Source organism: Euprymna scolopes, chromosome 43 (assembly GCF_053919585.1).
Source record: "Euprymna scolopes isolate OS-2025 chromosome 43, ASM5391958v1, whole genome shotgun sequence".
In the NCBI taxonomy this organism is placed as follows: Eukaryota; Metazoa; Mollusca; class Cephalopoda; order Sepiida; family Sepiolidae; genus Euprymna; species Euprymna scolopes.
This window is the reverse complement of record NC_136524.1, coordinates 47,106,024-47,250,202: the sequence shown is the minus strand read 5'-3', so window position 1 is coordinate 47,250,202 and position 144,179 is coordinate 47,106,024. Positions and strand designations below refer to the sequence as shown.

General features: G+C 35.6%; 1 long non-coding RNA gene and 1 pseudogene across 1 annotated transcript; one reads left to right on the top strand and one right to left on the bottom strand.

Annotated features, from left to right (window-relative positions):
• Positions 1–50,580: 50,580 nt before the first annotated feature.
• LOC145268580 (5S ribosomal RNA) lies at positions 50,581–50,699 on the top strand (annotated as a pseudogene).
• Positions 50,700–59,884: 9,185 nt separating this feature from the next.
• On the bottom strand, positions 59,885–135,305 carry LOC145268322 (uncharacterized). The gene is made up of 2 exons (XR_013864874.1): positions 135,159–135,305; positions 59,885–60,514 (listed from the first exon to the last, which is right to left on the bottom strand). It is a non-coding gene; the product is annotated as an uncharacterized LOC145268322 (long non-coding RNA).
• Between the last annotated feature and the right edge of the window lie 8,874 nt (positions 135,306–144,179).

Below are 144,179 nucleotides of genomic sequence, written 5' to 3'. Positions count from 1 at the left end.
GCTGATGAGACGGAAAGTGTATTGTCGTAGAGAGAGGGAGAGAGAGAGAGAGAGTGTGTGTATGAGTGTTTCGTTCAAATGCATCCATTTCATTTCAAAATAACAGGGTCACCATTTTCCTGTAGAGGACTAGGATATATAAATCCTAATCCCGTTACAAAAGAAAATAATGAAACGAATGGAATGAAGGAAACAAAAACTCAATTGTTGGATAAGATAAACGTGTCGTTTATTTACTGTTGAAAGAATGAATGTTTTAGGTATTTACCCCACATAGTAGCAAGTGGCATGAGGCACGTGCGTGCCAAGAAGGCACACTGTCGGTCTGTAGACCGCCCAGCTCGGAAGATGGTCTGAAAAGGAAGAAGCTGTTTATTGCTCTTGCTTTTATAGGTGTTTGTATATATATAGAGAGAAAGAGTGAGAATGTCAATCCAGTTCATGGAGAGAGAAAGCGTATAAAGTGTACGTACTGTCTGTTGGCTTTTTGCCCCACATGGTAGCAAGTGGCGTGTGGCACACACGTGTGCGCGCCTGCCGAAAAGGCACACTGTCGGTCCGTAGACCGCCCAGCTCGGAAGCTGGTACGAAAAGGAAGAAGCTGTTTATTGCTCTTGCTTTTATACTTGTTTCCGGTGGTCTTTTGCACATGTGTGGATTTCCTTTGAAAGGGGAAGTGACATTGTCCATGTGTGCGTACGTGTGCGTACGTGTGCGCGTATGTGAGTGCATGTGTGTACGTTAGCGTATGTGTATACACGTGAATGTGAGTGTATGTACACGAACGTGAATATATGTACGTGTGTGGACGTGCGCGCGTATGTTTGTGTGCGCGTATGTATATGACAAGTAATATAGCTTGAGATGTGAACGCGTGTTTTTGTGAGAGACTAGAAAAGGCTCACACACTCGACATTACTTAGTAAATAATTTTTAATAAAAAATGTCCGAAAATTAAAGAAAATACTGAGGTAGATATAGTTTTAAAACGAGCCTCCCCCACCTCCAAAAGAAAATAAATTTGTATATTTTTAAGTACTGCACAAGTGCCCCCGAAATGACTTTTAAATGATACCCTCCCCTCCCGATGTTAAGAATGGCTTTCGAAATAATAACGTTATTATTTCAGCGTGGTACCAAAATTACATAAGACCGTGTTTTCTTTTTTGTTTTGTAATAACACAAGAATTATTTAAACTGAATTAATTCTTCTAAATAAAATAATTGCTTTCTTTGATAATACGTGTTTTCTTTCTTTATTGTTGTTTCGTAATGACACAAAAGTGTTAAAACTAGAGTATTTTTTAAAATAAATATTTGGTTTCGTTTTTCGTATCTTGACTCCGTGATCAAGTTTATTTTTTTAAGCAAGAGTTAAAAATAATTTTTTTAAAATATTATGGTGGTGCAATGTGCATGCCATAGTCTCTTTTAAAAAACAATATCTCCTTCAAGGACGGTAATAAAATGTGTTTTTTATCGATATTTATTCAATAAGGGACCAGTTTCCCTACCTAGTAAAAAGGGGGGGTACGAGTTTTCCGGAGACGAGTTTTCCCGGGACGAGTTTTCCGGGCACCTCCAAGATTCACTTTATCAAGTATTTAAAAAAAAAAATGATATAAAATCTCTCTAATGTGATTAATACACAAGGTGGAGAATGACTATTTACAACAGGAAGATTAAAAAAGTAGCCCCCTTGGCCTTTTGGACAAGATCAAAGTATGTGGACGTGGACCAATAGCATTTCCTCCTATCCAAATACCTATTTGGACAGGATGTTAGTTAGGAGAGGCGAAGTAGACTTCTTATCTTGTCCCACGTTCACTTGGCTAGGCCAGACGGACCATAAATTAGTTATGGCCCGGCTGAAGCTAGGAAATAGGCCTAAGTTAGCGGGGTACTGGAAGTTAAACACCTCCCTTCTGGAGATACAAGACTTCCAAGATCAGTTAAGAGAATTGATTAAAAAGGCACTAGTGGGGGCGGTTACCGGGAGTAAGTGGTGGTTAGGTCTCAAAGCCAAGATCAGAAGCTTCTCCGTCAAGTATGCCCAGCGCCTCGCACTAGATAAGGCCAAGACGAAGAAGCAGCTAGAGCAGAAACTAGCCCAGGCTACGGGGGAGGGTGATAGGGTTAGTCAGGAACTAGCTAAGCAGGACCTTCTACGCGAGACTAGCGAGCGTTACGAAGGCCAAGTAGTTAGAGCTAGGCTTAGAAAGATAGGCAACGAAGCAGTCAATTCTGATGCAGACGTGCGCCGTGAGGTTTCTAGGCGTGGCTCGGACAAATACATTGCGAAAATCAAACATCCGAATGGACGCACCCTGGAATCGACTCGGGAGATCTGCGAGGGGTTTCGAGGAGCGTTTTACGCAGCAGCCCGATCTTCCGGTCCTTGAGTTTAGCGACTATTTGGCCGACTCTCACCGCCTCGAGGCGGCTAGAGCGGCTGGTTGCGAGGGCCGGGTGACGGAGCGGGAGGTCTTTACTGCGCTGAAGCAGGTCAGCTGTGACAGATCGCCAGGACTTGATGGTCTGCCATACAAACTGTACTTGAGGTTGTCGCCCATGTTTCTGCCTCTTCTGACGGATATGTTCAACCATTGGTTTGCTCAGGGATCCATCCCAGGGAAGGTGACCAAGGGAGTGATCACATTGCTGAAGAAAGGTGACGGGCATGGAGGGGAAGAATTAGACGACTACAGGCCCATAACTCTGCTAAACACAGAGTTGAAGATTTTGGCCAAGGTCCTGTCGAATCGGCTGCAGGTTGTTATCGATAAGTTGGTTGACCCGGAACAGAACTACGCTGTGAAGGGGAGATCGATTCAGAACAACTTGCACCTGATCCGCACGATCCTAGAGGGGGGAATAGATAACGACACGGAAGCCGCACTGATAAACTTAGATCAGTCCAAAGCTTTCGATAGGGTCGACCATCGTTTCCTGGCATCTGTCTTAGAGGCCGCCGGTTTTAAACCGGACTTTTGCAAGTGGATCTCCATAATGTATCGACAGCCCATGGCTGTCGTGCAAGTCAACGGAAAGCGCTCGAAACCCTTTGTTATCTCTCGGTCGGTTCGTCAGGGTTGTCCACTGTCGCCCCTGCTTTATGTCCTGGCTTTGGAGCCTCTTCTCAGCAAGCTGAGACATGGGGAGGCAAATTCGGCCCTGCGCGGAATGGCTCTGCCTGGCGGCTCAGCTGCCAAGGTATCCGCTTTCGCCGATGATGTCACGATCTTTGTGTCGGGCTTCAGAGACATTGAGGTCGTGTCGGAGGCATTCACACAGTACGAAAGAATCACGGGGGCCAAGATAAACCGCAACAAGTCGGTAGGACTGCGGTTGGGCGCATGGAGTGGCAACGCAAACCTCCCTGCGCCCTTCAGCTGGACAGATGGCCCGGTCCGGATCCTCGGCGTGTGGTTCGGACCGGGTCTCCAGCTTGACAAGAATTGGTTGGAGGTACGGTCAAAGGTGGAGGCTGCAGTCAATTCGTGGCTTCCTAGGAAACTTTCCTTAAAGGGTAGAGCTGAGGCGTGCGCCACTTACGTCTTTCCTCTCATCCTTTACCGACTGGCCGTACTTCCCCTGCCTGCACAACACCTAAAAGCTCTTGTCGAACTCTTGTCCTCGCTCCTTTGGGACAGAGGAAGACACTGGGTGAGCAGACAGGTCTGTATTCAACGTCCGTGTGAGGGAGGCTTGGGAATGCCGGACTTGAAGTGTCATCGAGATGCTGAGAGGCTGGCCTTCCTGAGCCACTATATGCAGGATGACCAACCGTGGCACCCCGTGGTTACTGCCGCCTTCCCCGACCTCGTTCTCAACCCTTCCATCGAGAGCCGTCGCAGGCCGCGGGGAGAATCTGCCTACATGAAAGAGTGCCGAGCCGCGCTAAAACGACTACCAAGGTCCAGTGACCTTGTGACTGCTACCCGTAGGGAACTCCACAGGGATCTAGTGAAGGGGGCCGCTGACGACCCGCTATGCGCGCGTTTGGGGTGGCAGCAGAGTGAGATCCGTTAGGGTCAACAAGGATGCTAGGACTGGAGGAATGTGGGCAATGATTAAGGCAGCGAAGAATGCGATCCCAGGCCAGCAGCTGGTGGATAGGGACCATCCTTCGCTGACCAACATTTCCTTTAAATGTGAGGGTAGAATCCCCATGTATGTACACCCATCGCTATACAGGGCACTCAAGCTAACCTTCCCCCTGGACGTGGGGGGCGTGGCCAAGGATGGATCACCTTCATCGGATTTACTTACCGGCAGCCTTGGCCAGGCCTGCCATGTCCTCACTGCCAAGGATTTCAGACCCGTCTGTGACAGTGCTTGAGGTAAGTGATCATGTCTTTGAACTTGACTACATTGAATGTGAGGGGCATCAGGTGTCGAAGCAAGGCCTCGCGCGTTGTGAGAGACTTGGTGTCCCTCAAGGTAGATATTGCCGCTATCCAGGAGACCCACTTTGTTTGTGACGCGGATTGTCAGGTGCTGGTAAACGATTACGATGTCTACTCAGCATATGGCAATACCTATAGTCGTGGAATCTCCTTGCTAGTGAGTCGCACCCTGTCAGCGTCGGTGAATGTTGTTCACGCAGGCGAGGACGGGCGGGCGCTTGTTGTTGATGTTGCTGTTAATTGTAGTGTTTTTCGGATTGTTGCTGTTTATGCTCCCAATGCTGCTGTAGAGAGGGCAACCTTTTTTCGACGGTTGGAGGGCTTCTTAGTGGATCCGGAACGGTTAGTTTTAATGGGGGATTGGAATGCAATCCTTGATCCCAAAATAGATAAGGTCGGGGGGACTAGCGGGTCGGCGTGGTGTGACAGCAGTCTGTCTGACCTGATGGCCTCGTGCGATCTCGTCGACAGATTTCGTCTGGATCATCCGGGGCGGGAGATGTGGACGTGGCATCCTGTAGTGCCTTCCCATCCAAGCACTTACTTGGATCGGATGTTAGTTAGAAGAGGCGATGTAGACTTCCTATCTTGCCCCACATTCCACTTGCTAGGACACTCGGACCATAAACTTGTTATGGCCCATTTGAACTTAAGTGCTAGGCCTAAACTGGCCGGATACTGGAAGTTCAACAGCACCTTGTTGGAGCTGGAGGACTACCGGTTGAAGGTCACTGAGCTAATTCAGCGGGCTTTAGTGGGGGCGGTTACAGGGAGTAAGTGGTGGGTTAGTCTCAAGGCCAAAATTAGGCGCTTCTCTGTCCAGTATAGCCAACGCCTCGCGATAGATAAGGCTAAGGCAAAGAAGCGTTTAGAGGATAAGCTGACCCGGGCGGTGGAGGGGGGGACCCCCTAGAGTTAGCACTAGCTAAACAAGATCTCAACCGCTTGGCTAGCGAGTGGTATGAAGGTCAAGTAGTTAGGGCTAGGTTAAAGAAAGTTTCTAACGAGGCTGTGAATGTTGACGCTGTTGAGCGTAAGGCTGCTTTAAGGCGCGGTTCGGTGGGTACATTCGTAAAGTACATAACCTGGAAGGACACCCCTTAGTATCGACTCGGGAGATCTGCGAGGGGTTTCGGGAGCATCTATCGGTGCGCTTCACCCAACTACCCGGACTCAGGGTTGATGAGTTTGGCAGCTATTTGGCTGACTCGCCCCGCCTCACGGCGGCTCGGGCGGCTAACTGTGATGGTCTTATTACTGAACATGAGGTCATTACTGCGTTGAAGCAGGTCGGCTATAACAAATCCCCGGGGCTTGATGGTTTACCCTACGAGTTTTACTTGAGGCTGTCGCCCATGTTGGTCCCTATTCTGAAGGATATGTTCAACCATTGGTTTGCCCAGGGTTCCATCCCTGGACAGGTGACCAAGGGTGTGATCACATTGCTGAGGAAAGGTCAATGGCATGGTGGGAGGGAAAACTTTGATGATTTTAGGCCCTTGACTCTGCTAAACACAGAGTTAAAGATTTTGGCAAAGATTCTTGCGAATCGCTTGCAGGTTGTCATCACTGACTTGATCGAACCGGACCAGACTTATGCTGTGAAGGGGAGATCGATTCAAGACAATTTGCACTTGATACGCTCGATCATAGAGGGGACAGAAGACGACGCCGAAGCCGTGCTGATCAGTTTGGATCAGTCCAAGGCATTCGATAGGGTCGACCATCGGTTCCTAGGATCTGTGCTAGAGGCCGCCGGATTTAATCCGGACTTCCGCAAGTGGATCTTTGTTCTGTATGACAGGCCGACGGTAGCGGTGCAGATCAACGGTAAGCTGTCGGAGTCATTCGCTGTCTCTCGGTCGGTGCGACAGGGTTGTCCGCTGTCGCCTCTGTTGTATGTCCTGGCGTTGGAACCCCTCCTTCGCAAGTTAAGGGACGAGGCGGCTACACCAGTCCTGCGCGGAATAGCTCTCCCTGGAGGCACACGAGCCAGGGTTTCCGCGTTCGCCGATGACGTCACCGTGTTCGTGTTTTGCCTCACGGACGTTCAAGTGGTGGTCGAGGCGCTCGCTCGATACGAAGAAGTAACAGGGGCCATCTTCAACCGTAGCAAGTCTGTTGGCCTGCGGTTGGGGGCCTGGACCGGGGTAAACTCGCTTCCAGGTATTTTCAGCTGGACCGATGGACCGGTCTGCATTCTCGGTGTCTGGTTTGGACCGGGACTTCAGCTGGAAAAGAATTGGTCGGAAGTACAGTCTAAGGTCAAATCGTCAGTAAAGACTTGGATTGGAAGGAAATTGTCCTTGAAGGGTCGGGCGGAGGCGTGTGCTACATACGTCTTTCCGCTCATCCTTTACCGTTTGTCTGTACTTCCTCTCCCTGCAGAACGACTAACCCGCTTACAAGGGCGCCTCGATTCACTTTTGTGGAACGAGGGTAAGCATTATGTCTGCAGAGAGGTCTGTGTTCAAAATCCGAGCGAGGGAGGCCTGGGTCAGCCCAGTCTCTTGTGTCATAGAAACGCCGAGAGATTGGCTTTCCTGGGTCGTTCGCTTGAAGGAGACGCTCCTTGGGTCCCTGTGGTTGAGAACTCGTTTCCCAATCTCAAACCCAACCCTTCGGTAGAAGGTCGTCGTAGACCGAAAGGGGAGTCCAAGTTCTTCTCCGAATGCCGAACCGCTCTTAGAGCTTTGCCGGGGACCAATGTCCTCGATCAGCCAAGGAAGAAACTGTATCGGGATTTAGTGGAGGGGACCGCGAAGGATCCACTTTGTAGGCGGATGGGATGGTCGATGGAGGTTGTCCGTTCTCAATGGTGTTGGGCGCCGGGACGGGAGGTTCTGAATAACTTGGAATTCTCCCTGACTTGGCGACTGGTCCGAAATGCGCTGCCCCTCTTCGACGTACTTTTCCGGTATAAAGAACATACCAGTCGCTTCTGTCCGTGCTGTGACGAACGCGAGCCCGAAACAATCGAGCACGCGTTTTTTAGTTGCAGCCGGATACAGCCCCTATTAAAGTACATCGAGGGGGTAACAGCTCGCATCGATGCCGAGTGTCTGCTCGATCTCGACGTAGGAACTTTTGTGTACAACATGGAGCCGCCGTTCCCCAGGGAGGAAAGTTTGGTTTTCCTGGCGATCCTAGCAGTAGCGCGCATGACCATTTGGATCACGCGCCTCAAGTTGGTCCACGAAGGGACATCTGTTCCTGATCGGGATCTGATCGTTTACTTTAAAAATTTGCTTAAAGTAAAGATCAGATGCGATTGGAAGAGGTTGCCTAGAGTGGAATTTGACAAGAGGTGGGTGCACAGCACTAGTTTGTGCATCCGTCGAGGAGCCAAGTTTCAATACGTGTTCCCTCCTTAGGCATGGCATGGGCGGTGCTGGGTCCTACGGAACCCATCCCGCCTAGGTTAGCATTATAAGTTCAGTAAAGTAACTCTTGACTGGTGGTACAAATGAGATCCTGTTCCTGATTTTATTTTTTGGTATTAGAGAACCTCTGAGTCTGCCCAACCCCCCTGCTCCTCATCTTTATTTTCTGATGCCCCCGGTCATCCCCCTACTCAGAGGTCACCTTCCTACCCCCTCCATCCGTTGCTTTATTTTCTCCCACCTCCATTAAGGTGACTTCCCCAAACCCCATTAGGGATGCTCTGCTTGTTTTCGGTTCCCCGGAAAACAGTGGGGGATCTAGCCATATAGAATAGTACAGGGGGGTCTTACTAACAACACATTAGTAGTTTTTTCCTTATTTTTGAAATGAACATTTTCATTAGTTTTTTCCCACTCCACGAACATTTTATGCCAATCTAATGAAATCGAACTTTATTTTCTCACACATACACACACACACACACACAAAAAAAAAAAAAAAAAAAAAAATGCACACACAACATACAGAAATGAATATACAAATTGTACATAGTTAAATTTTACATTGAACGCTGGGGTTATTAGTTAGATTAGGATCCACAGAGTGATTGAGGTATTTTGGTAAATGTTGCCAGTCAAGAGTAAGACTTCAAAGTCTCATCTGTTACATAGTCAAAAAGACCCTGTACCCTCCCCTTCCCAATTTCTTGTAGGGCCTTGTGCCTAATTTTGTTGAATTGAATTTTTTGTACGTTTTTTATGTTCAATTTTTTCTTTCTCAATAAAATATATAAACAAGATCAAAGTGTAGTATCTGTTCTTCAGATGCTGCACTTCATTTTCTTGTTCTCTTTCGGTGAAGGAGAAATCCTTCACGACTGAGACAATTTTTATTTTTGTACCTTTTCTCCACGTTAAAAAACGACCCTGGTGTCTAACTCTGTCCTGTGGGGAGGCATAGTAAATAGGTACAACAGGAAGATTAGTTTTCTTCTTTTTTTTTTTTTTTTTTTTTTTTTTTTTTGGTTTCAGTGATCTTAACAAATGGTTTATCCTGTTTCTATGGAGTGGAGAAAAATAAATGATACAATTAAAACGATTTTTTTAAATAAATAAATGGGAAAAAATTTCAATTAAAAAATAATATTAATAATTAAAAAATTGTTCGATAGAAACCGGAAATGAAAAAAAAAGTGTGGACAATCTTGACTATAACAGCCTTATGAAAATCAAGAAACTCCTCAACAAGGTCAAACATACAGTCTGGTTTGATCTTATTGAGGATTTTCTTGACTTTCATAAGGCAGTTATAGTCAAGATTGTCTACTCTTTTTCATTTCCGGTTTCTATCGAACAATTTTTTTAATTAATTTTTTATTTTTTTATGAATTTTTTTTTTTCATTTACTTGACTGGGCAGAAGTTCTAAGTAATTCGCATTTGTATTCTTAGTGTCGCCCACACTGAAGATTGAACCTTCAATGTCTAGAAGAGTATCATTTAGAACTGAATGTTTACTTAATATTTTATCCATTATGTTGTGGGTTCTTCCATTCGAAATTTTGTACATATTCCTCGAGTTTGCCAAGATACATTTGAAGAAGGTCGGAAGTAACATACATCGGCTGTAATATTGTACGAATAACATTCAAGATAAGAGCAGTAGTCCAAAGAATTTAAATGATATATATATAAGCTGGCCTTCTTGGCCGCTTTGACTAGGAACAACGTATCTGTTCTGATGCTACACTTCATCTTTTCTGGCCCTGATCGGTAAAGGAGAAATCCTTCTAGATTGAGGTAATTTTTATTTTTGCTTCCATCCAGAGTGCCCCTTTTTGGGGAGCTGAATTTTCTCCACATTAAAAACCAACTTTGTGTTTGACTCTACTCTCGTGGGGAGGCAAGTAAATAAGAATATATATATATATATATATATATATATATATATATATATATTACACAGGCATCACCACATTATCAAGGCCAAGAGGCCACTCGAGGATAAGGGTTAAAGAGTGTACAGTAGAAATTGGACAATATAGTAATCAATTCAGTAAATTTGTTAACTTATATGGAACGGCTCATCAAGAACTTGTTTACGTTAGACTTGAAGACAACCATATTGTAGTCAGCCGGAAAGCAGGAAAACGGAAGACAATTCCACAGGCGTACAGTTCTAAGAAAGAAGCTTTGTTCATGGAATCTACGTTTAGGTTTAGGCACAGATAAAGAGTGGGGGGAATTATTGATAGTGTTTTCAGCTAGACGAGTGTTTCTTGTGAAAGTTTTGCGAGGGGGGCCCATAGACTGAAGCTCAGTCGAACATTTTCCATGAAAATAACGATACATCAGAGACAAACTCGCAACATCTCTTTTGTGAGATAGAGGTTGCAGGGAAGAGAAAAGGACATCTCCTACGAGGCTACGAAGTCTATTTTGAACTCTATCAAGGCAGGATATGTCTTTTCTAGCAGCTCCTGCTCAGATGTGGCAACAGTATTTCTATCCTTGGACGTACCTGGCTCTTATATAGATAGAGAATTGCGTCAGCAGTGAGATATCTACTGGATCGATAGAAAGATCCCACCATTTTTCCAGCGGCCTTGGAAACAGATTTGATGTACGTGTTCCATTTAAGATTAGGAGTAACGGTCAAGCCCAGAAGCTTGTCAAAACTTGAGGCCTCCTGAAGACGAGAGCCATTCATTTCAATTGATACCAGATGTGGATCAGAGTGTTGATGATGTAAAGAGAAAAGCTTGGTTTTAGATGTATTAAAAGTAACCAACCACTCCTTTCCCCATTGTACCACATGCTCAAGATCAGAGGAGAGAGAATCAGTCGTTTACTGTCTTAGATGTGCTACCATAAATGGTAGTGTCATCAGCATAAATGTTTACAAATGATGTAAGGATGTGATTTGGAAGATCATTAATGTATGACATATCTATACTATGTAAGTTGGCTTTCCGTGTTGGTTGAATTTTTTCATATACATAATAGACCTCTTTTTTGTTTGTTTGTTTGTTTGGTTGGTTAGTTGGTTGGTTGGTTGGTTGGTTGGTTGGTTGGTTGGTTGTTGTTGTTGTTGTTGTTGTTGTTGTTGTTGTAGTGGTCGTTGTTGTTGTTGTGGGGAGGCATTAGAACAATAGGCATCGTTTACAATGGCAAATCGACATTTTTGTTTGTTATCATTAAGCAAGTGTTTAAAATTGAAAAACAATATGAATGTTAAATACCTGCTGGGACATTCGGTTCTTGTGGGATAAAATAGCATAAAGTTGAATGGGAATATATTTAAAGTTCTGAATGTTTATATTACTTGTATTGATCGGACTATTGTTCTTATCTTGAGTGTTATATGTGCAATGTTTCAGTTGGATTGTCCTTCAACCGTCCTCAGGCATATTGGATGTTGTTCGGAAAGGAAAAATGAAAGTTACTGGCTCTGTAGATATTTTCGTATTCTTTGAGTTAGTCTATATTTTATGGTTATTGCTTTGTATTCATGATGGTTGACATAGGGAAAATATATTTATTTCAATTGGAACCGGTGACCCAAGGCATTCTATGAGTTGGATAGTTGCCCAGCAGGACCCATCTACTTGGTGGCACCTTGTTGCAATATGTTAGGGGTCATCTGTTTCCTTTTATGAAGGACTAACCTGGGTGCCTTGCCCGGGTGTTTGAAGTGTGTTAAGTAAAAAAAAACAAGTGGTAGTAGGCAGGCAGGCTTGAACCCGTACCACAAAGGAGAAAAAGAATGTGAAAATAAATGTGACGTGTTTGCTGTTGCATATATCGCCAAACCGGAAGTGATGTAGGTTTAAATTAAGGCTATACAATCGAAAAGAGGGGATGATTTTCGAAAATATTGGTGAAAAAAGCGACGCCTCCCTGTAGAAAATTTCCCAGTTGAGGGTGAAGGAATGAATGTTTTTAGCCAATTTTTTTATATTTGTCATCCGAATGGTTGAGCTTCAAAATGATACCGATCTTGTGGAAATCCGTTGCCTCTGTCGAAAGTTTTAGGCAGACCTACATACATACATACATACATACATACATACATACATACATACATACATTTAAACAGACAGGTGAGAGCTATATTATAGATGGAGGCAGTGAATTAGTACTTGCGTGTAATACCAAAAATATCTATCCATCCATCCACCCATCCATATACCTACCTATCTATCTATGTATCTTAGTTAGCTAACTATCTATTCACCCTCTATTTATTTATTTATCGATCTATCTACCTATCTACTAGTGTTGAGATGATTAACTGGAATCAGAATTGGGAATCAAAAAAATCAGAACTTTTTGGAATATCGGAATTGGTACTGGAATCAGTATCAGAATCGGAAAAATTGTGCCTATTTTCTGATGCCAAAAACGGTTCCAATTATCTCTCTATATATAAAGTAGAATGGCCGCACGCATTTTTGTATGCCCAAGAAAGCCTTTAGGAGAGGGAGGGTTCTCGAGAGGGTTACTATTTTGGAGAACTTTTTATTATAGTCTCCTCGTCAGCAAAAAGAGGGGTGGGGTAGGAAGTTTAAGATATTAAAATAAAACTAGCATGTTCGTAGTAAGTAAGGTGGATAGTCCTAATTGAGTTGCATTAGAAAATTTGGTTTAAAGTTTGTCAGTACATAAGTGGGCATGCTGTTGCATTTTGGTCACAACTGGTTGAAATAATTATTTACAGTTTGCTATTAAATTTGAATTTTAAAAACGTTACGTAAATAAACTGTCTTATTAGTTGACACTAATTTTAAAATTAGCGTCAACAACAACAAAAATGACAGAGAAAATTGAAAAAGAATATCTAAGAAGAACAAAAAAAACTACTATGAAGTAGAAACCTGATAAAAATGTACAAACACGTGGGCAGTATCATTAGAAAGATACAGCAGACCGTTCTAGGCATCTTAACCAGAAGACCAGGAAATTAATGACTATGCACAATGCACTTTACCCAAAGGATGATGCTGACTGACTCTACATGAAAAGGAAAGATGAAAGAAGAGGACTGGTTTGTGTAGAATATTGTGTAAATGACTCAACAAAAAAAAGAATTCGATAAATATATAATGCAAAGCACTGAAAGAATAATTATTGCAGCAACAGTCACTGAAAAAAATTAACAAAACAGAAAACGGTACGACAAGAGGTAAGACGAGAAAATAAAAATGGGAAGAGAAAAAGCTACATAGACGATTCATAAGGATTACAAAGAGTAAAACTAATGAAAACACTTGGACATGGCTTCAAAAAGGAAACCTAACCAGAGAAACTGAATCCCTAATAACGGCCACACAAGAGCATGTGATAAGAACCAACCACATCAAAACAAAGACAGACAAGACACAAGAAAACAGCAAATGCAGATTCTGTGGACAAAGAGACAAAACAATAAACCACATAATAAGCGAATGAAGCAAACTAGCCCCAAAATAATACAAGAATAGACATGATCAAGTGGGGAAGGCAGTACATCGGAATTATGCAGACGATTGCATAATGAACAACCAGACAAATGGTACAAGCACAAACTGGTAGCAGTACTTGAAAACGAAAATCACATGGGACATGGATATATAAACAGATAAGTTGAGCCAAGCAAGAAAACCAGATGTCATAATAGTTAACAAAAAAGAAAAGTCTTGCCAAATCGTAGATTTCACCGTTCCAGCAGACCATAGGGTGAATATCAAAGAGAAGCAGAACAAATAAGCAAAGCTAGCTAGAAAGCTGAAAGGAATATTGAATATGGAGGAAGTCAAGATAACATTAATAATAGTAGGAGCATTAAGAACAATTCCGAAAAACTTTGAAAAAAGAATGGGAGGAATTGGAATAAAAAAAAATGGTTGAGAAGATACAACAAATAACAATATTAACAACTGAAATATTAAAAGAAAACACTTGAATGCAGAGATACGCATGAACGACAGGTGCGAGCCGGACATATAGAAACCGCTACAGATGTAAAACACAAAAAAACGATAAATGGAATCAAGAAACCTGTATAACCGTTAGTTAACTACAAAAAAATGTCACGACATAAACAGGCACCACACCAAATAATCGAGAAGAGTCAAGGAGGATGAAAAGACCGAGGAAAGAAAGCACTAACCAGACCTCCACTGGATAAGTGCAAAGAGGACTGGAACCTTGGGGAGGCTTATTGCTACTCAAATTCCAGTGAAGTCCAATGGTCAGTACCAATGAGAAATCAATGTTAAATGGCTGTTGTGATAACGCAAATTAATTTGCAAAGGTTATCGAAAGAGGTGGAGAGTACTGGAAACTTAGGGAGACTTGTTGTCACTCAGACTCCAGGGAACACCACAGCTAGTTCTTTGATGATGGTCTGTGTGAAAACTCTTAGTGAGTAAATAATGATTATAAATAAATAAATAAAAGAATAATAATAATAATAATAATAATAATAATAATAATAATAATAATAATAATAATAATATTCTCAAATTATTTATGATAATAGACCAGTACTGGTACAGCTTTTGAACCAAACAAAAACGATTTTTACGGGCACAGAAATATCTAAGAGTCGGAATAATTATGCTAACACACTAGTTCTCATCAGATAACAGAAGTTAAGCATCGTTGAGCCCGGTTAGTCTGTTGGAAAACTGCTTCTGTAGTACCAGTATTCAAGAATTCTGGCGAAAGAACTGACCCATTAAATTATCGCCCTATTAGCCTCCTCCCACTTTTTGCCAAAATATTTGAGACCTTAATTAACCATGCTCTAGTCCAGCACCTTACAGATGCTAAACTTCTGACCGACCATCAATATGGATTTAGACAAGCCCGTTCCACGGCAGACATCCTCACTGTAATCTCTGAACGCATATACCATTCACTGGACAAAGCGGGAGAGGGCAGAGCGGTAGCTCTAGATATATCTAAGGCTTTTGACAGGGTATGGCATGAGGGTCTCCTCAGGAAGATTAGATCTTACGGTATCACTGGTAGAATACTTAACATAATTAAATCCTTCTTAGATAAGAGAAAAATCCAGGTTGTCCTCGACGGTCGTACATCTAAACAATATGATATAAATGCGGGAGTGCCCCAGGGATCTATCCTTGGACCTCTGCTGTTCCTGATATTCATAAATGACCTCCCCGACAAAATTGCCTCTGAGATGGGTATATATGCTGATGACACCACACTCTATAGCAGGCACGACAGGAAAACAAATGAACATATATCTAAAGTAATGCCGGAAACACTAGAGGATGACCTCCAATCAGTAGTGGAATGGGGACAAAAATGGATGGTAACGTTCAATGCCACCAAGACAAAACTGGTTTCATTCAATAATTACAAGAAACCTTCTCTACCACCTATAGCAATGGCCAACGACTCTTTATCTGAGAGTACGTCTCTCAAGCTCCTTGGCCTAACGTTCACAGGAAACATGAGTTGGAACAATTACATCGAGGGCATTGCTAGGGCCGCTGCAAGGAAGGTGGGCTCTCTCTACCGTGCTAGAAAACTTCTAACACCCAAAAGTATCCTGTACCTCTATAAGGCCACTATTCGCCCATGTATGGAGTATTGCTGTCATATTTGGGCCGGTGCATCGGCTACTAGTCTCTTGCTCCTTGACAGGGTTCAAAAGAGAGTCGCAAATCTGATAGGCCCTAAACTGGCATCTAAACTTCAGCCTCTGTCCCATCGTCGAAACGTTGCATCCCTCTGCCTGTTCTACAAGTATTATAATGGTGAATGCTCTGAAGAACTGCAAGCACTTGTGCCCCCACGACGTGAACACCCTCGACAGACCCGACAAGCTGCAAAATCCCACCCCCACACTGTAGAGATCCCTAGATGTAAAAGATCTTTCTACTCCAGTAGTTTCTTCCCCAGAACAGCTAGACTTTGGAATTCCATTCCAGGTCACTGCTTCCCCAACTGTACTGACATGCATAAGTTCAAGTGCAACGTGAACCAACATCTCGCTGCCCTAATCCCTACATAGTACCCCAGTAGATGTTTCCCCTGATAGTAGCCCCCTACACCAAAGTGGCAATGTGCCTTGTTTGGGGTGAAAATGTAATAAAAAAAAAAAAATAAAAAAATGGGTGACCATTTGGGAATACGCTTATCTCGGCATTATTTCCACTCGTCCTGGACTTCTCCTTGCCGCTGAAATCAAACAGTGCCGATTCAGGAGAGAGGTGGTCAGAGATTGCTTTAAAATTCAGCATGTGTCATCCATCATTCCTTCAGGATGATCAGATGGTCATCATCGTTTCAACGGACGAACATCCTATGTAAACATTCTAGAAAGAACTGAATGAAAACGAATCAACATCAAAACGAAATCAAAGCAGCATTCAAACAATAAATAAATGAATAAATAATAATAATGATGATAATAATAATAAATAATAATAATGACATTAACGATAATAATAATGATGATAATAATAATAAATAATAATAATGACATTAACGATAATAATAATGATAATAATAATAATGATGATGATGATGATGATGATGATGATGATGATGATGATGATAATAATAATAATGAAATAATAATAATAATAATAATAATAATAATAATGAAATAATAATAAAAATAATGATAATAACGATGATAATAATAAAAATGATAAAAATAATGATAATAATAATAATGATGATGATAATAATAATAATGATCATGTTAATAATGTTAATAATAATAATGATAATGATAATAATGATGATGATGATAATAATAGTAATAATAATCACAATAATAAGGATAATAATGATGATGATGATGATGATAATAATGATAATAATAATAATGATGATAATAATGATAATGATAATAATAATAATAATAATAATAATGATGATGATAATAATGATAATGATGATGATAATAATTATAATGATAATAATAATGCCAATAATAATCATAATGAGGATATAATAATAATGATAATAATAATGATAATAATAATGATAATTATAATAATAATGATAATAATGATGATGATGATAATAATGATGATTATGATAATAATAATAATGATAATAATGATAATAATAATGATAATAATAATAATAATTATAATAATGATGATAATAATAATGATGATAATAATGATGATAATAATGATAATAATGATGATGATGATGATAATAATAATAATAATAATTATAATAATAATAATAATGATGATAATAATAATAATAATAATGATAATAATAATAAAAATGATAATAATAATGATAATGATAATAATAATAATAATGATAATAACGATAAGAGTAATAATAATGATAATAATAATAATTATAATAATAATGATAATAATAATAATGATAACATTTATATAATGATAATGATAATAATGATTATGATGATGATGATGATAATAATAATGACAATAATAATAATAATAATAATAATAATAATAATGATTATGATAATAATAATAATAATAATAATAATAATCATGATAATGATAATAATAATGATAATAATAATAATAATGATAATAATGATAATAGTAATAATAATGATAATAATAATAATTATAATAATAATGATAATGATAATAATAATAATGATAACATTTATATAATGATAATGATAATAATGATGATGATGATGATGATGATGATGATGATGATGATGATAATAATAATAATAATAATTCTGATTTCGTTTATGAACATCTCTCTGGAAAGGGATGGGATTCATTTCCAGAGGATTTCCCTTAATCCCGGCTTCAAACCAGGAGCTTCAAAGATCAAGGGTTTTCCTTAGGATGTTGGTGGTACCTATAATTGCAGAGGTTTGAAGGCCGCCTACAACATCGGGGATTTGTAATTTTTTCAATTGTCCTTCCAGACGACTTGATATTACTCCTAGTGTACCAACTACAACCGGAATTATTTGTGTTTTAACCCCGTGTATACGCCTTATCTCCAAGGCCAATGGAGCATAATTGCTCCCCGTCTCATTCTCCTTCTCTCTCACATTCCTGTCCCAGGGTACTGAGAAGTCTACAATCTGCCGGTTTTTTGAGACCTTGTCAATGACGACCAAATCCGGAGGATTATGTTCCAATTGCTTGGTCGTTATGACACTTTTGTCCCACCATACCTCTACCTTGCCATCCTCACTTGTTCTCACTTCATCAGGCACCTCCTCAAACTATTTTCCAGCACACTTCATCCCAACCCTCTTACACACCTCCCAATATATCCAGTCTCATGCGATTGTGTCTTTTGTGGTACTCTCTCTGGGCCAGTCCACTACACGCTGTTGGAAGGTGTGCAATTTACTCTGAGGTCTTACCACAAATCCGGCATTCTGCAGCAACTTCCTCTCATAGAACCACTTTTTTGAACAATCGTGTTCCTAATGCCTGCTCTTGTGCTACACAAACAAAAGCTTCAATACTCTTAGCCAGATACCCAGCTCTAAGCCATTCTCTATCTATATGTTTCACATAATCAGCCTTGGTCTTACATACCTCCACTTCATTGGCCACAACCTTGAGCATCCACTCCTCACTTCTAACCACATGCTCCTTCAACGACATCTTATCGATTCTAACACAATCTTTTACATTTTTCAATCCTCTCCCACCATCTTTCCTCTTTTAATACAGGCCTGCTACGCTACTTCGAATGTGAAATATACTAAACATTGCTAAAACTTTTCTTGTTTTGATATCCATGGCATGCAAATCCTTGTCAGACCATTCTAAAATTCCCACACTGTATCTCAAAACACTGACTGCCCATGCATTTACTGCTTTCATTAGGTTTCCTCCATACAGTTTCGACTTTGCAATTAATTTCACTCTTCTAAGATACTCCTTCCTGACTTTTTCCTTCATTTCTCTGTTCATGATGCCTACACCCTCCAGCACTCCTAAATACTTATACCCTATATCTTCTATTTATTTCAGGATTTCTCCATTTGACAGCACTATTCCATTCGAATGAACCTTTACTCCCCTTTTCATCACCAGCACCGCACATTTACTAATCCCAAACTCCATCCCAATGGCTTCTGAGTATGTCCCTACAAGTCCTACCAGTCTCTCATTTCCTTTTCATTTCTACCGAATATTTTCAAATCATCCATAAACAGTAAATGGTTGAGGCATCTGTCACCAGATCCAAAGTTATACCCCAGTTTTTCTCTCTTCAAGAGAATGCTCAATGGCATCATTATCATTACAAAAAAAGTGGCGATAACAAATCTCTTTGAAATATCCCACGTTTAATACCAACCTGTCCCATCTCCTCTCTGTTTGCTGTCAGCACCGTTTTCCATTGAGCCATACTTGTCTCCAAAAGCCCTACCACATTCTCAACAACCTTCATCATCAATAGTATTTCACGTATCCATGAATGAGGAACCATGTCATAAGCCTTTCTGTAATCGATCCATGCTATGCTCAGATTCCTCTTCTTCTTCTTCGCATCCTGCATTATTGCTTTATCAATTAGTAGTTGCTCTTTAGTACCTCTCGAGCCTTTCCGGCACCCCTTTTGTTCATCAGGAAAAACACCATTACTCTCTAGATTTTCATAAATTTTCTCCGCAAATATTCCGGTCAACAGTTTCCACATCAATGGCAGACATGTAATTGGTCTATACTTATTGGCATCTGTTCCTTTTGCAGGATCTTTCCTAATCAGTGTTGTTCTTCCCTTCACAAGCCAATCAGGGACATCTCCCGACTCTACGACTCTTTGCAGAGCAGCAGCTATAGGTGGATAAAGGGATGGAAACTGTTTAAACCAGAAGCTCATCACTCTATCTGGAGCAGGTGCCTTCCAGTTTGTCATCCTTCGTATGCCAGCTTTAACGTCATCGATGGTTATCTCAACGTTCTTCGTCTGCTGCATTTCTGATAGCCTTTCTCTGACCTCTCCCAACCAGCTAGCCTTCTCATTATATCGCCCTTCGATGGACCAAATCCCACTCCAGAACTTCCTTGCATCTTTTGCATTTGGAGCGTTGTTATTTCCCGCCTGTTTACTACCATTTAATTCTTTATACATCTGAGACTGATTGTTCCAGAAAAGGTTGTTCTGCCGAAATGCAACACTTTTTCCAACAAAGTTCGTAATTTTCATACCACCAGTGTGGACCTTCTCTTTCAACATTCTTAGAACGTTCATCGTTCTCTTTTCCAGCAATCTTTACCTTCTTTCAAGCTCATCCTTAGCGTTCTGTCCTAGTTTAACTTCTTTTCTTATTTCTTCGATTCTACCAATGTCTTTCCGCCACCGTTTAATACTTTCTTCAAGCCGCCTCTGCCAGTGTGGCCTTCTATCCATCATTTTTCCCTTTTTCTTCTGTAATAAGCCAAGACGATTCGCAATAACGTATGACGCTGCATATAGAAGCCTGTTAAGTTCCGTAATCAATATGTTCTTTCTTATGATGTTGTGAATTACTCCTTGAATTATTTTTACCTCGCTTTTCACCTTCCGCCTATCACTACTCTTCAGGTTTGGAATCTCTATGATATCGTTTCTAAGAAGAACCTCTCTTAACTTCTGAAGTACTTCTTTTTCTACAGAAGTCAATGTTTGAACTTCATCACCACTTCTCCATACATCTGCTCCTTTCACTGGTTCCATTGTCTCAGAGTCAATGATTTCATCTGCCTTAGATCCTTCAAACTCTTTCTCATTACTTCCCCTAACCATAGGATTCCATACCTCCTCAGTTGTCCGCCCCCATCATCGTTTACATTTCCCTTCTGCACTTCCACTCTCAGTTCTTTCATCAGAGCTAGTTTCGTCAATTTTACTTTCGTTATTCATTTCATTCCTAACCATCCATTCAATCTCTTCTCTTGCAATCACTGAAAGTAGGTTGTTATTAATAATTAATAATAATAATAATAATAATAATAATAATAATAATAATAATAACAATGATAATAATAATAATGATAATAATAATGATAATAATAATAATATGATAATAATAATCATAATAATAATTATAATAAAGATAATAATAATAATAATAATAATAATAATCATAATAATAATAATAATAATAATAACAATGATAATAATAATAAAGATAATAATAATATGATAATAATAATCATAATAATAATTATAATAAAGATAATAATAATAATAATAATCATAATAATAATCATAATAATAATAATAATAATAATCATAATCATAATAATAATAATAATAATAATAATTATAATAATAAAGGTAATGATAATAATAATAATCATAATAATATTAATAATAATAATAATAATAATAATAATAATAACACTGAAGTTGCATATCTATCAGTTCGCCATCCCCATTCCCATTACTCAATCACCCCTCCCCCACCCAAAGAATGATGCCAAATAGTCGAGAAGGCTCAAGGAAGATTGAAAGATTGAGAAGAAAGAGCTGACCAGACCTCTGCTGGACAATGGACAAATGACAAATGCCAAGAGAACTGGTACTTTGGGGAGGCTTATTGCCACTGAAACTCCAGTGGAAACCAATGGCCGCTGCTAGTGAGAAATCAATGGTAAGCAGCTTTTGCGATAATGCAAATTCATTTGCAAAAGTTATTGAAAGAGGTGGAGAGTACTGGAAATCTGGGGAAACTTGTTGTCACTCAGCTTCCAGGGAACATCACAAATTGTTCTCAAAGATAAATCCTTTATGACCTGTGTGAAAGCTCCTTGAGAGCCAATAATAATAATAATAAAAATGATTAGGAACTATTCTGAAAAACTTTGAAAAAAGAATGGGAGAAATTGGAATCAGAGGAATGGCTGCAAAGATACAACGGATAACAATAATGAAAACAGCTGAAATATTAAGGCAAACCCTTGAATGCAGAGATTAATACACATGAACACCATGCATGCGCCAGACAAACTGCTGCAGAGGCAAAACATGAAGTAGCGTTACATGGAACCAAGAACATTGAAGCTGCATATCTACAAGTTCTCTATCTCCTCACCCATCTCTTCCCATTATCCAATCATCGCCCACCCAAAAGAGTGATGCCAAATAGTCGGGAAGGGTCAAGGAGGATGAAAAGACCAAGAAGAGAGCGCTTACCAGACCTCCGCTGGACAAGTGCCAAGAGAACTGGGGCCTTGGGAAGGCTTATTGTCACTCAAATTCTAGTGGAGACCAATGGCTGCTGCCAGCAAGAAATTAATGGTAAGCAGCTGTTGCAATAACACAAATTTATTTGCAAATGTTATTGAAAAAGGTGGAGAGTACTGGAAATCTGGGGAGACTTGTCACTCAGCTTCCAGGGAACGCCAAAGGTTGTTTTCAAGGAGAGATCGTTGATAACCTATGTGAAAGCTCCTTGTGAGCCAATGATAATAATAATAATAATAATAATATTTTTTACAAAGGAGTCACCACCTATCAAGACCGGAGGACAAGGGTTAATGAGTCTACTGTAGTCAATGGGACATTATCATAGTAATCTTTAATAGTGGAAATTTGGTAAATTGTATTACTTAAGGGGGACGGCTCATCAAGGACTTGTTTATGTTAGATTAGACTTGAAGACTACCATATAGTAGTCAGTTGGAATGCACACAAACGAAACAGAGTTTCACAAGCATGCAGTTTTATGAAAGAAACTTTGTTCATGGAATCCACGTTTAGGTTTAAACATAGATAAAGAGTGGAGGAAATTACTGATAGTGGTTACAGCTAGACGAGTGTTTTTTCATGAAAGTTTGGGAAGCAGGGAACCATAGATTGGATCTCAGACGAGCACTTGCCATGAAAATAATGATAGAGCAGAGACAGGCTCGCAACATCTCTTCAGTGGAAAAGAGGTTGTAGGGAAGAGAAAAAGGCATCTCCTACCAGGCTACGAAGTCTATTTTGAACTCTGTCAAGGCAGGATAAAGTGCTTCTAACAGCTTCTGCCCAGATGTGACAACAGTACTCCATTCTAGACATACTTGGCTCTTATATAGGTAGAGAATTACATTGGCAGTGAGATATCTACTGGATCAATAAAATGATCCAACAATTTTTCCAGCCACCTTGGCAATGGATTTGATGTGTGTGTTCCATCTCAGATCAGGAGTAAAGATTAGACCCAGAAGCTTGTCAAAACATGGAGCCTCAAGACAAGAGTCATTCATTTCAATTGATGCCAGACGGGGATCAGAGTATTGATAATGTAAAGATAGAAGCTTGGTTTTAGATACATTAAAATGAACTAGCTACTCTTTTTCCCATTGCACCACGAGTGATTCAGAGAGAACTTGGTCGTTTATGGCCTTTGAAGTCTTGCCATAGATGGTAGTGTCGTCAGTGTAAATGTCTATGATTGATCTTAGGATGTGATTTGGGAGATCATTAATGTAGATCAGGAAGAGAATAGAGCCCAAGAATAGAGGGACGCTAACATTAATATTGTGAGCTTCTAATTTCTGCCCATCAACCACTACTCTTATAAACCTATCAGATAGAAATGATTTAATAATTGAAAAAACATTTCCAGATATACCATAACTGGACATTTTGTGGAATAGATCTTTATGCCATACCCTATTAAAGGCCTTTGATATGTCAAGAACAATTGGCCTTGAAACAAAGCCTTTGGGTGAAGCTTTTTCAGCACTATAATTGGAATGACATCAGGGCCAGTTGCTTTAATGAATCAAGGTTTTTGATTAGTTTGGCAACATCATGCACAGATATTTGTATGTTGCATAGCGTGTTTTCGGATACAGGAGGAACTATGGAGGGTTCTGATTGCATAGGGTAGAATTAGCTGCAAAGTTCTTAGCAAAGAATTTAGCTTTGTTCGATGCTGATGAGATTACCTCAGGTCCATTGATGATGGTTGGGATAGAGTACACGCTTCTGTTCCGAACCCTGTTTGTTATTCACCATTGAAGACCCTGTTTGTTATTCACCAAAACTGGTGGGAACCAAGCCACTGCTCAATTACTTTGGACTTGACAGATTGACCATACAACGCTCTTGTGTTCTTTATTATTCTTTTACAGCGGTTACTGGCAGTCCGGAAGGTGGCTTTAGTCTCAGTGCGTCTATTAAATTGGAAGCAATGGAAAAAGATATTTCTGTGCATAATGACAGTAGTACATTCCCGAGCGAATCACAGCTGGCTGTTAGGTTTTTGCTGGAATTGTTTGGAGGGTATGAATCGGTCTATACCTACAATTATGCATTCTGTCAGGTCTGATACTATAGATGACACATTTTTTTTTAAACATGGAACATAGAGGTATATCAGATATAAATACATGGAAGTTATTCCAGTTAGCCATAGAGTATCAATATACTGTACGATGGAGACGTACATCTGAGGATTTATTATATTTTGTTTTTATCTTGACTGATAAAACCGAGTGGTCAGAAAATTCTAGTGTAGACAGAATGGAGAATGAATATAGTTCAGGGTAAGTTGTGAAAAAAAGATCTAGGAGACTTGCATACTGACCATCAGTGTTGGGCACATGGGTGGGTTCGTGAACAATTTGAGTTAGGTCAAAGCAATGGAGAAATCGTGACATAACCTCTCCTCATCATCTGTCTTGTTTGAGTGAGTTAGCCATTTCACATAGTGAACATTGAAGTCTCCACAGATGTGAATGTTAGCCGAGGGATGAACAGACAGGATGTGATCAATTTTCTCAACTATGCCCTTAAAGATAGTAACTCCACTGTCGTGGGAATGATAGAAAGCAAATATAAATACAGTAGTGTAAGCAAGTGCAATCTGGAAGCACATATAGGATCTTCTCTGGAGATGTCCCTACCATATGGAAAGCCATCTTTGATGTATGCAGATATTCCATGCCCATGGCGATATTGAGGGTCAGATTTTTATGTTAAGTTAGAGTATCCTTTAATCACGAACTCATCTATGGAAAGTGTCAGTCCAATGCCAGTTTTGCATAGAAACAATAGGTTTGGTTTGGTTTGGTTTGGTTTGGTTTGGCTTGATTTGGTTTGGTTTCCTGTAATTGGATTTCGACCTCTGGAAAGTTGAAACGTAGACCCCTGATGTTGGAGAAGGGAACCTGGTAGTGAGGATCTACGTTGGAATCAGGTACGTCCGAGAATTCTGAGTTTAATCTTGTATACTTTCTTGAGACTTTTCCTGATGGAGTTTTGGGATTTGTGGAACAAGTCAACAGAGTCGGTTAGAGCAGAGTAGAGAGGGAAAGTAAGGAAGAAAAAGAAACAGAGAAATATTTTCGTAGACCATGATAAGGTAAAGCCGTAACAATTACCCACTAAAAAAAAAAAATTTAAAGCAAATTAAAAAAAAAAATCACCGTATGTTATTTTATAAAAATTAATGGTCAGTGCCAAAATTCTTTCCAACTCCAAAAACATTTTTCAATGATGACTTTTAAAGGTTTTCGGAGGAGGGGGTGCTGAAAACGAATATAACATTTAAGAGTGGAACAGAGAAATAGTTTTCATGATCTGAAGAAATTACGTTTTCAAAAAGTGGGGATCACTTTTCATTATAAATTTAACCTAAAATGAGCACCCACTTTCTGGCCACCTAGTGGTATTTTCTTTTGTTTTAAATTTGCCAAAAACAAGTAGTTTTCCGAATATTTATTGACTTTTTTTACAAACGAGTCACCACTTATCAAGGCCTGGAGGTCACTCAAGGATAAGGGTTAATGAGTGGAAGGTAGTCAATTGGACAATATAGTATTCGTTAGTAGTGGAAATTTGGTAAATTGGATTACTTAAGGGGATAGCTCATCAAGAATTTGTTTACATTGGACTTGAAGATGACCATGTTTTAGTCAGCTGGAAAGCAGGAAAACAGGAGACAATTCCACAGGCGTGCAGTTCTACGAAAGAAGCTTTGTTCATGGAATCTATGTTTAGGTTTAGACACAGATAAAGAGTGGGGGGAAATTATTGATAATGGTTTCAGCTAGACGAGTGTTTTTCATGAATATTTAGCAAGGGAGGGGTCATAGATTGGAGCTCAGTCGGGCACTTGTCATGAAAATAATGATAAAGCAAAGGCAGGCAGGCTCACAACATCTCTTCTGTGAGAAAGAGGTTGCAGGGAAGAGAAAAGGGCATCTCCCATTAGGCTGCAAAGTATATTTTGAATTCTGTCAAGGTAGGATAAGGTGCTTTTAGCAGCTCCTGCCCAGATGTGGCAACAGTACTCCATCCTTGGACGTACCTAGCTTTTATACAAGTAAAGAATTCTGGATATTAAACAATATAATTCCTTATGTTATCACTGGTGGCCATTACTGTACATGCAAGCATGCACATATTTTTGATTCACATACAGAAATGGCCACCACTAATAACATGAGGAATCACATAGCTTAATATCTGGAAAAATACTTGTTTGCAGCAAATTTAAATGCAATATTCGTTTTCAGCATAACCGAAAGCATTTACAAGTTGTCATTTTAAAGGTGATTGTTAAGCAGGAAAGTAAGTAACAATTTACAGTAAAAAAAAAACAAAAAAACTTTCAACCTAAAAAACCAAAAAGAAAATTATTAGGTGGCCAGAAAGTGGGTGCTCATTTCATGTTAAATTTATATAGAAAAGTGATCCCCACTTTTTGAAAAAGTAGTTTCTTCATATCATGAAAACTATTTTTCTGCGCCACTTTTAAATGTTTTATTCGTTTTCAGCACCCCAGAAAACCAATAAAAGCCATCATTGTGAATGTTTTTTTTGAGTTGGAAAGAATCTTGACATTGATCAAATTTATTTATTTTCTTATGAAGAAAATCAGTAAAGCAACTTTTATCAATTTTTTTTTTTTTTTTCATAAGAAAGTTAATTTTTTTTTTTTCTGTACTGGTTCAACTTTTGAATTATAAAAAACCGAACCGTTTTTTTTTTTTTGTTTATTTTATTTTTTTTTTGTTTGTTTGTTTGTTTTTTTTACCCTAACTTAACCTACTTTTGTTGCCTTTAGTAACAGTTATGGATTTTTTTTTTTTTCACTCCTTTCTTTTTCTCTGTAAGAAATTCTTGACAATCATCAACCTATGAATTAATCAATTTGCAACTCAACTTTTTCATTTGCTTTTCTCGCCATCTTATTAGATAAGCGCTTCGGTATTTTGCAGCTGTTTGGGTAAACTATCAAAAAAGCTCAATTAAAAGTCGGTTGCATCTGGTTCAAAAGCTGTACTAGTTCTGACCAGCAAAAAATACCTAAAAAAAAATATAATAAAAAATAAAAATAAAAAATAAAATAAATAAAATAAAAATATATATATTTTTTTAAAATGTGCTACTTGCATGGAATGTGAATAGCTGGTATTCATGTTAAATCAATCAGAGACCACAGATTACTGCTATGGTGGATCCCAGAAAAAAAAATATTGACCTTAAAGGTCATTTCAAAGTCATATTGTGGTCAATGAAAGGTCACGTTTCAAAGTTAACCAACCTTTTTATTCTTTTAAATTTATCAAAAATAAGAAAATTGTTAGTTTGGATGAAATTATTTTTAAATGTGTTTTCAGGGTTTTCTTTTCTTTTTTTGTTTTATCAACATTTTTTTTTGTTTTATCCAAACTATTTTGGCTGCTTTATTATTTAAGAAGATGTACCCGGCGTTGCTCGGTATTAAAAGTAACATTAAATTCCTTAAAAAAAAAAATAAAGTAAAGAAAAATGGAAAGAAATTGAGACATGTGCATGTGAGTATTAGTTTTTTCCTGAACAGTTCAATTCTTGTAAGTAAAAAAAAATATACTCGAGCTGAGATCAAAACAAAAACCTAAAGACAGTGACTCAATTACGATAACCATTAGGCTAGCTTGACACAATCTTTAAAAGTATCAATTTTTTAATTTTAACCCCTTAGCAACTTCTTTTTCCGGATGAAAACTGATTAAAAAGTTTTCCACATGTCTAAATACCCTATACACCAAATTTCAAGTCTGCAGATAAAAAAAAAATTTGTTGAGTACATAGGTTGAGAAGTCTCCTCACACACACACACATTTTCATTTTTATATAGAAAATGAAGATGGTGAATCTTTTTATTTAATGTAAAAAAAACAAACAAATGCTTTAAAGTAGAAAATATTACACGCCTTTCAGCAATAAGAAAATAAAAAAAAATTTTTAATTTCTTTTTGAGCTTCATGATTGAAGGAAAAGCAATCATGACTATTGGTCACATAAATTATTTTAATAGCTTTATCCCCCTCTCTCCCCCCCCAAAAAAAATAAGGCATATTGCCACTTGAAATATAAGGGGTTATTATTTGGGATTGCGTCTAACAGTGACTGTGGAGAGTTGAGCAGCAAGATGTCTGTCCACATTTACATTTAAAATTTTGCAGGTTAGTACAGTCAGGGAAGCAGGAAACAGGGAAGGAATTCCAAAGTCTACCAGTCTGAGTGAAGAAGCTATTAGAGTAGAAGGCTTTCCGGCATCTAAGGAGCTCAACAGTGAAAGGGTGGGATTTTGCTGCTTGAAAGATTAGTCGGAGATAAGTATGTCATGGGGGCACAAGTGCTACGAGTTCATCAGAGGATATTCCATTAAAGTACTTGTAAACACTACACAGGGATGCAGCATTGCAACGATGAGACAAAGTTTGGAGATTATGCAATAGTATGGGACATTAAAGTTGAGGTTTTCTGGGGGCCCTATCTAAGAGGGAGAGATGAGTGGTAGATGCAACAGACTAGATGTTGCACTGTAATGTTACCCAACACATAGCTGCCTAAATGGCAAAGTATACAAAAGATAGAAAAAGACCCCAACTCGCTTTTTTTCCCATTGTAACGATGATTCCTTTAAATATTTTTCTCCAATCGCACCCATTGTTTCTGAATCCATTTATTTTGGCAATAATCATTCAATTAATGTATATATAATGTATATAACTATTCAATTAATATATATATAATGTATATAACTATTCAATTAATGTATATATAATGTATATAACTATTCAATTAATGTATATATAATGTATATAACTATTCAATTAATGTATATATAATGTATATAACTATTCAATTAATGTATATATAATGTATATAACTACTCAATTAATGTATATATAATGTATATAACTATTCAATTAATGTATATATAATGTATATAACTATTCAATTAATGTATATATAATGTATATAACTATTCAATTAATGTATATATAATGTATATAACTATTCAATTAATGTATATATAATGTATATAACTATTCAATTAATGTATATATAATGTATATAACTATTCAATTAATGTATATATAATGTATATAACTATTCAATTAATGTATATATAATGTATATAACTATTCAATTAATGTATATATAATGTATATAACTATTCAATTAATGTATATATAATGTATATAACTATTCAATTAATGTATATATAATGTATATAACTATTCAATTAATGTATATATAATGTATATAATCTCTTTACCACCCAACCAGGAATACGAGATGCCTTCAATAAGTTTCCAGACTTTTTTGTACAGTATAAATAGATGAAGGTTAAAAACCAGATCGAAAGTGTACTACAGGTTCAAATACCCCGCAGGGTGGAATGAAAAATTTGTCACCCTAAAGAAAACAACACTAAAGATTTATTTTTAAAACTTTTATTGAAAAAATCAGTTCAGGTAACTTGATTATGTAGTAGAGCTGATATCTATACAATGTAACCACCTTCAGCCTCAATCACCGCCTGGATATGGGTCAAGAACTGGGAGCATGCCTTTTCCACAAGTGCCGGCGGGAGTTCAGCAAATACTCAAAAAACTGCTAGTGTGTTTTTAGTAAAAAAAAATCTATCGCTATGGTCTAATATATATATATATATATACCAGGTGTACCCTGCCACGGGTTGCTGTGGCTCAAATTGGTGCAATGGAAAAAGTTCCAAAATGAGAAAAAGCATGTTTCTTATAGGTTTAATTTTCCATTTCGTATGGGTAAACAGTTTTTGTTGTTCCATTTTCTTAGTTGATGTAGAGATTTTCTGGTTTGGTGACTCTTGAATACGTAACATAAATTGTCCATGTGAAAAAACAGTCAGTGTGTAACTGTAAGCCACACAATTTTAAAGATTGTTCCCTGTGCTTTGTTGATGGTTATTGCAAACGACAATAAAATTGGAAAGTGCAATTTCCTAAAGTGTAATGATATATCCGGTGGAATCATAGAAATGCATGGAATGAAGATATATTCATTGTAAAAAATTCTGTTATGATTGTTGTTCCTATGATATTGTTTGTTATTTTTTTTTACTGCAAGCCATGTGCCATTGCAAAGCTTGGATTGGTTTATATTCCGCAACATGATAATTAGTATGCCAAATTTCAGTTGCAATACACGTGCTTGCATCCCTGGCAAATATAGCTGTTGGATAATTAACCACTTTATCTGCTTTCACAACAGTGTCGATGGATTTGTATTTGACTACCTCACTTGGAATTTTACATTGAATAATAGCGTGGACGTCTTTGTATTGACCTGCAAGAATAGCTCATTCACTCAGTCAAGTGGAATTCTTAGAATTTGAATATCTACAAAAACCTTTTAAACTAACTATTCTTACATTTGTTAAAAGTCAAGAATTTTGCCCTTATCTCTGATCAGCTGGCACTTTTCCATACCCAATTTCCCACAAGTGATGCAAAAATTTATGTGCGGATCGAACAGTCTGCAACTGGACATGCATATTTTGAGTTAAATTTAATGTCTTCACATGGTACAAAAAAATTGAGTAATTGAGGCAAGCATTTATTTCATCTGCTGGTGTTGATTGAAGAATAGCAGGTAACATTTGTCTGAAATCTCCTGCAAGCAATATTACTGCATTCCGAAATGGTCTGATATTGCCACACAAATCTTGCAAGGATCGACCAAGAGCCTCAAGTGATTTTTTGCGTACCATTGTGCATTCATCCTAAACAATAAGTTTGCATTTTTGCAATATTTTTCCCCATATTGGATGTTTTGGAGATGTCGAACATGAGATTTTTGAAAAATTGAATGTCTCAAAGTAGAATAAATAATTCTTCTACTTGGCAGCAAGGTTGCAGGTATTCCTTATGCAGCAAGGGCTAAGGCTATGTCATTTTGTTACCGAATGGCTGCCAAAATCAATTTAATTAGAAAGGTTTTACCAGTTACTTCTGGTGCTGTTCAAGGTAGCAGTAATTTCCAAATAACTTCTATTCTCACAGTTAGTAAATTAGGTGACTAAAATAGGATTTATCCATGTTTTGACAATGCCTTATTCACTGTAATTAATTTAGGAGACTAAAATAGGATGAGGGATTAGAGATGGACAGATAGAGAGGAAGATATATAGATAGAAAAGAGAAAGTGAGAGGAAAATAGAGAAAGAGAAGGAGATAGATATAAAGGGATTGATAGATAGACAGAGAGAGAGGGAGAGAGTTAGAAACAGAGAGGGGCGAGACAGAGGAAAGGAGAGAGAGATAGAGGGAGTTAGAGATAGAAAGGGGCTCTAAAAAGAGATGGAGAGGGTGACATAGAGAGAAAGATAGATTGAGCAAGGGAAAGGGAGAGATGAATAGAGAGAGATATTAAGAGAGGAAGAGAGAGGGGGAGAGAAACAGAAGGTGAACTACACTTCACCATTTTTTTTTTCCTCGTTCAGTAGAGAAGAAATCTTTCGAGACTGAGGCAATTTTAATTTTTTGTTACTATCCAGAGTACCCTTTTATTTTTTTCAGGAGCTAGATTTTCCACACATTAGAAACCGACTGGGTTATCTGTACTTTCACCTAAGAAATTAATAAAAGAAAAACATATTGTAAAATTTGAATTTAATGTGAAAATACTATTTTAAAAAATAGCACAATAACATAAGTGCATAAGTGCCACTTTAGGTACTCCTTGGGCGTTGAGTTCCATGGCGACCAGCATAATTATTTAATGGTCGCTACCTTAGCCCCCTCCCCTAGTCAAGGCTAATGCATGCACACGTAATATTTTTTATTTACTGACGTTGGATTAGTAACTAAACGATTTATTGATAATTTTGTAACCCTTAAACACATGCCGGAAGATTTAAATTGGTTCATTATTGTTGAAATAAAAAAAAAGTTTCATTCAACACAAAACCAAAGACACATACTAATGATAAATGATTTATTATTCTATTCATTGAAATTTACTAATTTTTAAATAAAAAAGTAAAAAAAAGTTAATAAAAAAAATAGTTGTTTATGTGCGCATGCAAATGTTTGTAAAAGTGAGAAATTATTTTAATCATTTAAAAAACTTGGTATTTTTTTTTTTTTAGATTAGGTCCACCTTATAATCACCCCCAACCTCCTCATCTTAAGAACAGCTTCCGGAATAAACACCATTTTTGGAGGAGGGGTGAAAAAATATTTGCAAAATTTAACTGGTATTTGTTGTCAGCATATCCACCCAAAAATACTATTAAAAAAAAGGAGGGGTTCAGTGCCCGTTGCAAAGAAATAGAGTTATTTATCAATAAAAGTTGCAGAGAAGTAAATTTATTTATCAATAAAAGTCGTCATTTGAAAAAGAAAATCATGGAGGTGGACCTAAATGTAAATATTTACCCCAAAAATTATCCACTCATGTCAAAGATTTTATGAAGTGTTTAATTAGGGGGGGCGGTTCATTAGGAATTTGTTAACATTAGACTTGAAGACATCCAAGTTGTAGTCCGGAGGGAAGCAGGCAGACGGAACAGAGTTCCACATGCGTGCAGTTCTAAGAAAGAAGCTTTGCTCATGAAATCCGCGTTTTGATTTAGGCACAGATATAGAGTGGGGGAAATTTTTCACAGTGGATTCAGCTAGACGGGTGTTTTTTGTGAAAGTTTGGCGAGGCGGGACCAGGGATTGGAGTTCAGACGAGCACCTGCCATGAAAATAACGATAAAACAAGGATAGGCTCGCAACGTCTCTTCTGTGGGAGAGGGGTTGCAGGGTAGAGAAAAGGGCATCCCCCACTAAACCACGAAGTCTATTTTGTACTCTGTCAAGGCATGATAGGCTGTTTTTGGCAGCTCCTGCCCAGATATGGCAACAGTATTTCATCCTTGGAATATATATATATATATAAGAAAATATGCTTATTCAATTATATTTCATCTTTTATCTATACAAATCCTTTAATTTATGAAGCTTGATGTAAGTACAGAGCATATACAAATAAGACTATATTTCAAATTTCAAGACGCTGACCATCTTACTGTTTATTTTTTTAAAGTATGTTGAAATGTTCAATTATTGAACATTAAGACGAACACTTGCCAAGAAAATAACGATAAAACAAAGAGGGGCTCGCAACATCTCTTCTGTGAGAAAGAGGTTGCAGGAAGAGAAAAGGGCATTCTCTACTAGGCAACAAAGTCTATTCTGAACTCTGCCAAGGCAGGATAAGGTATTCCTAGCAGCTCCTGGCCAGATGTGACAGCAATACTCCATGCTTAAAGAAATAAACAGTAAAATATAGACTTTATAAATATAGACTCTACAATAAATATACGCTCCTCGGTAGTGTAACGACTCATGATGACCTTGGAAGGGTTACTCTAGATGATCTGAAAAAATAAAAGAAAAATATAACAAATTAAAAAAGTTATGCATTTTTTTAACCATCAGCTTCTTTTGGGACACCCTGTATATATATATATATATATATATATATATATATATATATATATATATATATATATATATATATATTGTTGTGGTTAGGGTTGGATCAAATACAATTGTATTTGTATTTCAATTGTATTTAAATACAATTTTAATGTATTTGTATTTGTATTTTAACATCACAAGAAAAAGTAATTCGTATTTGTATATGGCATCCAGGAAAATAGTATTTTGTATTTGTATTTATATTTGAGAGAGAGAGAGAGAGAGAGAGAGAGAGAGAGAGAGAGAGAGAGAGAGAGAGAGAGAGAGAGAAGGAAACTTTCAGAGCTCTAATGATAATAAAATGCAATAAGGATATGATATAGAATGTAATGTAGATGTCAAATTTGGAAGGAAATATTTCTTTTCTTTTTCTTTTTTTTTTTGCATATTTTCAGATTTCTTTATTACTTTGAAAAAAAAAAAGTACTTATATTTGTTTTTGTTTAAATCAATAATTGTATTTTTATTTGTATTTTGAGGTTGAGGAATAAAAGTATTTGTATTTTTTGGCTTAGGAATAAAAGTATTTGTATTTGTATTTCTGGTAACCTAAACGAAAGTATTTGTATTTGTATTTCAATTGTTAAAAGTCAGTATTTGATCCAACCCTAGTTATGGTATTAATTAACGAATAAGACACAGTAACAATTGAATATGTATTAACAAAAATACATAAAAAGGATAATTGAGCAATATCTTTGCTCATGGAAGGACTAGTTGTGAACGACCATACTCTCTGCATGTCTGTCTCTCATTCCTCTGGTGAATCGGTTCTCGTTAATCAGAAGTGACATCATAGAATAGTTCATTATTCCCGGTAGTAGGGATGCGTCTCCAACATATATATATTATATATACTAGCAGGACCCGTTAACCAGTGTTGCCCGATGGTAGCATGCATCCCCCTCCCCCCACGTAAAAATTTAAAATACAGTTGTTGTTGTTTTTGTTGTTTGAACACAACTTAACGTAAAATGAGCACCCAGGCTTTTGTTTGTGGTTGGTGCACGTCAAATCGATTAATAATGCCTGGTAGTCCCCCCCCCACCAAAAAAAAAAAGGTCGGTGCTCAGTTTATGTTAAATTGTGTCCATTGTACACTGACCTCCCACCCCCAACAAAAGGTGGCCATAAATAAATGGGTGGTCATTTTACATTTAATTATTATATTCAAGTGATCCCCTACTTTTTTGAAGCTAACAGTATTTTATATTTTTGAAACTACTCATTTGCCGAAATTTTAAACGTTATTTTCGTTTTCAGCACCCCTGAAAACCTTTTTTGAAACTAACATATCTTCATATATGTCAAACTACTTGTTTGTCGGAATTTTAAACATGATTTTTGTTTTCAGCACACCGGAAAACCAATTTAAGTCGTAATTTTAAAGGATTGGTCAAAGTTGGGAAGAATTCTCATATTTACCCCGTTTTTTTATTTGTTAAATAATGTGGTTAAGTGAAATTAAGGCAGATTTGTATTTCAATGCCCCATAGAAAAGAACAAGCACACTACCCAACCGCTGTATAGGAAAAATGACATCTCTAAGAAAAAGATTTTCTAAGAAATTTTAAAACTAAATTTTTTAACAAGTTAATATAATATATTAATAATTAAATTTTTTTTTGTTTGTTTCCGAAATATATCGTTTTTAGTTCATTGAAAAAATATTTTTTTTAAATAAAATTGAAAAAAAGGATTTATTCGTAAAATAATTCTTTTGTTCAGTGAAAAAAGTATCTTTAAAAAAAAGTAATTGAAAAAAGGATTTATTTGTAAAATAATTTTTTTTATTCATTGAAAAAAATATCTTTAAAAAAGTCATTAAAAAAGGATTTATTTGTAAAACAATTTTTTTTTGTTCATTGAAAAAAAATATCTTTAAAAAAGTAATTGAAAAAAGGATTTATTTGTAAAACAATTTTTTTAGTTCATGGAAAAAATAATTTTTTAAAATTCATTAAAAAGGATTTATTTGTAAAACAATTTTTTTGTTCATTGAAAAAGATATCTTTAAAAAAAGGTAATTGAAAAATGGATTTATTTGTAAAACAATTTTTTTGTTCATTGAAAAAAATATTTTTTTAAAAAGTCATTAAAAAAGGATTTATTTGTAAAACAATTTTTTTCATTCATTGAAAAAATATTTTTTTAAAAAGTCATTAAAAAGGATTTATTTGTAAAACAATTTTTTTTTGTTCACTGAAAAAAATATCTTTCAAAAAGGTAATTAGAAAAAGATTTATTTGTAAAAAGATTTTTGAGTTCATTGAAAAAATATTTTTAAAAAGTCATTAAAAAGGATTTATTTGTAAAAAAATTTTTTTTTGTTTATTACAAAAATATCTTTAAAAATGTCATTAAAAAAAGGATTTATTTAAAAAACATTTTTTTAGTTTATTGAAAAAATATCTTTAAAAAAGTCATTAAAAAAGGATTTATTTAAAAAACATTTTTTTAGTTCATTGAAAAAATATCTTTCAAAAATGTCATTAAAAAGGGATTTATTTGTAAACAAATTATTTTTAGTTCATTGAAAAAATATATATACAAAAATTTAAATTTCATACTTATTGCTTGTACTTTTATCTTTTGTAAAATAATCATTTAAATAAAAATGTCTACAAATTGTGTATATCCATTTTATGATTGCGGACTGTTAGCCGAAACGAGGTGCAAACCTTTTTCTAGAGAAAATCAATTTGGTATAACACCATTCAAATGGTGGGTCAATTTTTTGCACTTTTGGAAATCTCCGATCTATGAGGCACTGAAATACAAATGTGCTTGAAAATAAAATTTCATCACATTCTCACATGTGTAATAATAGCGTGATGTAATTTTATCCATTTATAGTTTGTGTATATAAACAAACATGCAAACATATGAATTGAATCAGAAACTCGAAAACCAAATGGAACGAACAAAGCTTCTTTCTAAGAAGTGCACCCCTGTGGAACTCTCTTCTGTTTGCCTGTTTCCCACCTGACTACAACTTGGATGTCTTCAAGTCCAACATAAACAAATTCCTGATGAACCGCCCCCTTAAGTAGGACACTTTATCAGGTCTCTATTACTAACGATTACTACGATATTGTCCCATTGATTACTGTACACGCAATAACCCTTATCCTCAAGTGGCTTCCTGGCCTTGATAAGTGGTGACTTCCTTGTAAAAAAAAAAAAAAAAACGAAATATTGTCGCATATTTAAATTAATTGTTAACCACATCTTAACATGTGAAATAATAGCATGATTTAATGTTAGCCATTTATAGTTTGTGAAGCATTTATAATGTAAACAAACATGAAAACTAAAAAATCGAATTGGTAACGTGAAAACAAAATAAGACAAAATGTTTTTTCTAAAGCATCCCTAATAAGTGTTTAGTAAAAACAAATTAGTCTCGTTATCTTTATTATTAAAATAAAATATAATTAATAATTATTTGTCACCGTAAATGGAATAAATGTAAACAGCAATGAAAATATAAAACTCCAATTTCGTTTGGTAAAATAACATGACAAATAAGCAATAAACCAAGTAATTTGTTTCCTAGTGATAAGGATATCGAATCATGTTAGAATGGAGTAGTAAGAGGACTTATGGAAGAGGGGGGGGATTTGAGCTACTATCTCTGTAGGTTACGACGATGATGAAGATGGCGCTCCAGGTACGAAAATAGTACTGGTAATAAGTAAAATATAGTGCATATCAATTTTTTTTTTTTTTTCGAGATGACGTTTGTAATTGAGGTATTTGATTCTACTCAGAGAAGCCATGTTTGTGTTAATCTTTGAAGCGTTCCTTTTTGAATGATGTTTTGGTCAATCCAGAATGTCCGAATATGTACATGTCAATCAATGAGATTGTGAGAAATGGTAGGAGGGAGAAATAATTATTTGACTAGTGGTAAAGCGTTAAGAGTAGGCGATGTGTATGAAATTACAAGTCAGATAATGACGGCTTAGAACCAGGAAAGTCGGAAAAAGTATAAATGCCTGTGGTGTAGAATGGAGTAGTAAGAGGACTTAAGGAGGGGGGGGTGAGCTACTACCTCTGTAGGTTACGGCGATGATGAAGATGGCGCTTCTAGGAATAAATGTAATGTTTTAATATTATGAAATGATATTATGAAATATCGTTCTATAGTTAAATAAGGTAATGACTAATAGTGTAAACATAATAAATTTCTATGTGCCATCTATTTTTTTTTTTTTTTTTTATTCATGTTCACTCCTTACAAAGCATATCACCAATTGAACGTAAGGGGCTACTATTTGGGGCCATATCGAGAAGAGATTAACAAGATATTTGTTTGTTATATTTAAACTTCTGCATATCAGTACAGCCAGGGAAGCCAGGAAGGGAATTCCAAAGTCTAGCTATTCAAGGGAAGAAATTGTTAGAATAAAAAGCTTTCTTGCATTTAGGGACATCAACAGTGAAGGAGTGAGATCTTATTGCTAAGCGGGTTTATCGGGGATATGTACGTTGAGGGGGTACAAGTGAAACGAGTTCATCAGAACACATTCCATTAAAATATTTGTAAAACATGCACAGTGATGCAATATTGCGGCGATGGGACAGAGGCTGGAGCTTAGTTGATAAAGTGGGACCGATAAGATTGACAACTCTTTTTTGGACTCTATCTAAGAGGGAGAGACTAGTGGTAGATGTACCAGCCCAGATGTGGCAACAACACTCCATGCATGGGTGAATGGTGGCCTTGTAAAGGTACAGGATACTCTCAGACATGAGTAGTCTTCTAGCTTGGTAGAGGGAACCCACCTTCTTTTCAGCAGCCTTTGCAATGTCCTCTATATATTTGTTCCAGTTCATATTGCCCACAAATGTTAGGCCAAGGAGTTTGAAGGTAGAATTCTCAGGTAGGGTGCTATTTGTCATGGAAGTAGGGGGTTGGAGAGGTGTCTTGTAATTAAAGGAGAACAGTTTAGTTTTACTAGCATTAAATGTTACCATCCATTTGCAGCCCCATTCCACTATAGTCTGGAGGTCATTTTCTAACAATTCTGCCATTGTCTTAGATTTATGTACATCTGTTCTTCCCTCATGCATATTATAGAGCGTTGTATCATCAGCAAATATACCCATCTCGAACACAATATTATTAGGGAGGTCGTTTATGAATATATTATGTTGTTGTATTTGGGTCCAGAGAGGAAAAACTGGGCCTCTTTTATTATATACAAGAGTATACAAATGCTATTGGCTGCATATGTGCATACATGTTTCTGCTACAACTCCTTTTGAAGAAGCTGCGTCTTCAGGCCAGTTGAGGCAGAAACATGTATGCACATATGTAGACAGTAATGTTTGTATGAATAAATGTACTATAGTTACACTCCGCATGTTATTGAGCACTTCTTGATAAACACCAGAGTTTCAGTAGATTTACATCTAAAAAACAACAACAATACAATCATTTTATAAACTGTGTCAATTGCTTCATTACAGATTAGTAAAATATCAATATTTCATTAAATATACATCACAAAAAAAATGAAAATTGTATCATCAAATGACTGTTTTGAGGTTAGTTAATTCCCAAAATTTTATTCAAATCCATGCGATATTCACAAAGTTATGACATTTTATTTATTTTCAAGTAATTTATACTGTCCATCGCTTTATTGCAGATCTTTTAAAATGCCAAAAAGGGGCGATTAACGGTTATCGAAAAGGAAAGGATAGTTCATCAAAGATTTAGCTATGGAGCTGGAAAGGGATCCAAGAACTTTGGCTTCATTCGTGAACAACCTCAACACCAAATCCAGAAAGGGCACCAGGAGAGACCTTTCACATCGTGATATTCGGAAAATTCGTAGGGAATTCAACTGAAAGAGCTGGAATCATTCAAAGGTCCAGGCAGGCCCGATCTAATATGTTGAATGAGATGGCAAAGAACATCAAAACTATTCCAAGGCCTCCACTGAGCAAACAACAAACGCTAAAACAAATGACTTGGGCACAGAATTACATGAAAATGGATTTCCAACGTGCCCTATTTACAAATGAGACCCGTGTTACTCTTGATGGTCGGGATGGATGGGCCGAAGTTTGGAACTTGAACCGAACTCCAACTCCTTACAAAATTCATTGCTGACAAGGAGGTGGAGACATCATGTTTTGGGCGGGAATCATTGGGGCTAAGTTGGTTAGACCATTACGAATTCCAGGGGGTGTAAAACTTACCAGCAATGCGTACACAGCCTTTTTGGATAAACATTTGTCACTGTGGCTAGATGACCTACCATTGTCATGTCGCTTTTGGATGATTTTTCTGCATGACATTGCACCATCCCATTCTGCTTTGCTTGAATCTATGGGCTTCTTTGAAGAAACCCTCATGAGCTGGCTACCGTGTTCTCTGGATCTTAATCCCATTGAACATCTCTGGTCAATATTAAAAAGAGGTGTTTATGAGGGAGGAGAGCAATTTACTTCAAAGGATGCCCTGTGGAGGAAAGTAGTTGATGTCGCTAGAACAATAACTCCTTTTCAGATCAAACAATTGACTTCTTCAATGGACAAAAGGTTGTTTAAAGTTATTTTTAAAAAATGGTGGATATGGCGATAAATAATTAATTTATTTTAGGCTTAGCACCTAGCAATTTATTGTGCTTTAACAGAAAAATATAATAAAAAGTAAAATTTTCATGATTAGACATTGTATTTTTGCCCTAATACAACATTTTACGAGACCTGCAATAAAGCAGATGGACAGTGGAGATGCTTTGATGAAGAATAAAATGTCATAAATTTGTGAATATCGCATGAATTTGAATAAAATGTCATAAATTTGTGAATATCGCATGAATTTGAATAAAATGTCATAAATTTGTGAATATCGCATGAATTTGAATAAAATGTCATAAATTTGTGAATATCGCATGAATTTGAATAAAATGTTGGGAAATAACTAACCTTAAAGCAGTCATTTGATTTTACAATTTTTATTTTTTTTTGTGATGTATAGTTAAATAAATATTGATATTTTACTAATCTGCAATAAAGCGATTGACACAGTTTATATATATATATATATATATATATATATATATATATATATATATATATATATATTGACACAGTTTATATATATATATTTATATATATTGACGCAGTTTATATACATTTATATATATATATTGACACAGTTTATATATATTTATATATATATATTGACAGTTTATATATATATATTTATATATATATTTATATATATATATATATATATATATATATACTGACAGTTTATATATATATTTATATATATATATATATTGACACAGTTTATATATATATTTATATATATATTTTTATATATATATATATATATATATATATAGACAAAGTTTATATATATATATTTATATATATATATATATATTGACACAGTTTATATATATTTATATATATATTTATATATATATATATATTGACAGTTTATATATATATATATATATATTGACACGGTTTATATATATATATATATATTTATATATATATATATATTGACACGGTTTATATATATTTATATATATATATATATATATATATTATATATACGTTAGTCAACATTTCAAAACCAGAAAATGTATGTAATTCACACTCATAATATTTTGTCTATATTTTTATGAAGTACGTTTTGCACGTGTTTCGTTGAATAACGGAAGCCCACCAAACAACTCATCAGAGGCAAATGTATATTACTCAGAAAAATAGTCGGAAAGATATATATATATATATATATATATATATATATATATATATATATATATATATAATCAAGTTTTAAATTTATACATATGATTTATGGTTGTATGTGGGGGGGGGCGTTATTTTTAAACTAGAATTTAAATAATCGCATTAAAAGGCGCATCAATCATTTGAAAAGAGAAGTTGGGTTACTGAACATAATGTAATTTTTAAATTACAAACCAAATAATCATAAAATTACTTATCTTTTCAAAAGCGAACTCGAGGCATTGAAAATAATGTAATTTAAAAACTGCAAATCAAATAACCGTATACAATGACGCGTCTTCAAATAAATAAATAAATAAATAAATAAATAAATAAAAAGAAAAAGAAAAAGAAAAAGAATTTAGGACGCAGAAAATAATATATTTTTAAAACTATAAATTGAATAAGCATATAGACCGACGGCCACGGGTTTTGAAAAGCAAGTTTGGGGCGCAAAGAGAAGAATCGTAGAAATGACGCGGTTTTTTGACAAGTGAATTTTGGATGCTGGAAATAACGCAATTTTCAAATAGCACATATAATAATCGTAAAGATTGACGCCCTTTTTTTTTTTCTTTCTTACTTTTTTTTTTTTTTTTTAAGCGGAAATAATATATTTTTTAAAACCACGCATCGAAGTAGAATGATGCGTCTTTTGAAAAGCGAAGTTGGGACGCTGAAAAAAGATGCACATTTTTACGCAACAGATTGAATAATTTATATAGATTGACACATTTGTTCTCCTTTTCCTTTTTTTTTTTTTTTAATGTGATTTGGGACGCTAAAAACGTACATAACAAATTATAGTTATTAATGTATGTCCGAGTCGTTATGTGTCGTGTTCAACACGACACATAACGACTCGTGTTCTCCTTTTTCAACCGCGCCCCCATTGTAGCAAAGAACAAACAAATGAACAAAAAATCGATGCTCTTCTAGCACAGAGAGAGAGAGAGGGGGGGGGAGAACTTTGAACCCTAATAAAATAATTAATAAAACAACGCTAACAAACAAAACAAACAATAAAACATCTACGTGGATAATTATGCGTAACCGGAACCCGTAGTAAATAAAAACAACTTCGTACTAATCAATCAATAAATATCGTTGCATTTTTCATTGTTTTTTTTGTTTGTTTTTTTTTTGTTTTGTTTTTTTTTTGTTTTTTTCGGTCACATACGTACAAAAGTTCTTATTTATGTGTCTGCACGCCCTAGCAAGATGTGACACAAGGTATATTAATTGGGGAGTGCGTGTGTGAGAGAGAGAAAGACAGAGAGAGAGAGAGAGAGAGAGAGAGAGAGAGAAAGAGAGATCAGCCTCGCCCTTTCGAGAGGTGGATCGGCGATCCACCTCTCCACTGGATCGCTCTGGAAGGGTACAAAAAATAACTGTAAACAGATCCTGCCGGCATTCCCTAGCAGAGGCTCCTCAGGTGACCGGCAATAAACAACCTTTTCCAAAGGAAGGGAAATTCTTGGGAAGATGTCCTCATAAAATCGAACCGACCCGAACTTCATTTAGACAAAAAAAAAAAAAGAAAATAAATAAAATAAAATAAAACAAAGAATAACAATTAAGCAAGCACAGAAAAGATATTATTTTGGCTAGAAGCAAAGTGTAGTATCTGTTCTGATACTACGCTTCATATTTTGTTTTCTAGGCAGACAATTAAAAAAATGTTGGCACTTGTGCACCTCTGTGAATGTACAACTTTTTTGGTTTTCAGTTGTGACATTTGGAGAGTGCATAAACGGGGGGGGGCAGATAAATCTAAAAGAGTTTTTTTTTTCGTAACAAAGTCAGAATTCTGATATTTTTGAATGCGTGATTTGTAAATAAATTGATTACTTACATTTTTATTTTGACGGCTTTCATTCATTACAAACAAAAAAGTTTTGACTTTATTCGGAAAATTTTAAAATTTGAAAGAAAAAATACTTTTCTCGACATTCACATGAATTTCAATAATGCAGGTTTTATTTATTTTTATTTTTTTAATTTAAATGTCTATTTTGTTTGTTTTTAACTATTTGTGTTATTTTGTATTTATTTCAACTCAATAAATGTGCAACGAAAACTTTATGTTCATATTTTATTAAAAGTTAAAAAAATATATATCTTTTTTTGTATATTAAAAAGAGGTACTAGTGCAGAGAGTGTGATCCGCCCGGACGTAAATAATAACGTTATTATTTAAAAAGCCATTCTTAACATGGGGAGGGGAGGGTGTTTGGTACCTATTCTATACTTCAAGCTTACAATTGAATAAAAAAACAAACTTTAAACTTGGAAATACGATTTAAAAAATAGCGCGGATCACTCTCTGCAGTCTGCACTAGCACAAAAAAAAAAACTATTTTGTTACGTAAGATGCTGACATCGCCGAAAAAGTACAATGGCCACGGTTAGGCGTTAGACAACTATTACGAGGATTTTTTTAACGAGTACATTTATAATTTAATAATTAAATACAGTGTTACGGGTACTTCTGCAGTGTGCGGACGTTGACCATGACCATCTTTTCTGGTGCGTCGTTTCACTAAAATGTCGCCAGGTGGCGCTTCTCGATTGTTGCCCCTCCAATGTTGCTTTAATTCGAAAAATGTTACTTCAAAATTATTTGTTCGAATAAAAAAAAATAATAAATAAATAAAAACACCTATTTTACTTTATAAAAATTCTATGTTGCTTTCATTACAAAATTGTTTTATTAAATTAATGATATTTTCTTAGGCAGACTTTTCAATAAATGTTTTTACAATTATGTATTGATACATTTTTATTTTTGCGTTCGGAAAAATTTCTTGCTTGTTACTTATCTGTCGTGTTTTTTGAAATGGTCGCCGTCCGCATACTGCAGAAGTGCAGTTTTAAGAAATATTTTTTCCCCCCAGAAAAAAAAAAAATGCTCCCTTTTAATTGCATGTGTGTCCAAACGTAAAATAATTTTTTACCTTTCAGAAAAGAAAGTGCAGTCACTTTTGGACTAGTTTTATGATTCATTGGTAATTTATTTGAGAATTGAAACAGAAAATAATTGGTGTTTGTGCAGAATAGTAGCTTTTGAAACAAACGCATTTCAGGTGAAAACATTATTACATAGTTACGTGTTATGTCGAAATTAGTATAAATTCCAAAAATTACGAAAAAAAATGATCCAGTAAAAGATGTACTGGATTTAGTTTTTACAAAGTATTATTAATATTAAAAAAAAAATAATAATAATAATAATAATAACAATAATAATAATAATAATAACAATAATAATAACAACAATAATAATAATAATATTATTATTTATTTTTTTTTTTTTTTAAATCCACAATAACAATCCGACATTTTTGTATTTTGAAATGGCAGATTTTAATTGAAAGCAAGGAAGATAAGTCAGTTTGTGACACTGAATTGGTCGCACAACTCTCCCACATTTATGAGGAGATTCGATAATTCTATTTTTACTTATAATTATTTTCTACTGGATCATTTTTCGTATTTATGTGAATCTCTACTATTTTCGACATGCCATGTATGTACGTAATGTTTTCACCGGAAATGTGTTGGTTTAAAAGAATATAAAATAATACACAAGAAGCAGTAAGCACCAAAAAATTTGCTTGATTATTAGGTACCTCCAACGCGCGCCACAGTTTTACCCCCTCCCCTTGCCCTGCATGTAACACGATGCAACTGTAATTTAATTTAATATTATCCTAACTTTTTTTTACCATTTAAAAGAAGAAGCTTCAAATAAACTGCTAATATTTGTTACAGCATACAAAAAAAATTAATCTAACTATTTTTATATAATTTTTATGTTTTTAAAACAGTTTTAATAATTTTTATTTGGTTAATTGTTAATAATTATTAACCAAATATTAATAAATCCAAAAACACATTTACAAGTAATAAATTCAAACTATTTTATACATGGATTTTGGTCAATCTTTACGACGTGCCCCAACGACGTTGGGGCCCAACGTATTATAAGCAAAGCACCCCAACCTGCCCATGTTACGAACGGCTTGCAAAATAAACACCTTCACATCCTCGAAAGCCGTTCTTATCATGGGGAGGTTGTGGGGGGGATTATTCCGAAATCCGTTTTTAACATGGGGGATGTTGTTGGGGTGCTTATAATACGCTGGGGCAGGGGACACGTCGTAAAAATGGACATGGATTTTTATAACAAATAATTTAATTACCATAACAAAATATAGTTATATTAGTAATATAATATTACAATGAAACAAACAATTAATACATTCAAACTATGTGTGTGTGTGTGTGTGTGTGTGTGTGTGTGTGTGTGTGTGTGTGTGTGTGTGTGTGTGAATAATGGTCTAAAAAGAAACCCCGGATTGCAATCTTCGATTTTAGATATCGCTGTCATAATGAAGTAAGTATTTCTCTTTTACATTATTATTATTATTATTATTATATAGGTGATAAGTCGAAGTACTTATTGTGCCCGAAATGCGAATAACTTTCGTTTTAAAATGTAGTTAAGTAGTAGTTGTTATTGCTGTTGTTGTTGTAGTACTGACTGCACACACGCACGCTCACGCATACATACGGACGCAGAGAAAATAGTCAAGAATGTTAGTTACGTTAATGAAGAGCCGACAAGTCTCTATAAGGGAATCTGTAGAAATAGCAGTTGCCCTTCCCCCTTGCCAAGTACCCTTAGCGCCGCAGTCTAACCCACGCACCATGTTTTCTTCTCCCTCCCACACGTTATCTGATTACAAAGAGAGAGAGAGAGGGGGGGAGTTGCAGGATCTTGCGGTTGCGCTATTCAACTTTTTTATTTGTTAGTATTACTAATAATACTGAGTAAATAAAAGTTCATGTTTTTTCTTTTTCTTTCCTTGATGATAAACGATTTAAATTTTTAAATAAAAACATTTTTAATTTTGCATAGTAGTAATTATCAATACTGTGTGTGTGATATTTACCCAAACAATTCTATTATACGGCGTAATAAAAGTTTCATGATCTGTGTGTGTGGTTACAACTACTTCTACTACTCGGTCTTATTATTCCTCCTACGAAATCAGCTGGTCCGCTTCTTCCCTCCTACTTTTGTATTGTACACACACACACACACACACAGACCGGATGTTTTTCTGCCACACAAAACATGTCTGTGAACCATTTACGGAGGCCACATCAAAGATGGCCGCTACTAATTGACCAACTTTTACATAAAAGAGAGAAAGAAGAGAAAGAAATGCCGGCTTGTCTTCTGCCACAATCAACATGTCCGCCAATGGAAAAAGTAGTATGTTGACGTCTGCCTTGTAGGATAAGACAGACACTTACAGTTCGAAACTTCAACGAAATACGATAGATTCGTGTGCCTTGAATGATCTCTTCTTATCAAAATTGTAAAAAATGGCTTGAATATTGCGATGCCAAAAATTTTTTTTAAGCTTGTCAGTTACGTCAGAATACCGGCATACCATTGCCACATTCAACATGTCTGCCATATGACTGAAATGATCTACTTATAGTTTTTTTCTTTCCTTCTTTCTTTCTTGCGTTCTTTCTACGTGCCTGCCCTGATGAGTACATTAGGGGCAGATAACTCTAATGTTATTATTTAACATTTTTTCGCACGTTACACTTTTTCTACTTTTTTCTTCTATTTTTTAAGTATAATTTATATATTTATTTGCGATTAAAGGAAAATAATTCACTATGAAAACAAGCGGACCATAAAATTTAACTGAATGGATTTAAAATAATAATTGACTTGTCTCCTTTGAATAATTCCTCTCTCTCTCTCTCCCTCCCTCCCTCCCTCTTTCACACACACACACACACTCTCTCTCTCTCTCTCTCTCTCTCTCTCTCACACACACACACACACACACGCACACACATGTAGTCTTCTAGCAACTACGATTTTTTCACAATTAGGTCATTTTATTTATTTTTCCGATATTCTGTTACTATTAAACTATTTACTTTAAATGTATAGAAGTGGACAAACTTTTATACGACAGGGGCACCTAAAAAAAAATTCACTTTTTTTTCTTCTTTTTTTTTTAATTTTTTTATGCGATTTAGCTGTACTTAATAAACCAAAGCCTACTTATACTATTAAACTTTAATTTAAGCCAGAATTTAATTTTCTCGAAATACGGAACAGTCCGGTTTAGTTCAAAGAGCTCCTCTAGGTGTATCAGAATTTTTGTAGGAATTTTTGACACCCCTAACACGAAACTGCGAATAAAATATAAAAATTTCGTAATTTCTCTGTTAAAAGTGGGTTATTTATTTTCTTTATGGATTATACTTCCAAAATAAACTATTAAAGTTGTTTTAAAATAGAAATATATATATATTTTTTAAACTAATGAATTTTCCGAACTCAATATTTTTCAATTTTTAAACTTTAAAAATCTATCAAAAGTTTTCTATTGATTCTATTTTTACGATATTTTCAGGGTCAATGTGAAATTTTATGTTCTTTCCAATAAACCAAATATAATATTTTAGACAAACGTTGTTTTTTTTTAATTCACGCCCCCCCCCCCATTTTCAAGTTTCTATTAAAAAGTAAATAATTAATTTACTCACCGAAAAGTAAATAATTAATTTACTCACAAATTGAAGAGAAAGGGTCAATAAATAATATATTCAAATTTAAAACAAAAAAAAACGTAGTGTCTTTTAGAATTTTACCTGTAAAGTTTGAAGTTTAAAACCTTTTTTTTTAACCACGTTATTTGTTTTTTCTAGTTTTTTTTTTTTTTTATGAAACCTTGGTCCATACTCCTTTAATTGAAAAAAATTAGGGCTTGAATTACATTTTTCGAGGAGTTATAAGCTTGGAAAGACAGGGGGTCGAATAATTCACGCCTCCCATTTTGAAATGTCTATTAAAAAGTAAATAATTAATTTATGTATCAAAGTCTTATATATCACAAATTGAAGAGAAAAGGTCAATAAATAATATATTTAAATTTAAAACAAAAAAAGAACTGTTTTTTAGAAATTTACCTGTAAAGTCCGAAGTTTAAAACCTTTTTTTTAAAACCACCTTTTTTTAATGAAACCTTGGTCCTTGCTCCTTTAATTGAAAAAAAATTAGGGCTTGAATTATATTTTTCGAGGAGTTATAAGCTTGGAAAATGGGGTGGAATTATTCACTATTTTCACGAAATTTCTGACACATCTAGAGCTCCTCCCTCTCAGACATTATTGACACTTTAAGGTTTATTGCTCGTCGCCCGAAGTGCCCTATATCGGGAAATTATTATTATTTATCGGGAAATTATTATTATTTTTTAAATTTCTAGAATGCCCTCTCGGTGAGCGGACGGGGGTCTCTCCACTAGTCACCACACACACACACACACATACACACGCACACGCGCACATTAAACTTACTTCATGTCTAACCTCATTGCTTACCCTTTTGGCTAAGAAGAGCAAAGTGTACTAGCTGTTCAGATATTACACTTCATCTTTCATGTTGTCATTGAAGGAGAAATCATTCTAGACTGAGGCATTTTTTTTTATTATTATTTTTGTTCCAATTCACAGTGTCCCTATTGAGGGAGCTGGATTTCCCCACATTAAAAACCGACCTTGTGTTTAACTCTGTACTCGTGAGGAGACAAATAAATAGATAATTCATGTCTCACCTTACTCCAGTGGGAATGAGGTAAAAGCTCCCAAATTATTTTTTAATTCAACAGGGACATAAATACGTGTAACAAGTTCGTGCAAAATAAATGGGCGATCCTTACAAAAAACATTTTGACTTATCTCTTTACTTTAAAATTCGCCAAATTGCAGGAGATTAATTTGAATGAAATTTGCAGTATTTATTAATTAACGATCACACAATATAATGAACCAATTAATTTTTTTTTATCTTGGTAAATATGTTTTAAAAATCTGGTATTATGGTTCATGGTTTTAAAAAAATGATATATTATGGTTCATGTTTTAAAAGAATCATGTACTGTGGTTCATGTTTTAAAAATCTTGTATTATGGTTCATGGTTTAAAAAGTTATATATTATGGTTCATGTTTTAAAAATCTTGTATTATGGTTCATGGTTTAAAAAGTTATATATTATGGTTCATGGTTTAAAAAGTTATATATTATGGTTCATGTTTTAAAAATCTTGTATTATGGTTCATGGTTTAAAAAGTTATATATTATGGTTCATGTTTTAAAAATCTTGTATTATGGTTCATGGTTTAAAAAGTTATATATTATGGTTCATGTTTTTAAAATCTTGTATTATGGTTCATGGTTTAAAAAGTTATATATTATGGTTCATGTTTTAAAAATCTTGTATTATGGTTCATGGTTTAAAAAGTTATATATTATGGTTCATGTTTTAAAAATCTTGTATTATGGTCCATGTTTAAAAAAGTCATTGCTTAGTTTTTTTTTAAAAAGGTCAAATACAATTTTTGAATGTCAAACTGCTTCAAAAAGGCCAAATTTACGAATTTTGGGCTCAAATTAAATTAAAAAGTTTGATCCATGTCCAAGTAACCTACATCTAAAACTTCAAGTGTTTAGACACAAAATTGGTGGAGGAGTTTGGTAGAGTCTGGAAAGGTCAACTCTGTAAACTTTCACTTCTTGCCAGCCAAATTTTCACTCAAAAACTGATTAAAAAGCTTGTTGCATGTCTGAATACCTTTATGTAAAATTTCAAATGTTTAGACCAAAAAATTGGCTTAATAGTTTGCTAGAGACCGCAAAAGTAAAATCTTTGGAACTTTGACCCCTCGGAAGCCAAATTTTCAGCAAAAAAACGATTAAAAAGCTTGCCCTATCTCTGAATACCCTTTATGTAAAATTTCAAATGTTTAGACCAGAAATTGGCTGAGTAATTTGGTAGAGACCACAGAGGTCAAATTGTTTTAAACTTTGACCCCAATTATGACCCCATAACATTTATTGTTTGGAGCTCAAATCAAATTATAAAGTTAGATCTATGTCCAAGTAACCTAAATCTAAAATTTCAAGTGTTTAGACCCAAAATTGGCGGAGGAGTTTGGTAGAGTTCTCAAAGGTCAAATCGTTGAATTTTGACCCCTTAACAGCCAAATTTCTGGCCGAAAACTGATTAAGAAGATTTTCCCAAATCTCAATACCCCATATGTAAAATCTCGAGTCTGTAGACTGAAAATTGACAGAGTTATTTGGTAGGGAAAATCTACACACACACACACACACACACACATACACACACACACATTTTCATTTTTATAGATATATAGATTATTATATTATATTGGACTCAATATATAGTAATGATTATACGGCATAATCACGTTGACACACCGGTTCCCGTCAGATCACTGAAGTTAAGCAACGTTGAGCCTGGTCATTACTATAATGGGTGACCAATTTGGGAAGTCCAGGTGCTGTATGTAGGAGGACGTCAACACCTCCCTGCAAAAAGTTGCAAAAACCTAACGTCGTCATCTTCCCTAACGGGGATATACATGCGACTAGGGACCGCTTGTGAATTTCATACTCCCATGAAATTTCCTCCTTCGGAGGAAGCCGGTTAAACTCTGAATAAGGTTGGTGCTGACTGCACACACACACACACACATAGTAATGATTTAAAAAATTGAAAAACATCACTCATGTGCCACCACACAAGAATCGAAACCAAAACGTTTAGATTACGATTTCCTTTGATGTTAATGCCTGAGCTATGAAAATATATTTGCTGTAAGGCTAAAAATTAAAACACGAACCAATAGATATTACGTTATGCATGCATATTCATAATGCCATCATTCGACCATCACCAGCCAAATTCAATTTTTTTAATTTTCACACTTTTGCACTGATTTTCCCTGGCTAACACCCAAATATAAAGTTTTGCCTGGGTTTGAATAACCTATACACTAAGTTTCATGTCTGTGGACCAAAAACTAACAGAGGAGTTTGGTAGCCAAAATTTTTTAAACAAATATATATACGCATACATAAATATATATATAGAAAAAGGTTTGTGTTTACTATAACTTTTTCCGCAAATATTATACAAGTATAAATCATGTAGAATATTTGCATGAATATAATTACACATAATAGTTAACTAAAGATGATTATCCCATAAGAAAACCAAAAAACTAATATGGAATTAATTAACATGATGTTTAATAGAATATGCAAATTAGCTAGATCTTTTGCTAGTGAGTGCAATTCCACAACCTATATATAAGAAAGTTGTATTTCCTGTTTAAATAAATAGAAAAAAGGGTTGCTCTTTTTCTGTTGTTCTTGGCCTTTGGGCCACTGCGGTTGAGCACCTAGAGTGGCAACACAAACCTTCTGGAGCTCTTCAGCTGGACAAATGGCCCAGTTTGGATCTTCGGCATGTGGTTCGGACTGGGTCTCCAGCTCGAAAAGAACTGGTCGGAGGTATGGTCAAAGGTGGAGGCTGCGGTCAACTCATGACCTCCTAGGAAACTTTCCTTAAAGGGTAGAGCTGAGGCATGTGCCACGTATGTCTTTCCTCTCATCCTTTACCGACTGGCTGTACTTCCCTCGCCTGCACAACACCTAAAAGCTCTTGTCGAACTCTTGTCCTTGCTTCTTTGGGACAAAGGAAGACACTGGGTGAGCAGACAGGTCAGTATTCAACATCTATGTGAGGGAGGCTTGGGAATGACAGATTTGAAGTGTCATCGAGACACCGAGAGGCTGGCCTTCCTGAGCCATTATATGCAACCATGACACTCCGCGGTTACTGCCGCCTTTCCTGACCTCGTTCTCGATCCCTCTGTTGGGAGCTGTTGAGGCAGCGGGGAGAATCTGCCTTCCTAAAAGAGTGCTGAGCCGTGCTAAAACGACTACCAAGGTCCAGCGACCTTGTGGCTGCTACCTGTAGGGAACTCCACAGAGATCTAGTGGGGGGGGGGGCTGCTGACGATCCACTATACACGCGTTTGGTTTGGCAGCAGAGTGATATCTGTCATGTGTGGAGTTGGGCGCCGGGTTCGAGTCATCTGAACAATTCGGAGTTCTCTCTGACCTGGCGATTGGTCAGAAATGCACTTCCCCTTATGATGAATACATGTAGCAAGTTTGTGTATGCAAAGGAGCCAAATTTGAATACGTGCTCCCCATCTAGGTGTGGAATGTACAGTTCTGTCAAGTATAACCTAACATTTAGCCTCTTAGCTAGCCGAGTGAGTGCCTCATACCACCCCCGACTAGGAAGCCTCTAAGATACCCACTCCCTCCTAACTGCAATTTTTCTTTTCACCCCTCCCTCTAAATTTAACTCAAGAGAAAGAAATCAATCACTCACCTACCAATTTTTCTTTTCTTCATTTCGTCCCATCTAGAGGGCATCTCAATTTAGAGACTGTCCTGCAGAAGCTCAGGTTTCTTTATAAACCGAAGTGGAATAGGTGATCTATCAACTAGACGGAGTTGGGAGGGTCCTAATAACTACTTTTGTATTTTTTTCTTCCCTCCCCCTTGACACAAATGAATTATTGTACCATTGTTGTTATCTCTTTTTGTTTTTATGCGCCAATAAAAAAATGTTTTAAACGATTGGGTTCTAAGTAGAACGTCCCCCAGTACGAAAGGGTGAATGCGGTATTATGGTGGAAGAAGATACTAGCTAAGAGAAACTTTTGTTTAGTTCTGGAGTGACAAGGATGACCAACAACCTCATTTCCCCCACACTTTTTTGAGTTGGCCTTGTGCCTAAGTTTTTTTTTTTCATGTTAATTTTTAGCCTGAATAAAGGATTTAATACATCAAAGTGTAGTATCTGTTCTGATGCTTCCCTTGAGTTAATTGGTCCTTGGTCAATGTAGGGGAAGCCCTTCATACTGAGACAATTACTATTTTTTGGATACTGCAAAAGTGCCCTCTTTTTGCCCTTGTTTTAGGGGAGCTGGTTCCCCCCCACCCCACCCCACACACACACACACACATTAGAAACGACCTTGTGTCACATTTTGCTCTCGTGGGGAAGCAAATAAATACCAATAAATAGAAAAAAAGGTTTTTAATATTATTATTAATACAAAAAAAAAAAAAAAAATTATAAGAGTATAGAAATACATATTTGTCGATTGCATCTATTTCTCATGCCATGGAATTCCGTGGATTCTGCTACTTTATTACAATAGTGAACCATATATCCTCAGATATACAGGTTGAATAAGTCTGGTATAACATGGAGTCAATGCAATGGGTGCTACTGCTATTGGCCTTCGGGACAAGATCAAAGTGTAGTATCTGTTCCGGCAGATACTGCAAGCTATGACTAGCTATGACTAGCAAAGACCATATGTGGGGGCAACCCCACATGCCTGACCATTAACCAGCTCCCATTTCCCACCTCTCGGGAGCTGGTCCCCTTTTTCCCTTCCCCCTCCCTTCACTCCTCACATTAAAAATTGGCCTTGTGCCTAATTTGCTCGGTGGGGGAGCAAATACATACCATACATACCATCTGTTCCGGCAGATACTGCAAGCTATGACTAGCTATGACTAGCAAAGACCACATGTGGGGGCAACCCAACATGCCTGACCTTTAACCAGCTCCCATTTCCCACCTCTAGGGAGCTGGTCCCCTTTTTCCCTTCCCCCTCCCTTCACTCCTCACATTAAAAATCGGCCTTGTGCCTAATTTGCTCGGTGGGGGAGCAAATAAATACCATCTGTTCCGGCAGATGCTGCACTTAAGATAATTTGTACCAGTCAATGGAGGGGAAACCCTCTATACTGGGACAATTATTATTTTTGGTAACCAGACTGCCCCCTTTTTGCCTACTTTTAGGGGAGCTGGTTTTTACCTCACATTAAAAACGGCCTTGTGCCTAATTTGCTCAGTGGGGGAGCAAATAAATACCATCTGTTCCGGCAGATGCTGCAAGCTATGACTAGCTATGACTAGCAAAGACCAGATGTGGGGGCGACCCCACATGCCTGACCTTTAACCAGCTCCCATTTCCCACCTCTCGGGAGCTGGTCCCCTTTTTCCCTTCCCCCTCCCTTCACTCCTCACATTAAAAATCGGCCCTGTGCCTAATTTGCTCGGTGGGGGAGCAAATAAACACCATCTGTTCCGGCAGATACTGCAAGCTATGACTAGCTATGACTAGCAAAGACCAGATGTGGGGGCAACCCCACATGCCTGACCTTTAACCAGCTCCCATTTCCCACCTCTCGGGAGCTGGTCCCCTTTTTCCCTTCCCCCTCCCTTCACTCCTCACATTAAAAATCGGCCCTGTGCCTAATTTGCTCGGTGGGGGAGCAAATAAACACCATCTGTTCCGGCAGATACTGCAAGCTATGACTAGCTATGACTAGCAAAGACCAGATGTGGGGGCAACCCCACATGCCTGACCTTTAACCAGCTCCCATTTCCCACCTCTCGGGAGCTGGTCCCCTTTTTCCCTTCCCCCTCCCTTCACTCCTCACATTAAAAATCGGCCCTGTGCCTAATTTGCTCGGTGGGGGAGCAAATAAACACCATCTGTTCCGGCAGATACTGCAAGCTATGACTAGCTATGACTAGCAAAGACCAGATGTGGGGGAAACCCCACATGCCTGACCTTTAACCAGCTCCCATTTCCCACCTCTCGGGAGCTGGTCCCCTTTTTCCCTTCCCCCTCCCTTCACTCCTCACATTAAAAATCGGCCTTGTGCCTAATTTGCTCGGTGGGGGAGCAAATAAATACCATCTGTTCTTCAGATACTGCACTTCTATTTCTTGTTCTCTTTCGGTGGAGGAGAAATCCTTCACGACTGAGACAATTTTTATTTTTGTACCTTATCTCCACGTTAAAAAACGACCCTGGTGTCTAACTCTGTCCCGTGGGGAGGCATAGTAAATAGGTACTGCTAGACCAACACAAAAAAAGGAATAGGTAAACACAAAAGCTTTCTCCACTTCATATATGACCCCCCCCCACCCCGTCCGCTACTCTTTAACTTGCAATCTGACTGCATTGATCAAATTTGTAAAATAAGGTAACATTTTTCTAACCTTGAAACGAACTGACGTCTGAGATGAGGAAATCTACTGACGGTTTGCTTCAAATATTAATTCAGAATCTAATCACCGTAGCCCTTTCTTGTTTCTTTTTCCTTCTTACTTTAATATGAAAAATTAATAAATAGACAGGTTTTATGAATCAGATGAGATCGCATCTTATTAAAGCTATTATGATCGAAACATTTCCATGGCTGTGTAGTTTTTGATATGTTTGTATAAATAAAATAGTTAATATAAATAAATATTTCTATTCATTATTTAGCACCATATCATATATATATATATATATATATATATATATATATATATATATATATATATATATATATATATATATATATATATATATATATATATTTCTAACGCTGTTTTTTCTTTTCTTTTTTTTTCAGACATAAAAACTAAAATCGGATCATTTTAGACCCTGACGTCTTTCTAGCTTTCTAGTCCCTGTGCCATTTTTATCAATTTAATAAACTCATTTTCATTTTTTTATGGAAATCGTTCCGGACAAAGCATGAAGCCACTTGATGTAAGAAGCTAAAAATAAATAAATAAATAAAATACTATACAATAGCAAATCTGGCCAATGATAAGTGTTTAGATGGATAAATTTGGATCCAGGAAACAGCAATGTTTCACCCCTTGTCAGAAACATCGCTTATGGAATGTGAGGACTTAATTACAAAATAATGGAAGAGAGAGTTACAAGGTCGCTGAAAGTAAACCCAAGGTTCACTTTCTGTTCGTCACCAGCCTCCAAATATATTTCTTTGACCATGTATATGTAGCATTTTCGGTTTTCCATGATATGTATAAACCTCCCTTCACTCCTCACATTAAAAATCGGCCCTGTGCCTAATTTGCTCGGTGGGGGAGCAAATAAACACCATCTGTTCCGGCAGATACTGCAAGCTATGACTAGCTATGACTAGCAAAGACCAGATGTGGGGGAAACCCCACATGCCTGACCTTTAACCAGCTCCCATTTCCCACCTCTCGGGAGCTGGTCCCCTTTTTCCCTTCCCCCTCCCTTCACTCCTCACATTAAAAATCGGCCTTGTGCCTAATTTGCTCGGTGGGGGAGCAAATAAATACCATCTGTTCTTCAGATACTGCACTTCTATTTCTTGTTCTCTTTCGGTGGAGGAGAAATCCTTCACGACTGAGACAATTTTTATTTTTGTACCTTATCTCCACGTTAAAAAACGACCCTGGTGTCTAACTCTGTCCCGTGGGGAGGCATAGTAAATAGGTACTGCTAGACCAACACAAAAAAAGGAATAGGTAAACACAAAAGCTTTCTCCACTTCATATATGACCCCCCCCCACCCCGTCCGCTACTCTTTAACTTGCAATCTGACTGCATTGATCAAATTTGTAAAATAAGGTAACATTTTTCTAACCTTGAAACGAACTGACGTCTGAGATGAGGAAATCTACTGACGGTTTGCTTCAAATATTAATTCAGAATCTAATCACCGTAGCCCTTTCTTGTTTCTTTTTCCTTCTTACTTTAATATGAAAAATTAATAAATAGACAGGTTTTATGAATCAGATGAGATCGCATCTTATTAAAGCTATTATGATCGAAACATTTCCATGGCTGTGTAGTTTTTGATATGTTTGTATAAATAAAATAGTTAATATAAATAAATATTTCTATTCATTATTTAGCACCATATCATATATATATATATATATATATATATATATATATATATATATATATATATATATATATATATATATATATATATATATATATTTCTAACGCTGTTTTTTCTTTTCTTTTTTTTTCAGACATAAAAACTAAAATCGGATCATTTTAGACCCTGACGTCTTTCTAGCTTTCTAGTCCCTGTGCCATTTTTATCAATTTAATAAACTCATTTTCATTTTTTTATGGAAATCGTTCCGGACAAAGCATGAAGCCACTTGATGTAAGAAGCTAAAAATAAATAAATAAATAAAATACTATACAATAGCAAATCTGGCCAATGATAAGTGTTTAGATGGATAAATTTGGATCCAGGAAACAGCAATGTTTCACCCCTTGTCAGAAACATCGCTTATGGAATGTGAGGACTTAATTACAAAATAATGGAAGAGAGAGTTACAAGGTCGCTGAAAGTAAACCCAAGGTTCACTTTCTGTTCGTCACCAGCCTCCAAATATATTTCTTTGACCATGTATATGTAGCATTTTCGGTTTTCCATGATATGTATAAACCTTTATAGACCTGTTGTCATCATCAGAAACCTTTATACATCTGTTGTTGTCTCCAAGAACCTTTATACACCTGTTGTCGTCATCAGGAACCTTTATACACCTGTTGTCATCATCAGAAACCTTTATAGACCTGTTGTCGCCATCAGAAACTTTTATACGCCTGTTATCATCATCAGGAACCTTTATACACCTGTTGTCATCATCAGAAACTTTTATACACCTGTTGTCGTCTTCAGGAACCTTTATAGAGCTGTTGTCATCATCAGGAACTTTTATACACCTGCTGTCATCATCAGGAACCTTTATACACCTGTTGTTATCATCAGGAACTTTTATACACCTGTTGTCGTCTTCAGGAACCTTTATAGAGCTGTTGTCATCATCAGGAACTTTTATACACCTGTTCTCGTCTTCAGAAACCTTTATAGAGCTGTTGTCGCCATCAGGAATCTTTATGCACCTGTTGTCATCATCAGGAACCTTTATACACCTGTTGTCATCATCAGAAACTTTTATACACCTGTTGTCGTCTTCAGGAACCTTTATACACCTGTTGTCGTCAGAAACTTTTATACACCTGTTATCGTCATCAGAAACTTTATACACCTGTTGTCATCATCAGAAACTTTTATACACCTGTTATCGTCATCAGAAACTTTATACACCTGTTGTCATCATCAGGAACCTTTATACACCTATTGTCATCATCAAGGGCCTGTGGGGGCAATCAGTCGAAAATTTAAGTTTGTATGAATAAACTTCTCATAAGAAGTTTATTCATACAAACAACTTGGAATATTCACAAACATGGTGAGATATTTCTGGACTTTAATGTATGTTGCTCATCAGAGAAAGGGAAGGGGGAGACAGATGAATAGCTTGTTTATTACATCTAGCTACATCGTACGTGACTGACCCACCATCACTGAGACTCTTTGGTTAGTGTCTGCCTGTCTGGGTTAGCAGTTAAAAAGAGGAAAATCTACCTTCTTCCAAAGGTCACCAAAGGTTAAACTCCAACCTCCCATGCATCAATCATTCCTTCATTCAATTAACGGTTTTCATTATACAACATATGCTTGTCAAAAATATAATATTATTATCAGAATTATGTATTTTACCTCTAAATTTCTGCATGTTTATACAAAGAAACAAGGAGCAGGAAGATAATTCCAACACACAAGTGGTTAGAAAAAAGATCCTATCCAAGTAGAAAATTTGGAAACTTCTACAGTGAAAGGGTGATATCTTGCTGCTAATTGGCTTGATTTAGGTTATTCACATTAAGTGAAGTATTTTAGTCAGAGCACATTCCGTGGAAGTACTTGTAAGACAAACATAGAGCAGCATTGTGGTGACGGGAGATGAGCTAGAGCTGTCAAGCAATGCAGGACCTATTAGAAACTCATTTTTGTACCTTGCCCATGTGTGGGACCACGAGTGCTCCGTCTTGGCATTTATTGTTCTAGGTGTAAAGCGTCCCACCTATTTTCTTAATGAGATTCTTCTTTGTACACCTAATTTTCCAGTTAAAATTTTAACATACAAAAATATAATAATCAAGAAAGGTCAAAAGTGGAAATTAAGATTTGGCAGTTGATTTTGGTGATGCCTTTACCAATCTTTTGTGTATTCTATCAATGGTATAAGGAATAATGGGATGGAATGGTAGAAATTTTTTCTGCAAGGAAGCTAAGACATATTTTAACTATATAGAACTTATATAGTGTGTTTCACTTGGGTTCATTGGGAAATTGAGGTGTAATATAAGTGATAAAAACAGTTTTAAAAAAATAAAAAAATTATGATTACACAGAACGATTGGATAAATTAGGTTTAACTACTTTGCTAGAGAGAAGAATGAGGTGATTTAGTTGAAATTTTCAAAATAATTAATGACATTTTATTTTTGCCAGATATTTCTCTTCATCTCTGCATTCCATGAGGTATATTTCTGACAGAAGAGGAAAAATCGACGTTTTGGGGTTGGAATATATCCATTGGACAGTAGAAAGTGGACCTTCCATTTACCTTTGACAGCCTGGTAACTCTTGCTTCCTTTATTTATCTCTCTTTAGTTTTGCATAAATTTCACAGTTGATTCTGGAGATATTCGTAATCGTATTCTATTTCCAAAAAAAAAAAAGGCAAGATATAACATATGAGAAATATTTGGAATCAAGTCTCCCCTTGCTGTTATTTCAGATCATTTGAAACCATAGCAACACGTTTTAGTCCCTACTCCATCAAGGCCAGAGGTTTTGGGTATATATACAGGGTGCATTTGGTATTTGTGAACATATATTTCCTTTTTAAAAATAATCAAAAAGACAAAAACATCGGTATTACAAAAAGTCACTTTATTGTACATAAACTAAAATATTATTTTTTAACTTTATTCAAAAAATTCGCCCTCAGCATCAATTACAACTTCTATTCGAGACCTAAACCGTTGGCAGTCACGTTTAAGATGGTCCTCATCGATATCCTGCATTACTCTGACTATGGATGATTTCAGAGAATCTTTAGTGTTATGAGGATGTTTATTAACATTTATCTCAACAACGCCCCACACATAATAATCCAACGGGTTTAGGTCTGGAAAACTTGGAGGCCACAAATTGGGAGTAATATGATCATGGAAATTCTCTGCTAACCATTCTTATGTCTTCTGAGCCTTATGTGCCGGTGCAGAGTCTTGTTGAAAGATGTAGGCCCTTCCATTTCTTACTCTATCAATCCAAGGCTTCACAACAGTACTCAGGACTTCAATGTAAGCAGCAGAATTGATTTTTAGTTCTTGTGGAAAGAAATGTGGTGGCATCACATGTCCCTCATTGCTAACCACCCTCAAAACCATAACAGTTGCTGGAAATTTTGTGTGCATGACTCTTGCAACTTCAGAAGTGTCAGCACATAGCCATCTGTCATTTCTTCAGTTTACCTTTTGGTCTTGGTCAAAAATCTTTTCATCTGAAAAAAAAACAAAAAACAAAGAATGTGTTGCTCAGCAATAACTCTGTCAATTTTCAGTCTACAGACTCGAAATTTGATATACAGGGTACTGAGATTTGGGAAAATCTTTGTGATCGGTTTTTGGTCAGAAATTTGGCTGTTAAGGGGTCAAAGTTCAACGATTTGACCTTTTAGAACTCTACCAAACTCCTCCGCCAATTTTGGGTCTAAACAATTGAAATTTTAGATATAGGTTCCTTGGACATGGATCTAACTTTATAATTTAACTTGAGCCTAAATGAACGTGTCTGTGTGTCCGTATACATTTCCCTACGCAATAACTCTGTCAATTTTTAGTCTACAGACTCGAAATTTGATATATAGGGTACTGAGATTTGTAATCCGTTTTCGGCCAGAAATTTAGCTGTTAAGGGGTCAAGGTTCAACGATTTGATCTTTGGTGAACTCTACCAAACTCCTCCGACAATTTTGAGTATAAACAATTGACATTTCAGACATAGGTTCCTTGGACATGGATCTAACTTAATAACTTGATTTGAGCCTGATTTTGGAGTTCGACCTTTCAGATGACAAATACCGAAAAATTGGTTAAAAACATTAATATCTTCACCCTCAACTAGGCACTTTTCTACAGGGAGGAGTCGCTTTTTTCACCGATATTTTCAAAAGTCATCCCCTCTTTTTGATTGTCTAGCCTTAATTTAAACTTACGTCACTTCCAGTTTGGCAGTGGTCGTAACAGCAAAGATATCTTTCCCATTCTTTTCCTCCTTCGTGGTACGGGTTTGAGCCTGTATTCCTACTACCACTTTTTTTTTTTCTCAACACACACCTCCAAACATCCGAGCAACGCCGGGCTGAAATGCTAGTATATATATTTATATATATATATATATATATATATATATCGTCAGATCGCCGAAGTTAAGCAATGTTTAGCCTGGTTAGTACCAGATGGGTGATCATTTGGGTATTCTAGGCGTAGAATGTTGCGACCACCGTCAAACCGGAAGTGACGTAGGTTTAAATTAAGGCTAGACAATCGAAAAGAGGAGATGACTTTCAAAAATATCAGCGAAAAAAGCGACCCCTCCCTGTAGAAAAGTGCCTAGTTGAGGGTGAAGATATTAATGTTTTTAGCCAATTTTTCGGTATTTGCCGTCTGAAGGGTCGAGCTTAAAAACGATACTGATCTTGTGAAAATCCGTCGCTTCTGTCGAAAGTGTTGGGCAGACATGCAAACATACATACATACATTTATATATTGGTAGCTCAAATTTTCAACCCAAACCGATTAAAAAGCTTGCCCTATCTCTGAATATCCTTTACGTAAAATTTCAAATGCTTAGACCAGAAATTGTCTGAGTAATTTGGTAGAGGCCGCAGGGATCAAATTTTTTTTTAACTTTGAGCCCTATTATAACCCCTTAACATTTATTATTTTGGACTCAAATTAAGTTATTAACTTAGATCTATGTCCAAGGAACCTATATCTAAAATTTCAATTGTTTATACCCAAAATTTTCGGAGGAGTTTGGTAGAGTTCTCAAAGGTCAAATCGTTGAACTGTTACCCCATAACAGCCAAATTTTTGCCCGATAACGGATTACAAAAACTTTCCCAAATCTTAATACACTGTATATCAAATTTCGAGTCTGTAGACTGCAAAATAACTGAGTTATTGCGTAGGGAAATGTACACAGACAGACATACAGACAGACAGACACTTTCACTTATATATATATACATTTTTTTTTCTGGCGCTCTCTCTCCTTTATGTAGCGAATTTAGAAGAAATTTGGAATTGGGGCAGGGAGGGGACATTGCAGCTAATTGGAGATCAGTGTGTAATTTAAAAAAATTTTTTTACATAGGCTTTACCACTTATCAAGGCCCAAAGACCACTCGAGGATAAGGGTTAAGAGTGTACAGTAGTCAATTGGACAATATTGTTCCGATTTAAACTCTCCTTCATGTATATATCTACATCTATGTGTATGTGTTCGTGTGTATATGCATGTGTCTGTATATGCGTACATATGTGCGTCTGTGTCTGCATGTGCATGTGGGTATGTATTCACGTGTGTGTGCATGCATATACATGTGTGTGTGTGCATGTGTATGTATGCATGCATATGTGTGTGCATGTGTGTATTTGCATGCGTATGTGTATATGCATGCATGTGTATGTGCATATGTATATGTATGCATGTGCATATGTATGTGTGCATGCATGCTCGTGTATGTATGTATGTATTCATGTGTATTACTTGCATGTATGTGTGCATGTGTGTGTGTGTATGTGTGTGCATGTGTGTGTCCATATACACGTGCATGAATGTATGCCTGTGTGTAGATGAGACAGAGAGTGAAGCAGATGACAGTTCGGGACTTATCAGGTTGGTGATCCCCTTTTGAACCCTTTCAAGGAGTGAGAGACTAGTAGCAGGTCCACCAGCCCAAATGTGGCAACAATACTCCATACATGAACGAATGGTAACCTTGTAGCAGTACAGGATACTCTCAGATGTAAGTAACTTTCTAGCATAGTAGAGAGAGCCCACTTTCTTTGCAGCAGCCTTGGCAATGCTCTCGATGTAACTGTTCCAACTCATATTTCCTGTGAACGTTAAGCCAAGGAGTTTGAACAAAGTACTTTCAGATAATATATTTTTAGCCATAGTTATTATTGGTTGGTTGTTTTTTTTGTAATTATTAAAAGAAACTAGCTAAATCTTGGCAGCTTTGGACGTTACCATCGATTTTTGACCCCATTCTAATACAGACTTGAAGTTTTTGCCTAGTGTTTTTGCCATTGCCTTGGATATGTGTTCATTCGTTTTCCCCTTGTGCCTGTTATAGAGCGTGGTGTCGTTGACAAATATATCCATCTTAGAGACTATTTTATGAGGGAGGTCATTTATGGATATCAGAAATAATAGAGATCCAAGGATCGACCCCTAATGTACACCCGCATTTATATCATATTGTTTGGACATGCGACTGTTGAGAGCAACCTGGATCCTTCTATTATTTAAGAAGGATTTAATTATGTTAAGTATTCGTCCAGTAATATCATAGGATATGATTTTCATGAGAAGACCATCGTGCCATACCCTGTCAAAGGCTTTAGATATATCTAAGGCTATTACACCCCCTCCCCTCCCCTACCTTATCCAGTGCATGGTATGTATTTTCAGAGATTGCAGTTAGAATATCTGCAATAGAATGAGCTTGCCTAAATCCATATTGATGGTTGGACAAAAGTTTAGCAGCTGTAAGGTAGTGGACTACAGCTTGGTTAATTATGGATTGAAATATTTTGGCAAAAAGAGGGAGGAGGCTAATGGGGCGATAATTTAATGGGTCAGTTCTTTTGCCAGAATTCTTGTAAACTGGTATCACAGAAGCAGTTTTCCAGCAGTCAGGAAAGTATGATTCGTTAAGGCATTTGTTTAAGTTTGGAAAGAACTGGAACAACCTCAACAGAGCAATTTTTTAATGGTACAGCCGGGATGAGATCAGGTCCACATGCTTTTGAGGTGTCTAGGTTTTTATGGTATCATGTACTTGAGAAGGGGTGATTTTCAGATCATCTAGTATGGTTTCTGTCCACAAAGGAAAATCAGGGAGGGAATGGTTTGCTGGGTCCAAAGTAGAGTTTTAGGCAAACTGATGGACAAGCATGTTAGCTTTCTTGGTTGCCGTGCAAACAAACTCATGATTGTTGGATAGTGGGGGTATTGTTGATTGACCATTATTACTACACTGTTCTAGATTTTCCAGAAATCACGAATTCCTAATTTCTGTGCTTCCAGCCATACTGTCCTCAACAGGACGACTTTCATCGCTGACGCTTTGAGAGTCAGAACAGATACCCTTGTCAAGACAACAGTGATGATATGCAATTATATTATCATCGACGTTACGGAGTACAGGCTGCGAGATGCCGACAGCCCTGTGCATTTACACAAACATGTAAATCATCAGGAAATGACACGGCCAGGTGTTAAATGCGACTGACACCTCTGTCTGGCATCGTGCATGTTAGACTTTCTACGTCACTGACAGAAATTCAGGCATACATTTTCTCATTGATACAAGAGCAGAAGTGAGTGTTATCCCAAGATGATACACACAGACACTGTTTCTTTTACAAGCTGCGTACCACTCCCCCATTCCAACCTACCAATCACAAATCGATGACACTAAACCTAGGGTTAAAATGCACATTTCAATGGATGTTTACAGAAGCAAAGTTCCCTGGGGCAGATTACCTACATTGTTTCATTGATGCCAAATGTGGGAGAATATGGGATTACAATTCCGGATTATCAGTACAAGGCAGAATCATCAAATTGGCAAAAATAAGCTCAGTCATATTAAAAAACACGGACGATGTATACATGGATGATAGTGTCAAATATGACGGTCACACATCATATACAGACTCAAAGTCCACCTGTAAGCATGTGCCCACATAGACTCAGACCCGACCACTTAAAGGCAGCCAAGCAAGAGTTTCAACACATGTTGGACCTAGGCATCATTTGTCTGTTTCAAAGCAACTGATTATCATCACTCCACATGCTCCCCAAGAATACATTGAGTGACTGACGCCCTTGTGTGGATTATAGGGCACTTAACAGCCAAACTGTACTGGATAATTACCCAATCCCTCACTTGCATGATTTTTCCAATTCACTCAACGGAAAAGCAATTTTCTCTAAAATCGACCTCGTGCATGCATGCAATCAAATTCCTGTCGACTCCAAAGACATCCCCAAGACCATCACTACTCCACTCGGACTTTTTGAATTCATCACAATGCCTTTCAGATTGAGAAATGCCAACCAGGCTTTTCAACGGTTCATAGATGCAGTTACACATAGATTGCCTTTCATTTACACGTACATCAAACATTTATTAGTGGCAAACCCATCTACAGAGGAGCATATTCAACAGATCAATGAATTATTTCACAGATTGTCGGAATATGGCGTTATTATCAACCCTAGCAAATGTGAATTTGGTATTTTATCATTATCTTTTCTTGGTCATATTACTGACAAGGAGGGCATTCTTCTCCTGCCTGAGAAAGTTCAATCCATTGTCGATTACCTTGTTCCCACTTCTTTTCGTAAACTACAGGAATTTCTTGGTTTAATTAAACCTCGCCAATCTGGTCCCCCCCGCCTTGCCAATCTTTCACGAAAAACACCCGTCTAGCTGAAACCACCGTAAAACATTTTCCCCACTACTTATCTGTGCAAAAATCAAAATGTAGATTCCATAAACAAAGCTTCTTTCTTAGAAGTGCACGCCTGTGGAACTCTGTTCCGGTTACCTGTTTCCCACCTAACTACAACCTGGATGTCTTCAAGTCCAATGTGAACAAATTCCTGATGAACCGCCTCCTTAAGTAAGACACTTTATCAGATCTCCAAAACTAACGTACTGTACACACAATAACCCTTATCCCTGAGTGGCTTCCGGGCCTTGATAAGTGGTGACTACTTTGTAAAGAAAAAAAAAAATTAACTTTTACAGACGATTCTTACCTCACTGCGCCGAATTGGCACAGGCCTTAACCGATATTTTTCGGAATAGAAACAAAAAGGATGAAGGGATTACTTTAAGCGAACATGAACGGCACATTTTCTGTTTTAAAAAAGACCTTAGCAAACGCTACATTGTTGTTTTCCCCCCAGGACAGACACAGCACTAGCGTTATTCGTAGATGCTTCTGATCGGTATCAGTATCGGGGACGGGGGGGTACAACAACTTATTGATGGTTGTTGGCAGTCATTATCCTTCTTTTCTAGAAAACTTCAAGATGCTGAAAGAAAATACAGTACTTTCAGAAGGGAATTTCTTGCTGTTTATTCCGCGGCAAAACATTTCCAATTTATGTTGAAAGGCCCAACCTTCACTATTTTTAGCACTGTCACATGTTTTATCTGTTAAGCCCGGCAAGCATTCGCCGAGAGAAGCTTGTCACTTTTTTTTTTTTTACATAGGCATGACCACTGACCACTTATCAAGGCTAAAGACTACTCGAGCAACAGTACTCCATCCTTGGACGTACCTGGCTCTTATATAGATATCACTTGGATTACATTTCACAATTTACTTTGGATACTGAATATATCAAAGGCACCGAAAATACAGCTGATGACACACTATCGGGTGTTTACGACTTTATAGGATTGCTAGTTCTCTTGCTTTGCATTTTATTTGGTGCGACACTTCAACTGGACACGAACGCACAGCATAGACGAGCAGTTTTTTTTTAGGTTACATGATTTATCGCACCCAGGCATCCAACCAAAACAGAAATTGGGTTATGTCATGTTTCATTCAGCCTGTTTATGATATGGATCTTCATCGGATCGCTAAGGATCAGAAGAACAACAAAGAATTAAACAACTTACGACGATCTTCCAGTTTCAACTTTGAACAAGTTCCCTTGCCTTTCTCAAACGATTTTATTTGGTGCGACACTTTGACTGGACACGAACGTCCATATGTACCTCTCCAGAACAGATGAGCAGTTTTTTTGAGGTTACACAATTTATCGCACCCAGGTGTCTGACTAACACAGAAATTGATTACGCTGCGTTTCATATGAACCGTTATTAACAAGGACGTACGTGACTGGTCATGGAGACAAATGATTGCACTGACCACCATTAAAAGCACACCAGACCCAACTACATCTCACTTGTCGAGACCATTGCATGTCGAACCAAGGTTTTAAAAAAAAAACTATGATCAATCTTCCTCAAGATATTCACACATGGACAAATGTCTTTGTAAGAAACGATGGAGTACCCACGCACCTGCAGTCACCCTTCTCCAGTCCTTACAAAGTGCTTAAGAGATATCCAAAACATATCATGATAGATAAGAATGGCAGACATGACTCTTTTTTTTTTTTTTTTACATAGGCGGCACCATTTATCAAGGCCAAGAGGCCACTCGAGGATAAGGGTTAAAGAGTGTACAGTAGAAATTGGACAATATAGATATATCGATCAGTGTTTATCAACCGAAGAAAGCATTTTTCGACAACACAGACTGTAGTACCACAGTGGTACAGACGCAAACCTCACGAGTCTCATTAACTACTATCACACCTAACGACACAGTGTTGTCTGGTGCTTCAACTCTCACCAAATCCAACAGGCGCATAAAGAGTCCACTTCGTTTTGCTACCTGCACCCAGTGAAATACTTGCAATATTTTTATTCCTTCTTCTTAGATTGACTTTTCATCTAGGAGGAGAGTCAAGTAGCAACTATTACATATGGCAAGAACATTTTTGTAACGATCACCATTTTCAATGGTCATAAGTATCAGAACGCGTAAGCACACAATATTGCGATTTGACCACCCGCACGCATGGATCAAATATATATGGAACATACATATGCGTAGAGATACAGCAAATGTTCGAGAACATCATTATATAAAGATTTGCCGGGAAAAAATCCCCTGTCTTGAATTTGCGTGCCACGCACATGAATCTTAATTCTCATTATGGAAAATTAGCACATCGAATGAGAATTTAATTCTTCTTTTAAACAATCTTATTTCGAACTACTGTTTCTTATGTGGTGAACACACACACACATTTTGCTTACATAATTAAATGACTGTTTTTTTCTCTCAGAAAATAATTGCATTAATTTCAACCCATGTGTGACCCTCTGTTTATAAAAAATCAGTAATTTTAAACTTAATGCTATTCTCACAAAATCCTCATTTAGCTAGTCCTGTGTAATGAACACTCATTACAAGAAAACACTTATGTTGGGACGATTTGAATTAATATTCCTAACGCGTAAATAAATGTTGTTATTTCGTATTACTACAGCGATTTTGAGTTCTTTGTCAAGTGTTGTTATTTCCAAAGTTATTTCTACATTTTTATTTTTATTTATATGGAGATGTGCCTTAGTTAAAACCTTCTATTAATTGGCGATCCCATTAAATTTACCTTCAACAGTCATGCGGATGCTCCCCTACTTTCAAATTAAAGAAATTTCAACACCTGCAACCTCAGTCCTAAAACTTGATAGATCCCGATTATGAATTGGTGAACACCGACTCACACCCTTACAAATTAGTGACTCCCAACCAAAGTTCCAATAAGTGGTAACCCCCCACCACCACCGTGTGAGACACAATATATATTAAAATTTGTAGTGAACTACTACTATGATGCTACTACGGTATGCTTCCCTTATTTCTCTCTTTCTTTTTTTTTTTTTTTTTTTTTTTTACACAGTGATCACCACTTATCAAGGCCCGGAAGCCACTCAGGGATAAGGGTTATTGTAAGTACATCACGTTAGTGAGGAGATTTTATGAAGTGTTTAATTAGGGGGGCGGTTCATTAGGAATTTGTTAACATTAGACTTGAAGACATCCAAGTTGTAGTCCGGAGGGAAGCAGGCAGACGGAACAGAGTTCCACAGGCGTGCAGTTCTAAGAAAGAAGCTTTGCTCATGAAATCCGCGTTTTGATTTAGGCACAGATATAGAGTGGGGGAAATTTTTCACAGTGGATTCAGCTAGACGGGTGTTTTTCGTGAAAGATTGGCGAGGGGGGACCAGGGATTGGAGTTCAGATGAGCACCTGCCATGAAAATAACGATAAAACAAGGATAGGCTCGCAACGTCTCTTCTGTGGGAGAGGGGTTGCAGGGTAGAGAAAAGGGCATCCCCCACTAAACCACGAAGTCTATTTTGTACTCTGTCAAGGCATGATAGGCTGTTTTTGGCAGCTCCTGCCCAGATATGGCAACAGTATTCCATCCTTGGCCGTACTTGGCTTTTATATAGATAGAGAATTGCATCAGTAGTGAGATATCTTCTGGAGCGGTAGAAGGATCCCACCATCTTTCCTGCGACCTTGGCCACAGACTTGATGTACGTGTTCCATTTCAGATCAGGAGTAAAGGTCAAACCCAGAAGCTTGTCAAAACACGGGGCCTCACCCAGACGAGAGCCATCCATCACAATTGATGCCAGCTGGGGATCAGAGCGTTGATGATGTAAGGATAGGAGTTTGGTTTTGGATGCATTAAAGGTAACTAGCCACATCTTCCCCCACTGAACCACGCGCTCGAGATCAGAGGAGAGAGAATCCGAGAGAACTTCGTCATTTACAGCCTTTGATGTGTTGCCGTAGATGGTCGTGTCATCAGCATAGATGTCAACGAATGATTTAAGTATGTGTTTAGGGAGGTCATTGATGTAGATCAGGAAGAGAGTTGGGCCGAGGATTGACCCCTGAGGGACTCCAGCATTTATATTGCAGGCCTCCGATTTTTGTCCATCTACCACTACTCTTCTACTTTTCTCTTCCTTTCTTCTCTCAATGTCACCAGAGGTTTCAGCCAATCGGAATAGAGGACTGTCCTGGAAGGAGATACAAAGAAGAAATCTGTCTCAGACATGCAGAAACGATAGAAGCATCAACACGTGACGGACCAGTTTCCCTGGGTAAAGACTTTTATCAAAGAAATGTAACATCCTCTTTGTACCCTATATCTTGGAAACCTTTATAAAATATCATCAATCTTAAAGTCTCGTCACACTTAATTATAATCGATGTTTTCTTTTCCCCAACCGTTCTTTTTCAGCACTCTTGTTCTCTCTCTAACTTTGGAGGTGCTCCCAAAAGGGGACCGACCGAAATGGTGACCCTTTTTCAAACGTCGTTAAAATTTATGGTAACCGCCATAAATTCATGCAGATTTCGTATTTATTATTACAGAGCCGATTACTGATTTCAAAAGTTTAAAAAAAAAAATGACTTAGGTGCCATCAGCTAGAATCGATACCAAAATATTTATTTAGCACTCTAACCATGTTCCCTAACATTTGAGCTATCGACAGATAGATAAGAAGAAGCCACTTCAAGCTATGAATGAATTTGTGCATGCGCAAAACTAATAAAAAATATGGAGGCAAGTTAAAATAAACAATTTGAATTTCAACTGTCTGAGCTGTTTCTGTGCACATTATTCATCCAGCCAAACAAAGATTTGACTTGTTATAAACCATCCCTGATATATGATTATTATTTCTTGTTAATTTTAGTATTATGTGACCAGAAGTTTAAGAGTTTATAGGATAAATATTTTCACACAGACACATACATACATCTATTGTTTTATTTATATAAATTAGCTCCTATATTCTGTTTTTCTTTTTCAGTAGATTGTCTAAAATTTTAGTTTATTTTGTATGCATATATATGTGCGTGTGTGTGTGTGTGTGCGCTTGTGTGTATCTGTATAGATATTTATACACACACATATATATACGTATGTGTGTGTACTTATATACATACATATATATATATATATACATATTTACATGTGTTTATGTTTGTATATATATATATATATATATATATATATATATATATATATATATATATATATATATATATAAAATGAAAATTACAATTGAATTTACCAAAACGATCCAAGATGGTAAAATTAAAGTAAATTATAAATATTAAAGAATTAATATTTATAAAATAATCTCAGCCAGATAAAAAAGCTCGATAAAACCAAATAGGAAATAGAGCTTATAATATGAGCAAATATTTCCTTTTCAGATTAAATATGTTTTTAACTCATTTCAAAGTGTTTTTTAACATATTTTATTAACTGTTTGCTCATATATATATATATATATATATATATATATATATATATATATGTATATGTATATATATGTAGGTCTTTGTATGTATATATACATATACATATACACATACATATTTACGTGTGTGTGTGTGTGTATGTGCGTGCGTGCGTGCTTGAAATATAATTTTGACCTTTTGGATAAAGAGTTAACTACAGGAGAGATATGTTTTGAAAACCAAAGTAAAATAAACTGTACGCATATTTTTACATGAAGTAAATAAAGTATATATATATATATATATATATATATATATATATATATATATATATATATATATATATATATATATACTTTAGTAGCAAGTCATCATTTATGCATTACCAAATTTGTTGACCTATTCCACAAGTCCTAAAACTCCATCATGAAAAATCTCTAGAAAGAATACACGATTAAACCCAGAACTCCAACTTCCAGCGTAGACCCCCCCCCACCACTACAATGTCTCCTTCTCCAACATCAGGGGTCTACGTTCCAACCTTCCAGAGGTTAAAATCCAATTACAGGAGACCAAACTAGAGCTATTCCTCCTAAGCAAAACTGGCATTGAACTGACTATTTCTCTAAATAAGTTCGTAATTAAAGAATATTCTAATTTAACATCCAAATCTGACTCCAAGATCGATATGGGAATGAAATATGTGCCTACATTAAAGATGGCTTTCCAAGTGGTAGGGACATATCCAGAGAAGACCCTAAATTGCTCTATTTGTGCTTTCGGATTGCACTTCTAATAATTAAAAACAATAATATTACTACTAACAGCATACTAAACCAAACTAATGTAGTATATGAATTTAAATGCCCCTCTGAAGAATGTCCTCAAACCCATTCTAAAAGTTCATATAATGTATACATCGGCCACACCACAACAACACTCTCCCAATGATTAACCTCACACTTAGCAGATAATAGCGCCATCAAACGAGGCCTAACCTTTCACAACAAAAAACCTTCAATCATCCGAAATAAAAATATTCAAACTAACAATACTAAAATTAGATATATTAACAACTGCACACGACGAATTAAATTACTAGAAGCTATACTAATTAAAAAAAAACTACATCCCCTTATTAACCGAATCACATTTAATATTTGAGCAAATGAACAATTAATAATAAATAGATAAATTAAAAAAAAACAAAATAAGAAAATCAAAATTAAAAATAAATAATCCCTACCCACCTTTCACCTACCTATATAACCAATATAAAATAAAATAGAATTAACTATAAATGCATTTAAACCTCGATTAAAAAAAAAAAAAAAAACACTCCTGAAGATGATCGAAAGTACCGATGGAAAGCCCGAGGTATTATGGCCAAACAATAACCCCTGGGTGCCATACTAAATAACCTACCAGCTGAAAGAAGAAAGACCGCTCAGTGAATTGAAAAGATTACCAGCAAAATTGAAAAAAAAAAAAAAGAACTCAGTCGTGTTTTTTATCAGACATGCATGTGTGTGTGTATATATATATATATATATATATATATATATATATATATATATATATATATATATATATAGTCATCCACATATAATACTGTTTTGCTGTTTCACAGCTCATCAGTCATCAGTGCGGCTAGACAGGCAACTGCCTCAAGCCAGGATGGAAACCCGACCTGCCAAATGACAGTCAAGGCTTCTCACCATTGCGCTATACGGCTGCTGCTGTGTGGGTAATGAATTAATGATGTTTTGATATCGTCCAAATGCCTCCGCTCCATTTGTTTACACAAAGAGCGTCGCTTAATACACTAATGGCAGTTTGTATATCACTTCCCAATATGCTCAACTCAAGATAGGGATATTTTTGTTTTATATATATATATATATATATATATATATATATATATATATATATATATATATATATATACACTCCTATACACTTGGCTTATTTTGTGTACTGATGTTCATATTAAAACCGGAGTCAATTTAAAGTCTACAGACTCGAAATTTGATATACAGGGTACTGAGATTTGGGAAAATATGTGTGTGATCGGTTTTCGGCCAGAAATTTGGCTGTTAAGGGGTGAAAGTTCAATGATTTAACCTTTGAGAACTCTACCAAACTCCTCCGCCAATTTTGGGTCTAAACACTTGAAATTTTAGATATAGCTTCCTTGGACATGGACCTAACTTATTTACTGGATTTGGATTTGAGCCCAAAACAATAAATTTTAAGGGGTCATAATAGAGGTCAAAGTTTAAAAGAATTTGACCTCTGCGGTCTCTTCCAAATTACTCAGACAATTTCTGGTCTAAACATTGGAAATTTTACATAAAGGGTATTCAGAGATAGGGCAAGCTTTTTCATCGGTTGTGGTCAAAAATGTTTAGTTACCAATATATAAATGTATGTATACATGTATGTTTGCATGTCTGCCCAACACTTTCGACAGAGGCGACGGATTTTCTCAAGATCAGTATCGTTTTGAAGTTCGACCTTTCAGACGAAAAATATCGAAACATTGGCTAAAAACATTAATATCTTCACCTTCAACTGGACACTTTTCTACAAGGTAGTGGTCGCTTTTTTCGCCGATATTTGCGAAAGTCATCCTCTCCTTGCAATTGTCTAGCCTTAATTAAAACCTACGTCACTTCCGGTTTGGCAGTGGTCATAACAGCAAAGACGTCAGGTTTTTCCCCATTCTTTTCCTCCTTCACAGTATGGGTTCGAGCCTGCCTTCCTACTACCACTATTTTCTTTTTTTTGCTCAACATACGCATCTAAATACCCGGGCAACACCTGGCTGAAATGCTAGTATATCTATAAAAGTGAATGTGTCTGTGTATCTGTGTGTCTGTATGTCTGTCTGTGTGTGTACATTTCCCTACGCAATAACTTTGTCAATTTTAAGTCTACAGACTCAAAATTTGATATACTGGGTACTGAGATTTGAGAAAATCTTTGCAATCCGTTTTCGGCCTGAAATTTTGCTGTTAAGGAGTCAAAGTTCAACGATTTGACATTTGAGATCTCTACCAAACTCCTCTACCAATTTTGGGTCTAAACACTTGAAATGTTAGATATAGGTTCCTTGGACATGGATCTAACGTATTAACTGGATTTGAGCCCAAAACAATAAATTTTGAGGGGTCATAATAGGGTCAAAGTTAAAAAAATTGACCGCTTTTCTTTTTTTTTTGCTCACCTCCAAACACCTATGCAACGCCGGGCTGAAATGCTAGTATATCTATAAAAGTGAAAATGTCTGTCTGTCTTTTCTCTATGGTAGTTAAGGAAGACTATTATACAGAAAGGCATTACTTTACATATTCACACTTTTTAATATATACATATGCACATAATCTTATGAACAGTACATAGGGCTCTAGCAAAGCCAGGTAGAACTGATAGTCTATATATCTATAAAAGTGAAAGTGTCTGCCTGTCTGTGTGTGTATGTGTGTGTGTACATTTCTCTATGCAATAACTCTGTTAATTTTTAGTCTACAGACTCGAAATTTGATATACAGTGTACTTTTTGGGAAAATCTATGTGATGTGTTTTCGGCCAGAAATTTGGCTGTTAAAGGGTCAAAGTTCAACAATTTGACCTTTGAGAACTCTACCAAACACCTCCGACAATTTTGGGTCTAAACACTTGAAATTTTAGATACAGGTTCCTTGGACATGGATTTAACTTAATAACTTGATTTGAGCCCCAAACAATAAATTTTAAGGGGTTATAATAGGGGTCAAAGTTTAAAAAATTGACCGTTTTTTTTTTGTTTTTTTTTTGCACAGTATACACTTCCAAACACCCGGGCAACGCCAGGCACACATGCTAGTATATCTATAAAGGTGAACGTGTCTGTGTATCTGTGTGTCTGTCTGTCTGTGTACATTTCCATACACAATAACTCTGTCAATTTTTAGTCTACAGACTCGAAATTTGATATACAGGGTACTGAGATTTGGGAAAATATATGTGATCGGTTTTCGGCCAAAATTTAGCTGTTAAAGGGTCAAAGTTCAACGAGTTGACCTTTGAGAACTCTACCAAACTCCTCCGACAATTTTGGGTCTAAACACTTAAAATTTTAGATATAGGTTCCTTGCACATGGATCTAGCTTAATAACTTTTTTCTCGTCCATAAATGTTTATTTATCTACTGAGTTGATCTTAAATATTGTATACTCAATCCATTATATTATCCTTTTCAGTCCCCACCCCTTAATTCCGGCTTCCATCTTATCTCGCAATTACTTATAACGTTACCAACTAACTTTCAGAAGAACCCCCCCCCCCATCCGCTTTTCTTTTATATCGTAAGTTTCTTAAAACGTGACTAGCTAAAGTTCAGAATAAAATCACGCTTTTCTTTTAACGGTTAATTTAAAAAAAAAATCTTTTGAACGCTGTTAAAACTTAAATTCTTCACTACAGTTTGCATTTTGGAGACGGAGGTGTTTTTGTTGAGATAAGTGATTTCAATATTAATCGTACTTTTCATTTTTAGATTCAAATATTAATAACTACATTTTATTTCAGTATTTAATTTATGTATTTCTGTTTTATTAAATGCTAGTTTTTTTCTCGTCCATAAATGTTTATTTATCTACCGAGTTGATTGCAAAAATAGATTACGAAATTGTACTCATTTTTAGTTTGTGAGAGTGGAATCTATCACCATACTTTCCCTTAAACACGTCTGTTGGACTTTTATTAAGTAGAATACTTAATAATTTGTTTTTTTAATAGAAAACGCATTGTGGATGCGTTATCGGCAGCTCCTGTTACTCTCGCTTCTTCTTATTTGTCCCTCAGTCCTCATTTTTTAATGAGTGATTTTTCTGACAAAGGGAGAAGAAAAAGTTGTTTTCTAGGTTGGCAGTATTTTGCGCGAACAGTTGGCAGAGATGGCGGAAATTTTCTGTTTCTATGTCTATCCTTGTGGCCATGTCACTAGTAAGGGTGCTGGAGGTAAACGTTTTGTCTGGGCTGACGTTATCCGCCTGACAGTCAGGGACCCGAACCTTGGATTAACCACTAAGGAGGCTGTCCTATCAGCAGGTGCAAAGTACTGGGGCTGCTGTATTGCCATTTGGTGAATGGATTCTGGACCATGCAGTAGCTTCTGGTGGGGCCTCTCGATGCCATACTAGTGGGTAATTGTTACGGCTTTACCTTATCATTAGCTACAAATAAACAAAAAAAAAAAATTCTTTGTTTCTTTTTCTCTCTTAGTTTCCCCTCTCTGTCCTGCTCTAAGTAAATCTGACGACCTAGTCCACACATTCCAAAATTTCATCATGACAAGTTTCAAGAAAAAATACACGATTAAACCCGGTTCTCCAACTTCCAACGTAGACCCCTACTACCAGGTCTCCTTCTCCAACATCAGGGGTCTACGTTCTAACCTTCCAGAGGTTGAAACCCAATTACAGGAGACTAAACCAGACCTTTTATTTTTAAGTGAAACTGGCATTGGACAGGCTATTTCCCTAGAAGAGTTTGCAATTAAAGGATACTCTAACTTAACTTCTAAATCTGACCCCCAAGATTGCCATGGGCATGGAATATGTGCCTATATTAAAGATAGCTTTCCATGTGGGAGGGACATCTCCAGAGAAGATCCTAACTTACCCTATATGTGCTTCCGGGTTGCTTTCTATCGCCCCCACAACAGCGGAGTTACTATCTTTCAAAGCATATCGGAGAAAATTGACCAAGTCCTATCTGCTTATCCTTCAGCTAACATTCACGTATGTGGAGACTTCAATGTTCACAACGTCGAATGGTTGACCCACTCAAACAAGACCGATGATGAATGGAGGTTCTGTCATTTTCAATATTTGTCGTCTGAAAGGTCGAATTTCAAAACGATACTGATCTTGTAAAAATCCGTCGCCTCTGTCGAAAGTTTTAGGCAGACATGCAAACATACATACAAACATACATAAATTTATATATTGGTAACTAAAAATTTTCGACCCAAGCGATGAAAAGCTTGCCCTATCTCTGAATACTCTTTATTAAAATTTCAAATGTTTAGACCAGAAATTGTCTGAGTAATTTGGAATAGACCGCAGAGGTCAATTTTTTTTGTACACAGACAGACACGCACACACACACACACACACACACACACACACACATTCACTTTTATAGATATACTAGCATGGGTGCCGGCCATTGCCCGGGTGTTTGGAGGTGTATGTTGAGCAAAAAGCAAAAAAAAAAAAAAACGGTCAATTTTTTTTTTAATTTTACCCCTATTATGACATCTTTACATTTATTGTTTTGGGCTCAAATCAAGTTATTAAGTTAGATCCATGTCCAAGGAACCTATATCTAAAATTTCAAGTGTGTAGACACAAAATTGTCGGAGGAGTTTGATAGAGTTCTCAAAGGTCAAATCATTGAACTTGATCCTGTAACAGCCAAATTCCTGGCCGAAAACCGATCACATAGATTTTCTCAAATCTCAGTACCCTGTATATCTAATTTCGAGTCTGTGGACTAAAAATTGACAGAGTTATTGCGTAGGGAAATGTACACAGACAGATACACAGACATGTTCACTTTTATAGATATAGATATATATACGTGTATATGTGTGTGTGTGTGTGTGTGTGTGTGTGTGTGTGTGTGTGTGTGTGTGTGTGTGTGCGTTAGTTGAGTAAAATTCTAAATTGAATGAACACCAATGGTATTCATACTGAATTGTCATGTCGCAAATTGTCATGTCGCAGTATGAGTATATCCAAAAATTACGAACAAAAGTAGAGTAGAAAATTCATTAATAATTCTTCAAAGCAATTAGCGAAAATTGAGTTTTGCAAAAAAAAAAAGAAACAAAAAAAAATGGAGATTCTTATTGCAACAAAAGGGAGGTAAAACTTTTCTTAAACCTGAAAAGCTCGTCAATTTAGCAAAAATTTAATTTTCGACCTTATATTTTTTCGTAATTTTTGGATATTTTCATTACTGCGACATAACAATTCAGTAGATACCATTGGTTTCACCTGACATTCAATATTTCACTGTTCCAATTTCATTTATGATAACGAAGACGAACCGGATTTTCTCCACCTTGAAAATCGACCTTGTGTTCAACGGTGACGACCTTTGCCTAAAACAAATAGATAGAGACACCACCTGTAGTCTTAATTTCACTGGTACTCCCAGTTCTGTGCCTATTTGACCTTACTTTAACTTTTCAAAAAAGCCTTAAGTATAACTCTTTCCTAATTCAATGATCCCGGATACACATCAATTACTGTCCCGTCTTTTAATCATTTTCTAAAATGAACTTTCTTTAACCGGTCACGGTCCTTTACTTTTTCTCTTAGGAACTAACAAATGTGAAATTAAAAACATCGTTGTTCCATTTTGCTTTTCACGTACTCCAAAACCAACTACGAACAAGCATACTCGTTCGAGGGAAGTGGTTATTGATCCATTCCATACTCCTTCTCCCTATCTATTCTGTTAAGTAGGCCACAAATTAAACAATTGGATTAATATTAAATACATCTTCTCCTTCTTCTTCTTCTTCTTCTTCTTCTTCTTCTTTTTCTTCTTCTTCTTCTTTTACTCACTAGGAATAGTCACACAGGCCACCATCAAAGATTTCTCTTTGAGAACAACTTGTGGCGTTCTCTGGTGTCTGAGTGACAAGTCTCCCCCAGGTTTCCAGTACTTTTCTTCTTTTTAGTTAATCTTTGCAAAAGAATTTCCGTTATCGCAACAGCCACTTACCATTGACTTCTCGTTGGTAGCGACTATTGGTCTTCACTGTAATTTGGATGGCAATAAGCTTTCCCAAGGTCCAAGTCCTTTTTGCACACATTTTGGCAGAGGTCTGGCTAGTGCTTTTTCTCCTCAGTCTTTCCATCCTCCTTGACCCTTATTTATTTAATATGCTAACTTATTACACAAAAAGGGAGTGGGCGGAAGTCATGGATGTGGGGGGGGGGGGTAACTTACAATTATACAGTTTTAGTTTTCATAATTTCAAGTGATGCTCCTTTGTGTTTTACATTTGTAGCAGTTGCTACATGCCCGACTTGTATCTGAAGCACATGTGTGCTGGTTTTCGCATCCAAGGGCTTTTCTTAATATTTCAGCCACTTTTTTTTTATCGTTGTCCGTTGTATCTTCTCTGCCACCCCTCTGATTCCAATCTTTCCCATATGGTCCTTTTTCAAAGTTTTCGGTATTGTTCCTAGTGCTCCTACTATTAGTGGTGTTATCTTATCTTTCTACATCTTCCACATCCCTTTGAGCTCTCTGGCCTGTTCCGTGTATTTGCTCTACTTCTCTGTCTCCTTGATTTTCACTTTGTGATCTGCTAGAAAGGCAAAATCTATAATTTGGCAGGACTTTTTCTTGTTGTTGTTGTTGTTGTTGTTGTTTACGCTTCTAAATCAACAATTGTTTTAATTTATCCATATTTCTATTTACACTAAGTTATCTCTATATTAATACAATAACGTGTGTGTTATTTTGTGTGTCACGCTTACATCTGTCTTCTTCCGAGCGACTGTCGTTTAATTGTTTACTAGCCTGAGCGCCCAGCGTTGCCCGGGTGTTTGGAGGTGTGTGTTGGGCAAAAAAAAAAAAAAAAAAGAAGAAAAGTGGTAGTAAGCAGGCAGCCTTGAACATCCATCCAGCAACAAGCAAGAGCAAGTTAGCCAGCAACAAGTCAAACTGCAGACCAGCTTAATGCGGGTAGTGGTCTCCCGCTTTATGTTTTCTTTTTGTTTGTTTTTTTATCTAAGATTTGCTTCTCCTAGGGGGTTGCCTTCACCACGGCTTAAGGGAGCCCTCTCCACCCCACATACACATGACAATAAACACATGCGTACATAGAGATGTATGCCAACATATGTATGCATGTGCACACACATGCAACCATAATCACGTAGAGGTATAAACAATACGCACATACATACATACATATGCCTATACATATGTACACACACATATACATGTAAAATACACATGAAGGAATATTCCAAAAGTCATGCATAGTAAGTGATCAGCGGCTGGACCGTTTTTGTCCCTTTTCCTTCTTGATCTTTTTCCTCCTTCCTTTTTTTTTTTTAAATAAAAAGTTTGTTTTAGACTCACACATATGCAGTGCATGATAATGATGATGATGTTGACAAATTCCCACATAATTTTCCAAATAATTCAACGTATGAATCGACAAAAAACAACAGTCCAATTGATATGAATTACAGACGCTTGGATTTTTTTTTTTTTTTAACTAAAAAGTCTGTTTTAGACTCACACTTATGCAGTACATACATACATGATGATTGCAACGTCTTTTAAAAAACTTTAAAATCTTGTCAGACGAGAGCCACTCCCTCAGTCACTAAAAGTCCATGTGCCCGAATATGACTTTTTAGCCCTGCCAGCGACTTGCACACCCTCAAGCAGACATGACACTGAAAACACTCACTGATTTGTATGAGACTAACAGCAGCGGAACCTGTATTATCGTGGGCTTTCATGTGATTAACAAAACCTGCCTTCGACAACAGAGTCCGATCACACACCTTACAGATCCAGAGATCTCCATGGTTGGGCGGCAAGGTTTGGCAATTCCTACATGCTCTCTTAAGCTTCTCTCGGTCTATTTTGGCTGCTTCATAGTGTTCTGCACCCCTGTATATCAGTGTCCTCCATTGCTTGCAATCATACGCTAGGGACTCCCAACTGTCAACAGGAATATGAAAGCTCACCAGACTCTCCTTGATGCTATCACGAAAACGTCTTTTGGGCTTGTGCTGGGGTCTTTTTCCAAGAAAGAGCTCACCATAGAACAATTGTTTTGGGAGACGATAGTCTTCAAACCGGATGAGATGACCCGCCCAACGCAACTGGTTCTTAATAACAATGGTAGCAATACTGGTTGTTTTGGCCTTTTTTAAGACATATGTATCAGGGACAAAGCTATACCACTTTAAACCAAGAATGTGTCTAAGGCAGTGCTGATGGAACCTCTCAACCAATTCTATATGTGTCCGGTACAAGGTCCAAGTTTCAGATGCGTAGAGTAGGGATGGTACTACACATGCTTGATATACTGAAATTTTAGTTGTCAGAGTCAGATCACCGTCAGACCAGACTCTATTTTGTAGCCTTCCAAAAGCATTAGATGCCTTGCTGATTCTCTGTCTTATTTCCGCATTAAGAGTGCCATCATTTGATAAGGCACTCCCAAGGTAGACAAAATTTTTTACAATTTCAAGGCACTTTCCACAGACGAAGATATCAGGTTCCACATACAGATCATTGGGAGCGGGAGTGTACATGACTTTAGTTTTCTTAATGCTAACTGTCAGTCCGAAGCAGGTACAAGCATTTGTAAAGAGGTCCATCACTAGTTGCATATCTATTGGGGAGTGTGTTACCAGGTCAGCATCATCAGCATACAACAGTTCCCTAACAAGTCCATCACTAACAAGTGTTTTGGCTTGGAATCTTCTGAGGTTGAACACCTTTCCAGTCGTTCGGAATCTAATATAAACACCCATATCGCAATTGTGGAAACCATACCAGAGCACAGCAGTCAAATAGAGCGAAAACAATGTTGGTGCAGCTATATCACCCTGCTTCACACCATTATCAATGGGGAATTCTTCCGAAAGCTGACCATTGAAGTTGACGCGACCTTTCATACTATGATGAAGTTGCTTGAACTTGTCTGTAAAAGCAAGTGTACAGCCAAATTTTTCCAGCACTTTCCAGAGAGCCTCACGGTTCACTGTGTCAAACGCCTTGGTTAAGTCCACAAACACCTTGCAAAGAGGCATACGCTGTTCAATACATTTTTCCAAGAGCTGTCTAGCAGAAAACACCATATCCACAGTTCCTCGCTCACCTCTAAAATCAGACTGGGATTCCGGAAGGATATTAAGACATACATACTTTTCCAATCGGTTTAGCAAGAGCCGTGCAAATACCTTTCCAACCGCACTCAGCAGCGAGATACCTCGATAATCGATAATTTCCACAATCAGATCTTGTACCCTTTCCTTTGTACAACATAACCAAGATGGCATCTACCCAATCTTGGGCAACCGGGTCACCCTGCCATACTGACAGTATCAAAGGGTGGACCACACAATGTACATTGACACCATCATGTATCAGTAGCTCAACAGGGATGCCATCCAGCCCAGGGGCTTTGTTCGAGTTTATCTGTTTTATGCAGTCAACTGTTTCCACAAGAGTCGGTTCAACATCAAGTTCCGGACAAAAGGAACATTGAGGGATACTTTCTATTGCAGCAACATCAACATAGGATGGGTTATGAAAAAGATCATGAAAGTGTTCATGCCATCGATGCTTAATTTCATCTGAGGTTTTCAGCAAGGTTTTCCCGTCCTTCGCCAGGAGTGGTGTAGTTGAAGAGGATTTCAGACCATAAGCCTGATGAAGCAAAGTGTAGAATGTCTTGACATCTCTATGATCGTAGGCAGTCTGTATCTCCCTGGAGAGGTTAGACCACCATTTGTTTTTTATTTGGCGCACACAACACTGAACCTCACTCCGAACTTCGGAGTGAGGTTCAGTGTTGTGTGCGCCAAATAAACATACATACATACATACATACATACATACATTTAAACAGACATATACATCACAAATTATTCAACAATAAAGTTACCAGGTAATACAAATAAGCAGTCCTCATCTCAATCAAGGTCAATAGCCGATAGCCATTAGTCACGTGCTCTTGTGTAATGAATGAATGCGTGAATGTAGGATTGACATGAAATTCTTAAAGATAAACTAAAATGACTGAAAAATGGGCTAAAATGACTTAAATAAATAAAAAGTAAATGACTTAGAATGACTTTAATGAACTTAAGGATGAATTGAATGCTTAAAAAATAACTGGAATCCTTTAAAAACAACTTGAATGATCGGGAGAATGACTTGAATGGCTTTGAGACTGACTGGTTGTAAAGTGGATGATCATTTTACATTAAATTAATACAGAAAAGTGATCCCCCACTTTATATCACAAAGTTACAAACATAAGTAGAGCATGTAGTAAGAACAGATACTACATTTTGATCTTGGCCAAAACGCCAAGAAAAGCGGTATTTATTTGCTCCCCCAACGAGCAAATTAGGCACAAGGTCGATTTTTAATGTGAGGAGTGAAGGGGAAATGGGGACCAGCTCCCCGGGGAGTAGGGGAGCTGGATAGTGACAATTGGTATGAAGGGTAGCCCCTACATTGACCAAGGTCTTATATGTGGGGCTGCCCCCACATATGATCTTTGCTTGCAGTATCTGCCAGAACAGATACTACACTTTGAGATATTAAATCCTTTATTCATGTTAAAAATACATTGAAAATCAACACTGAACAAAAAACTTAGGCACATGGCCAACTCAAAAGGGGGGATTGTGGCAGTCCAATCACCGATTAAGACTACCCTCTCTGGATTATCTATAAAACCCTCCACCCATCGAAAGAAGGAAGCCCTCTCCACAGTGGAATTAGGTGCATAAACTGTGACTATCCGAAACACACTGCTATTAATGGCAGCATCGACGACAATCGCCCGCCCGTCCTCGTCTGCGTGAACAACATTCACCAACGCTGATAGGGTGCGATTTACTAGCAAAGAGATTCCACGACTATAGGTATTACCATATGCTGAGTAAACATCGTAATCGTTCACCAGCACCTGACAATCCCCGTCACAAATAAACTGGGTCTCCTGTATAGCAGCAATATCTACCTTGAGGGACACCAGATATCTCAGCACGTGCACGGCCTTGCTTCGGCATCTGAGGCCCCTCACATTATAAGTAGCCAAGTTTAAAGCCATGGTCACCTACCTTATTCAGTGTCACACACGGGCCTGAATTCCTCGGGAGTGAGGACGTGGCAGGCCTGTTCAAGGCTTCTGTCAGTAAGTCTGCAGAGGGTACTCCATTCTTGGCCACGCCTCCCACGTCCAGGTGAAAAATTAATTTTAAAGCCCTGTAGAAGGAGGGGTGAATATATATAGGGACTCTGCGCTCACATTTAAAAACTAAATTGTTTAGCGAAGGATGCACCGTGTCCACCAGCTGCTGGCCTGGGATTGCATCCTTCGCGGCATCTATCCATGCTAAGAGGGCCTCAGTCCTGGAATCGCTGTTGACCCTAATAAATGTGGTCAACAAGGGTGCGTCCTTGAACTTGGTTGGGTCATTATCGCCAGCGACATAGAGAAAGTTCTTTAGCTGGTTATAACGGACTTTCTGCTGGCCTTTCAGTTCTGTTGTTGGCTGCAGAGGGCCCATCTCACATATCCTTCCTCCTGGAAGGAAAGGAAGTCTCTTTGTCCGCTCCGTGCAGATTGGTGGGGTGGGTTTTTCCTTGACTGGAGTGGAAGTGGGTGCAGGGGGAGTAAGGGAGGGGGTGTCAGGTGTTGGGGTGTTTGGTGGCAGGGGAGGTGGTTTTTTAGAGTCGTTACTCGACCTTTCTGAAGATGGATTGCGTGGTAGTGTTCTTGGGGGTTCAGGGAGGGAGGAGGAAATTGCTCTGGCTATTTGTGGGAGTAGAATTTGGGGGTTAAGCCTTGGCTGGTTGGATATTGTCTTTGCAGGTGGTGGTGTTGTTGTCTCTTCTGTGTCTGTGGCTGTCTCTAGACCCTCCGACACAATCTCTTCCTCAGAGTCTTGGAGCTTCCTCTTGTTTGAGGAAGAGGGCGCCTGAGTGTCCATCGGGGTGATTTCAGGTTGAGTTTTGGTCGTTATTGGTTTGGCCAGGTTTTTGCTGGGTCTGCCCTTCCTTGTGACCGTTGCCCAACCCGCATCTGCTACCGGGTTGGAATTGCCTACGGCTGGGGCTGTGGCTGGGGCTGCGGCTGGGGCTGCGGCTTGTACCTATGCTGGGGTTTTGGCGGGTGTTTTGGTGGGGACTGTCCTTGTCCAGGATCATTCGAACTTTGTAGTCCCCAGTCAAAACGTTGCGCTGATTGTAGGCTGGGGCGACTGCCTCCATCTTATCGTACTGACTCAGTATGGCCCCGACTTCTTTTCCGGTTATATAGCATGGGACGTTCAGTACTGAGACATGGCGAAACTCCTCCTGCATATATAACTTGCCGGAATGTTCAAATCAATGAGGATTTCCACCATGGTGTCTTTGTTGACATCCATTAAACTCTTGGTCTTGAGGTCGGAGGTGATCAGGGAGAGAACTCTCTTTTCCAATTTTTCGATCTGTCCCAGAAGGGGTATGATGGTTGTTCCCTTTGTGACATCCTTGTAAGTGGAGTTGAAGAGTTCCTTATAATAATCGGGTGTCATCTGCTCCAGCTCCTGAGAGCTCCATGCTGTATTCTTGCCCTGTTTTGTGTTGTCGGACCGGGGAGGGGATCGGCTGCTGCTGCCTTTTCTTTCTGCTGCTGGCTCTGTTGTTGCGGCTGCTGTTGCTGCTGCTTGGAACTTTTGTTTGGGGCTAACTCTGGCCAGTCCTCCTGGGGTGTCATAGACTGGTTTTGACCCGTCTTCTGGCCTCTTTCCTTCCTTTTGCCCGGAGATTGAGTCATGGGATTTCTCCCATTGGGCTTTATTGTCAGTGGGTTGGTTTTCGGGCATTCGGTGATGTCGGAGTGTTTTGGGGAGCTTTGGGCAGTGGAAGTGCCTTACAATCTCCCCCCCCCCCCAAGAGTGTTCTTGAAAAGCGCTTGGGTTCTATGGGCAACTCCGTCTTCACCATCTTCCCCTTTGGGCGTTGGGGAGCTGCCCTCATGGGGAGTAGATGCTGAGTGACCGGATGGGGGCTGGGAGACTGGGTGTGCTACGGGCAGTGGACCACTAATATTGCCTTCGGCCTCCTTGTCTCCAACTTCTCTCTGTTCATCTGCCAGGAGGCTGTCCTCGTGGGGAGCAGGAGTGGTGGGGTCTTCTCCAGCCGACGAGGATTGAGGTGGAGGGGGTTTTTTTGGGAGTGGTCCCCCAGAAAGGTGCCTCTTTTTCTCGTCAGCCACCTTTCTGGTCCCTTTCATCTTGGGGTTGTCGTCTTGGGGAACCTGGGCGGGAGTACTTTCTTCGACCAACAAAGATTGAGGTGGAAAGGGTGTCGCAGGATCTATACCACCCAAATCACACCTCGTTCCCTCGTCAGTCGCTTCCTTGAATCCCCCATCTGGGAAGTTCCCTCTTGGGGAGCCGGGGGCTGGATTCGTTGCCCTCCTGTTGCTGGATTTGCCTGGGTTGCCGCGGGCTGCGGCCCTACTCTAGCCTTCTCCTTCTCTTCATTCTTCTTGGTGGGGGTTCCCTCCGATGGGGAGTACTCGAGGGGGGCGATGTGGCGCTTCTAGAGTGGTATACGCCTTTTTCCCAGCATTGTGGAAAAAACTGCACCGGCCGCTGACGTGGACCAAAGTGTAGCAGGGAAAAAAAGAAAAATGCAGGGAAATGAGGGTGGTAAGGGGAGTGGGTGAGGTCAGAAGCAAAAGTGGTTTGACCTCTCCTAACGGGGATGTCAGGTTAGTCAGCTCAGATCCCCCCGCAAGGGGAGAGAGCAGCGAAGGAAGACGCAGTGGGTGCTGGCGGGTCAGAGTACCGCATCGCAATTAAGAGACAGAGGGTATAGACATCTCTGCCCAGAGAGGGGAGCAGAAACGAAACACCCGCCCTACCCATGTCACCCTGCCCACAAACAACCCCAAGGAAGCGAAATGGAACACATTCATCAAGTCGGTGGCCAAGGTCACTGGGAAAATGGTGGGATCCTTCTACCGCTCCAGAAGATATTTCACTAATGATGCAATTCTCTATCTATATAAAAGCCAAGTACGTCCAAGGATGGAGTACTGCTGCCACATCTGGGCAGGAGCTGCTAAAAACAGCCTATCCTGCCTTGACAGAGTACAAAATAGACTTTGTGGCTTGGTGGGGGATGCCCTTTTCTCTTCCCTACAACTCCTCTCCCACAGAAGGGACGTTGCGAGCCTGTCTCTATTTTATCACTATTTCCATGGCAAGTGCTCGTCTGAGCTCCATTCTCCGGTCCCCCCTCGCCAATCTTTCACAAAAAACACTCGACTAGCTGGACCCACTGTCAATAATTTTACCCACTCTTTATCCATGCCTAAATCAAAACGTAGATTCCATGAGCAGAGCTTCTTTCTTAGAACTGCATGCCTGTGGAACTCTCTGGCATTTGCCTGTCCCCCCCCCCGACTTCAACCTAGATGTCTTCAAGTCTAACACAAACAAATTCCTGATGAACCGCCCCCTTAAGTAATGACACTTTATCAAATCTCCAATACTATTACTACGATACTATCCCATTGATTACTGTACACACAATAACCCTTATCCCCGAGTGGCTTCTGGGCCTTGATAAGTGGTGACCACCATATAAAAAAAATTTTTTAAAAAAACGCTGCAGAAGAAGGTTATTAGAAAATAGAAAACACACTGAATAATAAAACTAATAATAATTTTTCTGAAATGTTATTGTTTAAACGATTCAATGATGTTAGGTACTTCTTGTACTATGAAGTTCAAAGTTACACAAATGACCTATACGTGTCCGGTTCAAAGCAAATGATTGCAAAGTGATGTTTATTTTCATAGCAAACAGCAATATCAAAAAGGTACGTTCAATGACTTTGAACTACCAGAAGTATGTCAAGTCGTATTGTAGATTAAAGTTCAAAGTTATGAAGATGACCTTGACATGTCCAGTTCAAAGCAAATGATTGCAAAGTGATGTTTATTCTCATAGCAAACAGGTACATTCAATGACTTTGCACTACCAGAAGTATTGAGCACTCTTTTTTTCTTTTTTTTTTATTGTTGGTCTTCATCTGATCTGAGAGAATGCCGAGCTGAACAGATTGGGAATGCAGTTTCCATTGTTACGGAACTGGTCAAGCAGTCTTAAAAGCAGTCACCAGGTTAATTATAGATGAGCTGTTGACTCTCGGCAACGGTTGTATAGTGCTGCTATTGAAGCACCATTATCAGCAGGTCTTGGGCTTAAACTCCCGTCACAAAGCAAGCAATTGATAAAACTATCAATTTCGTATGAAAAGGTGTTGAGCTGAATAGCAAACCTAACAAATAAAATTCATGAAAAGTCACAAAATTAAAATATTCCAATTTACTTTAAATCTGAACTATAGGGATCGGAGATCAATAAAGGAAACATCTGAAGTCCATTTGAGCATTTTAGGAAAGTATTTTTTTTATACTAATACCTCACCACTTATCAAGGCCCAAAGGTCACTTGAGGATAAGGATTACATAAGTTTAAGATAGTGAGATAACACTGCGATAATTGATTACGATGCTGGGACTTGAGCAGAATTTGAATATTTTAGAGGACCGATCAAAAAGAATTTTTACTATTACATACACACGACACTAATGAGTCAATGCTCGTCAAGGCCTAAAGGCCAATCAAGGATAATGATTACATGTGTCAGGTAGACGGTGAGGCAACACTTTGATTGATGATAGGCATGGTGATTGGGCAGAATTTGATTATATCAGCAGGCGACTCCACAAATATTTGGGTGCCAGTCCCAGAATTCAATCTAATTAAAAAGAAAAAACTACAGAAAATCTTTATGATGTACATACCTGTCACGAAGCATAAATACCATATTCTAAAAGTCATGTATATTGATCAAGTAGCTTTTTATGAGGAAGCAAGAATGGCATGTGTTGATCCGCCATATTTAATAAATATAAAAAGACAACTCAAGACAACTACCGAGATTTTAAAATCAGTCTCTGTTTAAAAATTATATATATATATATATACACACACACATATATATATATATATATATATATATACTTGATCAATTTACATGATTTTTGGAGAATACAACATTTTTGTTCCATCACAGGTTCGTACATCATAAAGATTTTTTTCTGTTTTTTTTTTTGTTTTTTTATTAGGTTGGATTCTGGATAAAAAGCAAATATTTTACACATTATGCTTGAAAATGACAACGTTGTAGTCAGCTTGGAAGTCACCTAGCTGTATTTTATTCCACAACCTAGCAGTTCTAGGAAAGAAACTTTGCTTATGGAGGTTTCGTTTAATTGCGAGAACAGAGGGAGAAAAGGGAAACTATGACAGTGGTTGTAACTAAATGAGTTTTTTGTTGTGAATGTTTTGCAGGTAGTGGGACCACAGATCGAAGTTCAGTCGAGCACCTGCCTTGAAAATAATGGAGGCATAAAATTAACAAAAAGTGGTCGATCATAGACAAAGGTAAGCAAAAGCCCCCGTTTTCATTCGCTATTACACTGAGATGTAGGGGAGGGCGTCACTTTTTCCCTAAGATTGCTTCACTTATCTTTAGTCTTCCACCTTATAATGAAGACATCAAGTACCATTATTTTAAGTCCTTGATATGACTTGACCGGAAATTGAACCCTGGTCTCTCAGTCCATTAGCAAATATGTAAGTGTAAGAGTATCTAAAGATTGCTCCCACTCCCCGCACCACTTTGAAATTAAAAAAATATCTGATTTGCATAAAATATGAATAGATATTAGACACAAATTAAATGTTATTTGTAGCAGCAGTAGTGACACTTCATGATTTGAAATCTTTAATATCTTTGGTTTGTAAACTCAGTGTTGATTGGTGCCAGTAGCCAACTTTTCTTTGGCCTCTGGTAAGCTGAACACGCAACAAAGTTCATAATGGTTAAACCATGGCAAATCTCTCTCTTTTCTGTTCTAGCTCTCGGATCAGCCACAGGGCTCAGACCTGTTCCCAACTTGTCTCCTGGGACTCAACAGAACCCACCCAGCTCGGCGGTCGATTAATACAAGAAGACAAAGAATCCATCATTGGTACCGCCAAACGTTAACTTCAACCACATGAGCTCTCCTTCTCCAACAAGACTGCCTAATCTTTTGTTCTCGCCCATACACATGGACTCACCTTTCAACTTACTAACCCTTTTCTACACACACTAGCAGGGCCTGTGGAAATTCCGTAGCAGCATCTTTAAAATGTAATATATTGCTGCTTGGAAATCTGTGGATGTTCAGTGTGAATGAATGCCCCCAATATTATTGTACCTATTTACAATGCCTCCCCACGGGACAGAGTTAGACACCAGGGTCGTTTTTTAACGTGGAGAAAAGGTACAAAAATAAAAATTGTCTCAGTTGTGAAGGATTTCTCCTCCACCGAAAGAGAACAAGAAATGGAAGTGCAGCATCTGAAGAACAGATGGTATTTATTTGCTCCCCCACCGAGCAAATTAGGCACAAGGCCGATTTTTAATGTGAGGAGTGAAGGGAGGGGGAAGGGAAAAAAGGGGACCAGCTCCCGAGAGGTGGGAAATGGGAGCTGGTTAATGGTCAGGCATGTGGGGTTGCCCCCACATCTGGTCTTTGCTAGTCATAGCTCGCAGTATCTGCCGGAACAGATGGTATTTATTTGCTCCCCCACTGAGCAAATTAGGCACAAGGCCGTTTTTAATGTGAGGTAAAAACCAGCTCCCCTAAAAGTAGGCAAAAAGGGGGCACTCTGGTTACCAAAAATAATAATTGTCCCAGTATAGAGGGTTTCCCCTCCATTGACTGGTACAAATTATCTTAAGTGCAGTATCTGCCGGAACAGATGGTATTTATTTGCTCCCCCACTGAGCAAATAAGGCACAAGGCCGTTTTTAATGTGAGGTAAAAACCAGCTCCCCTAAAAGTAGGCAAAAAGGGGGCACTCTGGTTACCAAAAATAATAATTGTCCCAGTATAGAGCGTTTCCCCTCCATTGACTGGTACAAATTATCTTAAGTGCAGTATCTGCCGGAACAGATGGTATTTATTTGCTCCCCCACTGAGCAAATTAGGCACAAGGCCGTTTTTAATGTGAGGTAAAAACCAGCTCCCCTAAAAGTAGGCAAAAAGGGGGCACTCTGGTTACCAAAAATAATAATTGTCCCAGTATAGAGGGTTTCCCCTCCATTGACTGGTACAAATTATCTTAAGTGCAGCATCTGCCGGAACAGATGGTATTTATTTGCTCCCCCACCGAGCAAATTAGGCACAAGGCCGATTTTTAATGTGAGGAGTGAAGGGAGGGGGGAAGGGAAAAAGGGGACCAGCTCCCGAGAGGTGGGAAATGGGAGCTGGTTAAAGGTCAGGCATGTGGGGTTGCCCCCACATCCGGTCTTTGCTAGTCATAGCTAGTCATAGCTTGCAGTATCTGTCGGAACAGATACTACACTTTGCTAACAGGCCAAGAAGGTAATATTATTGTAACCCTTTTGTTAAAACTGTAAAAGTATTTATCTAAATAATCAGGTTAATGTAGTGTCAGGATATATCTGGTTATTACGGTTTATCTCCAACATCCTTGTAGGAGTCTGTGACATATTTGCATTGTATGGATGCTCTATGCAAACAGAAACCCCACAATATAATTATACCATCTTTAGACAGAACAGATACTACCCTTAGATCTTAGCTAAAAAATGAAGAAGGTATATTTTAGTTTCACAAAAGCCATTGGCATATCTACAGGGTGGAACAATAAAATTGTCGCTCTAGAAAAGATGACATGATTCCATTTCTGTTTGATGAAAACTAGCTCTCTTTTCTTGTTCGCCAGTGGTACACAAACCCCAAGAGCGATAGGAGCCTTTTATCATATCTGAAAGTGACACAATGTTCAACAAGTAGGATCGGAGATGCGCCGCTGTACAACTCATGCTCATTATTGATCCAAGTTATGAGAGCAGGACCATTGCCTCAATATGCAAATCCAGACATTTCAATGCTCAACAAAGTTTCTGACCACAGTTATGGTTTTTGGTGTGGTTTTAAGTAAAGGCCACATAATGCCACCTCACATTTTCGAAATTGGGTCAAAGGTCAACACCAGTCAAACCAAAGTATACCTGGATGTCCTGAAGAGTGTGGTACAATCAGGTGGTCACTAGCAGACCCTGGGTGTGGCAACAGGACTTGGCACTTGCCCACAAGTCCCAAGAGATCCAGGCGACTTAACCCTGAACCTGCTGGACTACTTCGTTTGGTCATACATTGAGAAAATCACCAACATGACCTCCCACAACACCAAACGCAACCTGATCGCCACCATCTATCGAGTATTCACTGAACTCCTACTGATGCTTATGAAAAAGACTTGCTCCGAGCTATAGACCCATATCGAGGCAGTAATTGATGCTGAAGGCGGCTACATTAAATAGATGTCAACTCTACTACATAATCAATTTACCTGAATTGATTTTTTCAATAAAAGTTTTAAAATAAAGCTGTAGTGTTGTTTTCTTTAGGGTGACAATTTTATTGTTCCCTCCCGTACATAATAATTTAATGTTCGTGGTATGTTGTAACATTCTATCTTCTTTTTAATAAATAGGATCTCCAAATCGAATAATTTATAAACTGAAAATCATGAGACATGTACGTATACGTATGTTAAGGGTACTATGGTATTAATATATAGATGATCGACAAAGTTGTTTTAAATATTAGAATTCGTCTTTCTTAATTTTTCTATGTTTTTGAAGACTTCAGTGACACACTAGAGGGGTAGAGTGCCTAAAATACTAATTTTTATACGTGCTCCCCTCACCTTTTAAATTTTAAATATTTACGATTTGTAACTATTTATTTTGGTAGATTTTTAGATTTTAGTAGATTTTTAGATTTTAGTAGATTTTTATATTCTAGCAGATTTTTAGATTTTAGTAGATGTTTAGATTTTTAGATTTTCAGATTTAGGTAGGTTTTTAAATTTTAGTAGATACTTAGATTTCAGTAGATTTTTAGATTTTTATAGATTTTTAGGTTTTTTCTGGATTTTTACGTTTTAGATTTTAGTAAACTTTTAGATTTTAGTAGATTTTATAGATTTTAGTAGATTTTTAGATTTTAGTAAACTTTTAGATTTCACTAGATTTTTAGATTTTAGTAGATTTTTTAGATTTTAGTAGATTTTTAGATTTTAGTAGATTTTTAGATTTTAGTAGATTTTTACGTTTCAGATTGTAGTATATTTTTAGATTTTAGTAGATTTTTACATTTTTGTTGATTTTTTAGATATTAGGGGATTTTTAGATTTTAGTAGATTTTTAGATTTTAGTAGATTTTAAGGTTTTAGTAGATTTCTAGACTGCAGTAAATTGTTATATTTTAGTAGATTTTAGTAGATTTTTATATTTTAGATTTTAGTAAACTTTTATATTTTAGTAGATTTTTAGATTTTAGTAGATTTTTAGATTTTTGTAGATTTTTAGGTTTTTTCTAGATTTTTACGTTTTAGATTTTAGTATATTTTTAGATTTTAGTAGATTTTTAGATTTTAGTAGATTTTTACATTTTAGTAGATTTTTAGATTTTAGTAGATTTTAAGATTTTAGTAGATTTCTAGACTGCAGTAAATTTTTAGATTTTAGTAGATTTGAGCCGATTTTTGGATTTTAGATTTTAGTAAACTTTTAGATTTTAGTAGATTTTTAGATTTTCGTAGATTTTTAGATTTTAGTAGATTTTAAGATTTTAGTAGATTTCTAGACTGCAGTAAATTTTTAGATTTTAGTAGATTTGAGCCGATTTTTGGATTTTAGATTTTAGTAGATTTTTAGATTTTCGTAGATTTTTAGATTTTAGTAGATTTTTACGTTTTAGATTTTAGTAAACTTTTAGATTTTAGTAGATTTTTTAGATTTTAGTAGATTTTTACGTTTTAGATTTTAGTAAACTTTTAGATCTTAGTAGATTTTAGTAGATTTTTATATTTTAGTAGATTTTTAGATTTTAGTATATTTTTAGATTTTAGTAGATTTTTAGATTTTAGTAGATTTTTACATTTTAGTAGATTTTTAGATTTTAGTAGATTTTAAGATTTTAGTAGATTTCTAGACTGCAGTAAACTTTTAGATTTTAGTAGATTTGAGCCGATTTTTGGATTTTAGATTTTAGTAAACTTTTAGATTTTAGTAGATTTTTAGATTTTCGTAGATTTTTAGATTTTAGTAGATTTTAAGATTTTAGTAGATTTCTAGACTGCAGTAAATTTTTAGATTTTAGTAGATTTGAGCCGATTTTTGGATTTTAGATTTTAGTAGATTTTTAGATTTTCGTAGATTTTTAGATTTTAGTAGATTTTTACGTTTTAGATTTTAGTAAACTTTTAGATTTTAGTAGATTTTTTAGATTTTAGTAGATTTTTACGTTTTAGATTTTAGTAAACTTTTAGATCTTAGTAGATTTTAGTAGATTTTTATATTTTAGTAGATTTTTAGATTTTAGTAGATTTTTACATTTTAGTAGATTTTTAGATTTTAGTAGATTTTAAGATTTTAGTAGATTTCTAGACTGCAGTAAATTTTTAGATTTTAGTAGATTTGAGCCGATTTCTGGATTTTAGATTTTAGTAAACTTTTAGATTTTAGTAGATTTTTAGATTTTCGTAGATTTTTAGATTTTAGTAGATTTTAAGATTTTAGTAGATTTCTAGACTGCAGTAAATTTTTAGATTTTAGTAGATTTGAGCCGATTTTTGGATTTTAGATTTTAGTAGATTTTTAGATTTTCGTAGATTTTTAGATTTTAGTAGATTTTTACGTTTTAGATTTTAGTAAACTTTTAGATTTTAGTAGATTTTTTAGATTTTAGTAGATTTTTACGTTTTAGATTTTAGTAAACTTTTAGATCTTAGTAGATTTTAGTAGATTTTTATATTTTAGTAGATTTTTAGATTTTAGTATATTTTTAGATTTTAGTAGATTTTTAGATTTTAGTAGATTTTTAGATTTTAGTAGATTTTTAGATTTTAGTAGATTTTAAGATTTTAGTAGATTTCTAGACTGCAGTAAATTTTTAGATTTTAGTAGATTTGAGCCGATTTTTGGATTTTAGATTTTAGTAAACTTTTAGATTTTAGTAGATTTTTAGATTTTCGTAGATTTTTAGATTTTAGTAGATTTTAAGATTTTAGTAGATTTCTAGACTGCAGTAAATTTTTAGATTTTAGTAGATTTGAGCCGATTTTTGGATTTTAGATTTTAGTAGATTTTTAGATTTTCGTAGATTTTTAGATTTTAGTAGATTTTTACGTTTTAGATTTTAGTAAACTTTTAGATTTTAGTAGATTTTTTAGATTTTAGTAGATTTTTACGTTTTAGATTTTAGTAAACTTTTAGATCTTAGTAGATTTTAGTAGATTTTTATATTTGAGTAGATTTTTAGATTTTAGTATATTTTTAGATTTTAGTAGATTTTTAGATTTTAGTAGATTTTTACATTTTAGTAGATTTTTAGATTTTAGTAGATTTTAAGATTTTAGTAGATTTCTAGACTGCAGTAAATTTTTAGATTTTAGTAGATTTGAGCCGATTTTTGGATTTTAGATTTTAGTAAACTTTTAGATTTTAGTAGATTTTTAGATTTTCGTAGATTTTTAGATTTTAGTAGATTTTAAGATTTTAGTAGATTTCTAGACTGCAGTAAATTTTTAGATTTTAGTAGATTTGAGCCGATTTTTGGATTTTAGATTTTAGTAGATTTTTAGATTTTCGTAGATTTTTAGATTTTAGTAGATTTTTACGTTTTAGATTTTAGTAAACTTTTAGATTTTAGTAGATTTTTTAGATTTTAGTAGATTTTTACGTTTTAGATTTTAGTAAACTTTTAGATCTTAGTAGATTTTAGTAGATTTTTATATTTTAGTAGATTTTTAGATTTTAGTATATTTTTAGATTTTAGTAGATTTTTAGATTTTAGTAGATTTTTACATTTTAGTAGATTTTTAGATTTTAGTAGATTTTAAGATTTTAGTAGATTTCTAGACTGCAGTAAATTTTTAGATTTTAGTAGATTTGAGCCGATTTCTGGATTTTAGATTTTAGTAAACTTTTAGATTTTAGTAGATTTTTAGATTTTCGTAGATTTTTAGATTTTAGTAGATTTTAAGATTTTAGTAGATTTCTAGACTGCAGTAAATTTTTAGATTTTAGTAGATTTGAGCCGATTTTTGGATTTTAGATTTTAGTAGATTTTTAGATTTTCGTAGATTTTTAGATTTTAGTAGATTTTTACGTTTTAGATTTTAGTAAACTCTTAGATTTTAGTAGATTTTTTAGATTTTAGTAGATTTTTACGTTTTAGATTTTAGTAAACTTTTAGATCTTAGTAGATTTTAGTAGATTTTTATATTTTAGTAGATTTTTAGATTTTAGTAGATTTTTAGATTTTAGTAGATTTTTAGATTTTAGTAGATTTTTTAGATTTTTGTAGATTTTTAGATTTTTGTAGATTTTTAGGTTTTTTCTAGATTTTTACGTTTTAGATTTTAGTATATTTTTAGATTTTAGTAGATTTTTAGATTTTAGTAGATTTTTACATTTTAGTAGATTTTTAGATTTTAGTAGATTTTAAGATTTTAGTAGATTTCTAGACTGCAGTAAATTTTTAGATTTTAGTAGATTTGAGCCGATTTTTGGATTTTAGATTTTAGTAAACTTTTAGATTTTAGTAGATTTTTAGATTTTCGTAGATTTTTAGATTTTAGTAGATTTTTACGTTTTAGATTTTAGTAAACTTTTAGATTTTAGTAGATTTTTTAGATTTTAGTAGATTTTTACGTTTTAGAATTTAGTAAACTTTTAGATTTTAGTAGATTTTAGTAGATTTTAGTAGATTTTTAGATTTTAGTAGATTTTTAGATTTCACTAGATTTTTAGATTTTAGTAGATTTTTAGATTTTAGTAGATTTTTAGATTTTAGTAGATTTTTAGATTTTAGTAGATTTTTAGATTTTTGTAGATTTTTAGGTTTTTTCTAGATTTTTACGTTTTAGATTTTAGTATATTTTTAGATTTTAGTATATTTTTAGATTTTAGTAGATTTTTACATTTTAGTAGATTTTTAGATTTTAGTAGATTTTAAGATTTTAGTAGATTTCTAGACTGCAGTAAATTTTTAGATTTTAGTAGATTTGAGCCGATTTTTGGATTTTAGATTTTAGTAGATTTTTAGATTTTCGTAGATTTTTAGATTTTAGTAGATTTTTACGTTTTAGATTTTAGTAAACTTTTAGATTTTAGTAGATTTTTTAGATTTTAGTAGATTTTTACGTTTTAGATTTTAGTAAACTTTTAGATTTTAGTAGATTTTAGTAGATTTTTATATTTTAGTAGATTTTTAGATTTTAGTAGATTTTTAGATTTTAGTATATTTTTAGATTTTAGTAGATTTTTAGATTTTAGTAGATTTTTACATTTTAGTAGATTTTTAGATTTTAGTAGATTTTAAGATTTTAGTAGATTTCTAGACTGCAGTAAATTTTTAGATTTTAGTAGATTTGAGCCGATTTTTGGATTTTAGATTTTAGTAAACTTTTAGATTTTAGTAGATTTTTAGATTTTCGTAGATTTTTAGATTTTAGTAGATTTTTACGTTTTAGATTTTAGTAAACTTTTAGATTTTAGTAGATTTTTTAGATTTTAGTAGATTTTTACTTTTTAGAATTTAGTAAACTTTTAGATTTTAGTAGATTTTAGTAGATTATAGTAGATTTTTAGATTTTAGTAGATTTTTAGATTTTAGTAGATTTTTAGATTTTAGAAGATTTTTAGATTTTTGTAGATTTTTAGATTTTTGTAGATTTTTAGGTTTTTTCTAGATTTTTACGTTTTAGATTTTAGTATATTTTTAGATTTTTGTATATTTTTAGATTTTAGTAGATTTTTACATTTTAGTAGATTTTTAGATTTTAGTAGATTTTCAGATTTTAGTAGATTTCTAGACTGCAGTAAATTTTTAGATTTTAGTAGATTTGAGCCGATTTTTGGATTTTAGATTTTAGTAAACTTTTAGATTTTAGTAGATTTTTAGATTTTCGTAGATTTTTAGATTTTAGTAGATTTTTACGTTTTAGATTTTAGTAAACTTTTAGATTTTAGTAGATTTTTTAGATTTTAGTAGATTTTTACGTTTTAGAATTTAGTAAACTTTTAGATTTTAGTAGATTTTAGTAGATTTTTAGATTTTAGTAGATTTTTAGATTTCACTAGATTTTTAGATTTTAGTATATTTTTAGATTTTAGTATATTTTTAGATTTTAGTAGATTTTTAGATTTTAGTAGATTTTTAGATTTTTGTAGATTTTTAGGTTTTTTCTAGATTTTTACGTTTTAGATTTTAGTATATTTTTAGATTTTAGTAGATTTTTACACTTTAGTAGATTTTTAGATTTTAGTAGATTTTAAGATTTTAGTAGATTTCTAGACTGCAGTAAATTTTTAGATTTTAGTAGATTTGAGCAGATTTTTGGATTTTAGATTTTAGTAGATTTTTAGATTTTCGTAGATTTTTAGATTTTAGTAGATTTTTACGTTTTAGATTTTAGTAAACTTTTAGATTTTAGTAGATTTTTTAGATTTTAGTAGATTTTTACGTTTTAGAATTTAGTAAACTTTTAGATTTTCGTAGATTTTAGTAGATTTTTATATTTTAGTAGATTTTTAGATTTTAGTAGATTTTTAGATTTTAGTAGATTTTTAGATTTTAGTAGATTTTTAGATTTTAGTAGATTTTTAGATTTTTGTAGATTTTTAGATTTTTGTAGATTTTTAGGTTTTTTCTAGATTTTTACGTTTTAGATTTTAGTATATTTTTAGATTTTAGTATATTTTTAGATTTTAGTAGATTTTTAGATTTTAGTAGATTTTTAGATTTTGGTAGATTTTTAGGTTTTTTCTAGATTTTTACGTTTTAGATTTTAGTATATTTTTAGATTTTAGTAGATTTTTAGATTTTAGTAGATTTTTAGATTTTAGTAGATTTTTAGATTTTTGTAGATTTTTAGATTTTTGTAGATTTTGCGGTTTTTTCTAGATTTTTACGTTTTAGATTTTAGTATATTTTTAGATTTTAGTATATTTTTAGATTTTAGTAGATTTTTAGATTTTAGTAGATTTTTAGATTTTTGTAGATTTTTAGATTTTTGTAGATTTTTAGGTTTTTTCTAGATTTTTACGTTTTAGATTTTAGTATATTTTTAGATTTTAGTAGATTTTTAGATTTTAGTAGATTTTTACATTTTAGTAGATTTTTAGATTTTAGTAGATTTTAAGATTGTAGTAGATTTCTAGACTGCAGTAAATTTTTAGATTTTAGTAGATTTGAGCCGATTTTTGGATTTTAGATTTTAGTAAACTTTTAGATTTTAGTAGATTTTTAGATTTTCGTAGATTTTTAGATTTTAGTAGATTTTTACGTTTTAGATTTTAGTAAACTTTTAGATTTTAGTAGATTTTTTAGATTTTAGTAGATTTTTACGTTTTAGAATTTAGTAAACTTTTAGATTTTAGTAGATTTTAGTAGATTTTTAGATTTTAGTAGATTTTTAGATTTCACTAGATTTTTAGATTTTAGTAGATTTTTAGATTTTAGTAGATTTTTAGATTTTACTAGATTTTTAGATTTTAGTGGATTTTTATGTTTCAGATTGTAGTATATTTTTAGATTTTAGTAAATTTTTACATTTTTGTTGATTTTTTAGATATTAGAGGATTTTAAGATTTTAGTAGATTTTTAGATTTTAGTAGATTTTAAGGTTTTAGTAGATTTCTAGACTGCAGTAAATTGTTATATTTTAGTAGATTTTAGTAGATTTTTATATTTTAGATTTTAGTAAACTTTTATATTTTAGTAGATTTTTAGATTTTAGTAGATTTTTAGATTTTAGCTGATTTTTATATTTTAGATTTTTTAAACTTTTAGATTTTTGTAGATTTTAAGATTTTAGTAGCTTTTTAGATTTTAGTAGATGTCTAGATTGTAGTAAACTTTTATATTTTAGTAAATTTTTATATTTTAGTAGATTTTTAGATTTTAGTAGATTTTTAGATTTTAGTAGATTTTTAAATTTCACTAGATTTTTAGATTTTAGTAGATTTTTAGTAGATTTTCAGATTTTTGTGAATTTGTAGATTTTAGTAGATTTTTAGATTTTAGTAAACTTTTAGATTTCACTAGTTTTTAGATTTTAGTAGATTTTTAGATTTAAGTAGATTTTCAGATTTTTGTAAATTTTTAGATTTTAGTAAACTTTTAGATTTTAGTAGATTTTTAGATTTTAGTAGATTTTTAGATTTTAGTAGATGTTTAGATTTTAGTAGATTTTTAGATTTTAGTAAACTTTTAGATTTCACTAGATTTTTAGATTTTAGTAGATGTTTAGATTTTAGTAGATTTTTAGATTTTAGTAGATTTTTAGATTTTAGTAGATTTTTAGATTTTAGTAGATTTTTAGATTTTAGTAGATTTTTAGATTTTAGTAGATTTTTAGATTTTAGAATATTTTTAGATTTTAGTAGATTTTTAGATTTTAGTAGATTTTCAGATTTTTGAGAATTTTTAGATTTTAGTAGATTTTTAGATTTTAGTAAACTTTTAGATTTCACTAGTTTTTAGATTTTAGTAGATTTTTAGATTTTAGTAGATTTTCAGATTTTTGTAAATTTTTAGATTTTAGTAAACTTTTAGATCTTAGTAGATTTTTAGATTTCACTAGATTTTTAGATTTTAGTAGATGTTTAGATTTTAGTAGATTTTTAGATTTTAGTAGATTTTTAGATTTTAGTAGATTTTTAGATTTTAGTAGATTTTTAGATTTTAGTAGATTTTTAGATTTTAGTAGATTTTTAGATTTTAGTAGATTTTTAGATTTTAGTAGATTTTTAGATTTTAGAATATTTTTAGATTTTAGTAGATTTTTAGATTTTAGTAGATTTTCAGATTTTTGTGAATTTATAGATTTTAGTAGATTTTTAGATTTTAGTAAACTTTTAGATTTCACTAGTTTTTAGATTTTAGTAGATTGTTAGATTTTAGTAGATTTTCAGATTTTTGTAAATTTTTAGATTTTAGTAAACTTTTAGATTTTAGTAGATTTTTAGATTTTAGTAGATTTTTATATTTTAGTAGATGTTTAGATTTTAGTAGATTTTTAGATTTTAGTAAACTTTTAGATTTCACTAGATTTTTAGATTTTAGTAGATGTTTAGATTTTAGTAGATTTTTAGATTTTAGTAGATTTTTAGATTTTAGTAGATTTTTAGATTTTAGTAGATGTTTAGATTTTAGTAGATTTTTAGATTTTAGTAGATTTTTAGATTTTAGTAGATTTTTAGATTTTAGTAGATTTTTAGATTTTAGTAGATTTTTAGATTTTAGTAGATTTTTAGATTTTAGAATATTTTTAGATTTTAGTAGATTTTTAGATTTTAGTAGATTTTCAGATTTTTGTGAATTTTTAGATTTTAGTAGATTTTTAGATTTTAGTAAACTTTTAGATTTCACTAGTTTTTAGATTTTAGTAGATTTTTAGATTTTAGTAGATTTTCAGATTTTTGTAAATTTTTAGATTTTAGTAAACTTTTAGATTTTAGTAGATTTTTAGATTTCACTAGATTTTTAGATTTTAGTAGATGTTTGGATTTTAGTAGATTTTTAGATTTTAGTAGATTTTTAGATTTTAGTAGATTTTTAGATTTTAGTAGATTTTTAGATTTTAGTAGATTTTTAGATTTTAGTAGATTTTTAGATTTTAGTAGATTTTTAGATTTTAGAATATTTTTAGATTTTAGTAGATTTTTAGATTTTAGTAGATTTTCAGATTTTTGTGAATTTTTAGATTTTAGTAGATTTTTAGATTTTAGTAAACTTTTAGATTTCACTAGTTTTTAGATTTTAGTAGATATTTAGATTTTAGTAGATTTTCAGATTTTTGTAAATTTTTAGATTTTAGTAAACTTTTAGATTTTAGTAGATTTTTAGATTTTAGTAGATGTTTAGATTTTAGTAGATTTTTAGATTTTAGTAAACTTTTAGATTTCACTAGATTTTTAGATTTTAGTAGATTTTTAGATTTTAGTAGATTTTTAGATTTTAGTAGATGTTTAGATTTTAGTAGATTTTTAGATTTTAGTAGATTTTTAGATTTTAGTAGATTTTTAGATTTTAGTAGATTTTAAGATTTTAGTAGATTTTTAGATTTTAGTAGATTTTTAGATTTTAGTAGATGTTTAGATTTTAGTAGATTTTTAGATTTTAGTAGATTTTTAGATTTTAGTAGATTTTTAGATTTTAGTAGATTTTTAGATTTTAGTAGATTTTTAGATTTTAGTAGATTTTTAGATTTTAGTAGATTTTTAGATTTTAGTAGATTTTTAGATTTTAGTAGATTTTTAGATTTTAGTAGATTTTTAGATTTTAGAATATTTTTAGATTTTAGTAGATTTTTAGATTTTAGTAGATTTTAGATTTTAGTAGATTTTTAAATTTTAGTAGATTTTTAGATTTTAGTAGATTTTTAGATTTTAGAATATTTTTAGATTTTAGTAGATTTCTAGATTTTAGTAGATTTTTTCAATTTTAGATTTGTAACTATTAAATTTACTAAATTTTTAGATTTTAGATTTGTAACTATTAATCTTACTAGATTTTTTGTTTATTAAACCAAGCAAAAGTTATAGGCCGTTGCTTTAGAATTAGTACTTTATACTAAATTGATGGTTGAATATGATTAAATTTGTACTTACTTTCTGCATTAAATACTAATTTCTATTAATCCCTAACTGTTCATCAAACGGATACCATAATACTTAATTCATTGCACCTCATCATAACAAAGGTTCATAGAATTTATTCAGCCTAGTGGTTTTCGTTAGCGTAGAATGAAGGCTTTAGGATGAATTAATGGTTGAATACAGCTACATTTATACTTATTTTGCATTTTTTTTTTACTTGAGGGAAATTCAACACTTATTAACGCCTGCAAGCCACTTAAGGATAAGAGTTAAATTTTAGGTAGATGGTGAAACTACATGATCAGTTATGGTGGAACTTGGGTAGGGCTTGATTATTATAAAAAGAACCGACTCAACAGGAATTTATTCACATTGGATTTTGCAAACGACCATGTTATTTTCAGCTGGGAAGCATCCCCACTGTATTGTATTCCACAGACAGACTGTTCTAGGAAAGAAACTCTGCTCATGGAATTTCCATTTAGTTTTTGACATAGATAGAGAGTGAGGGAAATTGTTGACAGCAGTTGTAGCTAGACAAGTATTTGTTGTGGACGTTTTACAGGAGGGGGGCATAGATTGGAGCTCAGTCGAGTACTTACGATAAAAATAACGCTAGAGCAGAGATAAACTTGCAACAGCTCTTCTGTGAGAAAGAGGAAATAGGGAGGCGAAAAGGTTTTCGCACACTAACTCTCTATTAATCCCTTATTAATCCCTATCTGTGCATTGAACGGATACCATAATACTTAGTTTGTTGTACCTTATCGTAACAAATGTCCATAGAAAATTTTACCAAGATCAGCCCAATAGTTTCCGCTAACTTAAAATGAGTGCCTTATGCTGAATTAGTGGTTGAATATGGTTAAATTTGTGCTAATTTTTCCAATTATTTTTATTATTTGGAGGGATGTTCACTACTTATCAAGGCCCGGCGGTCACTCGAGGATAAGGATTAATAAGTGTTAGATAGATGGTGAGACAATATGATTGGTTATGGAGGAAGTTGTGTAGGGATTAAATTATTTAAGAAGACGGCTCAACAGAGGTGGGAGGGGGAGCAATATGAATTTAAACTCCCATTTGAAAATTGAAATTTTTTTAGATTTGCAAAAAATTAAAAATAAATAAAAATTTAGTAGAGCACGATAAGGAAACTTCTGTCATTACTAACCAGCATAGCGTTATCATTGTCAACCAAGGAAGAGTCTATCAGGCATGTGTATGCAGTGTATGGAAGTGAAACAAGACCAGTGAAGATTGAGGACACGTGTTGCATGGAGAGAAATGATATGTGAAGGATACAATTGATGTACAATGTTGAGCCTTAAAGACATTCATAGTTCTGATGACTTTAGTGGAAAGTTAAATCCAGACAGTATAGGGAGATGTGTGTAGAAGAAGAGGCTTTGATGGTATGGTCACATTGAATGAACGGATGAGAGTTCTTGGGTAGAACAGTTGAGGTAGCAGGTTCAGTTCATATGGAGAAGGACAAGGAAAGCATGGGAGGAAGTGATAATGACAGACTTAAGAGAAAGAGGGATGTATAGAGAGCCGGTCAGAGATAGGTTTTTTGAGTCAATTTCTTAAAAGCTGTCCAACACATGCCAGCATGTAAAATGAATGTTAAAGTAATGTGATGATGATGATGATGATGATGATGATGATGATGATGATGATGACAGTAGTAGATGTAGAACAACTGAGGGAGCAGGGTCAGTTGACAGAAGAAGGACAAGGAAAGCATGGGAGGAAGTGATAATGACGGACTTAGGAGAAAGAAAGATACATACAGAGCTGGTCAAAGATATTTTTTTTTAAAGTCAATTTCTTTAAAGCTGTCCAACACATGCCAGCATGTAAAAACAGATGTTAAAGTGACACGATGGTTATGATGATGATGACAATGATGATGATGATGATGACGATGACGATGACAATCATGATGATGATGACGAGGATGATGATGAGATGATGATGATGATGACAATGATGATAAAGATGATGATGAGGACAACGACAATGATGATGAGGACAATGACGACGACGATGATGATGATGATGACGATGATGATAACGATGACGACAACGATGATGATGATGATGATGATGATGATGATGATGATGACGATGACAATGATGATGACGATGACAATGAAGATGATGATAATGATGATGATGATGATGATGATGATGAGGACGACGACAATGATGATAATAATCATGATGATCAATAATGATGATAACGATGACGATGGTGATGATGGGGATGATGAGGATGATGACGACGACGCTGCTGCTGCTGATGATGATGATGATGATGACAATGACAATGACGACGATGATGATGATGATGATGATAACGATGACGACAACGACGACGACGACAATGATGATGATGATGATAACGACGACGACAACGACGACGACAATGATGATGCTGATGATGAAAAAAGGCTGAGTATTCTTGGGTTAGTTGATGTAGAACAATTGAAGTAGCAGGTTCAGTTTATAGGGGAGGGCCAAGTATAACGTGAGAGTGAGTGATAAGTATGAACTTAAGAGATAAATAAAGAGCTGGTCAGAGGTAGGTTTGTTTAGAAGTCAATTTTTTAAAAGCTGTCCACCACATGCCATCATTTAAAAAACGGATGTTAAAGTGACGATGATGATGATGATGATGATGATGCTGGTGGTGGTGGTGGTGGTGGTGGTGGTGGTGGTGGTGGTGGTGGTGGTGGTGGTGGGGCCAGCTGAGTGGTGATGATGATGACAATGATCATGATGCTTAGAGTGTGCAATTGAAACACAATTCCAAAGCAGTCATATACATCTTGGGAACTTTGTAACCTAGATTTTGCCAATGGTATTGCTGCACTAGCAGTGAAGACATTGTCAGCAAGGTCCAAGCTGAAGCAAGGAGCATTGGTCTCTGTATAAAATAATAAAACTCAAAACATACTTTCTAGGACGCCGCTGCCTACAGACGTTTTTTTTTTTTGGACCAAAAAGAAATAAGTTGATAACTTCACCTATTTAGGAAGCTCCATACATTAGGACAGCGGTATTGACCATGAGTTGCAGTGCAGGATAGGTTAGGCCTTGGTAGCATTTAACTCTACAAGGTCTGGACAAACAAAATATTCATCCTCAGATCTAATTTAAGATTTTATAATGGAAATGTTTTGGCCACACTTCTGATCTTCTTCCTAGTTATGGTGACAATGGATGACCAACGCACCCATTTACTCGCTTTGGAATGGCCAACCTAATTTTTTGTAAATGTAATTTGTTTACATGTCTGCAAATAAATATTTCAAAGTATACTATCTGTTCCGATATAGTATCTGTTCATTATCATACTTCAGCACTGCTGGGGTTTTTACCTTGGCACCAAAATCAACAGAATCTAGACAATTCTTATAATGGCCTGTTCATGGTGTTTGCAGTATAATGCAGTTTTAGGAGGTTCATCCTCCTAGATTTGAGAAGGGATTAGTTCATTGCTTATCATCTAAAATGCCTCTATCGGGGAATGCTGATGGGTCTTCACAGGCATTTTTTTAGGGTCAGAGTACTCCTCCTCGGGCAAACTGACTTTTCACGCCTACTTTCCAACCCTTGTGTACCAGTTCTCAGTGTGAGAGAGAATTAAATACTATCTTACGTTTCTAAATTTTTTTAGATGAGGATTGGTTATTCGTATTATTTGGATCCTTCGAACTACTGTTCTCATCTTAAGTGTTATTTTCACAACGTTTTGGTCGATGTAACCTCCGACCTTCTTCAGGTGTATCTTTTGAGATAATGATTGATAATTCGTATTATTTGGATTCTTCAGACTACTGTTCTCATCTTGAGTGTTATTTTCACAACGTTTTGGTCGATGTAACCTCCGACCTTCTTCAGGTGTATCTTTTTAGATAATGATTGATAATTCGTATTATTTGGATTCTTCAGACTACTGTTCTCATCTTGAGTGTTATTTTCACAACGTTTTGGTCGATGTAACCTCCGACCTTCTTCAGGTGTATCTTTTTAGATAATGATTGATAATTCGTATTATTTGGATTCTTCAGACTACTGTTCTCATCTTGAGTGTGATTTTCACAACGTTTTGGTCGATGTAACCTCCGACCTTCTTCAGGTGTATCTTTTGAGATAATGATTGATAATTCGTATTATTTGGATTCTTCAGACTACTGTTCTCATCTTGAGTGTTATTTTCACAACGTTTTGGTCGATGTAACCTCCGACCTTCTTCAGGTGTATCTTTTTAGATAATGATTGATAATTCGTATTATTTGGATTCTTCAGACTACTGTTCTCATCTTGAGTGTTATTTTCACAACGTTTTGGTCGATGTAACCTCCGACCTTCTTCAGGTGTATCTTTTGAGATAATGATTGATAATTCGTATTATTTGGATTCTTCAGACTACTGTTCTCATCTTGAGTGTTATTTTCACAACGTTTTGGTCGATGTAACCTCCGACCTTCTTCAGGTGTATCTTTTTAGATAATGATTGATAATTCGTATTATTTGGATTCTTCAGACTACTGTTCTCATCTTGAGTGTTATTTTCACAACGTTTTGGTCGATGTAACCTCCGACCTTCTTCAGGTGTATCTTTTGAGATAATGATTGATAATTCGTATTATTTGGATTCTTCAGACTACTGTTCTCATCTTGAGTGTTATTTTCACAACGTTTTGGTCGATGTAACCTCCGACCTTCTTCAGGTGTATCTTTTTAGATAATGATTGATAATTCGTATTATTTGGATTCTTCAGACTACTGTTCTCATCTTGAGTGTTATTTTCACAACGTTTTGGTCGATGTAACCTCCGACCTTCTTCAGGTGTATCTTTTGAGATAATGATTGATAATTCGTATTATTTGGATTCTTCAGACTACTGTTCTCATCTTGAGTGTTATTTTCACAACGTTTTGGTCGATGTAACCTCCGACCTTCTTCAGGTGTATCTTTTGAGATAATGATTGATAATTCGTATTATTTGGATTCTTCAGACTACTGTTCTCATCTTGAGTGTTATTTTCACAACGTTTTGGTCGATGTAACCTCCGACCTTCTTCAGGTGTATCTTTTGAGATAATGATTGATAATTCGTATTATTTGGATTCTTCAGACTACTGTTCTCATCTTGAGTGTTATTTTCACAACGTTTTGGTCGATGTAACCTCCGACCTTCTTCAGGTGTATCTTTTTAGATAATGATTGATAATTCGTATTATTTGGATTCTTCAGACTACTGTTCTCATCTTGAGTGTGATTTTCACAACGTTTTGGTCGATGTAACCTCCGACCTTCTTCAGGTGTATCTTTTGAGATAATGATTGATAATTCGTATTATTTGGATTCTTCAGACTACTGTTCTCATCTTGAGTGTTATTTTCACAACGTTTTGGTCGATGTAACCTCCGACCTTCTTCAGGTGTATCTTTTTAGATAATGATTGATAATTCGTATATTTTGGATTCTTCAGACTACTGTTCTCATCTTGAGTGTTATTTTCACAACGTTTTGGTCGATGTAACCTCCGACCTTCTTCAGGTGTATCTTTTGAGATAATGATTGATAATTCGTATTATTTGGATTCTTCAGACTACTGTTCTCATCTTGAGTGTTATTTTCACAACGTTTTGGTCGATGTAACCTCCGACCTTCTTCAGGTGTATCTTTTTAGATAATGATTGATAATTCGTATTATTTGGATTCTTCAGACTACTGTTCTCATCTTGAGTGTTATTTTCACAACGTTTTGGTCGATGTAACCTCCGACCTTCTTCAGGTGTATCTTTTGAGATAATGATTGATAATTCGTATTATTTGGATTCTTCAGACTACTGTTCTCATCTTGAGTGTTATTTTCACAACGTTTTGGTCGATGTAACCTCCGACCTTCTTCAGGTGTATCTTTTTAGATAATGATTGATAATTCGTATTATTTGGATTCTTCAGACTACTGTTCTCATCTTGAGTGTTATTTTCACAACGTTTTGGTCGATGTAACCTCCGACCTTCTTCAGGTGTATCTTTTGAGATAATGATTGATAATTCGTATTATTTGGATTCTTCAGACTACTGTTCTCATCTTGAGTGTTATTTTCACAACGTTTTGGTCGATGTAACCTCCGACCTTCTTCAGGTGTATCTTTTTAGATAATGATTGATAATTCGTATTATTTGGATTCTTCAGACTACTGTTCTCATCTTGAGTGTTATTTTCACAACGTTTTGGTCGATGTAACCTCCGACCTTCTTCAGGTGTATCTTTTGAGATAATGATTGATAATTCGTATTATTTGGATTCTTCAGACTACTGTTCTCATCTTGAGTGTTATTTTCACAACGTTTTGGTCGATGTAACCTCCGACCTTCTTCAGGTGTATCTTTTTAGATAATGATTGATAATTCGTATTATTTGGATTCTTCAGACTACTGTTCTCATCTTGAGTGTTATTTTCACAACGTTTTGGTCGATGTAACCTCCGACCTTCTTCAGGTGTATCTTTTGAGATAATGATTGATAATTCGTATTATTTGGATTCTTCAGACTACTGTTCTCATCTTGAGTGTTATTTTCACAACGTTTTGGTCGATGTAACCTCCGACCTTCTTCAGGTGTATCTTTTGAGATGATGATTGATAATTCGTATTATTTGGATTCTTCAGACTACTGTTCTCATCTTGAGTGTTATTTTCACAACGTTTTGGTCGATGTAACCTCCGACCTTCTTCAGGTGTATCTTTTTAGATAATGATTGATAATTCGTATTATTTGGATTCTTCAGACTACTGTTCTCATCTTGAGTGTTATTTTCACAACGTTTTGGTCGATGTAACCTCCGACCTTCTTCAGGTGTATCTTTTGAGATAATGATTGATAATTCGTATTATTTGGATTCTTCAGACTACTGTTCTCATCTTGAGTGTTATTTTCACAACGTTTTGGTCGATGTAACCTCCGACCTTCTTCAGGTGTATCTTTTTAGATAATGATTGATAATTCGTATTATTTGGATTCTTCAGACTACTGTTCTCATCTTGAGTGTTATTTTCACAACGTTTTGGTCGATGTAACCTCCGACCTTCTTCAGGTGTATCTTTTGAGATAATGATTGATAATTCGTATTATTTGGATTCTTCAGACTACTGTTCTCATCTTGAGTGTTATTTTCACAACGTTTTGGTCGATGTAACCTCCGACCTTCTTCAGGTGTATCTTTTTAGATAATGATTGATAATTCGTATTATTTGGATTCTTCAGACTACTGTTCTCATCTTGAGTGTTATTTTCACAACGTTTTGGTCGATGTAACCTCCGACCTTCTTCAGGTGTATCTTTTTAGATAATGATTGATAATTCGTATTATTTGGATTCTTCAGACTACTGTTCTCATCTTGAGTTTTATTTTCACAACGTTTTGGTCGATGTAACCTCCGACCTTCTTCAGGTGTATCTTTTGAGATAATGATTGATAATTCGTATTATTTGGATTCTTCAGACTACTGTTCTCATCTTGAGTGTTATTTTCACAACGTTTTGGTCGATGTAACCTCCGACCTTCTTCAGGTGTATCTTTTGAGATAATGATTGATAATTCGTATTATTTGGATTCTTCAGACTACTGTTCTCATCTTGAGTGTTATTTTCACAACGTTTTGGTCGATGTAACCTCCGACCTTCTTCAGGTGTATCTTTTTAGATAATGATTGATAATTCGTATTATTTGGATTCTTCAGACTACTGTTCTCATCTTGAGTGTTATTTTCACAACGTTTTGGTCGATGTAACCTCCGACCTTCTTCAGGTGTATCTTTTGAGATAATGATTGATAATTCGTATTATTTGGATTCTTCAGACTACTGTTCTCATCTTGAGTGTTATTTTCACAACGTTTTGGTCGATGTAACCTCCGACCTTCTTCAGGTGTATCTTTTTAGATAATGATTGATAATTCGTATTATTTGGATTCTTCAGACTACTGTTCTCATCTTGAGTGTTATTTTCACAACGTTTTGGTCGATGTAACCTCCGACCTTCTTCAGGTGTATCTTTTGAGATAATGATTGATAATTCGTATTATTTGGATTCTTCAGACTACTGTTCTCATCTTGAGTGTTATTTTCACAACGTTTTGGTCGATGTAACCTCCGACCTTCTTCAGGTGTATCTTTTGAGATAATGATTGATAATTCGGATTATTTGGATTCTTCAGACTACTGTTCTCATCTTGAGTGTTATTTTCACAACGTTTTGGTCGATATAACCTCCGACCTTCTTCAGGTGTATCTTTTGAGATGATGATTGATAATTCGTATTATTTGGATTCTTCAGACTACTGTTCTCATCTTGAGTGTTATTTTCACAACGTTTTGGTCGATGTAACCTCCGACCTTCTTCAGGTGTATCTTTTTAGATAATGATTGATAATTCGTATTATTTGGATTCTTCAGACTACTGTTCTCATCTTGAGTGTTATTTTCACAACGTTTTGGTCGATGTAACCTCCGACCTTCTTCAGGTGTATCTTTTGAGATAATGATTGATAATTCGTATTATTTGGATTCTTCAGACTACTGTTCTCATCTTGAGTGTTATTTTCACAACGTTTTGGTCGATGTAACCTCCGACCTTCTTCAGGTGTATCTTTTTAGATAATGATTGATAATTCGTATTATTTGGATTCTTCAGACTACTGTTCTCATCTTGAGTGTTATTTTCACAACGTTTTGGTCGATGTAACCTCCGACCTTCTTCAGGTGTATCTTTTGAGATAATGATTGATAATTCGTATTATTTGGATTCTTCAGACTACTGTTCTCATCTTGAGTGTTATTTTCACAACGTTTTGGTCGATGTAACCTCCGACCTTCTTCAGGTGTATCTTTTTAGATAATGATTGATAATTCGTATTATTTGGATTCTTCAGACTACTGTTCTCATCTTGAGTGTTATTTTCACAACGTTTTGGTCGATGTAACCTCCGACCTTCTTCAGGTGTATCTTTTGAGATAATGATTGATAATTCGTATTATTTGGATTCTTCAGACTACTGTTCTCATCTTGAGTGTTATTTTCACAACGTTTTGGTCGATGTAACCTCCGACCTTCTTCAGGTGTATCTTTTGAGATAATGATTGATAATTCGGATTATTTGGATTCTTCAGACTACTGTTCTCATCTTGAGTGTTATTTTCACAACGTTTTGGTCGATATAACCTCCGACCTTCTTCAGGTGTATCTTTTGAGATGATGATTGATAATTCGTATTATTTGGATTCTTCAGACTACTGTTCTCATCTTGAGTGTTATTTTCACAACGTTTTGGTCGATGTAACCTCCGACCTTCTTCAGGTGTATCTTTTTAGATAATGATTGATAATTCGTATTATTTGGATTCTTCAGACTACTGTTCTCATCTTGAGTGTTATTTTCACAACGTTTTGGTCGATGTAACCTCCGACCTTCTTCAGGTGTATCTTTTTAGATAATGATTGATAATTCGTATTATTTGGATTCTTCAGACTACTGTTCCCATCTTGAGTGTTATTTTCACAACGTTTTGGTCGATGTAACCTCCGACCTTCTTCAGGTGTATCTTTTGAGATAATGATTGATAATTCGTATTATTTGGATTCTTCAGACTACTGTTCTCATCTTGAGTGTTATTTTCACAACGTTTTGGTCGATGTAACCTCCGACCTTCTTCAGGTGTATCTTTTTAGATAATGATTGATAATTCGTATTATTTGGATTCTTCAGACTACTCTTCTCATCTTGAGTGTTATTTTCACAACGTTTTGGTCGATGTAACCTCCGACCTTCTTCAGGTGTATCTTTTGAGATAATGATTGATAATTCGTATTATTTGGATTCTTCAGACTACTGTTCTCATCTTGAGTGTTATTTTCACAACGTTTTGGTCGATGTAACCTCCGACCTTCTTCAGGTGTATCTTTTGAGATAATGATTGATAATTCGTATTATTTGGATTCTTCAGACTACTGTTCTCATCTTGAGTGTTATTTTCACAACGTTTTGGTCGATGTAACCTCCGACCTTCTTCAGGTGTATCTTTTGAGATAATGATTGATAATTCGGATTATTTGGATTCTTCAGACTACTGTTCTCATCTTGAGTGTTATTTTCACAACGTTTTGGTCGATATAACCTCCGACCTTCTTCAGGTGTATCTTTTGAGATGATGATTGATAATTCGTATTATTTGGATTCTTCAGACTACTGTTCTCATCTTGAGTGTTATTTTCACAACGTTTTGGTCGATGTAACCTCCGACCTTCTTCAGGTGTATCTTTTTAGATAATGATTGATAATTCGTATTATTTGGATTCTTCAGACTACTGTTCTCATCTTGAGTGTTATTTTCACAACGTTTTGGTCGATGTAACCTCCGACCTTCTTCAGGTGTATCTTTTGAGATAATGATTGATAATTCGTATTATTTGGATTCTTCAGACTACTGTTCTCATCTTGAGTGTTATTTTCACAACGTTTTGGTCGATGTAACCTCCGACCTTCTTCAGGTGTATCTTTTTAGATAATGATTGATAATTCGTATTATTTGGATTCTTCAGACTACTGTTCCCATCTTGAGTGTTATTTTCACAACGTTTTGGTCGATGTAACCTCCGACCTTCTTCAGGTGTATCTTTTGAGATAATGATTGATAATTCGTATTATTTGGATTCTTCAGACTACTGTTCTCATCTTGAGTGTGATTTTCACAACGTTTTGGTCGATGTAACCTCCGACCTTCTTCAGGTGTATCTTTTTAGATAATGATTGATAATTCGTATTATTTGGATTCTTCAGACTACTGTTCTCATCTTGAGTGTTATTTTCACAACGTTTTGGTCGATGTAACCTCCGACCTTCTTCAGGTGTATCTTTTGAGATAATGATTGATAATTCGTATTATTTGGATTCTTCAGACTACTGTTCTCATCTTGAGTGTTATTTTCACAACGTTTTGGTCGATGTAACCTCCGACCTTCTTCAGGTGTATCTTTTGAGATAATGATTGATAATTCGTATTATTTGGATTCTTCAGACTACTGTTCTCATCTTGAGTGTTATTTTCACAACGTTTTGGTCGATATAACCTCCGACCTTCTTCAGGTGTATCTTTTGAGATAATGATTGATAATTCGTATTATTTGGATTCTTCAGACTACTGTTCTCATCTTGAGTGTTATTTTCACAACGTTTTGGTCGATGTAACCTCCGACCTTCTTCAGGTTTATCTTTTTAGATAATGATTGATAATTCGTATTATTTGGATTCTTCAGACTACTGTTCTCATCTTGAGTGTTATTTTCACAACGTTTTGGTCGATGTAACCTCCGACCTTCTTCAGGTGTATCTTTTTAGATAATGATTGATAATTCGTATTATTTGGATTCTTCAGACTACTGTTCTCATCTTGAGTGTTATTTTCACAACGTTTTGGTCGATGTAACCTCCGACCTTCTTCAGGTGTATCTTTTGAGATAATGATTGATAATTCGTATTATTTGGATTCTTCAGACTACTGTTCTCATCTTCAGTGTTATTTTCACAACGTTTTGGTCGATGTAACCTCCGACCTTCTTCAGGTGTATCTTTTTAGATAATGATTGATAATTCGTATTATTTGGATTCTTCAGACTACTGTTCTCATCTTGAGTGTTATTTTCACAATGTTTTGTTCGATGTAACCTCCGACCTTCTTCAGGTGTATCTTTTTAGATAATGATTGATAATTCGTATTATTTGGATTCTTCAGACTACTGTTCTCATCTTGAGTGTTATTTTCACAACGTTTTGGTCGATGTAACCTCCGACCTTCTTCAGGTGTATCTTTTTAGATAATGATTGATAATTCGTATTATTTGGATTCTTCAGACTACTGTTCCCATCTTGAGTGTTATTTTCACAACGTTTTGGTCGATGTAACCTCCGACCTTCTTCAGGTGTATCTTTTGAGATAATGATTGATAATTCGTATTATTTGGATTCTTCAGACTACTGTTCCCATCTTGAGTGTTATTTTCACAACGTTTTGGTCGATGTAACCTCAGACCTTCTTCAGATGTATCTTTTGAGATAATGATTGATAATTCATATTATTTGGATTCTTCAGACTACTGTTCTCATCTTGAGTGTTATTTTCACAACGTTTTGGTCGATATAACCTCCGACCTTCTTCAGGTGTATCTTTTGAGATAATGATTGATAATTCGTATTATTTGGATTCTTCAGACTACTGTTCCCATCTTGAGTGTTATGTTCACAACGTTTTGGTCGATGTAACCTAAGACCTTCTTCAGATGTATCTTTTGAGATAATGATTGATAATTCATATTATTTGGATTCTTCAGACTACTGTTCTCATCTTGAGTGTTATTTTCACAACGTTTTGGTTGATGTAACCTCAGACCTTCTTCAGATGTATCTTTTGAGATAATGATTGATAATTCGTATTATTTGGATTCTTCAGACTACTGTTCTCATCTTGAGTGTTATTTTCACAACGTTTTGGTCGATGTAACCTCCGACCTTCTTCAGGTGTATCTTTTGATATAATGATTGATAATTCGTATTATTTGGATTCTTCAGACTACTGTTCTCATCTTGAGTGTTATTTTCACAACGTTTTGGTCGATATAACCTCCGACCTTCTTCAGGTGTATCTTTTGAGATAATGATTGATAATTCGTATTATTTGGATTCTTCAGACTACTGTTCCCATCTTGAGTGTTATTTTCACAACGTTTTGGTCGATGTAACCTCAGACCTTCTTCAGATGTATCTTTTGAGATAATGATTGATAATTCATATTATTTGGATTCTTCAGACTACTGTTCTCATCTTGAGTGTTATTTTCACAACGTTTTGGTTGATGTAACCTCAGACCTTCTTCAGATGTATCTTTTGAGATAATGATTGATAATTCGTATTATTTGGATTCTTCAGACTACTGTTCTCATCTTGAGTGTTATTTTCACAACGTTTTGGTCGATGTAACCTCCGACCTTCTTGAGATGTATCTTTTGAGATAATGATTGATAATTCGTATTATTTGGATTCTTCAGACTACTGTTCCCATCTTGAGTGTTATTTTCACAACGTTTTGGTCGATGTAACCTCCGACCTTCTTCAGTGTATCTTTTGAGATAATGATTGATAATTCGTATTATTCGGATTCTTCAGACTACTGTTCTCATCTTGAGTGTTATTTTCACAACGTTTTGGTCGATGTAACCTCCGACCTTCTTCAGGTGTATCTTTTTAGATAATGATTGATAATTCGTATTATTTGGATTCTTCAGACTACTGTTCTCATCTTGAGTGTTATTTTCACAACGTTTTGGTCGATGTAACCTCCGACCTTCTTCAGGTGTATCTTTTGAGATAATGATTGATAATTCATATTATTTGGATTCTTCAGACTACTGTTCTCATCTTGAGTGTTATTTTCACAACGTTTTGGTCGATATAACCTCCGACCTTCTTCAGGTGTATCTTTTGAGATAATGATTGATAATTCGTATTATTTGGATTCTTCAGACTACTGTTCCCATCTTGAGTGTTATTTTCACAACGTTTTGGTCGATGTAACCTCAGACCTTCTTCAGATGTATCTTTTGAGATAATGATTGATAATTCATATTATTTGGATTCTTCAGACTACTGTTCTCATCTTGAGTGTTATTTTCACAACGTTTTGGTCGATGTAACCTCAGACCTTCTTCAGATGTATCTTTTGAGATAATGATTGATAATTCGTATTATTTGGATTCTTCAGACTACTGTTCTCATCTTGAGTGTTATTTTCACAACGTTTTGGTCGATGTAACCTCCGACCTTCTTCAGATGTATCTTTTGAGATAATGATTGATAATTCGTATTATTTGGATTCTTCAGACTACTGTTCCCATCTTGAGTGTTATTTTCACAACGTTTTGGTCGATGTAACCTCCGACCTTCTTCAGATGTATCTTTTGAGATAATGATTGATAATTCGTATTATTTGGATTCTTCAGACTACTGTTCTCATCTTGAGTGTTATTTTCACAACGTTTTGGTCGATGTAACCTCCGACCTTCTTCAGTGTATCTTTTGAGATAATGATTGATAATTCGTATTATTCGGATTCTTAAGACTACTGTTCCCATCTTGAGTGTTATTTTCACAACGTTTTGGTCGATGTAACCTCAGACCTACTTCAGGTGTATCTTTTGAGATAATGATTGATAATTTGTATTATTTGGATTCTTCAGACTACTGTTCTCATCTTGAGTTTTATTTTCACAACGTTTTGGTCGATGTAACCTCCGACCTTCCTCAGGTGTATCTTTTGAGATAATGATTGATAATTCGTATTATTTGGATTCTTCAGACTACTGTTCTCATCTTCAGTGTTATTTTCACAACGTTTTGGTCGATGTAACCTCCGACCTTCTTCAGGTGTATCTTTTTAGATAATGATTGATAATTCGTATTATTTGGATTCTTCAGACTACTGTTCCCATCTTGAGTGTTATTTTCACAACGTTTTGGTCGATGTAACCTCCGACCTTCTTCAGTGTATCTTTTGAGATAATGATTGATAATTCGTATTATTTGGATTCTTCAGACTACTGTTCTCATCTTGAGTGTTATTTTCACAACGTTTTGGTCGATGTAACCTCCGACCTTCTTCAGATGTATCTTTTGAGATAATGATTGATAATTCGTATTATTTGGATTCTTCAGACTACTGTTCTCATCTTGAGTGTTATTTTCACAACGTTTTGGTCGATGTAACCTCCGACCTTCTTCAGTGTATCTTTTGAGATAATGATTGATAATTTGTATTATTTGGATTCTTCAGACTACTGTTCCCATCTTGAGTGTTATTTTCACAACGTTTTTGTCGATGTAACCTCCGACCTTCTTCAGTGTATCTTTTGAGATAATGATTGATAATTTGTATTATTTGGATTCTTCAGACTACTGTTCTCATCTTGAGTGTTATTTTCACAACGTTTTGGTCGATGTAACCTCCGACCTTCTTCAGGTGTATCTTTTAAGATAATGATTGATAATTCATATTATTTGGATTCTTCAGACTACTGTTCTCATCTTGAGTTTTATTTTCACAATGTTTTGGTCGATGTAACCTCCGACCTTCTTCAGGTGTATCTTTTGAGATAATGATTGATAATTCGTATTATTTGGATTCTTCAGACTACTGTTCTCATCTTGAGTGTTATTTTCACAATGTTTTGGTCGATGTAACCTCCGACCTTCCTCAGGTGTATCTTTTGAGATAATGATTGATAATTCGTATTATTTGGATTCTTCAGACTACTGTTCTCATCTTGAGTGTTATTTTCACAACGTTTTGGTCGATGTAACCTCCGACCTTCTTCAGGTGTATCTTTTTAGATAATGATTGATAATTCGTATTATTTGGATTCTTCAGACTACTGTTCCCATCTTGAGTGTTATTTTCACAACGTTTTGGTCGATGTAACCTCCGACCTTCTTCAGTGTATCTTTTGAGATAATGATTGATAATTGGTATTATTTGGATTCTTCAGACTACTGTTCTCATCTTGAGTGTGATTTTCACAACGTTTTGGTCGATGTAACCTCCGACCTTCTTCAGTGTATCTTTTGAGATAATGATTGATAATTCGTATTATTTGGATTCTTCAGACTACTGTTCTCATCTTGAGTGTTATTTTCACAACGTTTTGGTCGATGTAACCTCCGACCTTCTTCAGGTGTATCTTTTGAGATAATGATTGATAATTCATATTATTTGGATTCTTCAGACTACTGTTCTCATCTTGAGTTTTATTTTCACAATGTTTTTGCCAATATAACCTCTGGTCTTCTTCAGGTGTATCTTGTTGAACTCGGGAATGTTTCTATCAAACTCGGGAATTTGGACGGAATTTCGAATGCAACCCTTTCACAGAGTAGCATGCTCTTGTTCCATCAGCCAAAAGTGGATGGAGGTTCTAAGTTTAAGTAATTCACAATTGTATTTTTCAGTTGCCTACACTGAGGATTGAACCTAAGGGTTTTTGATTTATACATTACAAGACAGTGACATATATTCACCATACGCGTACCAGTTCAACCAAACACCAAGGTCATTAAAACGATAGAAATGTTAATGATAGGGGTAATAATAACAATAACGAATATGATAATTGTAAGAAGAGTTATAACATCCACTTTTTTTTTTCAATTTTCTTATTGTTTGTTCAAGTTGAGGATGGGACATCCTACCAGATGCCAAACATCATCCACTAACTCAGACATTCCAACCGAGAGATCTTTTCAAAATTTTAACCGTCCCTTTAAGTGCAGTAGTTTTAGTCTCTCTTACGCTCGGTCCACCGAGTATATTTGACAGATAGCTTTTGAAACTTTTTTCTATGGTTCCAGTCGCTCCTGTAATTACTGGAATGATGGAGATCTTCGCAAAATTCCAGAGTGGTTATTATAATAGTACCAATAATAATCGCTAAACTAATCATAGGAATGAAGTCAATAATAATGATGATGTAGATGACGATGATGACGATGATGGCGATGATGATGATGATGATGATGATGACGACGACGATGACAACGATGATGATGATGCTGATTACGACGACAACGATGATGATGATGATGATGATGATGACGACGACGACGATGATGATGCTGACAACAACGATGATGATGATGGTGACGGCAATAATACTAATCTTCACATCAACAGTAATAGTAATCCTATCAGTAACTCTCACTTCACTTATTTCGTCCTTTAGTCCTCACCTTCAATGAATGAGGTTTCTGACAAAGGGAGAAGACTTGCTGTTTTCTGGGTCATAATCTATTCCATCAAACACTTAGCATTGACTTTGAAGTAATATTTTTTAGTTCCTTACATCAAGTGACTTGATGCTTTGTCTGAAGCTATTTAAAAAAGAAAAATTTCAACAATAGGGTAGACTACTAGACTAGAAGCTGAAGTCTTAGTTGTGCAACCATTCTAGGAGAAGGTAAACTCTGAAATAACGCCAATCTTTCCCTTTGTATATCCCGGTATTGTTTCAAATCATCCTGAGTTTGTCCTTGCCACAGTATTCAAGCAATGTTGTTTCAAGAGTTAGTGATTATGCAACCCTTGTTTTACTATAGATTCCCCATCTAGGCATCCTTACAGAGGGTATGCATTATCTTTCGAAACTGAACGGAGAATTTTTTCTTTCTTTTTTTTTTTTTTTCACTTTTTTCTTTCTTTCTTTTTTTTTTTTTTTAAATGACCCAACTCTTTCTATTCAGTAGATTTTAAAGACCGGTCTGCAAAAATGCAGTTAACTGCTTTTGTTGTTTTAATGGCGATTTGCCAACAGAGTGGGCGTCTGCAATAATCTTAAACCAGTCTTTTCATACAATTCTGCTAACAGAGAAAAGTATGCTAACGCGAACAACACCAAATAACTCGCCTTTCACTGGTCCGCTTTGTAAACTGCATACAGACTAGATCCTTTAGTTTTTTGGGTTTATTTTTTTTTCCTTTGCTCATATCTGGTGTTTCTCTCTCTCTCTCTCTCTCTCTCTCTCTCTCTCTCTCTCTCTCTCTCTCTCTCTCTCTCTCTCTCTCTCTCTTTCTCTCTTCCACAGTGAGAAATATGACACAAGAATCAGAAAAGTGGGATTGACAAGTTTACCCCCCCCTCAAGGAAGAGCACTCTGATCTAAAAAAAAAAAAAAAAACTGTACAAACAACCTCGTTGGCAATCCTCAGTAGAGGCGCCTGAGATAATTAGCAATAAAGTAACCCTTTCTCAAAGGAAGAGGATAAAACCTGGGAGGATAGATCTCCTAGAGCTGCAATGGACCAGCATCATACCACAATCAAGAGGGAAAAGGTAATTTCATAAATGGTCTAGACTCTGCTGATATCGATAGCCAGGGAACAAGTCAGGAAGGTTGTTCAAGTCCAAGTGAGTTTTTTTTTCTGTTTTCCAAATTTAATTTTCCTCTGAGTCTGTCTTTAAGAGTTATATTACAGGATGGAATGATAAAATTGTTGTTCTAGAAAAGATGACATGATTCCATTTCTGTTTGAGGAAAACCGTTTTTTTTTTTTGTTTTTTTTTTACCAGTTGTGTACAAATCCCAAGAGCAATAGGAGCCTTCCATCATGTCTGAAAGTGACACAATGTTCAACGAGTAAGATCGGAGATGCGCCACTGTACAGGTCACGTTCTCTACTGATCCAAGTTATGACAACAGGACCATTGCCAGCATCCTCAAAATGTAAATCCAGATAGTTCATCGCTTGAGGTCACAGCTCGACGGTTATGGTCTTTGGTGTGGTTTAAAATGAGGGCCACATCATGCCACTTCACATCTTCAAAGTTGGCTTGAAAGTCAACACCAAAGTGTACCCGGATGTGCTGAAGAGTGTGGTGATCCCCTGGTGCAATCAGGTGGCCGTTGGCAGACTCTGGGTGTGGCAGCAGGACTTGGTGCTGGCCCACAAGTCCAAAGAGAGCCAGACTTGACTTCAGGAGTGCTACGAATTTGTATCCTTCTCTCACTGGCTTCCCTACTCCGCCGACCTGAACCCACTGGACTACTTTGTTTGGTCGTATGTCAAGAACATCACCAACATTACCTCCCACATAACCAAAGCCAGCCTGATCGCTACCATCAGCTGAGTATTTGCTGAGATCCCGCTGGTGCTTGTGGAAAAGGCATGCTCCCAGTTTTGGAGATGTATCGGGGCGGTGATTGAGTCTGAAGGCGGCTATATTGAATAGATGTCAGCTCTACTACATAATCAAGTTATCTGAATTGATTTTTTAAAATAAAAATTTTAGAATGTTGTTTTCTTTAGGGCGAGAAATTTATAGATATCCATCATATTATACAGCATATCATTGTCATAGCAATTTTCATATCATGCACTTTAAAAAAAAAAAAATTAGTTGAAAATTTTAAATCTATATCATTAATTTCTCAATAATAGATACATTTAGTTTTTTTTGTTTTTTTTTGATGAAACTAAATGTCCATAACAGAAAATAAATCCAAGGTAAATTTTAGGTTCAATTAAAATTAATTTCTTTATATTTTACTTTGTAAAGTTTATAAAAGTGCACTTTGAAAATTGATATATTTCAAATGAAATCTATCTTAATTTATTAAGTTTATAAAAAAAAAACATTTTGTTTTTACCGATATTTTTGAAGGCTTACAATGCAGTTATGAGCAGATAAATAAATAAATAAGTTAATAATGTTTTTTATTATTATTTTTTATATTCATTTATTTATCTCCCTGAATTTTCTTTCTTTTTTTTTTAAACTGTGGATGGTACTTATTCCAAAGGTCCTTTCGGGTAACAACCCATCATCAGTGGAAAAACAAACACATATATATATATATATATATATATATATATATATATATATATTAGTGATGGGACGATTCCAATATTTTTCCCGATTCTGATACAATTACCGATTCCATGCTAAATTCCTGATTCCAATAAAATTACCAATTCCGATTCTTTATAAATCTCTAATTATTTAACTATAAAAGATTGTTATTTTCCTCGATTTTCGTAAAAACACATGTTAAATATGCAGATATTTTCCTAAACGTAAAATTACACTTGTGGAGGATGATCTATCGATTTTAGCTTTGTTGGTATTTTAAAATCAATGAATATTTATTATTTCACCATTATTACCAGTAATGGAAGGTTTTACTTTAATAAAAATAAAATTAAAAAAAGACAATTAAAAGAATCGTTTTAGCATCGGAAAGTAGACATCAATTTTCCCGATTACGATACTCCCAAATCTTCCGATTTTTCTGATTTCTGATTCTGATTCCGATTAATCGTCCCAAAACACACACACACACACACACACTTTTTTCTTCTTCTTGCTCGTCCGTCGAAGTCGACGATGACCAAGGTATCAATCAATTCGGCGTCAGGGGTTTGTGGGTCCTGAGATGGCTGATGAGGCCAATCCGTGCTCGGCAGACTCTTCCACACTCTGGACACGTGAAGGCGGTATCGGCAGGCTGTGAACCGGCAGCTCTCTCCTTCCTCCTCTTGCGCTTCTGCTGGTCGTGTGTCATGCGTTGATTCTCTGCCCTGTCGGCTCCTAGGCTGATGACGCAACGCCAGGCCGAACGTTTAGCAGCGCGACTCTCCCAAGACTGGGGGCTGATGTCAAAGTCTTTTAGGGACGTTCTCAGACAGTCTTTATATCGTTACTTTTGGCCCCCTGCATTCTGCTTTCCCTGGCTGCCACCACACACACACACACACACACACACATATATATGTACTTTCGATTATAAAATATATACTAATGATATATACAGAGCTTTTTTTTTCCAAATATCATGATTAATTCAATTCAATGAAAATGCTTTAACACTTTCAGAGCGTATATATCAGTAGTTGACACTCCAAAGCCAAATATATATCTATATATCTTTTCATAATATTTCATATATTTTCTTTTGTCTTACACATGTTTCATTGAATGGTGTACGAACACCTAACAACAACTCATCAGAGACAGTTTATACGATCCATTGGAAATAGCAAAAGAAAAAAAAAAAACTCTGGAGCGATTTGGTTTTTCCTAGAAACATATAAACTGTTTCTGATGCATCGTTTGATGCTCTTACACCATTCAATGAAACACGTGTAAAACAAAATAAAATATTATGAAAGAAGAATTATAAATTATTATTTGGATTTGGAATTTCAACTACTGATAAATATATTATATGCTTAATGGAATGTACTCTGATGAACTCAAAGCACTTGTACCCCCTCTATACTAAACTGCCAAACATTGGAATTCCCTCGCCGGTCCCTGTTTCCCTGACTGTACTAAGATGCAAAAGTTCAAGTGTAATGTGGACAGACATCTTGCTGCCCAGTTCTTTATATAGTATTCTTGTAAATTTTGTTCCAACTGGCACTGTGCACATTGTTGGAGTGAAATAACAATGTTTATATATATATATATATATATATATATATATATATATATATATATATATATATATTATATATATATATATATATCAGACAGATATTGTTAAATAGCACTGAGTGTTTTTGCTTAACCTTTTTTGGTAATTTTTCCATTTTTCGAATGGTCATTCTTATGTCTCGGTCGAATTTGTGTGGGAAAGTTTTGCAGTCGTTTTTGCAACCAGCTACACCATAACTTTAAATCAGATGAAAAGGTACTAGCGAATATAACACATCGATATATATCCCCAGTCAATAATAATAAGATACTATCTTTCTTCACTTCCACACTGTTTTTTGTCACTTTATATTCTCTTTTTACACTTTGTGACTCTCTTCCTTAAGTTTGATACAGGCTGCTTTCGAATTAATACTGTCTTTCTCCAGTTTGATGCTATCTTTTTTAGTTTGATACTGTCTTACTTCAATTTTATACTGTCTTTCTACATTTTGGTGCTGTCTTTCTTCACATTGATATTGTCTTTCTCCACCTTGATACTGTCTGTCTTCAGTTTGATGCTGTCTTTTTTTACTTTGATAGTGTGTTCTTCATTTTGATACTGTCTTTCTCCAATTCGATACTGTCTTTCGTCAGTTTGAAACTGTATTTCCACACTATGATACTGTCTTTCTTCAAGGTGATAATGTCTTTGTTCAGTTTCATATTTCATTCTTCAGTTTGATACTGTTTCGTATGTTTGACACAGTTTTCCTTCTGTTTGATAATGTCTTTTTTCAGTTTGAAACCGTCTTTGTTCACTTGGATACAGTCTTTTTCTTTCTGATACTGTCTTTCTTTACTTTGATACTGTCTTTCTTTACTTTGATACCCTCTTTCCTCATTTTGATACTGTCTTTCTTTATTTTGACACGGTCTTTCTTTACTTTGATACACTCTTTCCTCACTTTGATACTGTCTTTTTTTTACTTTAATACTGTCATTCTTTACTTTGATACTGTCTTTCTTTACTTTGAAACTGTCTTTCTTAAGTTTGACACTGTCTTTCTTTACTTTACCACTGCCTTTCTTTACTCTGATACTGCCTTTCTTTACTTTGATGCTGTCTTTCTTTACTTTGATAGCCTCTTTCCTCACTTTGATATTGTCTTTCTTTGATTTGACAGTCTTTCTTTACTTTGATACCATTTTCCTGACTTTGATACTGTCTTTCTTTACTTTGATACTATCTTTCTTTACTTTGATACGGTCTTTCTTTACTTTGATACCTTCTTTCCTCACTTTGATACTGTCTTTCTTTATTTTGATACTGTTTTTCTTTACTTTAATGATCTTTCTTTACTTTGATACCCACTTTCCTGACTTTGATACTGTCTTTCTTTACTTTGACACCCTCTTTCCTAACTTTGATACTGTCTTTCTTTTTTTTCTTCTTTTTTTTTTACACGGTGGTCACCATTTATCAAGGCCCGGAAGCCACTCAGGGATAAGGGTTATTGCAAGTACAGTATGTTAGTGTGGAGATTTGATGAAGTGTTTACTTAAGAGGGCGGTTCATTAGGAATTTGTTTATGTTGGACTTGAGGACATCTAAGTTGTAGTCAGATGGGAAGCAGGCAGACGGAATAGAGTTCCACAGGCGTGCAGTTCTAAGAAAGAAGCTTTGTTCATGGAATCCATGTTTTGATTTAGGCACAGATAAAGAGTGGGGGAAATTTTTCACAATGGATTTAGCTAGACGGGTGTTTTTCATGAAAGATTGGCGAGGGGGGACGAGAGATTGAAGTTCAGACGAGCACCTGCCATAGAAATAACGATAAAACAAGGATAGGGTCGCAACTTCTCTTCTGTGGGAGAGAGGTTGCAGGGTAGAGAAAAGGGCATCCCCCACTAAGCCACGAAATCTATTTTGTACTCTGTCAAGGCAGTATAGGCTGTTTTTAGCAGCTCCTGCCCAGATATGGCAGCAGTATTCCATCCTTGGACGTACTTGGCTTTTATATAGATAGAGAATTGCATCAGTAGGTAGATATCTTCTGGAGCGGTAGACGGATCCCACCATCTTTCCGGCGACCTTGGCAACAGACTTGATGTACATGTTCCATTTCAGATCAGGAGTAAAGGACAAATCTAGAAGCTTGTCAAAACATGGGGTTTCTCCTAGACGAGAGCCATCCATTTCAATTGGGTCCAGGTGGGGGCAGAGTGTTGATGATGTAAAGATAGGAGTTTGGTTTTAGATACATTAAAGATAACCAGCTATGTCTTCCCCACTGAACCACGCACTCGAAATCAGAGGAGAGAGAATCAGAGAAAACTTTGTCATTTACAGCCTTTGATGTGTTGCCGTACATGGTCGTGTCATAAGCATAGATGTCAAGGAATGATTTAAGTATGTGTTTAGGGAGGTCATTGATGTAGATCAGGCAGAGAGTTTGGCCCAGGATTGATCCTTGAGGGACTCCAGCATTAATACTGCAGGCCTCTGATTTTTGTCCATCGACCACTACTCTTATGAGCCTATTAGAGAGAAATGATTTAATGATTTCTTTAGTTTGATACTGTTTTTCATTACTATGATACTGTCTTTCTTTACTCTGATATTGTCTTTCTTTACTTTGATACCCACTTTCCAGACTTTGATACTGTTTTTCTTTACTTTGATACCCACTTTTCTCACTTTGATACTGTCTTTCTTTACTTTGAAAATGTCTTTCTTTACTTTGATACTGTCTTTCTTTTACATTGATACTGTCTTTCTTTACTTTGATACTGTCTTTCTTTACTTTGACACAGTCTTTCTTTACTTTGATACACACTTTCCTAACTTTGATACTGTCTTTCTTTACTTTGACACTGTCTTTCTTTACTTTGATACTGTCTTTCTTTACTTTGCCACTGGCTTTCTTTATTTTGATACCCTATTTCCTCACTTTGATACTGTCTTTCTTTACTTTGATACCCTCTTTCCAGACTTTGATACTGTTTTTCTTTACTTTGATACCCACTTTCCAGACTTTGATACTGTTTTTCTTTACTTTGATACTGTCTTTCTTTACTTTGATACTGTCTTTCTTTAATTTGACACTGTCTTTCTTTACTTTGATACTGTCTTTCTTTACTTTGCCACTGGCTTTCTTTATTTTGATACCCTATTTCCTCACTTTGATACTGTCTTTCTTTACTTTGATACCCACTTTCCAGACTTTGATACTGTCTTTCTTTATTTTGATACTGTCTTTCTTTACTTTGATACTGTCTTTCTTTACTTTGATACTGTCTTTCTTTACTATGATTCCCCCTTTCTAGACTTTGATACTGTTTTTCTTTACTTTGATACTGTCTTTCTTTACTTTGATACCATCTTTCTTTAATCTGATACTGTCTTTCTTTACTTTGATACTGTCTTCCTTTACTTTGATACTGTCTTTCTTAAGTTTGACACTGTCTTTCTTTATTTTACCACTGTCTTTCTTTACTTTGATACTTTCTTTCTTTACTTTGATACTATCTTTCTTAAGTTTGACACTGTCTTTCTTTATTTTACCACTGTCTTTCTTTACTTTGATACTGCCTTTCTAGACTTTGATACTGCCTTTCTTTACTTTGATACTGTCTTTCTTAAGTTTGACACTGTTTTTCTTTATTTTACCACTGTCTTTCTTTACTTTGATACTGTCTTTCTTTACTTTGATACTGCCTTTCTTTACTTTGACACTGTTTTTCTTTATTTTACCACTGTCTTTCTTTACTTTGATACTGTCTTTCTTTACTTTGATACTGTCTTTCTTAAGTTTGACACTGTCTTTCTTTATTTTACCACTGTCTTTCTTTACTTTGATACTGCCTTTCTAGACTTTGATACTGCCTTTCTTTACTTTGATAATGTCTTTCTTTACTTTGATACTGTCTTTCTTTACTTTCTTTCTTTACTTTGATACTGTCTTTCTTAAGTTTGACACTGTCTTTCTTTATTTTACCACTGTCTTTCTTTACTTTGATACTGTCTTTCTTTACTTTGATACTGCCTTTCTTTACTTTGATACTGTCTTTCTTAAGTTTGACACTGTCTTTCTTTATTTTACCACTGTCTTTCTTTACTTTGATACTGCCTTTATAGACTTTGATACTGCCTTTCTTTACTTTGATACTGTCTTTCTTAAGTTTGACACTGTTTTTCTTTATTTTACCACTGTCTTTCTTTACTTTGATAGCCTCTTTCCTATGTTTGATATTGTCTTTCTTTGATTTGACACAGTCTTTCTTTACTTTGATACCACTTTCCAGACTTTTATACTGTTTTTCTTTACTTTGATACTGTCTTTCTTTACTTTGATACCATCTTTCTTTAATCTGATACTGTCTTTCTTTACTTTGATACTGTCTTCCTTTACTTTGATACTGTCTTTCTTAAGTTTGACACTGTCTTTCTTTATTTTACCACTGTCTTTCTTTACTTTGATACTTTCTTTCTTTACTTTGATACTGTCTTTCTTAAGTTTGACACTGTCTTTCTTTATTTTACCACTGTCTTTCTTTACTTTGATACTGTCTTTCTTTACTTTGATACTGCCTTTCTTTACTTTGATACTGTCTTTCTTAAGTTTGACACTGTCTTTCTTTATTTTACCACTGTCTTTCTTTACTTTGATACTGCCTTTCTAGACTTTGATACTGCCTTTCTTTACTTTGATACTGTCTTTCTTAAGTTTGACACTGTTTTTCTTTATTTTACCACTGTCTTTCTTTACTTTGATACCACTTTCCAGACTTTTATACTGTTTTTCTTTACTTTGATACTGTCTTTCTTTACTTTGATACCATCTTCCTTTAATCTGATACTGTCTTCCTTTACTTTGATACTGTCTTTTTTAAGTTTGACACTGTCTTTCTTTATTTTATCACTGTCTTTCTTTACTTTGATACTGTCTTTCTTTACTTTGATAGCTTCTTTCCTCACTTTGATATTGTCTTTCTTTGATTTGACACAGTCTTTCTTTACTTTGATACTTTCTTTCTTTACTTTGATACCACTTTCCTGACTTTGATACTGTCTTTCTTCACTTTTACACTATCTTTCTTTACTTTGATATTGTCTTTCTTTACTTTGATACTGTCTGTCTTTACTTTTAAACTGTCTTCCTTTACTTTTCCACTGTCTTTCTTTACTTTGATACACTCTTTCCTAATTTTATACTGTCTTTCTTTACTTTGATACCCACTTTCCAGACTTTGATACTGTCTTTCTTAACTTTGATACTGTTTTTTCTTTACTTTGATACTATCTTTCTTTACTTTGATACCCACTTTGCAGAGTTTGGTCCTGTCTTTCTTTACTTTGATACCCTCTTTCCTCACTTTGATTCTTTTTTTCTTTACTTTGATACTGTCTTTCTTTACTTTGATATCCTCTTTCCTCACTTTGATACTTTTTTCTTTACTTTGATACTGTCTTTCTTTAGTTTGATACCCACTTTCCAGAATGTGATACTGTCTTTCTTTACTTTGATACTGTTTTTCTTAACTTTGATACTGTTTTTTCTTTACTTTGATACTTCTCTCTTTACTTTGATACCCACTTTCCAGACTTTGATACTGTCTTTGCTCACTTTGATACTGTTTTTCTTTACTTTGATACTGTCTTTCTTTACTCTGATACTGTCTTTCTTTACTCTGATACCCACTTCCCTGACTTTGATACTGTCTTTGCTCACTTTGATACTGTCTTTCTTTACTTTGATACCCACTTTGCTGAGTTTGGTCCTGTCTTTCTTTTCTTTGATACCCACTTTGCTGAGTTTGGTCCTGTCTTTCTTTACTTTGATACCCACTTCGCTGAGTTTGGTCCTGTCTTTCTTTACTTTGATACTGCCTTTCTAGACTTTGATACTGCCTTTCTTTACTTTGATAATGTCTTTCTTTAGTTTGATACTGTCTTTCTTTACTTTGATACTGTTTTTTCTTTACTTAGATTCTGTCTTTTTTTACTTTGATACTGTCTTTCTTTACTTTGATACTGGCTTTCTTTACTTTGATACTGGCTTTCGTTACTTTGATACTCTCTTTCCTCACTATGATTCTACAACCGTATAGATAACCGATATACTTGTTGTTGCTGTTGTTGTTGTTGTTGTTGTTGTCGTGTATAAATAAATCCACTAGGGTTAGTCTTGATTTTTTTCAGTTGACACCAGACCGTTGACACAACTGCCTGCTTAGAGAAACTGTGAGGTTTTCCAATCACACAACAGAATGCTAAGGACAACGATAAGCTTTCAGATATGATATGACTATAATTGCTTTAAAAGGTGTGCACTACAAAAATGGACGAACATTCACACATGTCAATTTTGTTTTTCATTGCTCCCTTACTCACACTCCAACCTTTTATATCTATTGTTTTTTTTCAAATTTTATATATATATATTTTACTTTCAATCACTCTGAACAAGGCATATTGCAATTGACATGTGAGAAAGATATATTACTGGTAAAGCAGTCGTTAATACTTTCATTTATTTTCTCTCTTAGAAAACAGTCCCTGTGATGTGATTTTGTCATATCGAAACCAATCAATTTCCAAAGCGCGTTAATTTCAACCGACCCTTAAACGACTATTTCGTACTCCATTTGGAATTTGATAGCAATTATCAGAGAGTTTATCTGAAAGCAATAAAGTAAGACTTTTCCTCGCCTGCTTTTATTCCTAGAGAAACGGGCATGGCTATTATTTATGAGAAGGAAAACAGCTTAAAAAAAAAAAAGTTGCAACCAATGAAATTTCTGTTTTCACTTTGTTATTGTCTTGTCTTTCACTAACCTATACCTGGATTATATCTTCCTTTTTTTTATAGTAATAATTATGTAGTATATATCCTGTGCTCATGAGGCAATACTCCCAAGGATTACCAGCACCTTTACGGGGGGGGGGGTAGAGGTTACATAAATAAATATTTTTCGTTGCTATTTGTAAAAAAGATTGTTTCGTCTTAGTTTAACGTCAGTGTTGTTACAAAAAAATAAATAAATAAATATAAGATTTTGTATTTGGTCAGGGCTAAGATAATAATTTTGAAAGAAAACAATGTCTTTATGTAATAATTCAAAAAAATAAAAAATAAAAAAATCCTGCAAAGTCATTCATCGAAATAATCTTGAAATGACACCATTTCTCTTCAAATTAGGGGGGGGGGGGATGAAGAAACACGGTAATGTTGGATTTAGATGTGCTCTGAAGGCCTCCTTAATTTTTGTTGCATGGTTACGGTAGTCGTAGTAACAGTAGTAATAGTTACTGTTACTGTTACTATTCGGTGAATTTTTTTTTGGGGGGGGGGAGGTGCAAAGGGTTGTATAGTGCCGTTTTATTGTCACAAGAATATTCTCCTATGGATTATGTCTTCTTTTTTATAGTAATGATTATGTAGTATATATTCTGTGCTCATGCGGCAATACTCCCAAGAATTACCAGCACCTTTACAGGGAGGATGAATAGAGTAGTATATTTTTGTCTTATCATGTAGTAGTATATTTTTTCTTATCATGAGTATATTTTTTCTTATCATTCTTCCAGGCATTATTTCCACCTTTTTTTTTTTTTTTTAGAAGTATCTGATTTGTGGTCATGAGACAATACTCGCAGGGATTACAAAATTTTTTTTTTTTTTTTTTATGGTGGATGGAGGTAGTGTTGTGCCTGTTTTATTGTCATCAGTGTTCATTTAATTTTGTTAATCGATTATTAATTTAATTATTTGATTAATTAATTCTGTTTTCTTCATTTTAAATTCTTTTTTTCTTTTCTACATTTCACTTTTTTTCATTTGTTTTTTTTTTTCTTCACTGTTTGGGAATAATGAAAATAACAATATAGTAGTAGTGCTATTAAATGAAAAAAAAAACTTAGTATAGTTGGATTTAGAAGTTCTCTGACAGCCTCCTAAATATGTAAAAAAAAAAAAAAAATTACGAACAAAAACAAATTATGCAATGTGCACATGCTAATTGAGGGCATATTTTGATATCTAATAAAACAAATCTATATTTTATGTGTGTCTGGTTTTAAAAAAATGGTTTATTTATATAGTAATTTTGAAAAACTGCTGAGTCATTACTCGAAACCTTCAGGAAATTACATTATGGAGGTGATGCGGAAGGTAAGAAACGCGTTTAGGTGAGATTTAGAAGTATCATGAAAGCCTCCTAAATTTTAGTTGGGTGGCTTTAGTATAGTGATTACCACTAGTATTTGTTAACTGGTATATGTTAGTGAATCCAAAGTGCTAAATAACCTGGATAGAGCAGGTATGTTTATTTCCTCGAGTGAATTCCTTTTTGTTATGTTCATGGGTTAGTATCAGAATGAAGACGACACAGAACTAAGTGTAATCGCAACTTTACTGAGCGGCCATCTTACAATGAGAAGTCCTCCTCTTTTTCTAGGAGAGTTATATAGAATGGGGAGAGGGTTAGGGAGGGCATGCTGGGGATTTGGTTATATGTAACATGTGTATCTCTGTGAGCCTGTAGTCGGTTGCAATGTCAGATTATTCACCAACATTATTTTTTCCAACTCTAGCTTGATTGTTGACGCTCGTGACAGCATAACTGCCAATGGGATATCTTTCTCTGGCTTATATTGGAGTGTGTTGTTGTATTGCTGGGCCTGTAGCAGGAGGTTCTGTAGCTATTTTGGGGCTTTTTGCTGATTGAGACAAGGGGCTTAACTTATGGTCAGTCAAAATTTTTCAAGGCCATATACAACTGTCAATATCTCTCTCAATTTGTGCATATCTTTGTTCAGCATCTGATAGGGATCTACTTCCAAATGCAACTAGTCTGTCAACCTGTGTTAGCGCTGCTTCTAACCAATACTCACATGCATCATTCTCAAGAGTCAATTCCTTGTGGCGGTCATAGTATGTAAGGATGGGTGAGTTTGTGATTGTTTATTTTACAGTGTTGAAAGCTGCTTGTTGAGAATCTGACCATATCCACGGAACATCTTTTTTGGTCAGGTTCTGGAAGGGTTTGTCATTGTTACAATATTTGGAATAAATCTCCCTATGTAGTTTGTCATGCCTAGGAATCTGCAGAGAGCTCCAATGTTTCCTGGTGTTGGCATATCAGTGATAGTTCTCACTTTTTCTGAGTCAACTCCAATGCCATCTTTGGTGATATGATGCCCCATGAAAGTGACCGTGGTCTCTGGTTTTTCTGGGTTAAGTTTTACTCCTATTGTTTGGCATTTCTGAAGTAGTTTGTGGAGTCACCTGTCGTGTTCTTCTTGGTCTTTCTCATAAATGACCAGATCATGTATAATAATGACAACTCTGAATGTTTTGAAATTGTTCATTCAGCTTTCTTTGGGATATCTCTGCTGAAGAGTTCAGGTCAAATGGTAACTGACGCCAATAGTATTGGCCAAAGCATGTCTGAAAGATGGTCAGCTCACTGGGTGCATCATCAAGCTCAACATGCCAATATCCTGATGAGAGGTCCAGTTTTGTGAATATTTTTGCATCTCTCATGTCACGAAGGACATCCTCGAGGATTGGTATGGTATAGTGCTCCCACATGTGTGCTTTGTTGAGCTCATGAGGATCCAGGCATATTCTCATTGTCCCATTTTTCTTTCATAATGATGACAAGTTGGCTAACCCATTGAGTGGGGTTTTCTACTGGTTTAATTACTCCTAATTTGGTTAGTCAACTTAACACCCTTTTCAGTTCAGAATGGGCATTACAACTGGTATTGCATCTGGCTTGAGCTGGAGAGTGGCAACACCCAGCAGTTTGCTGAGTTGATCATCAAACAACTCCTTATAGTTTTTCTTTGTGTTGACTGCTGTGATACAGTGGAAGTTCTGTTTAATCTCCACAAGGCCCATTTGTATGCTTGCCCACAGGCCAAGCAGTGGTTGGCAGTCATCTTCATCTTTGAATATTACAAATTCTACTAAAGTAGGTTTGTTGTGTTTTGGAGGTTTTTCATTTTTCTTTGGCATACACCTAGTGGTTTCATCAGAAATTTGTTCCACATTGGTAAGAACCCTTTATAGGATTCCATGCTCTTGGGAAACTTTTCAGGAGAGTATTAATAGATGCTCTTGTATCAATCTGGAAAACAACTTCTTTCTAATTCAGAAGCATAAGGCATTTGGCCCCTTTTGCCTGCTTTTGTTTTTGGGGGATTTTATCGCATTCACACCGTGCGTGTATTCTCCATCCATCTCTAGTTGATGTACTCGTGGTGGAGGTGCAACACGCTTCTTGCTTTCATTCATTCATGTGTTGTGTCCCTGTTTTTGCGTCGTTCTGTCTTTGATGAGACACTTGAACTCATAGCGGCCCTTCTTATTGCATCATGGCGCAGTTTGCCATGAGCTGGACATCTGCTGTGAGTGATTTTGTGTAACCACAAAATAGGCATTCTCTTTTGGAGATTTGTTCCTTCACTCAACTGGTTTAATGTACCCTCATCACCTGGGTTGTATCTAGTCCCATTCTTTGACTGTAGGTTGAGGCCATTTCAGCCGCTCTGCATATGTCTACACTCTTCTGTAGAGTAAGGTTCTGTATTTTTAGCAAATCCTGCTTGATTAACTGATCACACACATCTTCTACAGTCTGGTCCTGCAGAAGTAAGTCACTGCATTGAGCGCAGAAATTTGCACTTCAACAGTACAATCATTGTAGAACTTGTCAGAGGCCTCTCTCTCACCCTGACGGAACACGAATCTTTCATAAGTTTCATTGAGAATTCTGATGGAATACTCCCCCAGTGCTTGTAGTATGTTCTCCATAGTGTATTCAGTTTCCAGGGTGTCAAACTGCATGCCCTGGTATATTTTTATGGCGTCATCGCCCAGGCAGTTCTCAAGTATAGCAACCTGAATTTCTTGTGGTTTATGGTCCAGACCTGTCAATAATGAGTAGTTGGACCATCGATTATGAAATATTTTTCAGGAATCTGCCTGTTTCCCACTAAATATGAGTCCATCTGGGGCCTTGATGTATAAGCATATCGCCAGTCAAGGATTATTAGTTGCAGTAGTCATATTCTCTCCAGTGGACATTACCGTGAGACAGACGCAGAAATTAATCAATGCACAGATGAAGAAAAAACGTTTAGGCAAGAATCACTTGCAACAGTAACTCAATAACAATAATAAGGATAATGATAATAACAGACTGTAGAACTCAACCAGGTGAGGGCACGCTACTAATATATCCACATGGGAGCAACTGAGCTATAAAATAAAAAAAAAACATAACAGGAATTAAAACTGAAAGGAATGCTGCTTACATGTTATTTGACGATCTGTCATTCTTCTTGGATGATACGAATTCTGTAAAAGTACTGCCACCAGGTTATGTTCATGGGTTAGTATCAGAATGAAGACGACACAGAACTAAGTGTAATCACAGCTTTATTGAGCAGCCATCTTACAATGAGAAGTTCTCCTCTTTTTATAGGAGAGTTATATGGAAAGGGGAGAAAGCTAGGGAAGGCAGTGATGGTGGTTTGATTATATGTAGCAACTTTTATGATCGACGCCATTCACTGAAATCAAGCACATAAACATCATTTCTGACTCAACTACAAACATCTCAAGTCATGCCAAGGATTACCACCACCATGGCATATAAGAAGAAGAAAAAGAAGACAAAAGAAAGAACAAACTGTCTAATTTCCTGAAGATGAATATTTAATTATTCAAAAAGATTTTTTTTAATTTTAAATTTTATTTTTAATAAATAGCAATATTTATTTAAAACAATTTCGCTCTCGTCTGGTCTTTTTAATTGTTAAATCTTAAATTGTTATCGAGTATTCTAAACAGTGAATTCCTTTTTTTTTTTTTTCTCTCTCTGTGATAAAAGGTTTGTTTAAGTATACAGTCAAAATGTAAGTTTAGTAAGTCGATTCAACACAGATTTTTTTATTTTTTTAGATAAACAAACATTTATTTGTTTATAAATCAAACTTTTCGACCTAATATCGTCTTTGTCAGGATGGGCACAGTTTTATTGTTTTTTTTTTTTTTTCATCATTTTCCTCCTACATAGCATGATGCCAATAAGGAAAAACAAGACTCGTGCTGCGTTAATCAACGGGGATTTTTAAATGTCCAAATGGTCACGCGTGGAAGAATTGTTTTAATAGTAATGTTACAGCATCGTATCTGGTAACTGATACATAATAAGCAAAGTGTGCTCAATATCCTAGGTAGAGCGGGTATATTTAAATGCAACGTTGTTCGGGAGAAATACTTTCTTTATTATTATTTTATTATGTTATATACTAAACAAAGTACATGGTGTTGCCCGCAAGCCAAAATAGGAGAAATACAGTATCATGTATGGTAAGGAGTATAAGTTAGTCAATCAAGTGTAAGTTAGTCAAGTGCTTAATATCCTCGATAGAGCTGGTATATTTAAATGTCATATCATTTGAGAAAAACAATGTTACTGTGTTTTGTTATGCAATTTCATACAAGAAAATCTATTCAGCGTTCCTGGAGGTCATAAGTGCAATAGTATAATATTATATGTACTATGTCGTGTATAGAAATAAATGAGTACTCAGTATTTTAGGTATAGCAAGTTTGTTTAAGTGCAGCATTGGCCATGAAAATCTATATTTTGTTATACTATTTTACATAAGAAAATCTATTCGGTTTTGTCTGGGATAGAAAGTGATAAAAAAAAAAACAAACAAAAAAAAACAGACTCCTTTAGTCTTTGACAGACTATGGATACACAGGAAGGGTTGCCTGCACGTGAAATCTTTGTGGCAGGAGGTGTGCAATCTCTAACCACACCTCTCCTGAGTCGACATTGTTAAATACCAGTGGCAAGTGAAGTGTATGTTCAGGACGACTGGAAACAATGCCGAGATAAGCAGAGAGCACATATAGCACCTAGAATTCCCAAATGGTCACCCATCTGATACTAACCAGACTCAATGTTGCTTAATTTTGGTGATTATGCCATATAGTGATATATAGTCACGAAAAAATGCTCAATATTCTAAGAATAGCCAGTGTGTTCAAACGTAACTTCATTTCTTCTATTTGTTTTATATGGCCTGAACAATGTGGGGTAGTCCTGTTCGTCTACTATACAAAGAGGAGTTGCCAAAGTGCTTGTTTGTTTGTTTGTATGTCAAGCTTAAAAATAAAATCTACTAAACAAAACCCCGATAAGTTTGGTATTGCGATGACTCGGGTGTACAATATCTAAAAAAAAAAAAAAAAAAAAAACTAATTCTGTGAAGATTAACTGGGTCCGTTTTTGTTGGAAGGACTCTCTGTGTGTGTGTGTGTGTGTGTGTGTGTGTGTGTGTGTGTGTGTGTGTGTGTGTGTTTTTTTTTTTAATTTTTAATGCTATTGGGTAATAATTTTAAAAGAAAACAATGTACTCATATATTAATTTGGAAAAACTTCTGAATCATCCATCGAAATCTTCTGAAAACTGCATCATCTCTGTTCAAATTATAAGCGGGTTGTGAGGGGAAGAAACACGGTAATATTGAATTTAGAAGTACTCTGGAGGCCTCCTAAATTTTAGTTGTGTGGTTTCAGTAGTAGTTAATTACTATTACTATTTGTTAAGTGGTATCCATTACTCAAAGTGGTATCCATTATCCATATAAGGCAAATAGAAGAAAGGAAGTTGAGTTTGAAGACACCTGCTTTTCTTAGAATATTGAGCACTTTTTGGTGACCATGTATCACTTTCTATCCCGGGTAAAACTGAACAGATTTTTTTATGTAAAATAGTATAACAAAAAATCTCAGATCTATAATTAAGTAAGGCTTGCCTAATCCCTAACTGCATCTCACCTCCTGGAACCTGCTTGATTAGTCTATGATGAAACAAGGTTTGTTTAATCCCTAACCTCACTCCCCCCTTCTGACCTGGCACTGCTTGATTAGTCTATAACTAAACAAGTGTTGCCTAATATCCAAACCCCTGTCCTTTTAGACAAACACTGCTGATTAGTTTGTGGTAGTAGTGATAATGTAGTACCTGTTCTGTGGTCATCAGATCACACACTCAGGGATTATCGGCAGTCTTCTTTATTTATTTATTTTGGAGGAGGGGGAGAGTGCAGTGTCCGTTTTGTTATCATTAGACCAGTCAATATCATCTTCGTTATTTTAGTTGTATTGATAATGTAGTATATGGCCATGAGACCAGATTCCCAGGGTTTACCAGAAGTTACTCTTTATTTGGAGGGGGGGGGAAGTATTAATGTAGTGCCTGTTTTGTTGTCATAAAACCATCCTCCCAGGCATTATCTCTTATTTTTTTTTTATAGTAGTAATTATAATATAGTATCAGTCATGTGATCATCAGATCATACACCCAGGGTTTAACAGCAGCTACATTTTTGGGAGTGTACAGTCCGCTTTGTTTTGCTCCCAGGCATTATGTCCTCATTTTTTTGATAGTGGTTATATCTGTTCTGAAATCATGAGAGCATACTTCCAAGTGTTTACCAGCAGATTTGGGGGAGGGGGAGGAAGGTAGTGCAGTGTCCGGTTTATTGTCATAAGACCATTCTCCCAGACATTATCTCCTCTTTCTTTGGTAGGAGTGATAATATAATATCTGTCCTTTGGTCAAGAGTCCATACCCCCAGCGTTTACCAGCAGCTATTTTTTAGAGTGGAAGGAGGTAGTGTAGTGTCCGTTTTGTTGTTATGAAACATTCCTCCCAGGCATTATCACCTCTGTTCTTTTTTTTTTTTATAGTAGTGATAATGTCTTATCTGTCCTGCGGTTATGAGACCATATTCCCAAGGTTTAATAGAAGGATGGGGGGGGGAGACAGTTGTGTAGTGTTCTGTCAGGAATTATCTTGGGGGCAGCGTTAAGTGGTAGTGCAGTGTCCGTTTTGTTGTAATGAGACCATCTTCCCAAGCATTATCTCCTTATTTTGATAGTAATGATTATGTTACTATATAATAATTTTAAAAGAAAACAATATATTTATTTATTAGTTTGGAGAAAGTGCTGAGTCATTCACCGAAATGGTAGGGATGGGGAGGTACAGAAACACGGTAATGTTGAATTTAAAAGTGCCGCTTTGTTGTCGTAAGACTACCTTCCTAGGTATTATCTCCTTCTTTTTATTGGTAATAGTGGTAATGTAGAATCTGTACTGTGGTCAGGAGATAATACTTCCAGAGTTTACCAGAAGCTTTTTTTTTTTTTGCATGTGTAGGGGGCGCAGTTGCGCAGTTGTGTAGTGTTCATTTTATTGTCATAAAAGCTTCCTCCCATGCATTATTTCCTCCTTATTTTGGTAGTAATGATCATTTTATGTAATAAATTTCAAAGAATACAATGTATTTATGTATTAATTTGGTAAAACTGTTGTGTCCCGAAATGAGATTATGGGGGAGGTGGGGAAGTCATGAGATCGTTATCACCACTTTGTTTTGGAGGTTAGGTAGTAGTGTAGTATCTGTTCTGTTGTCTTAAGACCATTCTACCAGGCATTATCTCCTGCATTTTTTGTTATTAAGAATAATGTACTATCTGTTCTCTGTTCACGAGTCTATCATTGCAGGAATTACCATCACTGATTATGTTAGGTGAGGTTTGGCCAGATAGTGTTTTTATCATCATGAGTCTATTCTCCCTGGTAGCATATAAATTTTCATTATCAACATAATTTCTCGTCATGATGATTTAAACCATACTTTTGGCAATGCTGTGAGCTATCTTTACTAACATTGTTGAATAATATTTGGTATTATTTTATTTGGCGTTGACTATAAGCAATAGATATGGGATTACAGTATCATATGTAAAAGGGATAGCTCCAATATCTAAATTACTTGTTTTTCAGCACATTACACAAAGGGAGAGGAATGAGTTGGGCAGAGAATGAAGAAAGAGTTATACAAAACGGAAAACGGGGGAGAGTGAAAAAAGGAAAGATATAGCGACACTTAGGGGGAGATAGGAAATTTTATATAAAGATGTTACACACATAACGTAACTTCTATTTAATGGCATGTTACCCGTACAACTTTGGGTAGCTCTGCTTGTCTATTATATAAAGGCAGTTGCCTCAGTGTTTATATGATAAAACTTTGAAATTAGACACACACACACACACACACACACACACCAAAAAAAAAAAAAAAAAAAAAAAAAAAAAAACAACTACAAAAGTGCTATTTTTTTAAACAGCATAACCCCGGGAAAAAAATCTCTAAAATTTAGGGGGTGAAAAAGTCATTTTTTGGGAAGTCAAATGGCTATTTTTATCATTTAATGTTATCAAGAATTAAACACGATTGTTAATGTTATCATGTATTAATACAGCCCAGGAAATGGGTCAGCATTTTTCTTTTGTTTTCTTTCTTTTTTTTTTTTCAAATTGAAAGGAGCTCTCTTCGGATTTAATTCATCGTTTCTTAATTATTATCATTTCTCTACAAAGAAAGGAGGTGGAAGGAACTTAGTTTTAGTAGTGCTCTACAAGCATGCTTAATTTTATTTGGTGCTTTCTGTAGTGCTCTGACTGCCTCATAAATTATTATTTTTCAATCCTCACAAAAAAAAAAGAAGGGATTTTCTCTTTTAGGAGGAGTGAAAAGACTTACCACTATTTAGCATCTTATAAATTTTTATGTTGCACAAGGCAATGCCAGATAGCCCTGCTAATAAATAATAATTAATGAAATACTTAAAAATAAAGTAAAAAACAATGCATAAATCATATTATTTACAAAAGTTAAGGGCTTAACAAGTGTAACCACAGAGTTCCCAGTAACTTGTTTTCCCATGAAGGCAGAGTTAGACACTAGGTCAGTTTTTAATGTGGAGTGGAACAACAATGGTTCAGAGGTTACCAACAGAAACTAACAACCTGGGTGTGCCAGTGCTGAATCCAATTTGTTCCATAGAAACAGTTTCACTTAAGTTGTCGCTAACCTTCACTTAGTTCCTTTTGTGAGAACTTGCCGTGTTTCTAGAAAGAATTATAACTAGAAAGAATTATAACTAGAAAGATATCAGGGAAACGTTTGCCAACAACAGAATTCATACGAAATGAATGAATGAATGTGAAGTGGGGGATCTAGCTCTAGCTTCACCCCACCCCACCCTCACCAAAAAAAAAAAAAAGGAGTACTCTAAAGTGGGGGAAAAAAAAAAAAAACATTGCCTCGGTTTAAAAGGATATTCGCCACACTGACCGAGAACAAAAGATGAAGATGCGGTACCAGAAAAGATACCACATCTTGTTTCCAGCCAAAAGGTCAAGGACAACAGAGTTTATGAGTAGAATTTAAAGATAACAATTTATTTTACATTGTTTATGTTAGGGGTGCAAAGTCCCTTCTGAAAAATGCAGATTTTGAAAATATGAAGTAAACTTTATTTTTCCCAACATGATATCAGGTTTCTTTAAGTAAAATAAGTGAATGTAGATTTAAATTCGTCCTTGCAAGGACCCGTAGCGTAGTAGATAAAGCACTTAAGAAAATTCAGTTGTTAAAGGTTGTCGACATCCTGTTATTAAAGTGGTACTATGGAATTAACTACGACTAGAATCTACTGGGATAGAAAGCTGTATTACAATGAGTTATCAAAACAATGAATTGATGAAGATCACTAGGCTAACAAGTCAAACGAGCTGAAACAAAGGATGCAGAGAATAGATCAGATAATTTTGAACAACACATGCCATAATGGTATTTATAGAAAAGGCTGTTAATATACCTAAGTGAAAGTTACACTATAGAACCGACTGGATTTGAACTTACACACGGGTCGTCAATTTGTGTTGTTATCCAGTTGACAATCATATAGCCCCTGAAATTTCAAATTTCCTGATCGAGTCACCTCAAGAGAAGGCAAAGCTTAGGAAGGCGGATCTCCTAGGGTGGAATAGAACCGCACCTCAGCTCGGCAACAACAATGCCACTGTTGTACTAAGGAACATTGATTGCAGGACACAAATTCCAGTCCATATTGTCGGTTGAGAAAATTCAATCGTTGCACTCTTCTGGAAGTTGAAAGTTCAATCCTCAGTGGAGGACAAAAAAATACAAGTGTGAATCACTCAGGACTTCTACCCAGTCATGGCTGCCGGAATTAGAGCATGCTATGCCGTAGATTAGATAAAAGATTCCGCTTGAAATTCTGTGCAGATTGACGAGTTCAATAGAAAGATTCTGGAGTTCGACCAGATACGCCTGAAGAAGGTCGGAGGTTACATCAATCGAAATGTCGTGCAAATAATGAGAGCAGTAGTTTGAAGAATCCAAACAATACGAATCATCAACTCTCATCTGAAAAAATTCAGAAACGTAATAACTTTGTTTCTCAAGATGGTGTCAGGTTTCTTAAATTAGAATAAGTAAAAGTGGATTCCTATGAGTCAGCATGACACCACTTTATTGCTTGACATTCTTGCAGTGGGGATGGGGGTGGAGCGGTATTTATTTCTCTCCCATTGCAAGAACTGTGACACCAGGGTTGGAAGAGGGGAGTGAGAAGTAAGCGTTCCCACTGAAGAAACTCTGACCCTGCAAAAAAAAAAAAAAAAAAAAAAAAAAAAAGTCGGCATTCCCTGATAAGGACCCCTCAGGCGATTAGCAATATATTAACCTCTTCTTAAAGATAGAAGACAAAACATGGAAGGGTGGACCTCCTAGAACTGCACAGAACCAGTATTACACCGCAATCAAAAAGCAACAAGTCATTACAGAAATGGTCTAATCTTTGCTGATTTTGGAGGCCGTGTAAAGGTTGTCGACATCCTGTAATTAAAGTGGTACTATGGAATTAACTAGTACTAGAAACTACTGGGATAGAAAGCTGTATTACAATGAGTTATCAAAACAATGAATTGATGAAGACCACTAGGCTAACAAGTCAAACGAGCTGGAACAAAGGATGCAGAGAATAGATCAACACATGCCATAATTGTATTTATAAAAAAAGGTTGTTAATATCCCTAAGTATAAGTTACACTATAGGACAGGTCGTTAGTTTGTGTTGTTATCCAGTTGACAATCATTACGCCCCTGAAATTTCCTGGTAGGGTCGCCTCAGGAGAAGGCAAAACTTGTGAAGGTGGATCTCATAGGACTAAATAGAACCACACCTCAGCTTTTGGACTAAGGAACATTGATTGCAGGACATGAATTCCAGTGTTTATTGCAGGTTTAAAATAAAAAAAAAAATGTCTAAAATCTTTTTTTTTTAAATTCCATTTTCTTCCCAAACAAGGCACAGTGCCACTTTGATATAGGGGGCTACTATCGGGGACATAAGTTGAAGGAATATTATGTAGGAAGTTGAGCAGCGAGATGTCCGTTCACATTACACTTGAACTTAAGCATGTCAGTACAGTTGGGAAAGCAGGAAACCGGAAGGGAGTTCCAAAGTCTAGCAATTCTGGGGAAGAAACTATTAGAGTAGACAGTAGCTTTCTTACATCTAGGGATCTGTACTGAGTAGGGTGGGATTTTGCTCCTTGTCGGGTTTGTCGGGGATTACATCGAGAAGGTAAAAGGGCTTGTAGTTCGTCTGAGCATTTACCATTAAAATACTTGTAGAACAGGCAGAGAGATGCAACATTACATCAATGGGACAGATTGAAGCTTAGATGACAATTTAGAGCCTATCAGGTTCGCGACTCTCTTTTGAACCCTGTTCAGGAGTGAGAGACTAGTAGCAGATGCACCAGCCCAAATATGATAACAATACTCCATACATGGGCGAATGGTGGCATTGTAGAGATACAGGATACTTTCAGGCGTAAGTAGTTTTCTAGCACGGTCGAGAGAACCTACCTTCTTCGCAGCAACCTTGTCAATTGTCTCAATATATCTGTTCCAGCTCATGTTCCCTGTGAGCACCAGGCCTAGGAGTTTGAAAGAAGTACTTTTAGATAATGTATCTTTAGCCATAGCTATTAGTGGAACTTTTCTACCTTGACAGAGTACAAAATCGACTTTGTAGACTAGACATGAAGCCGGTGGTAATCTCTTTCCTACTGTACGACTCCAATCTCTGGTACAATCATAAAAAGGCCTTTTAGAGAGTCCCAGCTCACCATATTTGGGGCCTTATGAATGACCTTTCTTGTGCTCGAATGGAAACAAGTATAGTTTAAAATGTGCTATTAAAAACAGACTCCAAAGCAGGTTGTCAATCAAATTTGTTCTTAGCTCTGATATTTATAAAATCTCAATGATGTCCAAGCAATCGGGGTTAACAGGTGCAAAAGGGCAAACCTAAAAAAAATGTAATTACTTGAATAATGTTTCTTATTAATGTTCTAATGAGA